At 44.0% G+C, this 124441-nt stretch overlaps 1 long non-coding RNA gene across 1 annotated transcript; it reads left to right on the top strand.

Moving 5' to 3' along the window:
* Window positions 1-16539: 16539 nt before the first annotated feature.
* Window positions 16540-110753, top strand: LOC135181110 (uncharacterized). The gene is made up of 3 exons (XR_010304729.1): window positions 16540-16823; window positions 110056-110161; window positions 110289-110753. It is a non-coding gene; the product is annotated as an uncharacterized LOC135181110 (long non-coding RNA).
* Window positions 110754-124441: the final 13688 nt, after the last annotated feature.

The raw sequence follows: 124441 nt of genomic DNA, 5'->3' as shown, positions 1-124441 counted from the left end.
CAGCTTGGCCCCATTGCCCCTTGCCCTATCATTGGACAGCCCTGAGCAGAACCTGGCTCTGTCCTCCTGATGCTTTATAAACAGGAATGAGGGCAGCCCTCAGGCTCTTCCAGGCTAAAGAGCCCCAACTCCCTCAGCCTTTCTTCAGAAGGGAGCTGTTAAAAAGGATAAAAGTCAGCCTCACTCCTCTATCATTTATTAATCATTCCTTACAGGTCTCCAGAGTAGTTTCCACAAAGTTCTTATTCCCCCTGTTCCACCACTGGCCTGGGGGGTCACCATTGTCTACTCAGAATGAAAACTGATCTTGTGTTTCCCAGAACTTACATGGGAAAATTAAAGCATCCTTGTTAAGCATTAAGTCCTTAAGTTGCTTTGAAAGGGCCTACCAGAGGGTACATACAATAATGCATGATGCAAAGTGATGTAGAATAACAGAAACAAAATTCTAACTGACTTTAAACCCATCAGCTAACCATGAAGCTGGCCTGGGGCCTTCAGCACTGCCTTGCTGCTTCATTGCAAAGCCTTAAGGAACGGTTCTGTCACATCCACTCATCAACATTTATCTCAGTCAGCATCTCAGTTTGTAAAGAATTAAAACTTCAGAGTTTTTGGTCTGGATAAGGCTGGTTTTGATCTTTGCACCTAGATCAGGCCTTACAGCTTGCTCAGATCAAGGCTTTTCAGCAGATTCCTTCCAGAGGGCTGTGAGCAATTTGCAAAGATACTTCATAGTCTTCCGTCAGGGTGCACAAGATGAAGATGCTGAAGAAGTGACTCAGCCTCCCTTGGAGAGGGAAGTATTTGCTGAGGTTGTCTGGCACAGAGGCTACCAGGTATGTCAAGCTCTGTACCAAGAGAGGAGAGAGCCCAGGCAGATGAATCTCAGGATGTCAGCAGGGACTGTATGCAGATGTACTGCCAGATGCTGCTTCTTATGCACTCCCTCCTCGGATGGCACAAACCCAAGAAAACTTAGGAGAGGCTCCCAGTGCAGTCCTGCTCTTCAGGAGTAAGAGTCAAGACTGTGAGAAGTATCTCTCACAGCAAGGATGATGAAAAGTTGGTCAGTTGGCAGGTGCTAAAATAAACCTTCCTTAAGCTAACAGCAGGGGTTCAGCTGTAAAGGAACCTTTGCAAAAGTCTGGGCAGGTTACAGAGAAGCAAACAGTTTAATACTTTTAATGGGGAAATCTATGCAGCTGAACATGAGAGGGAGAAACTTTTCAATGAGAAATATGTTAATTCTGTTCCAGAGGAACTACACAGGCCCTAGCTCTGATGAGGTCTGGGGAAGGAGTCATGTGCACTAATGATGTCTTCCTCCTTTCATCATGTGCTAGTAACAGGGTAACACATCTTTCCACCCAGCCAACAGGAAGACTTTAATTAAGTAAAACAGAACTACAACACATCAGGCTACCTAACTGCTCCCGTTTAGAGAGCTGCAGAAATAAGGCTCTCAGTTCATTAAATTAGAGCTTACATAGATGTCCCACTATTATGTGCCTCACAGCCAAATATCAAAACCAGAGCCATCAGCAGCATGTTCATGGGCTGCCAAGTTCTCCTGTGTCTTAGAAGTCTTGAGGAATATAGAGACTATCACGTGTCTGAGAGATTGCTGTCTTATGTTGCTCCTCTCACAAGGTGTTCCTTGACCTTAGCACAGGCTGAGAGCTGAAGTTGGCAGGCTAATGAGGAGGAAAAGAATATATTCTGTAAAATCTCTACCATATGCCAGTCTTAATCATTTGGAGGCAGACATCACAGTTGTCCTTGGTGGTGGAAATGGGATAAAGTCTGGGAAAGACACTGTTGTTCCTCTTTAGAGAGCATAGCAGAAAAAGCCTTGGGCTGGCTGTGTCCCGATGGTGCAGAAGGGTGAATAGATGGCTCCAGCATCTATCCAGCAGACACACAACAGAGACAGATACCTGTCCCTAAAGTGTAGGTGCCCCACGATAGGACAAGGGGTAATGGGTGTAAAATAGAGCACAGGAAGTTGCACCTCAACGTGAGGAAGAACTTCTTTAAGGGGTCACAGAGCACTGGAACAGCCTCCCTAGAGAGGTGATGGAATCTCCTTCTCTTGGGACTTTCAAGATTCATCTGGATGCATTCCTGTGTGACCTGCACTAGATCCTATGGTCCTGCTCTGGCAGTGGATTTGGGCTCATGATCCTGAGGGTCTTTTCCAACCAGAATGTTTCTGTGATTCTGTGATCTATGGAGGTCCATTCCAACCCCTAACATCCTGGGATCCTGAAATGAGGGCAGCAACCAGCAAGTAATGCATCCCCATTTCCCAGATCCTCAAATCCACAACAGTGTTGTGGCAAGAAGGAGCAGCATTGCCTCATCATCCCAAGCTCAAGCCTTTGGCCAGCTCACTCTGCCTGGGAGCTTGGGAAAAAGAAACTTTGTGTGACCCTTCAGCAGTGATTACACAGGATGTCTCTCCAAGAATGAAAAAGTGCTTACAGGAGAAAAGAGCTTAAAATCCTCTGCATCATCCTACCACCCACCAACACCCACTCTTTGTGAATTATATCCCTGGCTTTCATCCCTCTGAAAAACAAAGCTGATTTGGCTAATGCTGTAGTGTTCCTAATTACTTGGTGGTTTGTTTGTTGGTAGTTGTTTTGGGTTTTTTTTTCAGGATATATGGCAGCTGCATTTGAAAAGGAAAAGCCCACGCAGATAGCAGCTTGATTCATTGCAGCTAGCACAGATCGCCCTTGGGTGCAGTGCCTCCAGCCAGACAGCTTGTGTTGGAGGAGGCAGGAGTCTGTTCTTGGTTATGGCTCCATGACTTTTCCCACTGGTGTCGCCTGCTCTGGGAGTCCTGAGTCCCTGCAGTGCTGCCTGCTGTTGCTTCAGCCTTCGGAGTGATTAGATATTGACAGGGCTTATCTGTGCACTAGACCTTAGCAAGCAAAGCCCTAGAGGCAAAACCAAGGCAGGAATGCACTTGGGAGGATGAGCAGGAGCCCCAGGAGACACAGAACCTATATGCTAAGTTGTCAGGAGGACAGCATCTAGATGCAACTGCAGTCAGAAATTAAGAGAATGTAGAGGCTGGTTTGGTTTAGGGTTGATCTTCAGCCAGTCCTGCAAGCAACTGCCCACACCAGAAGCCCCTGGAGAGCGGAAAGCAGTTTGGAGATGTAGATGTGTGAACATGCCTCAGAATGGCTCTCCAGGCTGGCTGCTCCCTGTCCACAATAGGGCCACAGGTGACTTTTGTAACAGCCTTCCTGGTAGCACACCCCTGCATTTACTACTGGGTGTGCTGGGGGTTGTGGAGCTGTGCCCTCTGGGGGGCTGTGCCCAGCTGCTCCCGGGGCAGCCCCTGTTTGTCGCCTGCACGCAGGGAGAATGCACAGGAATATTGCACTGAGGATGACTCCGTGGGCACAATCAGTGGAATTCAGCCTTTGCTGTACAGCTTCTGAATTTGCTCTGGTATCATTAGAGCCCTTTTGTTTATGACTTGTGGCCTTCTGATTTCTTTTCACACAGTTCTGTCTCTACCCAGCGCTGAGCGGTTAGCAGAACTGTAGGAGACTCACTCACTTTCTGGCTCCCACACGGGTTTGCTTTCTTGGGCTGCATTAAAGAACATCTAGCACACAGCACACTGCAGGCTGACTTTGAAGCACTAACAATTCCCAGAGCTCCTGGGAAAGCCAGAGAAATGCTGTTATTAGCTGAAACCTCAGCTGCCACTTAGTCAGGATGTACCCAGACATTGCCACCTGATCCTGCAATGAGGCTGGCACTACCTGAGACACCTGCAAACCCCTTCATGGCCAGGCTGGCAGAGGAGCAGACATCCATATTCCAGACTGGGGCAAAATTCAGTCGCTAAACCTGCCTTAAGCTTGACCTGTGCCATGCATTCCTGTGTGACCTCCTCTAGATGACCCTGTTCTGGAAGGGGATTGGACTGGATGATCTTTCAAAGGCACTTCCAAGCCCTAACGTTCTGTGATGCTTTGATGCTGTGAGGTTTTGCACTCCCTATATTTTGCAGGAAGACAGTATGGAAAGAGCTCTAACTTCTGAGCAGTTCTGAGTTCAAAACACAGGGAAAAGAATAAACCTAGGTGTTCATTTCCACCCTCCCCTGTAGAAGTTTCCTCCAAAGGTAAGGAGTTTTAGCTGTGACATCCCTTGAAACCTCAACACAAATAAATTCTCTCTCATTATTACTTAGCACTACAGAATCTCTCCCTTTTCCCCATCCTCTGGCTACAACCTGAAGGGAGGCTGTAGCCAGGTGGGGTTGGTCTCTTCTGCCAGGCAACCAGCAACAGAACAAGGGGACACAGTCTCAAGTTGTGCCAGGGGAGGTCTAGGCTGGATGTTAGGAGGAAGTTGTTGCCAGAGAGAGTGATTGGCATTGGAATGGGCTGCCCAGGGACATGGTGGAGTCTCTGGAGGTGTTCAAGCAGAGCCTGGCTGAGGCACTTAGTGCCATGGTCTGGTTGATTGGACAGGGATGGATGATAGATTGGACTGAATGATCTTGGAGGTCTCTTCCAACCTGGTTGATTCTATGATTCTTACCTATCACACAGCATTGACATGATCCCTGTTCAAGCAGGTGTCATTCACTCCAGAAGTGGCTGCATTTTAGTAACTGATTAAAGTGGTCCCACCATATCTTTTTGCCAGTTTGCAGATGGCACCAAGCTGTGTGGTGAAGTTGACTTGCTCTGGATGCCATCCAGAGGGACCTGGACAGGCTGCAGAGCTGGGCCCAGGCCAATCTCATGACATTCAATAAGGCCAAGTGTAAGGTCCTGCACCTGGGTGGGCACAATCCCAAGCACAACTGCAGGCTGGGTGGGGAATGGCTGAGAGCAGTCCTGAGGAAAGGGGTCTGGGGGTCTGGGCTGATGCAAAGCTCAACATGAGCCTGCAGTGTGAGTGCAGCCCAGACAGCAGCCCTGTGCTGGGCTGCAGGAAGAGCAGTGTGGGCAGCAGAGCAAGGGAGGGGATTCTGCCCCTTAGCTCTGCTCTCCTCACACCCCACCTGGAGTTCTGTGTGCAGTTCTGGAGCTCCCAGCACAAGAATGACATGGAACTGTTGGAGCCAGTGCAGAGGAGGCCACCAAGATGCTCAGAGGGCTGCAGCAGCTCTGCTATGAGGACAGGCTACAAGAGTTGGGATTCTTTAGCCTGGAGAAGAGAAGGCTTTGAGGAGACCTTACAGTGGCCTTCCAGTATCTGAAGGGAGCCTACAGAAAGGTTGGGGAGGGACTATTGACAAGGTCTTGTAATGACAGGACAAGAGGTAATGTGTTTAAACTGGCAGAGGGGAGATTCAAACTAGATGTTAGCAAAGGGTTCTTTGCAGTGAGGGTGGTGAGACACTGGCACAGGCTGCCCAGAGATGCTGTGTCTGCTCCCTCCCTGGAGGTGTTCAAGGCCAGGTTGGATGCGGCCTTGAGCAGCCTGTTCTTGTGGGAGGTGTCCCTGCCTATGGCAGGGGATTGGAACTAGATGATCCTTAAGGGCCTTTCCAACCTAAACCATTCTATGATGCTAAGTATTTGAGAGGAGTAAATCAATTTGAATGTAGATTATTTTACTGTTATCATTGTTATTATTATTGTAGTCAACTCTTAGGAGTGAAAAACAATTTAATTGTCAACACCTGTAACAGAAGGAAGCACACAGAGGAATACAGCAAAGGTATTTGTCTTCCTGTTGCTTGATGTGAATGGACTCATGGCTTGTTATCAGCCTGGTGTGTTGTGCCTTGACTCAGCTAGAGCTAAAGGTAATGAAAACAGTTTGGGGGTGTCTGTCTGAAGTCAGTAATCAAATTGTTTTAAGAAGCTTTGGACACAATTTTCACATTATGGCTTCATTTTCCTGGCAGCCTTTATTATTCCATTGTAGGACATCATTATTACTGACTGCAAAACACTCACAGAAATGGTTTACAGATGCATCTCACCTGCTGCTCTTTGTGACAAGATTCATGCCTTTCAGAGAAGGGCTGTACAATGTTCTACATGGAAATCTTCAACCTGATTGTCTAAACATGGGGCATACAATGAATTTCTACTGAAATCCCAATCAGTCTTTGTTAGCACAGTCTGTGCTTCAGCAGTGGGGGAAAAACATCCATCCTTTGTACCTCTGAGGCGTTATGGCTAAGGGCAGAAAAGTATTTGGGAGTTCCTAAGTCTCAAGAGGATTCAAGACTAATGTAGAGTTCACCTTTCACAACTCTTTGCCGTTTCTGTTTGCAATTTACAGAGTCACAGGTTGCATTGGGTTGGAAGGACCCTCAAAGGTCATCTTATACAACCTCACTGCAGGACAATTCAGCAGGAACACCTCCAACTAGAACAGGCTGCCTAGGGCCACATCCAGTCTGATCTTGAATGTCTCCAGGAATGCTGTCCTCAACCACATCCCTGGACAGTCTGTTCCATCATTTCATAGAATCAAAAAGGCTGGAAGAGACCTCCAAGCTCAGCCAGTCCAACCTAGCACCCAGCCCTAGCCAGTCAACCAGACCATGGCACTAAGTGCCTCAGCCAGGCTTTTCTTGAACACCTCCAGGGATGGTGACTCCACCACCTCCCTGGGCAGCCCATTCCAATGCCAATCACTCTCTCTGACAACAACTTCCTCCTAACATCCAGCCTAGACCTCTCGTTGCTGGCTGTCTGGCAGCAGAGCCCAACCCCACCTGGCTACATCCTCCCTTCAGGTAGTTGTAGACAGCAATGAGCTCTGCCCTGAGCCTCTTCTTCTCCAGTCTAAACAACCCCAGCTCCCTCAGCCTCTGCTCACAAGACTTGTGTTCCAGGCCTCTCACTGTGCAGAACTTCCTCCTGATGCCAAATCTCATTCTGCCCTGCCCCAGTGTCAAACCATTGCTCCTTGTCCTGTTCCTGCAAGCCCTTCCAAACAGTCTTTCTCAGGTCCTGTTCCTTAGTGGGGTGCCCAGTGTCCATAGAGGTGCAGAGGAATGGAGCATGCTGCATTACTTTGAGCTCAGAAGACAGATATGGAAGTCTGGGGGCTGTCTGAAATCCCATGCCCATCTCCACTTTTCAATGGCTTTTTGTAGGCTCTGGAATTTCTGTGTCATTGTGAAGACTTGTCCTTTTCCCCACCACTTGAATGGTGTCTTGATTTAGGTGCCTAAACCATCCCTGTGAAGGGCAGAGCATCTGTCACATCTCTAGATCATAATCCTGCTGGAAATTACTACTCCTTTTGTGTGAGAATCACAGAACCACAGAATGTCAGGTGTTGGAAGGGACCTCCAGAGATCATCCAGTCCAACCCCCCCACCAAAAGCAGGATCCTCCAGGGCAGTCTGCACAAAAAAATCATCCAGGTGGGTTTTGAAAGTCTCCAGAGAGGGAGAATCCACAACCTTTCTGGGCAGCCTGCTCCAGGGCTCTGTCACCCTCAATGTAAAGAAGTTTTTCTTCATGTTGAGATGAAACCTTCTATGTTCAAGCTTACATCCATTGTTCCTTGTCTTATTATTGTGCACCACCAAAAAGAGATTGGACCCATCCACTTGGCACCCACCCTTCAGGTATTTATAGCCATTGAGCAGATCCCCTCTCAGTCTTCTCTCCAGACCAAACAGCCCCAGAGCTCTCAGTCTCTCTTCACAGGGGAGATGCTCAAGGAGAAGGCATGAGAAAATCTCACACTGGCTTCCAGGGAGGTGAATCCTCCTGACTAGAGTGTATCACAAGGGGGAATGAGCTGTGACCAGGCAAAGTGGAGCACTGGACTGTTGATATCTCCTATCCCATTCTATGCTGAAGCAGCTTAGAAAAAGGGATGACCCCAGCAGCCATACTCCAAAGAAATTGCTAGCTGCCATATTTTATGGAAGATCCAATTTCAGAGCTGTTTGGTAGCAATTTTCAGAGTATCCAAAACAGACCCAGGGGAAGATAAACAAAAGAATATATTTTTGAGGTCTCAACTCTGCTGGTACCTGAACTGAATGTTGGGCAACTTGGCTTTGGAGAGACTGAAGAGAATGACCAGAATTCCAGCTGTCTGGAGAGCTTTTGCACTGGCAGCTGAAGTCAGAGGGAGTTTGGAAACTTCTTGAAGGAGACAGCAAAATCTCTGCTTTGGATGTAAATACATAAATTCAACCTCTGCCAGGTTTTAAGTGGCCAAGTCCTTCTCTGAGTACAAAGATGAGAGAGATACATGACCACACTTTAATGTGTACTCCAAATGGCCTTTTCTTTCTTACTGCCTAACTCAAGAAACTTTTCTACCTTAATCTATGCTCAGTGCATACTGAACAGGGCTTTTCTCCTAAGTTTCCCTTCCACCATTTTTTGCTAAATGAAAACGTGTGAGGGGTTTCTATAAAACCACTGTGAAATAACAAATGCTACAAAGCAACTCTACAATCTCTAAATAACGTTGTTGGGGTTTTAATTCATTTAATTACTATCCACATTTCTGTCCAGCATCAGGATAATACAGCTGCAAAAAAGTAATTAATTAATATAGGAATGCAGCCTAATAACAGCACAAGGGCTCTGTGTGCACCCATTGGTAATGGGCACTAGCTAACACGCTTGATAGCAGGTTGTTGCCATTGTCACCTCATTAGAGAATTAGCATTTAATTAACTTAGGAAGATATGGAAGGGGTTTGATATGGGAAATATTTGTACACGTCGCCTGTTGGAATTAAAAGCTCCCATCCAGCAAAAAAAAAAGCAGCACAGCAGCCTCTACAGCTGGTGGCTGGTGGCCCACAAAAACTAAACAGGCTCACTGGTCTGTGCAGCTGCAGTCGGTGCCTTTGATTTGGAGGGGAAAGGGAAGCTGTGAGCCACTCTTTTATCTGAGGCATTAGATGGAAGGAGCGATCCAGCAGTGGCCTCGGCGCTCACCTTGCATGCTCCGTAGCAAGTCCCCAAAAGTACTAATGCGTGGCCAGTGCTGGCTATGAACTGCCAAGCAAAGGCTTTGGAGGAAAGATGGATCTGCTTCAAACCTGGGCCTGGTGCAGCCTGCCCTGAAGTCAGTGGGAGTCTTTCCACTGATGTCAGCAGGCTTTGGATGGCTCCGCTGGGGTTTCCTGGCTTGAGAGCCCCAGTGCTGCTGCAAGCCAGATGCAAAGAGAGGCAGGTCGAGCTGTGCAAAGGTTAACCACTGCTGGTCTGGGGGACAGAGCTTAAGGAGGAAAAGCAGACAGCAAGAAAAGGAAGGGGATTCTGAAAGGTGACTGGATTTTCTTCCTGTTGCTTCCTTGTGTTGACACCGGCTGAATAGTCTGAGGCCTCATTTAGATGTTCTCGTGGATGAAAAGATCCTCTTTAAACTGCAGCGTTGAAAATAAGCCTGAAATCTGCTGCTGGCAAACACAGAATGGAAACAAAATCTCTGGTTCCTAGGGCGATTTGTTATTCTGGCTGAATACTTTCATTTAGGTTCATGCAAAGTCAGAGGAGCTGTCAGATGACACTGAGCCTCACTGCTGTGGGGTGAGGAATTCACACCTACGTGTGCCAGCAGCCCCATGAGCATCTGCGGGAGAATTCCTCCAGGCAGGGGTAAATGGCCATATCACCTCTGTCATCCCTCGGGCTCAGGAGCAGATACTGCAAACCCTCTGCACGTGTTTAATGTTGCACATGCAGAGCCATGGAGCGGTGCCAGCATCCCACAAGGTTCTCCCACTGACATCCCTTGCAGCTGCAGCTGGGGCAGCAGGATCCATCCTAACCCTGGGCTGAACCATCCCTCTGCAGCAGCCAGCCTGCCTCTGCTATGCTCACAGCCCTGCTCTGGTGTCTCCAGGTGCTTCTGAGAGAGGTGTTGCTGTGCTTGCCAGCAAAAACAGAGCTCACAGCTCTTCATTTGCCCTTCCCCAGCCCTGCTGAGCAGATTACCAACAGTCAGGAGTTCTGCAGCAAGACATCAGAGTCTCACCGAACAAGATGGGTGGGCTGTATTGTGCACGGCTGTCTCCCCCTGAGGGCATCTCGCTCCTGTCCGTGCGATGGGCTGACAGGTAGGACCCGACAGCATTCATCAATCACACCTTTAGCAGCCTGAGATGCTCTCATTCCTCTCGTGGAGAGCAGCAGATGAGTCGACAGGCTGCGCAGGGCTGTCAATGAGGCAAATGTCCTCTGTGACAGAGCTGCTCCCACAGTGATTCGTGTTTATCCCGACCAACTGCCCCCTACTCTTCCTCCTGGTGTGAGGTGAACAAATACCAGAGCTGGGGGGGTTAAGAGTAATTGTGTTGTGATGGGCACAGATGCTTTTTAAAGGCAGACACCGTGAGAGACTACTGTATGCTGTGTGTCAGGGCGTGAGGCAGGCAGATAAAGTGCACTGCTGTTCCTGCAGCCAAGGACAGCCAGATCCAGTATCAAGGGATGAGATGAGTATGCCCCAGTTATGTGCCTTTAATTTTCAGCAGCAGTTAAGGCTGTTTTCTTGTGTGAAGCAAGTGATGCAGATGAACATAAAGCATCCAGGCTTTGCTGTGTTTTCAGAGCGAAAAGATCCTGGCCTTGAGAACTGCAGCAACAATTTATCACCCCAAACTCGTGGGTGTGTTCAGAGTAAGACCAGTGCTGAAGGTCAAAGATGGGAAAAATGTAGCTCCAAGCACTTACAATGCCCAGCAGCAATAGCTAAGTACCTGAAGGGAGAGACAAATCAACGGGAAGCAGAGCACAAAGCAGCAAACTAACAAAGTCTCATGGAAATCTCACTCTTTGCCAGATTTTGTTTTCCCACAACTGGGTCAGAAGAGCTGGCTGCTTCTAGTTCTCAAATAACCCACCAGCCCGTGGAAAGGGGCAGAGCCTGAGTCCTCATTGTCAAGTGAGTTTGGTGTGTGTGTGGCTCCTCAGGAAAGCAGAAGGACAGATGTCTGATGGGGCAGATGAACCACTGCATAACGCAGACCGACTTAGGCCAGGGCCATCCAGAGGAAAATGCCACATGAAGTTTTACATTGGTCTTTCCACTTACACTTTCCTATGTTTATACATTGCTCTCACTGCCAGCAATTTGTCTTTGGTGAGATTCAGACCACCTACCTTGGTGTTAAAATCCAAAATATTGTTTTTAAACCTTCAGACTGTCGCAGCTTAACCCTATAGGAGCCAACATCCATTTTAGACTCCAGAGCTCCTGAGAGAAAACACCTCCTGTTCTCAGGAACATTTTGGCAATTAAAGCAGCAAGAATTGGAGCACAAAGCTATTATCTTGTGCTTATGCATGGTTACCAAGAGGCAACTGAAGCATGCTGGGGGCCAAGTGTCAGCAGCAGGGTTGTTGCATCCCTGCTCCACATATATTTTTCCCCTTAGGTTATCCCATGCTGTGGAGAAGGCTTGTGCATCACACCAGTGCTAGTAAACCCTATCAGGCTAGAATGTGGTTATGTTTCCCACAGTCATCTGAACTGTTTGCTTGGCAAGTTTCTCTCTAGAAAGATTCAAGCTTGAGCCCATTTGCTATGTCCAGTCAAGTTTTGGGCAAGAGCTGAGATGTGGTGTCCATGTCTGGCCATCTTTTACCTTACAGCCACATTTGCCATCTCTGGGCATAAGCCTGCAGTAGTTGAATCCTTACAGCCCACTCAGTCCCTGCTCTCAGAAAAAGCAGAGGAAGTTACACCGTTGCAAGCTGATGAAATTTCAGGTAGCACTAAGTTCCTCTCTGCCTCCATGCTACCTACAGTCTGGCATTTTGCTAATTTGAATTGCTGATCTATTTAAAATGTAAATTGCTGATCCATTTAAAAGGCTACAGCAGGAGCACAGTTTACATGGAGATCCAGCTGGGATGGAGGGTCACCACTCAAGTTCAGTGTTTTCTTTCTAAATAACCTGGCTGCTAGAACAACACCTCAAGGATTTGAATTTAGTAGATCAAATTTTCTTCTCAGCACATCCCCACTGACACCACTTAGGTCAATGGACCAGCTTGTGATCTCAGTTAAATCAGCATGTACTGGGAGTAGCATTACAGAGGCTTGTGGAACTATTCCAGATTTATATTGGTGCTAATGAGACCAAAATCTGGTCCAACAGCCATACAAAGATAGGAACTGAAAGCCAAGCATTCATTTCAATCCCTGAGTAAAATGTACCACCCTATAGACTTCTGAAAATCCTTGAAAGCAAGTCTGTATGTAACAAAGAAAAAAGTAAACAGAGTGGATGCTGAAAGAACAGCAGATTAAAATTTATCCAGCAGCCTACACTGAAACTAGTCCAGCCTGGGAGTGTTACTGTGTAGATGCTAAAAAATACAGCACATCTCAGATAAGCAACATGAGATAGGAGTTAGCAATCACTTTTACACGTTCCAATTTAGCACAATGGTTTGAGATGGGAAGAATAATGAAAGGTTCCAACCTCATAAAGACTGAAGTAAACTACTGTCGTTAGTGGCACCAACACCTCATTGGCTTTACTCACATTTTATTAATCACTCATATGATTCTTTGTACTTCTGCTCCCCAATACCTGACAGTTCCTTTCCTTTTCATAGAATCATAGAATCAACCAGGTTGGAAGAGACCTCCAAGATCAGCCAGTCCAACCTAGCACCCAGCCCTAGCCAGTCAACCAGACCATGGCACTAAGTGCCTCAGCCAGGCTTTGCTTCAACACCTCCAGGGATGGTGACTCCACCACCTCCCTGGGCAGCCCATTCCAATGCCAATCACTCTCTCTGCCAACAATTTCCTCCTAACATCCAGCCTATACTTCACCTGGCACAACTTGAGACTGTGTCCTCTTGTTCTGTTGCTGCTTGCCTGGCAGAAGCAGCTGGCCCCCACCTGGCTACATCCTCCCTTCAGGTAGTTGTAGAGAGTAATGAGGTCACCCCTGAGCCTCCTCTTCTGCAGGCTGCACACCCCCAGCTCACTCAGCCTCTCTTTCTTTCTCTCTCTTTCTTTTATTTTCCTTTCTTTCTTTCTTTCTTTCTTTCTTTCTTTCTTTCTTTCTTTCTTTCTTTCTTTCTTTCTTTCTTTCTTTCTTTCTTTCTTTCTTTCTTTCATACTTTCATCCTTTCCTCCTTTCCTCCTTTCCTCCTTTCCTCCTTTCCTCCTTTCCTCCTTTCCTCCTTTCCTCCTTTCCTCCTTTCCTCCTTTCCTCCTTTCCTCCTTTCCTCCTTTCCTCCTTTCCTCCTTTCCTCCTTTCTTCCTTTCTTTTCCTTCCTTCCTTCCTTCCTTCCTTCCTTCCTTCCTTCCTTCCTTCCTTCCTTCCTTCCTTCCTTCCTTCCTTCCTTCCTTCCTTCCTTCCTTCCTTCCTTCCTTTCTCACTCCCTCCCTCCCTCCCTTCCTCCCTTCCTTCCTCCTGCAATGATTGGAATTCAGTATAGAAGAATGCATACACACATGCTAGGGGCTCAGCTGTGTAAACAACTACTGTTTTTGTGCGAAGCAGTGGAGCTGTGCTGATTTACATGACAAGAGGATCACACCTTTCTACCTGGTATTTAAACTGAAATAGCAAACTACTGGTGGCACAGTTTATACAAGGTTTGTATTTCTATTTCAGCCAGTGTCTGATACAGACTGGGAGGAAAAAAAAAACCACAAAGATCTTTATTATCATCTCTAATAAGACTGAGCTCCAAACTTGATAGAATGTGACTATGCATAAAATTAAGTAAATGCATCTGTGAGCAGATCTGGCTGAAGCTGGGTGTGATTATATTCTGCATGCATATTTGTTTTCAGTCATATTTACAGGGGTGCCTCTATCCTGATGCTTCAGTTAACTGTTACTTTGAGGAAATAAACAGAGGTGAGGGTCCAGTCACCTTCAGCTGTTGAAAGTTAATAAGGTGTTAATGAAACATTGGCAAATAGCAGCAGTTTAGCACTTGGTTGACACTTGATTTTTAAAAGAGACAGAGTGTAAATAAGCTGTGTTTGCAGTGAAAATTAAAAAGTGGGAGGTGGGGGAACAAATAACACTCTCACAGCTTATTGGCTTTAAGCAGAAAACACTTGATAGACCACATCAGGGAGAATAACACCAATATTGCAGTCACTGGCAGCAATCATGCAAAGGAGTCTGGTTTAATACATGACATTTTAAAGGCGCTCTTCTAGTACAGGGCCAGTGGATGCAGGTAACCGGGGTAAGAGGACCTTAGTGCCTCTGCCTCCAGCCTCTAGAGGTGGTCTGTGGGAACATCTGGCCTGTTACAGGACACAAATCCTACGAACCCTTGTGACTGTGCATGAGAGATGTGCAGTCTCTTTCTGTAGGGCACCTAAAGCTGTCAAGCAGCGTGAGCTCTGTTACTCCTGCTGCAGTAAGGACAACAAACTACAGGCTCAGGAATGATAGTGCTCTGAAGATTTATTAACCTCTGTCTCCTGTAGCAGGGCTGTGGAAATGATCTCTGATACGTGGAGCAAGTAATTTAGGCTTGATGTGTGTCAAGCAGTTCTACATAAGGTGGTACAAGGATTCTTGAGTGAATCTTTCCTTTTGCACCATTCTTTATCACAGTATCACAGTATCACCAAGGTTGGAAGAGACCTCACAGATCATCAAGTCCAACCCTTTACCACAGAGCTCAAGGCCAGACCATGGCACCAAGTGCCACGTCCAGTCCTGCCTTGAACAGCCCCAGGGACGGCGACTCCACCACCTCCCCGGGCAGCCCATTCCAGTGTCCAATGACTCTCTCAGGGAAGAACTTTCTCCTCACCTCCAGCCTAAATTTCCCCTGACACAGCCTGAGGCTGTGTCCTCTCGTTCTGGTGCTGGGCACCTGAGAGAAGAGAGCAACCTCCTCCTGGCCACAATCCCCCCTCAGGTAGTTGTAGACAGCAATAAGGTCTGCCCTGAGCCTCCTCTTCTGCAGGCTAACCAATCCCAGCTCCCTCAGCCTCTCCTCGTAGGGCTGTGCTCAAGGCCTCTCCCCAGCCTCGTCGCCCTTCTCTGGACATGCTCAAGCATCTCAATGTCCCTCCTAAACTGGGGGGCCCAGAACTGAACACAGTACTTTATATGGAAGTGTGTCCTGCATGCCCAAATGAGACATACTATCCTGCTTCTAGCTCTGAAGGAAGAAGAGAATGGTGATGGTACAGAAGCTTCCTTGGTGCGGGAGTGGTAAAGAAAGGTAACTTGACAGGCTGGCACTTAGCTCTGGGAAGAGCATTAAGATTTTTGTTGCAGTGTGGCTCCTTGGAATACGAATCATCATCACTAACACCTAGAATAGATCTAGACTCACTGGGAAGGGGCACATTTGTAACTGACACACTGAGGATTTTCTGGCTATGCAAAATATTCGGATATATTCCTTGATAGAATGTTCTACCACAGAACAGCTAATGCCAAGGCACTTAAAACAGGGAAATTGCCTGGGGACATCACTTCCACTGCATAGTTACAAAGGTAACGCTTGTTTTGCAGGGGAGAAGTATATGAGTGCTGCTTCCTTCTCAGGCTAGAGAGACTGGTGGATGCTACCTGAAGGGTGGTTGTGGCCAGGAGGAGGTTGCTCTCTTCTCTCAGGTGGCCAGCACCAGAACAAGAGGACACAGCCTCACGCTGCGCCAGGGGAGATTTAGGCTGGAGGTGAGGAGAAAGTTCTTCCCTGAGAGAGTCATTGGACACTGGAATGGGCTGCCCGGGGAGGTGGTGGAGTCGCCGTCCCTGGAGCTGTTCACGGCAGGATTGGACGTGGCACTTGGTGCCATGGTCTGGCCTTGAGCTCTGTGGTAAAGGGTTGGACGTGATGATCTGTGAGGTTTCTTCCAACCCTGATGATACTGTGATACTGTGATCTGAATTTACTTTAATAGTGTGGAGTTGTTGTAGTTAGTAACCCGAGTTGCTTGGTCTATTTTATTCTCTCTCACTCTAATGTGCCACATTCATTCAGAGCAGCCCTTATCACCATGTACTTGACCATCTTAAGGCAGCTCCTTTGGCACACATACCATATAACGATCTCTTACAGCTCGTTACAGCTGCAAATTAGAGTCACCTTTAACTTTAAATGCAAAAATGTCATTTTCCTGAGGTAAGAGCTGTCAGAGGAACAAACCTGTGGGTGTAATATACCCATGACTGGCTAGGGCTGGGTGCTAGGTTGGACTGGATGATCTTGGAGCTCTCTTCCAACCTGGTTGATTCTGTGATTCTATGGCAATGAGCCATTCTGAAGCGCTGAATAAAGGAAAGACACCAGGCCTATACTTTTTGCGCAGGGTAAATAACGCCACACACAAACACTGAAGTATTGAACACAAAGCACCGTGCAAAAGCAGAGACTTTGCTTGTCTGATTCCCTGTCATGTGTTAGTGTCTTAGTTTTGCTGGGAGAGAGTCACAGGCCAGCCACGGGCTGCAGGTCATTAGGGGTTGTGAGTCAGCCAGGACAGCTGGCTCCAATTTGCCACAGGTGCGTTCCAGGCAATCAGCATCACGCTGGGTATAAAAGGGGAAATTTGGTGGGGCAAGCATCTTAGAAGAGCTTCTCCTTGCTCTCCTGGGTTTTCTGACTCAGTTCTTGAGGGCTGCCTTCCTCAAGAAGGCTGAGATCATTGTCTGGAGTCCAACTGTCCCTGTGGCAGTGCGGCAGCGCTTGGTAGATGGAGTCTTTTTTCCCCCCTCGGCTGGAGTAGGTGTGGGGCCTGAAGCGACCTCCCTCACCAGGCTGGCTGCTCTCATGAGAGAAGTGAGGGAGGCCTGAGTGCAGCCACAGCCTCAGCGGCCTCTTCAAACCCCTCAGGAGCGCAGGGATCTGCACTGAAGAAGGCCAAACAGGAGGGAACATGGTGAGTCACCTGGGCATGCTGTGGCAGTTTGTGGGGGGCAGTCACACAGGCAGGAGCTGCTGTGGTTGTGACCTGTGTAAAAGCTGTTAGCGAAAGGAGTGTGGTAACCCGGACAGTGGTCTGGGCCTCTGGCTGCTCCTGCAGCTCTTCACTTGCAATGGCGGACTGCAGAGACAGCACCTGTGTTTGCTGTGAGCGGGGTGGCTGAGCTGGACGGGCAGGTGGAGAGGCTGGATGCTGTAAGGGAGAGGGAGACAGAGCGGTGGAGCCAGGTGGAGAGGCTGAATGCTGTAAGGGAGTGTGAGAAGGAGACAGAGCAGTGGAGCCAGGTGGAGAGGCTGAATGCTGTAAGGGAGTGTGAGAAGGAGACAGAGTGGTGGAGCCAGGTCGAGAGGCTGAATGCTGTAAGGGAGTGTGAGAAGGAGACAGAGCAGTGGAGCCAGGTGGAGAGGCTGAATGCTGTAAGGGAGTGTGAGAAGGAGACAGAGTGGTGGAGCCAGGTCGAGAGGGTGAATGCTGTAAGGGAGTGTGAGAAGGAGACAGAGTGGTGGAGCCAGGTGGAGAGGCTGAATGCTGTAAGGGAGTGTGAGAAGGAGACAGAGTGGTGGAGCCAGGTGGAGAGGCTGAATGCTGTAAGGGAGTGTGAGAAGGAGACAGAGCAGTGGAGCCAGGTGGAGAGGCTGAATGCTGTAAGGGAGAGGGAGACAGAGCAGTGGAGCCAGGTGGAGAGGCTGAATGCTGTAAGGGAGACAGAGCAGTGGAGCCAGGTCAAGAGACTGAATGCTGTAAGGGAATGTGAGAAGGAGACAGAGTGGTGGAGCCAGGTGGAGAGGCTGAATGCTGTAAGGGAGTGTGAGAAGGAGACAGAGTGGTGGAGCCAGGTGGAGAGGCTGAATGCTGTAAGGGAGTGTGAGAAGGAGACAGAGTGGTGGAGCCAGGTGGAGAGGCTGAATGCTGTAAGGGAGAGGGAGACAGAGCAGTGGAGCCAGGTGGAGAGGCTGAATGCTGTAAGGGAGACAGAGCAGTGGAGCCAGGTCAAGAGACTGAATGCTGTAAGGGAATGTGAGAAGGAGACAGAGTGGTGGAGCCAGGTGGAGAGGCTGAATGCTGTAAGGGAGTGTGAGAGGGAGCCAGAGCGGTGGGGCCAGGTCGAGAGACTGAATGCTGTAAGGGAGTGTGAGAAGGAGACAGAGCGGTGGAGCCAGGTGGAGAGGCTGAATGCTGTAAGGGAGTGTGAGAGGGAGCCAGGCTCTGCTCTCCCTGCAGCAGAAATGTGAACACCTGTGATACAGCACCCAGCGTCAAGTGGCCTCTGTGTCCTGCCCTGGTCAGGTGCAAGACAGAGACCCAAATGAGAGGGGAGAGGGAAGGCATGTTCATGGCCACAGCAGAAGGTGAGTGCCCTTCTTGCCTGTCTTGCCTCCCCAGGTGGTCAGGCAGTGAGGTGGATTGTGAACTGGTTAAAGGAGAGAAGTGAGAGTTGTGGTCAACAGGACAGAATCTAGCTGAAGCTCTGTTTCTAGTGGCATCCCCCTGGGGTCAATACTGGGGAGGAAAGGATGTTGAATCTTTCCTCCCTTACACACTAATACCTTGTGACTTCTCTCACTGTGTCTGGCCTGAAGTTTATACAAGTGATGTTCTGATGGGTAACTGAGGGTGCTCTGGTTCCAAGCAGCTGGGCCAGTGAAGTTGGAAGCTCTGTTCAACTGCCTTCTCCATGTCTAGATGAATGGTCGCTGTGTTACAAAGCAGCCAGTAGGACTGTGCACAAAGGGTCGAGTCCTTTTTAATTAGTTGCTCCCAGGATGGTTGCTTCCCTGGCATGCAAAAAAGGGAAATGAACCTGTGTGGAGCTTGCCTCCAAGCACTTCCTCAAGGGTTTCATTTAATTTGTCAGTGATACAGAAAGAGCAGTCATTTCTTCACAGATATTTATCTGGAGGGAAGAAGGTGGCAAACAGTTACCCAGGCCTGTGAAGTGCAGGTGTTCATTTGGTGTAGCCTGACATGAATCTCTTCTTTTGTCTCCTCTATTTATTTACTCTCTCTTGTTTGGATCGGAAGCAGCCAAGTGTTACCCAGCAGGTATATCCACCTGTGGTGACTGGGGTAGGTGTCACTACCTCTGCTGCCTTTGTATCCTCTGTCATCAGGACACTCACTTCATTCAGCAGTGGGCCTGTATTGCCTCTAGTGTTAGTCTGGGCAGCAATGTATTTGAAGAACCATTGCTTGTGGTCCTTGACCTCTCTTGCAAGGTTTCATTTCAAAGAGACCTTAGCTTTTCTAGGTGCCTTCCAACATCCTCTGACAACAGTCTTACATTCCTCCCAAGTGGCCAGGCCCTCCTTCTATGGTATGTGGACTTTCTTCTACTTGAGTTTGCATGGGGGCCTCCTGCTCCCTTTCTTGAGTTTCTACCTGTTTAGGCGATGATTTGGCTCCAAACTCTGATCTCTCTGAACCAATGTTCTGTGATGTGTAGATAGGACTTCTTTTTTCATGGACTTGCTTTTATATCACTTTAAAAAGCACTGTCTATACTCTAAAGTGATAATTAGGACCTTATCTAATTACTGCAAGACTGTACTTCCTTAATAGGTTGCAACTGCAGCTTTGCTCTGCAGTTGTTAACTTGCTGCTCAAAACACTCTCCATGTTTTATTCTTTTACCTTTTTTACTCTTTCACTTTTCCCTCTGTCTACTTATGTAGTTCTGGGTCAAATATTTTTATGCTTACACTTAAGTCACTGGGTGACATTAGAGCAAAAGTTACATTCAAGTCAAAGGCTTTGACTGCAGAAGTCATATTGCAAAATTGCTGCACTTGGCATTTTTGTAACCTCTTTCTAGAAGATGGTTTCACTGCTTTCTCCTCCAAATTTCAGAAGCCTTCATTATGGTCACAACCACTTACAGTAAGTTTTACATCCTGGAAGTGCAACTACCTTGGTGCTTTCTGAGCTGAAAGCAGTTTTTAATGTGGAGGTGACTTTACCTGCTGTTTGAAGATTAGAACCAAGGCACAGACTTCATGCAGTTAGATTAGGAGTTAGATAAGAGGCTGCAGAAACCCTTCAGGCTTATACCACTCTGCTCTTGGTGAAAACTATAATTCTTGTATTTCTATGCAGTCTGAAGTCTATATTAAGAGTCCTGAGAGATATGCATAAATATTTACCAAAAGGATTTTCTCATTTAAATATAGTTTGTATTTCAGACTGATTCTTCTATTTATCAAGATTGCTATGTGCAGTAATCAAGATGATGCATGCTTTGACCTTTCAGTTTTGGATTGGCCTGTTTAAGTTTTTATAGGAGGGTGTTGTTGAGGCATGGACTGCTCTTTTAAAGCTTTTCAGCGTTCTGTTGGCAAAGAATGATGGTTTTGTTTAAATAGAGATGGTTGCATCCATGTTTCACTAGAAAATATTACCACAGAATAGAAGCACCAGGGCAGTTCTGGTCAACTCTGAAATTGCTCAATGTGACTCTCAAAAGCAAGCAAAGACAGACATAAAGATCAATAGCAAGGCAACATCTGGGTCTGGACTTCATCAAAGACATTTTGGAGATAGGATTCTGTAATGCTTGGAGCTTCAGTGAGGTCTAGCAGCAAGTGTTGCCTTTCCAGATAGAGTCCTAGGCAATGATGTCAAATGGAAGTCTGTTGCAATTTGACAGGCTGAAGCACTTCTGTACTCAAGCCATGACACAGTATGCAACACTGGTGCTGGTCTGACCAGTCTCCATACTGTGAAATAGTCTGTCACAGAATCAGAATTATCAGGGCTGGAAGGGACCTCAAATGTCATTCAGTTCCAACCACCTTGTCATGGGCAGGTACACCTCATACTAGACCAGGTTGCTCAGAGCCCCATCCAGCCTGGCTTTAGAAAGCTCCAGGAATGTGGCCTCCCACCTCCCTGAGCAACCTGTTCCAGTGTCTCACCACTCTCACAGTGAACAATTTCTTCCTAACACCTGATCTGTATCTACCTACTCCTAGTTTTGCTCCATTCCCCTTAATTCTATCACTACCTGACATCCTAAACAGTCCCTCATTGCTTTTTTGCTTCCTGTGTTATGCAACTTCCCTAGCCATGCTTAATTCATAACAGAAAGTTTGGTCAGCAAACAGATATTTGCAAAGAGTGTTTGTGATTTTGATATTCAAATTAATTTTCAGCATATGCTGTATTCCAGTGGGGGATAACAAGCTGGTGTGTTTGGGGATGAATGCATAAACCATTCAGGAGCTGTTTGAAAATAATTAAGGAAATAAGATTCCTAGTGTATATAAAGTGGGCTTTTAATTAGAATAGAAAAGAAATTCTTCAGAAATAATTTGTAAGATTACTAACTCCTCAAGTATGTTTTGGCAGAGTTTCAACTAATGTATCAGATAGCAATCACATATTCTGTGACAGAATTACTACTAACCTAACGTGTTCTACATGTTCTGTGTTCTGCTGGCTTTGGAAAACTCAATCTTCATTTGAATGCATTTCTATGCAGAACCCAGCTGAGGGAACTGATGTTTGAAGCTGTTGAAGAGAGTCCAGTGGAGGGCTGCAAGGGTTATCAAAGGGCTGGAGCACCTCTACTAGGTGGGGATAGGTTGAGTGAGCTGAGGTTGTTCAGCCTGGAGAAGAGGAGGATCCAGTAGAGACCTTAGAGCTGCCTTGCAATACCTGTAGGGATCCTACAGGAAGGCTGCAGAGGGACGTTTCCTAAGGGTGTCTAGAGACAGGATGGGGGGGAATAGTTTGAAGATGAGGCAAAACAGGGTTAGACTGGAGCTTAGACTGCATGCCTAAAGTTTAGGGTCATAAGCTTGGAATACCTCCTCCTGGTTGCCCTGAGGATCTTAAATTCAACTGTCATGGTCACTGCAACTAAGGCTGCAGTGCTTCTTAGGAAGATGAGGGTGAAATGCAAGATACCTGTGATTTAACATGTGAGATCCCAGTCCTTACTGTGAGAATGTGCAAGGTTGTTTACCGTAGCTGGTTGTATATCACAATTGCCTGACCACTACCTGGAAGACTGGCCCTACTTATCAGAGATTGACAACAGCTGAGGTTTGAAGGTGTCTTTGGAGATCTAGTCCACCTTGTCCCCAGCTCTAATTTCAGGAGTATTTTTAGAGTGTGCAGAATGAGTCCCACCTAATAGAAAGACTTTTTGCTTTTGAAGTTTCTAGACCTGTGATACTCTAGGCAGTAAAATCTTTCCATGTGATGCATTTAATTGCACTAAAATTTCCTCTTTGGAGTATGTGTGATTCTCCAATTGTCTGGCTTAGAAACTAGTGCCATATTTGTGGTTTCTGTAAACTACCCTTTACAAACAGCTTTTTGACTGTGAATCCCAATCTGTATGCAGAGCCAGGGGTATAGCCCACAGTTTGCATTAAGCAGCATGTGATTAGGTGGTAATAACATTAATTGACACCCAGAATCAGTTGGCTGTAGGTGATCTGAAGTGATAATGCACTAGAGCTTCTAACATTCTTTTTCAAGTCAAAATGCTCTCTCAGCCTGGGGAAAGATGCAGGTGTTTGGGATAAAAGTGTTTTGTAACTAAAGGACTTGAACATTGTGATTCCACTTCAATAATCTTCTGTTGTTGCTTAGTGTAAAATGATTACTTCACTGCCAATTTTCTTCTGTATTTTAAAAGTACTACAAAATTACCTGGCAGACATTAAAGAAAACCTCATCTAAATTTTTTTTTTGGGGGGGGAAATAATTTCAAAACAAAGAAGAAAAAGGATATTGAGTAACCATGAAATAATTTAGATTCAAACCAGTCTGTCTATAACTAAAAGCTCTGATTATAAATGACTACTTCTTGCCTTTGGAACAATGAACCTCCTCAAAACATTGGCCTTCCCTAAAAGATGGTTTCATTTGTGGATTAAGGTCTTCATGAAGACAGAATATATGTATGCAGCTGGCCAAGCAAGTGTCTGAGTGAATGGTAATTGTTCCCCAATTCCCACAAATCCTTTCATAAACTATAGGCTTCCTTCTTCATTTAGGGATCTCTCTTTCATTAACAACTGAGCCATTGCAGAATTACACTTGATATACTCAGGGTTAGGCTTTAGCAGAGATTGTACTCAGCCATGCCTGCTGAGGGAGTTCTAGTGCTCTAGTAATTTTGCACCTTTAGGAAAAGGAATAAAAACATGGGCCAAAAAAACTTTCTACACCTGGTAGGTGCACAGTATGTTGAGTATAAGCATAAAATGCATTTTGGCTCTGAGGTTATAGGTGTGCTTTTCATGCCTTATTGCCTTCTGTGAAAACTTCCTTCTCTTGTATTTTTTTCAAGATCTGTAAATTTGTGGGGGTGTGTTTTGTTATTGGGATGTGTGCAGTCACAAAGCCAGAGCCATCTGGCAAGAACAGGAAGGTCTTCTGCAACTAGACATCCAAAAGCATTTAGTGTGTGGCCCAAGAACCTGCAGTCTGCCTTCAGGCACAGTATGCCATGGGATTTTCAGGGGAGGGGATACAACTGCAGTGCTTCTGGCTTGTGCAGGAGCCTAGCTTGCAGTTGTACCAACAGAATATGCTCCTAGAACATAGGGGTGCAGAGTTGCTTGGTCTGTGGGAATAAATGCATTCCTTCTCTTTTAAACATGCATTTTATTTCTCTACAGTCAAAATGTTTTTTAGTGGATAATTCTTAGCAAGCTTTCAGAGCTCTCACTTGTACCCAAGCACAAAATCTATTTTTCTCATTTTTAAATAGCAGGAGAAACCAAACATAATTAATGAAAACACGCAGTGGGTAAAGCTGTACATGGCACAAAGCAGGATTTAGACCTGTAGATCAGTGGGTTTTTTAAGTTCTGCTATTGGAACATCCGTGCAGCTTCTGTGGGCAAATCGCTTGTATAAAAGGTGGAAGAGAAATATGTAGTACAAACACAAAGATCTGATTCTTTTCCTGAAGGCTGTTGTGCAGTTTACATAGCTTGCCATTCCCAAACAAAGAGGGGTTTTGTCAAACGGGGAACAATGAGTTGCTGCAGGCATGAGAAAGGAGAGCTGCGTTTAGAAAGTATTACAATTATAATGGGAGTAGATTGCGAAGCAGATAATTAGTGGTAGGGATACAGGATCTTCCCTTCCCACTGGGATTCATTCTCACTCTGGTGGTGTAACTTATAGCCCTGAGGAACACTTTTTAGTTTCAAGGCTCTCTTTTCTAATCTCTAGGTCTTTTAGTGTTTTATTGCATTGGTCACAAAGGTTCAAGGAGGTCAGTCCAGAAGAGATTCTTTGCAAGGAATTAAATTGACTCAGAAGAACAAAGTAATTTGGAGGAGTTTTTGGAGAAACCTTCTACCTTTAAACTACAGAAAGTCTCTTCTGCAAGACTACTTCCAAATTACTTTGCTCATATGATTTGATCTTTCTTCCTCTAGGAAGATTAGAAAAGAATATGTAAGTTGACTTCCTACTTCCATCTAAATAGTAGAAACTGCTTTTATATATATATCCTTGGTAGGTTATTTTAGGTGTTGCAGTCAGTTATATTATTATTGATACAGCATTGCTCTTTGTATTAATTTAGATTAAATAACTCAAATATGAAGATTTGAATGAAGAAAACTAATTTGAAGAGATTTCTACTAATCATTTTATAAATCACTCCAGTAGAATAGTGTAGCTCAGAAGGTGGTGGTGAGATGTGTTCCTGAAGCACATTGAAAAGTTGTAGAGCATCATTATTTACAAAGATTTAAATGAGTATTGCAAGCAGAGAAATCATTCTTATTTCTAAGCTTTAAGCTGGCTAGCCAACTAGGCAAACAATGAACAAGAAGCATAGATTAGTGTATTTTGATTGTTCACTTGGTGGCTATCAGATAATCTCTAACCTGTAGATGGAAATCTTCCAATTGGTGTGCTAAGAACGAGAGAGGATTTGTAAGTGGAATGCAGAAATATCTTGATGTGCATCAAAGTCAGTCATCAAATGAGTAACTCAAGGCTCTATCAGAGCAGTAAGCATCATAGCCTTCATACAGCAATATGTAAATAACTAGAGCAAAGCTATCTGTAATGCATTGTGAACAAGCCTATTCTTAACACACAAAATACACCTGATATGTTGAGAGATGCCATGCTGCACCAATTCCTGAAGTAAAGCAAAACTATCTTTAAAGCATTTTTAATTCGTTGGGTGTTTTTTGTTGTGTACTTAAACTTTTCTGCACTTTTGTCTTTAAACACTAAAGGCTAAATATTTGAGGAGTTGTTCAGTAGGCAAATTGGTGTAGCTTAAAAAGGTGCTTATGTAGTCAATCAACACCTTCTGGTCTAATGTGTGTGGGTATTGTCCAATCAATTAATGTATTTCTGGAGTGGAACAAAAAAAACTGGGAATTTTTTTAACTGCTGAGGTTGTTGGAAGAAAAGGAGTAGATTCTCATGGAATGAGCCCTGTAATGGTAATGTTTTCCATGATATAAACCCTACAACATCACTGAAAGTCCTGCTTAGTTAAAAAATGCTGAGCATGATGTTTAATAGGATACCCTGGGTTAACACAGCCTGCTCTCACAAGCCAGTCTCCCCACACACAGATGGTAAGGAGAGCAACACACACAAAAAGAACAAACTCTGTGGGTTGAGATAATTTTACTGGAAATTAGATGATTCAATGCAGTTACTTCAGCCTAAGTGCAGTGAAATGCAGGAGCCAGCAACCTTCCCCCCACCCCATGACCCACAGCTCGCCCAGTGGAAAAGACCCACACCCTAAAACCAAAACCTCACAGCCTCTTATGCTACAATCTGAACTTCAAGCCCCATGTTTTCTTCCAATCAGCACTTTGTCCTTTTGAAGCTGGCATGATGGCAGAATAGTATTGAACATCAGCAGAAGATCCAACTCCAGTCTTGAGACGATACAATGTCAAGCGTGTTTTTATCATGTTTAATTCATACCTACTTTTCCAGTAGTAATGAACATCAAAATAGAAATAAGACTTCTACAGATCCAGCCTTAGGGCTTGTGATAGAGTAAAGGTTGAAATATAGGTAATATCTTAAAGTACACTTTATGCTTTGATTAGCAGATCATTGCACTGAGTCCTCGGTGTTCAGCGATCACAGAGTGTTAGGGGTTTGGAGGGACCTCAGAAGATTATCCAGTCCAAACTCTCTGCCAGAGTAGAATCACCAAAAGCAGATCACACAGGAATATATCTATGGAGGCTTCAAATGCTTCCAGAGAAGACCACCACACAATGTGTCTTGGGCAGCCTGTTCCAGGGCTCTGGCACCTTGATAGTGAAAAAGCTTTCCTTCTGGCCCTGTGGAGCCTCCTCTGCTCCAGCTTGCATCTGTTTCCTCTTGTCTTATTGGACATCACTGAGCAGAGCCTGGCTCAGTCCTTCTGGCACTGCCCTGCACATACTTATTGACATAAATGAGGGCAGCCCTTAGGCTCCTCAGCTCCCTCATCCTGTCCTCACAAGGGAGATGTTCCACTGCCTTCATTGTCTCTGTGGCTCTGCTGGGCTCTCCAGCACTTCCCTGAGGTCCTTCTTGAGCTGAGAAACCCAGAACTGGACAGAATATTCCAGATGCAGCCTCACCAGGGCAGAGTAGAAGGGGAGAAGAACATCTCTTGACCTACTACTATCGATGCTAATAGATTATTTTTGTAAGCTATAATAAGATAAAATTTTGCATGAAAGATTTATTTAACCTACACCTCTTGAGTTGTTTTTGTGTGTTTGGTGACTTTGTTTGATTGTTTCTTTTAATTACAAAGAAGCATGCAGAAAGAGAAAGCAGTGTAAACACCATCATGGAAAAGGGACATGGGAGAGAAGCTAAGCAGTATGAAGTCAATCAGGAAGACTTCACTATAGCCAAGAAGCAAATTATATCTTGTCCCAAGTCCTGTTACAGGTTCTTAGTCATATAATTAGTCTTCCTTCAATTTCACATGAATAATAGCATTCTGCAATTATAATTTCACTCAGCTTTGTTTCCTGTTGTGCTGACTGGTGATTTTCACTGTATCTGGTATCTTACCTCTTATTTTTCATTAATTGGTTGGCATTTGATTAGCCACCAGCCTCCTGAACAACAGGGAATTTTGTATTTGAACAAGCTGAGGTGAGAATTGAGTCTGGTACAAGTCATTTGAGTGCAGCTGAGCTGGAGATTCAAAGTGTTAAGTACTTGTTCAAGACTGTGCTTATAAATCAGCTCAGTTTGTGTACATACAACTATATAAGCTAAATTAAATACATTTCTGTATGCTCTGTTTTAATAGAGCTGGACAAAGGAGGTACAGTCAGGAACTAAGCAATTCAGTGAAAACCTAACTGTCAATGGGATAAAAATATCTTCATATTTACCTGCAGTGATGCCAAACTGTTAGGTTGTGATTTACTTTGCATATTTGTCCACCTCGAATGTGAAAATGGAGAATAGAGGTGATGTGAGTGGTTTGGTTGATTTCTGTGCTTCCAGTTCTCTTCAGCAGCTGTCATCTTGCTTCTCTTCTTCAGCCAAAATAGAGCTGAAGACACTTGAAGAAAAGTTCTGCAAATACCTTGCCCTGTTCCCTAGGGAAAGATTTGCTTTGTAAGACATTTTTAAACACAAAGCAGAGCAAAGTGGTCTTATGCACTTCTGGCTGGTGTTGAAAAGGGCTTGTTACAGTCTCTTTTTTCTGTTTTGCACTCTCTGCAGTGCCCTTTTACCACCTTTACTGTATGGCAGAGGAACACAGATCTCATAAATGTGAAGCAGTCAGAAATGTTTTGGAATCAAAACACTTTAGCACAAAAAGCTTCCTGTTTTTCTTCCTCTCTTATAGGAATAAGAAGCGTCCATAAATTTGTAAAGCCAAGTTGTGAGCTTATGTCACATGTGCTGTGTTTGTCATGCAAATTTAAAAGCTGATTTGGAGGCTTAGAACAGTATCAATTGAGCTAGAGTATTATGGAATACCTGAAGTAACTACTCGCTCTCCATTGTTCAGAAGCACCTATTAAAGAAAACCAAACTGAGCTCAAGGGTTTTTGTTACATTTAAAAATGAGAGCAAACTGACAGCTGATCAGCCACAGCTTGTAAAAATGATTTTTTTTGACTGTAAAAGGTAAGGGAAGGGGAGAAACCTAAGAGATGTGAGGGATAAACATTGTACTGTGAAGGATGGTTGTGCTTTATTCTGGAGTAAACTTATCCAAATTAATTATTCATAGATTCACAAAATGGTTTAGTTTAGAAGGGACCTTAAGGATCATTTAGTTCCAACCCCCCTGCCATAGGCAGGGACACCTTCCACTAGACCAGGTTGCTCAAAGCCTCATCCAACCTGGCCTTGAACACCTCCAGGGAGGGGGCATCCACAACCTGTTCCAGTGCCCCAGCACCCCCACTCTAAAGAATTTCTTCCTAATCTCCAGTCTAAATCTCCCCTCTTCCTGATCCAACCTTTTTCCTTTTGTCCTGTTCTTAGAAGCCCTTGTAAAAAGTCTTTCCCTGGATTTTTTGTGGGCCTCTTTAAGTACTGGAAAGCTGCTCTAAGGTCTCCCCAGAGCTGCCTTCTCCAGGCTGAACAGCCTCAAATATCTCATCCTGTTCCTGTAAGGGAGGTTCTCCAGCCCTCTGATTAGCTTTATGGCCTCCTCTGGACCCACTCCAGCAGCTCCATGTCCCTCTTATGCTGGGGGCACCAGAACCAGGCTCAGTACTCCAGGCAGAGCAGAGGGGCAGCATCATCTCCTTCATCCTGCTGGTCACACTTCTGATACAACCTGGAATACAGCTGCTTTTTGGGCTGCCAGTGACTATTGCCACTTTATGCATGTGGTAGCCCAATTAATTGGGGGGGGGGGGGGGGGGGAGAAAGAAGGAGTGTACAACCAAGACAATTAGGTGGATGCATAGTGCTGTGTGAATGAGTGGTGATATAAATCTCTTACCTACACGCACTGTTCAAATGAACCTTGCTTCACTGGTCTGCTGTAGTAAATGCTTCTCATTTCCAATAGGGCATGTTACTGTGGGGAAAAAAGGTATTAAACTGCCAAGTTGCCAGCATGACATTCATGATATATATGTGTGTGTATGTGTATGAAGCATAAAATGATTACAGTGTTCCTGAACCCATGCAAACCATTTCAGTTTTGCAATATTCCTTTCATCCATTGCAGAGAAATGCTGTTTAATTTCAATGAGCCTGAATTTTGCAGAATGAAGAGGTGATAGCATTTTACTTAAACTTACATCTGTGTTCATGATTCTATTGTTCAGGAACAGGTTATTTTTTTTCAGAATTAATGTCTGTGACCCTTTTGAATCAATAATGAACTTCGATTTGCTAAAAAACCTTCAGATGCTCTCCTTTTAAACGGAGTTGTGTAGGGCTCTCTTACCAGTTGTTCAGAGTCATCTTCTTTCCTTTTATTGTTACCCATGGAAAGCAATTTTTTTCTTTTACAATATTTGCTTTTTTTCCACACTGTAAACATTTTAGGAGTTGATTTGAGACTTTTACTGGTATTTCATGTGAGTATTGGTAAATATTCTTTACAACTTCACAGTCAGTACGATGTGACATACATCTCAAGTACACAGAGTATCATCAGTGGAAGTCCACATTTTTTTATAGTCATGTGGAGGCTTCCAGGAATCCAAGTTGAAGAATGTGAGTTTGTCAGCCTGTCCAACTTGACTCCACAGTATTTGGCTTATTAGTTCGCTGCTAAGCACAGGATGGTACCTCTGGCCTTGGTTCAGCAGTCCTTAAATAAATGGGTAAGTGCTCTGCTGAATCCGGGCCAGGGAAGTGCAGTGCCTGCATGGACCATGTCAGGTGAAAGAAAATGTTGACCACAGGGGTTTGATTACTTCCTTATTGGGGAACAAATGTGAAATAGAGGTGATTATCTGTGTTCAGAAACAACAGCAAGAAAGAAGATGGAGGGAGAAGCTTTACCTGAAAGTAATTGAGTTGTATTTAGAACAATGGTGCTGCTTCTGTCAGGTGGAAAATATTTGCTTGATCATCATTGCTTTCCTGGCTTTCTTTAAATTGCTCACTGGGGTCATGTATAATAAGGGTGGGATTTGCTGCATCTTAATGGCTATCTGAAAACTGTCTAGTCTGAGCTTCTTCATTGCAAAGAGGCAAGCTCTCCAGGAGATGATTTATCCCATTCCTAGGGTACCCCCAGAGATGCTGCTGTGTGTGGGAGAAAACTAACAGGCTTTCTGATGAGACAAAAGTTAGGTGAGATAAAAAGGATGCTACCTGATAAAATATATATGTTAAAAACTGCTTATTACACAGGTGTCTGTCTTGCCTCTTGCCCAGCAGAATTAAGATGTTTGAATGAAGGCTAGAAATTAAGTTTATGGTTTACCCCTGTGCCTGCAATGAAGCAGGTGTCTGAATGCAAGCCAAATAGCCAGCCCTTAGATCCAGCTTCATTTCTGGAGAATGAGTGCTGTAGAAAAAGCTCCCAGTGTTCCTCACATTGACCCAGTTTTCCATGTTATCTACTGACTCTGTGCTAATGTGACCTAGAATTTATTTGCTGTTAGCTACCTGGTGCAATTAGATCCCCCCCTTCCCCCCCCTTTTTTGTTTTACTGTTGGCATCTACATTCAACAGGCATCTAATCCTACTAAGTGCTGAGTCCCACCCAGGAGCTATGGGCTATTCTCTTGTCTAACAGGAGATGGGCTGCCTCATCCCTCCCAAGATTAGACAGGATAAGAGACAGGTAACCATAAACAGCACTGAGGTTGGTTTTAGGACTGCATCTTGGCAAAGGTCAAGCAATAATGGTGCAGTGAAAAGAAAGCATTTTGAGTCATTTATTCCTTTAAAGGTTTGTATCATCTATGCAGCTGCAGAGCCATAATGCTTTCATTTAAAGTCACATCTGTGCTGAATTAAAACAGGAGCTTTTTCCAGCCAGGGAGTATTTGTCAGGTTGAAAGCTTTTCTCTTAGCTCTTGAAGCTTTTTTTTTCCTCCAAAATCCAAGGGCTGAGACAGAGAGCAGACCTTGTCACGAGCTGGTACTGAGGTTTAAGTACATTCCTGCTATGTTATTCACCGTCTGGCTCCAATTTGGAGGTACATCTCCCTTGTGTTCACTTTATTAACCAACATATGACTGGCTCTTTTGTTTAACGTGGAAATGAAAAAGTAGTCACTGAGCCCAAGAAAAGTAGTCTGAAAACATCTTTTTCCAGATTTTCTGCTCCTTGTACATTAAGCACTTGCATGGAAAAATTAGTGGGAGGGAAAAATCTTTCAGAGGATGTTTTTGAGTAGACACTTAACTTTACATGAGGAAATTCAAGCCATCATGAAACTTTTGTTTCCCCCCTCATCTTTTGGGCACCATATACCAATTTCTGTCAAAACTGGCTTCAGTTATGGTGTTTTTTGTAGGTTTTTAAAACCATTACTAAGTATATTACAAGAATTAATGCTTCTACTAGAAGTGCCTAGAGTGTGATCCCAGCACCTGTGCACTGTGTAGCTGACCAACCAAAGAACAGGCATGTGTTCAACTCATTGCTGGATGCCCATCTCATAAATAGCCACCATATAGGCAGCTCTGGTTTGTCCATCTGAGTGTAGGAACTGGTAGTGAGAGTATAGGCTGGATGTTAGGAGGAAGTTCAAATCAGAGGGAATGATTTCCCATTGGAATGAGCTGGTGGAGTCACCATCCCTGGAGGTGTTCAAGAGAAGACTGGATGAGGCACTTGGTGCCATGGTCTAGTTGACAGGATAGGGCTGGGTGCTAGGTTGGACTGGCTGATCATGGAGGTCTCTTCCAACCTGGTTGATTGTATGATTCTACTTGAACAAGCAGCTGGAGGTATTGTGGGAAGGTCTATGGGGGTTATGAGTATAAATGTGGGATGTGTATGTTTAGGATAGAAGGCTTAGCTAGTTCTGCTGCTCATGGGCCAGCTCGCTTGGAAATGTTTACTTCAGGAGGAGTAGGAAACTTCAATATTGGTCTTTGTCTCTTGAGTTTGGCCACTGGTTAAAAAAGGGCAATATAAGCAACTGCCTCTGTGGTATCTGAAAGCAGAGCACCTAATGCAGTTAGGCTTCTAAAGTGCTGAAAAACTAAATTTGTAATGAATATTTTATTTAAATCAAAGAGCAGCACAACTTTGAGAAGTAACTAAGACCAAAAGGATGGACAGGCTTTTATGAAACAGTGATAGGAAAAGGTGGAGTAGAGAGGAAGGCAAAGCTATTTTTGTGTACCAGTGAACTGCCTTAAGAGTCTCTGGTGTTATCCAGTACTACTTGTGCTGAGCTCTGTATGACTAAAAACAGTGCCTGCCTTCAAGGATCTTATTCTAGTTTTTGTATGTACAAAAAGCCTTTAAAAACAGCTGTACAAAACCTACCTCTACCAAATATCTGAATCACAGAATCAACCAGGTTGGAAGAGACCTCCAAGGTCATCCAGTCCAACCTAACACCCAGCCCCATCCAATCAACCAGACCATGGCACTAAGTGCCTCATCCAGGCTTTTTTCTTGAACACCTCCAGCCACGGCCACTCCACCACCTCCCTGGGCAGCCCATTCCAATGCCAATCACTCTCTCTGTGAAGAACTTCCTCTGAACATCCAGCCTATACCTCTCCTGGCACAACTTGAGACTTTGCTCCCTTGTAAATGTGGATAAAACCCCAGAGTTTCTTGACTTGTGTTTAGAGGCCCAACAACCAATGAGAACTGTGGAGTTTTTTCATTGGAAACTCTTTCCCTGCCCTGTTCTGACATCCCTTGGAACTGATGTCAAGGTCTTTCCCAGTTCCAAAACTCTGCTCTCTTGTTTTTCTCAGTAAAGACTCTTATCTCAGAGGGGAGGTTGCACCAGAGTTTTTGGCTGAAAACCTTCATGAGGGAAATTATTTCTTTGAAGGTATTTGAATGTATTAGGAATGGTGTGGTGAGCTTCCCTGCACTGCACAGAAAACCACCTCAGATTCTTTTTTCATGACAAGTAGCAGATTTTCAGGATGTGTGTAATAACACCATGCTAGGTCTCAGATCCTGGGAAGAAGTTCTGGCTCTGCAGAAGCTCACAGTGATGCTACTGCAAAGCCAAGAGGAGGCAGGACTCCTGGGAGCAGGGAGGAGCTCATTTCTTATTCAAGGCTCTGGAGTGAGGTTTAGTGGAGGCATTCCCTCTGGAAGCTGCATCATAGCAAGTCTCTGAGCTCATGCAGCCACAGTTCTCCCTTCCTCTGTTGCAGAATAGATATTGTTATCTGTATGGAAACAAAATCCTCCTGAAGGTAGCCTTTGGTTTAGCTCTTTTTCTCTGGATTGATTGCTTAACCATATCCTTCCTGCAGTGTGCTAAAAGGAGAGGAGGGTGGAGTATGTTAAAATAACTCCTGATGTGCTTCAAGCTGTCTTTACAATCCCTTACCACCCTGTAAGGCTTCCCTGTCGTGTGTCACTCAGGAGCAGAGAAGGAGGCAGGCAGACTTTGCTTTGCTTTCTCCAGTGGATATTCTTGGGATGGTGATGATGGATTTTGAAGCACATGTAGAGATTACTAAGTTCTAGCTATCTGGAGTTTCTGAATTCCACTGTCTGGTGCAAACACTCAAGACAAAAGGATTTCACTATTGGCAGGTTGCAATATTGCTCAGAGCCTGCTGTCTCTGGAGGATGACAGGATGGGATCATGTTTCTGATTCCTCACAAATTAAAGAGGCTTGGAGTGGTCTCCTCTGTTAGCTGAATTTTGCAAGCTGAGAACAAGGGCATAGAAAATTAGAAGTAACAAGTTAAATGTTCTGATGCCTATGAACTTGTGTAGCAGTGGAGATATGCATGCTGAAAAGCTGTTTATTCACTGATTTCCCTGTCTTAATACTTATTTGCTTTCATTTTTCATTATATTTAACCTTTTGAGCCTTGTGGTGCAGAAAAAGGTCATTATCTAACAAAAAAAAAATCTATGGTCATCTCTCCTTCTGCCTCTTATCACAAAAGTGTGTGCAGTGTTGGGCAGGGGTATTACCATAACCATTTCTTCACCAAGAGGGAAATGCAGATGATCTTGTGGAGCTATTCATCACCAATTATTACCTGACCTAATTAGCTGTTGGAAAGAGAGGCAGGGTGGATGCTGATGTCTAATGCAACATTAGATGATGGAATGAAGTGGGTTACTGAAGCCTTCCATGAAATGTCTTCCTTTCTTGGCAAGCTTACCACGAGGAAAGCACTGGGTGAAAAGCTCCATGGGGCAGTCCTTATGAGTATTCAAGCCAAGTTTAGGGCCTTGAGGATGTGGAAGGTGAAGAATGGGGAATCCTGGCAGTCTAGCCTTGGGCACTGGATGTCACCTTGGAAAGCAATGTGCTGAGGCTGGGCCCAGTGCATGGGCTTAGTTCAGCAGTGCCCAGAGGCAGGCAGGGCTATGGGAAGCTGAAGACCAGCTTGGCTATGGTGGCACTGGGGCAGGGACTGGAATCCTGGGCTGTGTAGGATGAGGGGAGCCCTGGGCAGTGGGGGTACAGACATGAAAAACCTTTAGTCCCCTGGACACAACCAAAGTTTTGTTTAGCTAGACAAGAGCCCTAGTGAAAAGAGAAATGCATGAACTTCAATCCCAGCTTTCCTTTGGATAGGGATGTTGCTTCAGGTGGGGTTTTTGTCTATCAAGTGACCACCTTAGTGGTGGAACTTTGTGTTTGAGAACACTGTTTGTCAGTTAAAACTGTTTGAAAGCTGGTCAGGTTGGAACTTAGTAGCAAAGATATGTGCTTCCAGAGTGGAAGTTACTTGTTTTTACCTGGTGCTATTGCTTGGACAGGGTTTGAGACGATGGATATCTTGAACAACAGTGCCTAGATGTCTTTAGGGTTGAATCTGACTACAAAATCACTTGGTTTCCAAAACAGTGCTCATATTCCCTGCATCTCCAAGGACAGGCAGAAATTCTTCTCACAGAGTAATGCAATGATGCTTTATAGTTCTATTTTACTGTCACCTTCTGAAGATGACCTTTGTTTGTATGTGTATTAGGCAGTTGCATTGTGTGATCAGGGTTTGAATTTCTTGCCAGTACTCATGGATGCAGAAAGGTGATGTTCTCCCTCCATTTCTGTTCTTGTAAGCTGTACTTTACCACTGTTTTTCTCAAAAGAATGTTTTTTTTACCCCATTTAGCTTTCCTTGCAACAAATAGCTCAAATTACTGCATAACTAAGAGTTTCCAGTAGCCTGCTTTAAAAAGTAATAATAAAAATCCTCACCTAACAACAAAGTAACTGCAACAATAATAACAAAAAAAGCCTGTTCTTGCTAGATTGCAATCTCAAACCAATCCACTTTGACTGTAGCTGTGGCAAATTGCTGCCTGAAAAATGACTGCCCTATTCATCTGTTAATATTGTTAGAAAGCAAGCTACAACTGTACCTATCAGTGTAACTAAATTAGAGCAGGTTCACATAAGGCAGGCACACATAAAAATGTGCTTATGAAACAGATGTATCCCTCAACAGGAAAATGACAGCAATTCTGATAAAATGCTTTTATTATTTACTTTCAACAAGTATCTATAGCTGCAGCTTGACTATTGTTGAATCATTTCAATAATCTTGTTACAGGCCTGGCAATAAAAGGGAAAGCACTTCAGTGTGGTGCAAATGGCCTAGCTCCTGACATGTTCAGTGGCATGTCAGTGATATGGTGTGGTTTTTAAGCTGTGGAAGCAAAAAGCAGTGCTGTTTATCAAGGCAGTGAACTGCCTCAAGGAGACCACATCCCTTTTGTGCAAGGTGGCATCTGGCACAGGCTGAGTCCTGCCAGCAGGGATGGGTGCAAGGGAAGTCTTATTTCTGCTGGCTATAGAGGTTGCATTCTTGTCTCTTGGAGGTGAACATGGCCAGCTGAAGGATCCTGCTTTGATCTGGAACAGTTTAGATTTAGTTTTGACGTAAGGGAGAATGTCTTTACCATGGAAGTGGTGAAATCCTGGAGCAGGTTGCCTAGGGATGTGGTTGAGGCTCTGTACTTGGAGGCATTCAAGGTCAGACTGGATGTGATCCTGAACAACCTGATCTAGCTGGACATGTCCCTGCTGACTGCAGGGGAGTTGGACAAAATGATCTTTGAGGATCCCTCCCAACCCAATACAATCTGTGAAAGAGTTCTTGCCTTAAATTGAGCAAATGCAGGTTTCTCCAGAATTTTCTCTATTAGGTATTATATGATTTATAGTCCACTTCCAAACTCCTCTAAAGCTAGTGCCCAGAGCATCTCCTCATTTCAAACCTCAATGTTTATGGACATGGACTATGGTTGCTTGGAAAGATTACAAAAGGAAATGGCTAAATTTTTTTATGTATTAATTTTTTTCCAGGTTTTCATAGATTTCATCACCAAGTAATTACATGCACAAAGCATTGCAGTTGGCAAGTATAGAAATATCTTTGGCTAATATAGGAACACAGAAAAATAGTCAGTGACAAGAATACAACTCTGTAGGTTGTTTGTGGCAATCTAAGGGATATTTAAGTACTTAATTAAATTTAGGTACTTAAATTTAATCAGAATGGCTTAGGTTTGAAGGGATCTCGGAGAGCAGGTACTCCAGCTCCCTTGCCATGGGCAGGGATGATCTTCAACAAGAGATGGTTGCCCAAGGCCTCATCCCATCTGGCTTTAAACATCTCCAAGGAGGGAGTATCCACAACCACTCTGGGCAACATATTCCAGAGTCTCAACACCCTCATACTGAAGAATTTCTTCCTAAGATCTTTACTAAACCTATTCTCTCAGCTTGGAACCATTTCCCCTAGTCACAGTATCACAGTATCATCAAGGTTGGAAGAGACCTCACAGACCATCAAGTCCAACCCTTTACCACAGAGCTCAAGGCCAGACCATGGCACCAAGTGCCACGTCCAACCTTGCCTTGAAGTGCCCCAGGGATGGCAACTCCACCACCTCCCCGGGCAACCCATTCCAGTGTCCAATGACTCTCTCAGGGAAGAACTTTCTCCTCACCTCAATCTCCCCTGGCACAGCCTGAGGCTGTGTTCTCTCATTCTGGTGCTGGCCACCTGAGAGAAGAGAGCAACCTCTTCCTGGCCACAACTACCCCTCAAGTAGTCATGTCTCTAGACACCCTTATGAAAAGTTCCTCTGCAGTCTTCCTGTAGGACCCCTTCTGGTATTGGAAGGCAGCTCTAAGGTCCCCCCAAAGCCTTCTCTTCTCCAGGCTGGATAATGTCAGCTCCCTCAGTCTATCCACAGAGCACAAGTGCTCCAGCCCTTGAATCATCTTTGTGTCCCTCCTCTGGACTTTCCAACAGCTCTGTGTCCTGCTGGAGATACCAGAACTGAATGTGGTATTCGTGGTGAGATGTGAGCAGAGTCAAGGGGCAGAATCCTCTCTCTTTTCCTTGCTGCCCACACTTCTCTGGCTGCAGCCCAGCAAACAGCTGCCTTCTGGGCTGCATGAGGGCACTGCTGGCTCCTGGGGAGCTGCTTAGCAACCAGCATCCATAAGTCTTTTCCTCCAGAGCTACTCTCAACCTGCTCTGCACCCAGCCTGGATTTGTGCCTGGTGTGTTGGCTCAACCCAGGTGCAAGAAAATCTGCTCCAAAAGAGTAATGATTCTGCTTTAAAATTGTGGTACCTACTCATTCTCAAACTTCCAGAAATGCTGTAAATCTCATCAGAAAAGGTCAGACTGTTTCAGAGCAGGGTCTGAAATTGTCTAAATATGTGAAATAATGGACAGTATCTAGAAGTGATACAAAATGCACAAATCCAATGTCACAACTCCACTGTTTTATCTGGTAATTGTCCTAGATACACATTTTAAAGGTAGTGTGCAGTGGAATATGTTAAATTACAAGCTCTGGTAGTAAAAGAGTTAAAGAAATGCTTCTACAGCAACATTACTCTTACATTTTATGTATTATTCTGCATAGTAAAAACATAACACTTGTGAATATTCAGTGTGAGAATATTGTCTTAAGTCTTAAACTTTATAAACTTTGCCTGTTTGGGGGAGGATCTTGCAGTGAAATGAGCTACAAGTCCCTTGAGCTTATAACTGTTTAAACATATCTTTATTTTTAGTGATGATATGGTTTTAGTTTGGTTCATCTTTGACTGGATATTTGAGAACAATTTCTGCATAGGATTCATAAGTTTCTGAAACTTTTCCCCTTGCTCTCAAACACTGTGATTTGGATTCTGCTCTAAAGAGGAGTGTCCTGAAAATCAGAAGTAAATCTCAAAGTCCTTTTCTAGTTTTATTTTCATTGTAGGTAATAGGATACAAATAGTAAGAAAGTGCTCTCTATGTTAAAAATGTAAATTTTAATCACTGCTATTCCAAGAAACTGGATAAATGAAAGAATTTTCATAGAATCAACCAGGTTGGAAGAGACCTCCAAGATCATCCAGTCCAACCTAGCACCCAGCTCTATTCAGTCAACTAGACCACAGCACTAAGTGCCTCATCCAGTCTTTTCTTGAACACCTCTAGGGACAGCAACTCCATCACCTCCCTGGGCAGCCCATGTGCTTGGAGATTTTGAGCAGAAGTTCATCACAATCCTCTTAAGCAGTTGACTGATCTCTTCCCCTGCTCATTCAATGAGTTTCTGCTGAAGTATTTTCAGCAGCAAATGAAATGTCATCTTTTTTTGACAGCTCCCATTGCCTGGGTGCTCTGCTCATCATGATAGAGCCAAAAGGGTGTTTTAAATGGGGAGCTTATATCATCTCACCAGAAGAGACATAAAACAGTGACAAAATGCTGATAGAAGGAAGAAGAAAGATGAGAAATCAAGGATTTCATGGCAAAAGGTGCTCTTTGCCATAGGGAATTTCCTCTTGGCAAGTGCCTGTCTGCTTCTGGCTTGGCTTAAGCAAAGTTGTTTTCTAGACCCTTTTCTCTAATGCATATAAACTTAATCTTTGAACTACATCAAGTGAAAACAAAAGACTTCGTGTGCTGTAAAGATATTTTCTTTCAGTGACATAAACTGATTTCTGGTCCACCCAAATAACCCACAATGCCTGCCCAGTGTCTATAATTGGAGAAGCTGATGTTGTATTGGTGAAGGCTGGCAAATGTGGGAGGGGAAAAAAATTCATTCATCCTGCCTACAAGAGCCATGTAAACAAAAACAAAACATTAGTTCAGTGGAGAACATGAAGAACTGGCAAGGAAACAAAAGTGTAATGGAGATTTCTAGGCCACCCAGCTGCCTAATTACTGGCAACATCTCTGGGTTTGTACAACATGCCTTTTTAGCAGTCCTTTGGAAAAGAAAATGCCATATTGGTGCAAAATAGTTACAAATTTAAAGCATATTGCATCCTCTAAACTTCAGCTTTTGCCTACAGTGTGGTGTTTTGGGTGTTTTTAAGACTTGTTCTGTATATTGAAGGAAGTAGAGCAAGTTCCTCTTACCTAACATCAAAATTCAGTTCTCTAAGATGAGCAAAACAAGTCATAGCTTCACTTTCCAGCTTGATCTGGAGTGGTTTCAGTTTCTCAGAGGCAATGATGAAAACCCTGGGTTCTGTAAAGCATTGCACTTAATGTCCTTGCTCTGCTGTTGTGGAATGATTTCACAGGACATTAGAGGTTGGAAGGGACCTCAAAAGATCAATGCCCCTGCCAAAGCAGGATCACCTAGGGCAGGCTGCTTAGGAACATAGCCAGGTGGATTTTTAATGTCTCCAGAGATGCAGAATTCCCAACCACTCTCTTGAGCAGCCTGCTCCAGGGCTCCAGCAGCCTCACCATAGAGAAGTATCTCCTCATGCTGAGGTGGAACCTCAGCTTGTTCCTGCTGTTCCTTGTCCTATCACTGGGCACTATCAAGAAGAGACCAACACATTCAACTTGACACTCACCCTTCTGATTATTTATAGATATTAGTAAGGTCCCCTCTCAGCCTTCTTCTCTAGACTGGACAGGCCCAAATCTCAGTCTTTCTTTATAGGAGACATGTTCAAGTCCCCCAGTCATTTTTACAGCTTTCCATCTGCTTCCAGCAGATATTTTTCCTGATCTGGGGAGCCAAAACTGGACACGGTGTTCTGGGTGTGATCGCATCAGGGCAGACTGGAGGGGGATGGGGAGAACCTCCCCAGACCACATCTGCATTTTCAGTCATGTTTTAGATCAGATTCATTAACAGTGTTATTAAGACTTGACGGAATAGGATTAAGCTATTTTTGAGCCCTGCTACCTAATGGTATTAAGTTGAAATACCAAATTGTTAAAAACAAGCAATAGAGAGGGAAGATAAAAATTAAACCAAAATCCTTGACACCCTAAAGCAACCAACCCAAGAAAGGCCACAAACAACAAAAGCCCAAGGCAAGCCTGCAAGGACAAAAAAGAGGTTTTATTCAGTTTCCTGAGACTGTGATCCTGCTTGCTTGTGGAGGGCAAAGGCACTTTGGTCTAAATGAAGTATTCATAATCAAACATCTGTATCAAGTAATACATCTGTATGTAATAAAAGCATTTAAGGATTACTTAAGATTTCTGGGGTTGAATCTTTGCAGTCTCTCAGAGTGTAGAAAACAATGTTGGAAATGTGTTTCTTAATTAGGAAAGATCCTGCTTTTCCAGACAGGAACAGGGTTGGACTTGATGATCTGTGAGGTCTCTTCCAACCCTGATGATACTGTGATACTGTGAAAAATCCCAATACTTTCTTCCCCTCAAGTTCCTGCTCACCCATGATATGTAGTTGATGCTGTTAATACTTTTTCTATGTATTAAACTTTGTTATCACAGTATTACTGGGAGAGTAATTGCAATCCATTTAGCACAAGGGAAGGAAAAAAATAGGTGAGTTACTGCTGTCTCCTGTGACTGGTGTTAATTAACTCTGGCTTCATCTGTGCTATAAAATTGAGCAAGTTTGAAATGGTGATGAAATAATCTTGTGGCTCAACTCTATAAAATGTATTTCTGTTTTTAATTCAAGAATTGAGCCAGCACTTTGGAGAACCTGCAGATCACACAAGCTAAAAAAAAAAATGAGTTAGTCATGTATGTTACATGAAATTCTGTTTGTGAGTGTTAATATCCTGTGCCATGAGCACAGGAGGATCAAATAACTCCAGGTTGTTTTGGGAGGATAGCTTTTCCTCTCTTGTTGTCTGAGAGAGGCCAGCCTGATCTAGGGTAGTGTCCCTGCCCATGGCAGGGAAATTTGAACTAGATGATCCTCGTGGTCCCTTCCAGCCTTGACTGATTCTATTCTAAGCTGTGCTAGGGGAGGTCTAGGCTGGATGTTAGGAGGAAGTTCATATCAGAGAGAGTGATTTGCCATTGGAATGGGCTGTCCAGGGAGGTGATGGAGTTGTGCAGGTGTCCAAGAAAAGACTGGATGAGGCACTTAGTGCCGTGATCTAATTGATGGGATAGGGCTGGGTGTTATGTTGGACTGGATGATCTTGGAGGTCTTTTCCAACCTGGCTGATTCTGCTTCTTGTACCCTAGATGGGCTTTTTTGTAGTCTTACTACAATCCTAATTCTGGCTCCAAGCAAAGCTGCCTTCTTTGCTTGCAAGCACACTTATTCTCTTTCTTGTCCTCATCCGCTCCTATACGCAGGGCTCAGTGAAGCTTTGGCATCCATGTGAGTTAGATTCCTGAAGAGATTTGTATATTTCTAACTAAGAAACTTGTAATTTCTAACAGCTGAGTTAGCTCAGCATGAGAAAAGGTCTCTTTTATTAAAAACAGTAGTAGTTAATGTAGTGCAAAGTGTCCTACCAGAGTGTGTATCCTGCTAGTGTGAGCTGTCTTACCAGATATGATTTTTCAATACAAGGCATGTTGTGGTTAATGAGGCAGTCTAGCTGGAGGCCTGTGTCTAGTGGAGATCATCAGGGGTCAGTACTGAGACCAGTACTGTGCAATACATTCATCAATGACCTGACTGAGGGCACTATCAGCAAGTTTGCTCATGACTGGGGAGCAATGACTGATGCATGTGAAGGCTGTGTTGCTGTTCAGCCAGACCTGGACAGGCTGGGGAGTTGGGTGGGGAGAAACTTAATGAAATTCAGCAAGAGCAAGGGTAGAGTCTGGCATCTGGGAAAGAACAACCCCATGGACCAGCACAGTTTAGGCACTGATCAGTTGGAGAGCAGCACAGGGGAAAGACAACTTTGGGATCCTGATTGACCAAAGCATGACCATGAGCCAATGTGACCTTGTGACCAAGACCAGTGATGTCCTGGGATGGATTGAAAGGAATGTGGTGAGTAGGTTGAGAGGTGGTCCTGCTCTAATGTGCCCTGATGAGGTCATGTCTGGACTCTTGTGTCCAGTTCTGGGCCCCTCAGTTCAAGAAGGACCTCAGGGAACTGCTTGAGTCCAGTACAGAGCTGCAAAGATGCTGAAGGAGCATCTCCCTGTTGAGGGGAAGCTGAGGGAGTTGTGGCTCTTGAGCTTAGAGAAGGGGAGCCTGAGAGGTGTCCTCATTCATCTTTATAAAGATGTGAAGGGCTCTGAGAGGATGTCCAATATTAGGACAAGGGGCAAGAGATGCAAGCTGAATTGTAGGAGGTTCCATGTGAACATAAAAACTTTTTCCCTGTGAGCGTGCCAGATCCCTGGAGCAGGCTTCCAGAGAGGTTGTGGAGCCTCCTTCTCTGGAGACATTCAAGATACATTTGTATGACCTATCCTAGGTGACCCTGCTCTGGCTGGGGGGTTTGGACTGGCTGATCTCTGGAGATCTCTTCCAACCCCTAGCATTCTGTGATTGCATGTGTGAAACAAACCATAGTGAGCATTCTAATTGTGACAATCCAAATGCTGCTCTGGCAGAGTCCATCATCCCAGAGTACTGGAGCTTTCAGGGCACAAGCTAACTCCAGCAGGAGGAAAATCTGGTATTTGGCTTGATGGTACTAATTTTTTTCCTTTGTGGTGTCTATTACCTAAATCCATTATTCCACTAAGGTCACCATATGGTAATCACTGAATACTTCAGAAAAGGTGCTCTGAACTCATTGTCTCAGGTGACTAAAAATGTCATTTTACTCTGCATGCACATATTGATCAGTCATTCCCAACAACTCCAATTATAAATAGCACTGCTGTGGTGTAGATGCCAGATAATGACATCCTGAGGTGATCCTCAGCCTTTAGCCTATTAATCCAAGACCTGACCCAGCTCAGATGCGATAAATACATCAGTGCTGCCCAGACATCTCCTACATTTGTTCAGTTAGACCAAATGTGAATAAGTGCATGGTGACATGCATCAAACCTGTGAACTATACTGCTACGTACACTGCTCATACCTTTGCTATGTTGTAATTGTAGCCTTTAGTTGTTATAAACCTTTGGAATGTAGTGGACAAAAGCACTTGCCTGCAACAAGCAATCTTGGTTCGTTAATTGTTACTCATCCTGTTAACTCTTTGGTATATGTGCAAAGTGGGTAGCTGCCCCCCTAAAAAACACCACAAACTGTGACATCAGTGCCCTATGGTACTTTGCATTACCCTGGTGTCATGGTTTTTAAAGAGAGCTGACAGAAATTAAACTCATTGGAGAAAAGATACAGAATTATATTTGGAGAGAGACATTACAAAGCAATTACCACATCCCTGGCAAACCCCCTTGGATTTTTCCCCATCCCAAAAACTAAATCTAACACTCCTCAGTGCTCCAATCACCCCCCCCCCACACACACACACAATGCCTCTGCCATGCAAAGAGACCTAAACAAGCCTCTGGAGGCCTACTGCTTACATGTTCTTCCCAATAAAGTGGCTCCTGCCACACACACAGGGCAGGAGGAGGAAAGAAGAATGAACTGACCTTGTTGTGAGTTTATAAAGAGATAGCAGAATTATGGGGTTGGATAACAATCTTCCAGTCCCCAGAGGATTTTTTTTAACCCTATAGTCTCAACCTGGGACATTCCACCCCTTATTCAATCCCATAATTCCTACTCAGCACAGTACTCATCTAACTAGAAACACTCGCGATATAGTGAACAGTGCCATCCAAATCCTGCATTGTTCCAGTGCTTCTCTGCAAACCCATCTGTTGCTCAGATCCTGGGCACAACTCATCAAATGGGACTTCTCAGATGACATGAACTGTCTGAAAGAAACTCAATAACAACTTGTACATACTTTAAACTCAAACTGTCTCAGTCCAAACCAAAACTCTTTTGTAGAACACGCTTGATCTTTCTGCCTTCCTGCGTTGCCCAACACACACATCCTGGACTTCCCCCACCAGGAAATAACCACCCCTTGGACAGGCTGTATCCCTATCCAAAGGCAGAAAACACCCATACAATTTTTCCCAACAAAATTGTTTCACTAGACTATGACACTGCTATACAGCACAATGGCAACAGCAAACAACTGCTCTGGCTTATGAGGGTGGTGTAAATAGATAATGAAGTTTTCTGTTGTAGAAAGTTCTGTTTCTATTATGGTAGTATACAATAGCAGTTCTGATTTATGCATTGGCTGGGATTTATGGAAGATATTCATCATGATTCTGTCCTCCTGCACAAATAATTACATGTAAATTCCTTATGCCAAGGTGTTGGAGACTCTGTATACAGTAAAGCCTGCCACTTGTCCAACCCTTTTAGCTACTGAATAGAGTAAAGCTTTTCTAACTGCACACCTTCTCATGATCCCAAACCTTTTGGGCTGTTGACTTTTGAAACCTTTCTTAATCACACAAGGAAATAATTTCATTCAGGCTCTTCACATCACAACTACTTTGTCTTTTCATGTAAAAAACTACTGGTGAGAATTGTAGAAGCTGAGTGCTTTGTGGTGGATTTACTGCAGCAGTGTAACCCCAGAAGAGATTTTCCTTTGAGACTCAAATTTGGGTCAATTTGAGAATAATTTTAACCCACACTAGCTAACTACCAACAGTCACCCAGTGAGCATGAGCTCTGGTTGCAGCATCAACCATGTACTAAAGATTCTGTGGATGATCTGAACGTGCTGAGAGACAGATGCACTTTTTACTGCAGGATGTTGAAAACTGACCTGATCCTTCAGTTTCAGGTATACAAGAGCAATACCACAAGGTCTCCTTCCTGACTTCTGGCAGCTCTGCATCTGTTACCTCTCTCTGCTATCTAGAAGTCAGTGATATGTAGGCTGATTTCTGTAAGATCCCTGTAGCATGGAAGAACTTGAAGTATATTTCAAGGTTACCTTTAAGAGTTCAGAATCACAGTGTGGGCAACTTTGCTGAAGGCTACGGGGCATGGTATAGATGGAGTTCTGTGTTAAGGGAGCTGTAAGGCTAGACCTGTATATTGGAGTAGAAACCATCTAAGTCTGCCATTAACTGAAGTCAGGAGGGCTTGACAGCATGTTAAGTCTCCACAGGGAGTTAAAAGGTTGAAATAATTTGAATTGGGAGCCCTTCCCCTCCCTAACCAGTTGCAATTTTAAATAGTTTAAGGCTCAGTAGAGCAACAGGAATGCTTTGCATTGGCCTCCAAAATAAACTAAACTGGTGCAACCTGAGAAGCTCTGCTGTGAGTATATTCCCTGCTTGTTCCTGCAAATGAGTGTTAGGGTATTCTGCTCTCGGAATGGGAGTTTCAAATTCAGTAGTTATCCTCACCCTGCCAAAAATTTGTGGATAGTAGTCAATGAGTCAAGGAGAAAAACAGTACAAGCCCCTCCTACCAGATTCTAAAAGTACTTTTGCCCCTTTCTCCTTCACTTACTTTGACCAGTGGACTGAAAATTCTTTCTTTGATAAGTTGAGGTTAGCAGCAGAGAGAAAGGTATCGCATCAGCTGTCTTGTGTATGCAACTGCAGGGGTGCTGTGATACTGGGAAGTGGCTCATTTGTGCTGGTTGCAGCTGGACTATGTCTTTCAAGAAGCATTTTATATGAGGAAAGAAGCATGCTTCGAGATGGGCTTTTTTTTCTGATTTATCCTGGTCACTCCTAAAAATAAGCTGACTCAGTAGTATGGTAAGAAAAGAGAGGAGGAGAAGAAAGTTATAGCTGGAGATAAAGATACTTGGGAACTAAAGCTCTTGCTAACTTCTAACCAAACCTTGGCAGTGCTGTGGGGGACTCTTGAGCTCTACATCTCATAGGCACCTGATCTCCTCTGTCACAAAGAGCTATAGGTTCACTGTAAGGATAGTTCTACCCAATTTCTCTGTGACAGTCTTTATAGACTCATAGGAAAATGCAGACAGGAAAAGAAATCAGAGTGATATCCCTTAGAAGCATAAAAAATGTTAGTATATATTTCTCAGCCCTCCTAAGCAGTCTGTATATTATGCATGTTAATATATATCTTTTAGTGGTATTAAAAATAGCATTCTGATCATATGACAGCCCAGTTGCCATAGTAACTCCATTTTTGCTGTAGAATAGCAAAGTAATAATGTGTAAAATGTGTAAATTATCAGTGTGTAACAGAAATTGGTGTGTCTTCACTCTGCTAGCCTGCTTTAAAACGAGTCTTTCTATGAATATACAGATCTCACTGATGTAGGTGATAGGTTAGACTGGATGATCTTGGAGGTCTCTTCCAACCTGCTGATTGTATGATTCTATTCTTATGGCATTCCTGTTGCTGGGTCCATCTCTTCAGCTGGCCACTGTTGTAGCGCTTAAGTGAGACGTGACATTTCAGCCAAAAGAAAAAGGAGCAGGAAGAAGCAGAGATCATGGACTCCATCCAAAGTGAAAAGGCTTAGACTGATTTCAACGGACTTTTTGCCTCAGCCCTTACACAAACAAAGGTGATTTGTGAGGGATAGCACAAAAAGCCAGAGTTGACTCATTTTTGTGTGCTTATTACCACATTCTCCTGCTGAAATCTGAAGAGATCATAGAATCATAGAATCAACCAGGTTGGAAGAGACCTCCAAGATCATCCAGTCCAACCTATCACCCAGCCCTATCCAGTCAACTAGACGATGGCACCAAGTGCCTCATCCACTCTTTTCTTGAAGACCCCCAGGGACGGTGCCTCCACCACCTCCCTGGGCAGCCCATTCCAATGGCAAATCACTCTCTCTGTGAAGAACTTCTTCCTAACATCCAGCCTATACCTCCCCTGGCACAACTTGAGACTGTGTCCCCTTGTTCTATTGCTGGTTGCCTGGGAGAAGAGGCCACCCCCCACCTGGCTACAATGCCCCTTCAGGTAGTTGTAGACAGATGTTGCTCTTGACACTGGGGTGAGGTAGAATCAAGCATTAATGTGTTGAGGATTCCCGTAGCAGGCTGAGAATGTCTTGATGAATGTGAAACCAATCTTTGAGACCTCATCTCCCTTCACCTTGAGTTCTGAGCTTCTAGATTTACATGCCTGGCAAATGTTTAGGGGTTTTTTTTTTTTGTTGTTGTTGAAATTTCTTAGCATAGATAAGTGTGACAAAGATTGGGTGAAACATGGATTGAAGGCCTGGCTTAGCTGAAATCAGCAGCGAAGCTCATAGATGGCGTTTCACATGTTCTGCTTAGCATCACGCTGAAGAGGGCAGTGACCTGCAGGAGTTTGCACCTCCCCCCAAAAAAAAGCAACAAAAAGATAGTTATTTTTGAATCCAGAGAGAGAGAGAAATGTTTGTAGCAGTGCTGGCTACAGATCAGTTATATCTCCATCCTCAGGGAATGATACAGTTAACCAGTAAATCACTTGGTTCACTTTAATTATGCTAGGTGACTGTGGTATTTTATTTTCTTGAGGCTTTCTAGCTTTGCTGTAGCCCACATCTTAAAACAAGCTGGTTGAACCTGAAGTCATTCCTACTTTTGAGGTTTTCAGGCACTGTGTTTTTCTTGCTGCAACCACAGTGTAGATGTAATTATCTGCCTTGTAGCAGCACCTGCCTAAGTGGCACAGTTAGTTATTTACTGTCACTCCAGGAGGGACTGGAGATTGAAGATGAGCTGTGTCTCCCAGCTCATGGGTAGCCCACTAGTAAAACATGAGGCCAGATTTACAGACCAGTCCCTTCTCAATAACAAGGCAGAAGCCTTTTGTTAACAAGTTAAATCCCTTTTTTTTAAAGTAAATATATGCTCAAAATAGAAAGTGCTGGTTTAAAAATCAGTATTTATTTACTATGCTATGTCACCCTCAACAACTTCTACCTTTCCCTTGGAACATTTGACAAGCAGAACCTTTGTCTTAAATTCTGTTCTAAAACTGGAATACCTCTCCTATGAGGACAGGCTGAGGGTTCTTCAGCCTGGAAAAGAGAAGACTTTGGGGAGACCTAATAGAGCCTTCCAGTACCTGAAGAGGACCTACAAGAAGGCTGCAGTGGGACTGTTTCCAAAGGCCTAGAGTGTTAGGATGAGCAGCAATGGCTTGAAATCAGAAGAGATTTAGATAGGCTGTTAGTAAAAGTCCCTTACTGTGAGGGTACTGGAAAAGGTTGCCCAGGAAGGTAGTTGAGGCTCCATTCCTGTAGATATTCAAAGTGAGGTTCAACAAGGCTGTGGGCAACCTCATGCAGTGGAGGATGCCCCAGCTGAACTGTAGTGGAGCTAGGGTAGATGACATTGGAGGTCTCATCCAACTCAAACCATTCCATGGTGTTGGGAGTCTGATACTGACCAAACTAAGAGTACTTCTTTTGTAGCCCTTTGGAAGACATTTTTTGAAATAAAGTCCTGCTCTGAAATCTGCAAATAGAAGCCAACAAACTTTGTGTGAAACTTCATAAGTGGAAAATACTCTTGTTAGTGGTTACTGGATGCCAAACTGTTTTGCCTCTTTGCTGTGCCCCTGCTGCAGTAACAGCTCCATCATTCAGCGACAGATTTTGGTATCTGTACCATCAAATTGTGAAGTTTTCCTGGAGTTTCCTCTTCTTTTTGTGGCAAGCTTCAACTTGTGGCCTATATCAGAAATGGTGTAGCTGGAAAATGCTGAATCTGTTTTTCCTGTCATGATGGATGCACTGTAGAGGTAGTAAGAGCTATCTGAAGTGGCACCAGGGATAAGTGTGGAATTCCCTCTGGTTAATGTGTTGTAAACCTTCATTTACTTCTACTTTAAATTTTGCACAGATATTTCTGTGTTGTCCTACTTCGTCTGTGATTTGATGGAGCCAAATGTGGTGTGTCCAGCATAGACAAGAAGGTTGGCAGCAAGAGGTGCCTGGCTACTCTTACAATCATAGAATCAAGCAGGTTGGAAGAAACCTCTAAGCTCATCCAGTCCAACCTAGCACCCAACCCTATCCAATCAACTAGACCATGGCACCAAGTGACTCATCCAGTCTGTTCTTGGACCCTTCTGGGGACAGTGACTCCACCACCTCCCTGGGCAGCCCATTCCAATGCCAATCACCCTCTCTGGCAAGACCTTCTTCCTAACATCCAGCCTAGACCTCCTCCAGCACTACTTGAGACTGTGTCCCCTTGTTCTATTCTTATAGTACAGTGGCATTTCCTCAGAGAATAGCTCTGCTTCAGGTTTTGTTTTGGAAAAAAGCCTCAGGATGGAGGTTTTCAGTTTACCTGGAAAGCTATTTGAAACTTGAGATCTCTAGATGGATATCCACAGGTTTTGATGGCAAAGATCCTTCTCCTTTCATCAAGTTAGTTTGAAGGTGTTGTTTTTTATTCTGCTTTTCTCAGTGATGCCCAATGACAGGACAAGGAGCAATGGGTAGAAGTTGAGGCTTAGGAAATTTCATTTAAACATAAATGGGAATTTTTTCAGTGTGAGGGTGCCAGAACACTGGAACAGGCTGCCCAGGGATGTTGTGGAGTCTCCCCCTCTGGAGATATTCAAAACCTGCCTGGAGGCATTCCTGTGGGATCTGGTCTAGGTGATCCTGCTCTGGCAGGGGGATTGGACTGGATGAGCTTTGGAAGTCCCTTACAGTTCCTGACATTCAGTGATTCCTGTTTGGTCTGATTCAGTGTTGATTTGGTGTTTGTTGGTTTGGGGTTGGGTAGTTCTTTTGTAAGTGTGAGAGACTAAATCTTGTCTCTCTTGTACATGTAAATCAACAAAGAAAAAGGTCACCCTAGCTCCAGATTGGGACAGTAGATTTTGGTTTGAGATGTTTCGGTTTCGTGTGTTTTGGTTTGACATTTCTTAGTTTGATGGTGGTAGGTTTTTTGTTTGGCAGGTTTTGGTTAATGACTTCAGTATTTTTGGTGCAGTGTTTTTTGGTGGCACTTAAGCTGTTCTTCAGCGTGGTGGTTTTCTGGTTTGGGTGGTTTTGTTGTAGGATTTTATTGGTGTGTTGGTATTTTGGGTGTTTTGCCTGCTTGGTGGGTTTTAGGCTGGTGTCTTTTGGTAGTGTGGTGCACCTTGGTCTGTTTTTGAATGGCTTTTGGTTTGGTGGCTTTGGTTTTCTTTTTCATGGAGCTTTTGTGAGGTTTTTGGTGAGGATTTCTTGGATTGTGGGTTTTGGTTTTTGTTGTGTTGTGGTTTGCTGTTTTATGGTGTTTGGTGGTGTGGTGGGTTTATTTCAAATATGCCTCCACAAAAAGAACAGCCTAAGGAAATTCAGTCTATGAAAAGTAGTGCAAACAAAATATCAATAATCAACATGATAAACAATTTATCAATTATTTCTGGTAGGAAGTACTTAGGAAAGGTAAGTTCTGCAAAATGGTGGCCAGGTGAAATAAAGGGTTAAGTGATATATTACTTTGTTTTAAAGTAGAATGGTCAAGTGTGTTCTGCTCTGTTCTCCCACACTTCCTTGATATTGATGTTATAGCTCTTAACAAGTCACCTTTAACTTGATGAGTCATCTTATGAAGTCAGAATTGAGTCATTTAAACCCCCTTGTCCTTCTAGCAACATGATCATTACTGATGGCTATGAAATATAGCTCATAATTAGGAGCTGGTCAGGAATTTCCTGATAAAATAATGTTGCCAGGAAGCAATTAACTGATTTTTGAAGTTATGAAGGTATGAACTAGTTTCTTCAGAAAAGATTTCTTGGGTTCAGATTGGGGTTCCTGAGCAAAACTGACACACAGTTGGCTGCTCCAAAGTAGTCTTTCCCTCCTGCAGTTGTCTGTTTTGTATGAGGGATCAGAATTGTAGTGAGTGGTGAGAGCATTCCTTATTGATCTCTGAGCTGTTGTAAGTACACAAAGGTTTTTCTTTTCTTCCCCTTCACTATTTACTAGGAGGATAGGGATTGCTCAGCCTGGAGAATACTCCAGGGAGACCTTAGAGCTATCTTCCAATGCCTGAAGAGCCTTCAGGAAAGCTGCAGAGGGACTTTTCATAAGGGTGTCTAGAGAAAGAACTAGGGGAAATAGTTTTAAGCTGAGGAAGAGTAGGTTTAGACTGGCCCTTAAAAAGAAGCTACTCAGTATGGAGGTGATGATTCTGGAGCAGGTTGCCCAGAGTGGTTGTGGATGTCCCCTCCCTGGCAGTGTCTAAGGCCAGGTTGGATGAGGCCTTAGGTAGCCAAGTATAATTGAGAGGCATCCTTGCCTATGGTAGGGGAATTAGAGTAGATTATTTCTCTCTTCCAACTGAAATCATTCCATGATTTCTTCATCAAAGCCATAGAAACTGATTTTGATCATGTCAGCATAGAAAGGATTTTTTTTTTTGATGGAGGAAGCCATTCTGAGATTGAAAAACCAGTGCAGATCTTCTGTTTTGATCCTAAGATTTTACATCAGACACCTTATTTTTTTGAATGGAAGGTAGGCAGCTCCCAAATGCACCCAGTTTGTTAGAAAAAACCTTTCACCTTCACACATAGCTTGCAAATGGTGGCTTAAGTTATGCAAAGCTGTAGAAATGTCTGGGAACATTCAGGGAATAGTTCACAACTCAATGGAAGACAGCAAAACCTAGCATTCAATTTGCCCAATATTCTGGGCAGAAGCCAGAAATCCATTTACATATAAATATATAATTTATAATGTGGAAATGCTTCAAGGCCTTGCATGCAAATGCTTTGGATTTTTCTGGAAAAATGAATTCTTTTCATCCTCTTGTCCTTTGTTTCAATTAAATCATTTCATTGTTGCATGCATTACAATAAATTAAGAGGGCAACCTCTTCTCTCTTTGAATACAACTGGCATATAAATGACACTTCCTATATGACATAAAGCCTCAGATAATTGTTTTATAATTAATTTACTTTAATTGAGGGGGGAAAAAAAGGCAGGATTTTATTATAAATGTGTCCAATTCATTTAGAGAAAATAAAGGGAATATAGATTCCAACTCCAGTGTCACCCTTCAAAGTACCATTCCTCCTGAACAGATCAGATGTTGGGGGGTTTAGCTATTGAATTTTTTTCTCCTCATTACTGTTTCTGTGTGTCTGCATTCGGGATGTTGGCTGGATCAGAAAAGATAAAAATAGCCCATCTGAGGATTGTTTTCCATATCTTTAACTGCTTAACTTCACAGTATCACCAAGGTTGGAAGAGACCTCATAGATCATCAAGTCCAACCCTTTACCACAGAGCTCAAGGCCAGACCATGGCACCAAGTGCCACGTCCAGTCCTGCCTTGAACAGCCCCAGGGACGGCGACTCCACCACCTCCCTGGGCAGCCCATTCCAGTGTCCAATGACTCTCTCAGGGAAGAACTTTCTCCTCACCTCCAGCCTAAATCTCCCCTGGCACAGCCTGAGGCTGTGTCCTCTTGTTCTGGTGCTGGCCACCTGAGAGAAGAGAGCAACCTCCTCCTGGCCACAACCTCCCCTCAGGTAGCTGTAGACAGCAATAAGGTCTCCCCTGAGCCTCCTCTTCTCCAGGCTAACCAATCCCAGCTCCCTCAGCCTCTCCTCATAGGGCTGTGCTCAAGGCCTCTCCCCAGCCTCGTCGCCCTTCTCTGGACACGCTCAAGCATCTCAATGTCCCTCCTAGACTGGGGGGCCCAGAACTGAACACAGGACTCAAGGTGTGGTCTAACCAGTGCAGAGTACAGGGGCAGAATGACCTCCCTGCTCCTGCTGACCACACCAACTTCATTTCTTGTGTATGTTTAGCTGCTGATATTTAGTTTGCTGGCAATACTAATGGCAACAAAGTCATATGAGGAGATCAAATTCTGGCTTTGGAGAAAGCTTCTGATCACAGGAATTTGTTTTCAGATTATGAAATCGAATATCAGGTGTGGGCATGTTTGGTAGTAGTGTTGTAGTCATTACTTCAAAACCAGAAGTCGTTCAGCAAATAATTTGGATGCATGAGAGAACTCTTTTGCTGATGAATACACTCTGATGGGGGGGGAAATCCCAACAGCTTTCTGCCATTTCTACAAATTCAAAACTAAAAGCCCTTCTCATGACTCTTTTGGATGTATAGATAAGTGTTTGGGTTGAGAAGAAAGGACAGTAAGAAGAGGAGGAGCATTTATGCAGATGAAGTAGCTAGGGGACAATACAGTAACATCTCTGGCTAAGAAAATATGAGAAGTAAGTATGTGACCTTAAATTCAGGTACCCAGGCAAGAACCTTGAGAAATAAATTCTCCTGGCATGAAAGCAGACAGCTTTCATGCCAGGAAACCTCCTCAAGGAGAGCTTAGGCTTGGAATGTAGTAATCTGTGGGAGTCACTCAAGGAAAATTAAACAGCAAATAAAGGTAGTGAAAGGCTTTGAATGCTATCAGTGTGTTAAAGTGTTAGGAATAGAGAACACAAAATAACATGTTTGGAATAAATGTTGTTGAGCAGGCTAATAAATGCCTTATTTTCCAGGTGGCAATAGTAGTAAAGGAGGTGATCAGCACCATTAGGTTTCAAATGGACAAACAGCTTAGTGAAGAGAGCAAGTGTTGCTGAGAACCTTAGTGCTCATTAGAGACTGCAGCCAGAGCTGAAGGAGCTGACCTGGTGTGGAGAGCTTGCTTGATGCAGCTTTTTCTGGGTGGGGTAGCTGTATGACTGCCACATAACTGTAGAATCATAGAATGGCTTAGGTTGGAAGGGACCTCAGAGATTGTCTACTCCAACACCCCTGCCATGGGTGGGGATGCCTTTCAACTAGATCTGACTGCCCAAGGCCTCTTCTAACCTGGCCTTGAAGATTTCCAGGGAGAGGGCATCCGCAACCTGCTCCAGAGCCTCACCACTGTCATACTGAGGATCTTCCTAAGATCTGGTCTGTGCTAGTTTGAAGCTAGCTGGAATATTTTGGTGAGAGGAATTAGATGATAGGCTGTGAAGAGGAAACAAAGGTGATGTCTGCTGCACTCACAGGCTTGCTGAGATGGATAAGAACATAAATATAGATAACAGAGTTGCTCTGGCTGCCTGCATTTTTCTCTCTAATGTGCTGTCTGTGTAACTAATCCTTCTGCTTCCTAACCCCTCTGGGCAGTTCTCCAAACTCACCTTGAACGTAAGGCAAAGTCTGGGATAAGATAGAGGCACGGAAGGGATGTGAAAGGGTGGTTGGGAGCCCCTCCTGGGGATGCAGGTTTCTGGGAGGGCTATTGTGTTTCTGTATTTATTATAACTACCTGCTTGTATATTGTGCTAAGCTGTAAATATAAAGCTTCATTCTAATTTCCAGCTCAACTGACTCTAGTCTGGGTGATTTTTAAGTTGAGGTGGGCAGGTAACACCGCAACTATCACATGGTCTAACCCTGCTCTGCCTCACCTTTAAAACCATTCTCCTTGTCCTGTCTCTAGATGCCCTGAGGAAAAGTCCTGCAGCCTTCCTGTAGGATCCCTTCGGGTACTGGAAGGCAGCTCTAAGGTCCCTTAGGACCCTGGAATAAATTCAGAAGGGACTCATAGAATCATAGAATCAACCAGGTTGGAAGAGACCTCCAAGATCATCCAGTCCAACCTAGCACCCAGCCCTATCCAGTCAACCAGACCATGGCACTAAGTGCCTCATCCAGGCTTTTCTTGAAGACCCCCAGGGACGGTGCCTCCGCCACCTCCCTGGGCAGCCCATTCCAATGGCAAATCACTCTCTCTGTGAAGAACTTCTTCCTAACATCCAGCCTATACCTACCCTGTAGATGTAAACAAAGATGTGAAGCTAAGTGAGCTACAATGAAACTTTATCAGAAGTTGATATTATTTATCAAAATAACTAACTTAAATAGGAAGTGAGGCAGGTTAGAGCTGGTTGTATTTCAGAAGGGCATGCAGTACAGTGCTTGGCTGGAATTTGCTGGTTGTACCAGAGAGGATGGGGATTAGCAAGGAAACTATAGGTACAGAGATGGCTGAGAGCAAGATAATGCAATGGCTTCTGTTTCAGGGGCATCATCAGATGGGAGGGAGGTATCCTGGACTCGAGGGATCATTAGGGGCTGATTAAGGAGATATAATCAGTTGTTGTGGTAGTTGTGGGTGTCATGAGAGAGCTCCCACCTTAAGTGCAGTAGTTATTTTTCTGAAGATATTTTTCCTCAGTACCCTGTGCTAAATAGACTTCCCTCTCCTTCAGTAAAGGTATGAGGTCGAGGGTGGACAATTACTGCGCAGTAAATGATGTGTTCTGTCTTTGTCTGCTAATCAGTCCCTCTGCCCATACCTTTCCTTAATAGCTTCAGTAATGACAAAGGCATAAAAAGTGGCAGTGTGATCATGAGAAAAAAATGGGAGGTTTTGTCAATAGCTAGAAAAATGAAGCATCATGCAGGAAGATCTGTTACCTGGAGGACTGAAGCAGTAGAAAAGAGCTGTCACTCAACAGCAATATGTGCAAGGTCACTCACTCAGAGGGTGTTGGAGAGGAGGAAAGTTAATTAATGCAAGATGATATTTTCCAAAATTAATACTGTTTATTGATGTTGCTATTCAGAACTCTGCCACCCATGACCACTAATTTTGATAATATTTGGGTTCTTACACGGTTTGAAGGTGTGTGGCTGTTTGAGCTGATTTCTAGCTCAGGCATAAATTCAGAACAGAAAAACTGAGAAGTGGAGGCTCTGAGTTGGAGAGGTGAGCATTCTAGGGATAGCAACAATGGACAAGTTGATATAACTTTATTGGAAGATCAAGAGCTTTTTGTCTGGAAGCACAGCTTGTACCCTCCCCTTGCTGCTTTTGCTGTGCCCACTGCTACCTTCCCTTGCTGCTGTTTCGGCTGCTGCTGTTTTGCTGCTGCTCGACCCCTTCCCATCTTCCTTAAGGTTATTATATACCTGGGGGTCTTCAAGAAAAGACTGGATGAGGCACTTAGTGCCATGGTCTAGTTGATTGGTTAGGGCTTGGTGATAGGTTGGACTAGATGATCTTGGAGGTCTCTTCCAACCTGGTTGATTCTATGATTCTATATGGCTGTAGTAGTTTATTCTTCTTATACTGTCTTTAGTTTAAACTGTAAGAAACACAATTTCATTTGTCTTGACCTCCCAAAAGTCCATCTTGTATTGAATTTACTCTACTGGGGGAGTGATTCACCCTAACCTGGGGCAAGATGCAGAGCTGTCCCTGTGTCTGAAGTGTAGCATAGACCAAGAGGTTATGAGACAGTGGAAACTGCAGGAGAGGCACAGCTTACAGTAAAAAGTCATTTGACAGAATGGAATGTTTGAAAGTTGCAGGAGTAGATTAATTGATGATGGAAAGGAGGTATCTGGAAAGATTCTTTACCTGGAAAATGTTGCTTTGCAGCCAAAAATGGAAAAGTTAAAAATATGCAATTGTAAAAAAATCAGCAGCTTTATGTAACTGAATCTCCTCTTCAAATGCCTAAGTTGGTGTCCAGTGTGTTGACTTTAGTTATCAAAATGGTGCCTAAATTTTGGATGTCACATAAAGCATCTCATCTGAAACAAACACCTAAATGACTGCCTAATTATTATGACTACATTTGGGGCAGTAAGGATGCAGTGGACATTAGAAAAAGACCCTATGAGCAGAAAGGTGCAGATGCCTTTCAAATTCTTACTGGCTTGTTGCTTCAAAAGGCTTAGAAAGGCTGGGCCCTAGTGGGATAGCTGAAGAGTTCAGGGAACAGGAAAAGATGTGAGGTGACAAACAGCAGATCTTTACTTGGCGTGAGGCCCTTTAGAACAGGACAGAAATGGCATTGGGCTGCTGTGAAGAGCTCTGCAGTATGAGTGCATTGCAAAGATACCAGACCCTATGGAGAACTGTTTTCAATCACCCTTCTACCCAGAACTGCATCTCCCAGCCACCTTCAATTGCTGCTTCTACTGTACCCCTTCTGCTATCAGAAATGGGGTAGCTCTGCTCTCTTCCATTTGCCAGCGGTGCCATGCAGCCTGTGGGGCTGCTGGCCAGGCAGAAGTGAGCGAAATTCACTGACCAAGTTTTTCTGACAGAGTATTTACATTCATTGCTCTTACCACACAAAGCTATTTTAAGCTTCAGTGTGAATAAAGCTGCTTTTGCTAGATGCAAGGAATGTTTGCCATTATTCTATGTACCTTGTCACTTTTAGTGAGAGTAAAAGCACTCCCAGTGGAAATACCTGGATCAAAACCAATGAGGAAGCTATGCACATACTCCAGACACCTGCATATCGCACAAATTTAACAGTGCCAGCACCAAACAGTTCTGGTTTATCTCAGAAGAATGTTTGCAGCTAATCCTCTCTTGTGGACATAGATAAACATACTACAGCTAATACAGACTTATCAGAATTCAGTGGAGATGTTTCAGAGTGCAGCACTTAACTGCTTTTCAATTTCTTTTCCTGTTTTGTTGTCATCATTGTTGGCTTTTAAAAAATAATTTACAGGTGATTATTTGGTCCAGGCTTGGAAGTATGCCCACAGTGTACTTCAGCTTCATTTTCCTCTGACAGCTCTGCAGATTTCTATCCAAAGAGGAGAAGTTATGAGACATTCAAGTAGATCAACTAGTTGCATCATAGGTTTCTCAAACTCTGTGTTGGCAATGCTGGCATCACTTTCGGGTTTCAAATGTGAATTTCAGGTACATGAACAAATAGTCCTGCATCTGGGTCGAGGCAATCCCAAGCACAAATATGGACTGGGCAGTGAGTGGCTGGAGGGCAACCCTAAGGAGAGGGATTTGGGGGTGCTGGTGGATGAGAAGCTCAGCATGAGCCAGCAGTGTGCACTTGCAGCCTGGAGGGACAACCGGAGCCTGGGCTGCAGCAGCAGAAGTGTGGCCAGCAGAATGAGGGAAGTGATTCTCCCCCTCTACTCCACTCTGCTGAGACCCCACCTGGAGTACTGCAGCCAATTCTGGAGCCCCCATTACAAGAGGGATGTGGAGATGCTGGAGTGTGTCCAGAGCAGGGCCACGAGGATGCTCAGAGGGCTGCAGCAGCTCTGCTGTGAGCACAGACTGAAAGAGTTGGGGCTGCTCAGTCGGTAGGAGAGGAGGCTCTGAGGTGACCTTCTTGTGGCCTTTCAATATCTGAAGGGGCCTACAAAAAATCTGGGGAGGGACTATTTAGGCTCTCGGGGAGTGACAGGACTGGGGGGAATGGAGCAAAGCTGGAGGTGGGGAGAGTCAGGCTGGAGGTGAGGGAGAAGTTGTTGAACATGAGAGTGGTGAGAGGCTGGAATGGGTTGCTCAGGGAGGTGGTTGAGGCCACATCCCTGGAGGTGTTTAAGGCCAATCTGGATGGGGGTCTGGCCAGCCTGCTCTAGGGTAGGGTGTCCCTGCCCATGGCAGGGAGGTTGGAACTGACTGATCCTTGTGTTCCCTTCCAACCCTGACTGATTCTGTCATCGGAGAGAAGTAACACCAGGCGCCAGTACAGACTAAGGGTCATCCTGCTGGAAAACTCATTCTAGCATTCTCTTCATGTGAGGCCAGAAATTAAATGCAAGCTTTTGTGTATCCTTTCCGGACAAAAGTACATTTAGGAGAATGGTGCTCTACCTTGTGTATACATAGGTTCATTCTCTGCTTTTCAGTGATCATCTTGAGTAGTTTGGCAGTGAAACTGCTTTTTCAAAGCTCCACTTTGTGTGAGCTTTTGGTGTGTTCCTCATACCAATTATTTTTCCCTGTCAATACTTTGGTTTGTAGGGTGGTTTGCTAACCATTATTGTCTTGAGGTGGGGACAATAGCAAGTCAGTATGAGGTAGTCTTGAATGGAGTCAGCAGGGACTGGTTTTACCAAGTAGGAATGATATAGCAGTGTAATCACAGACTCTAAGATCAATAAATACTAGTAGTCTAAAAATTGACAGCAGATGAACATCTTATGTACAATTCTACAGCCTCTCCTGCCTTTCCAGTGCTCTTGTTTATTGGCCTTGTCTTCCTTTTGCCTTTTGATTTACAATCCCAGTATAAATTCTTTGAGGACAGACATTAAATGTTTCTGCAGTGCTTGGTGACTGATCCCATCCAGAGCTGGGATTCAGCTTAATAAAGACTATACTTTAGATGCTGGTGGGGATTCTTTCTCACAGATAGGCATAGCATGTAATTTGAGAGAGGGCATGTGTATATATATGATTTTTGCATATAAAGTGGGTTTGAATCATTCATAGGCTTCAGGGAAGTGCCTGTAAGCCTATTTCACCACCATGGCAGCCTTGGAGCAAATGTAATGCTAATACTCCTGCTTAGTGATTTTAAATAGTTTGTAAGCTGCAGTAAAAAAAAACATGTTGTCAAACTCTGCAACTAATTTACTTCTTCCAGTCTATAAAACCAGGAAAGGAAACATCTGTGTAAATGTGCATGTAATGGTAGTGGGGATTATACTTTTCTTGCCTCTGTCGTTGTTCATTGTGTTTAAACAGACAAAAATGAATGTCGCTGATTAATAATTAGTGGTCTTTATTAGAGCTGGAGACCCTGCAGAGATGAACATTTTTGTGATCCTGCTGGCATTTCTGAAATAAATTCAGCAGATGTGGGAACATTCCAGACATTGCTGAACACATGGGTCACTCCACACGGGTGAAGTTACGGCAGAGCTAGCGCAGATGACTGAGGCTATCAACGCAACTTCTTTGTCCATAAAGCCTCTGCGGCAAGGGTTAACGTTGCACAAGGCAGACCCTGCTTGGGAATTTTTGTATTCCTCAGTGTGCTTCATTTATTTATGTGCTGTATGTCTGTCTTTCAGATTATTCAGCCCCTAGTACACCGGGATAAATGTTTTAGAAAGGTCAGTCTTGCTTGCAGGGAGCCAACCTCGCTGTTCTCCAAACTCACAAAACCCAGAGACTTTCTGATGTGTGCCTTTTAATGCCCCTGAAGAAAATGCACTAGAACAGCATTCAGCAGAGTGTGAAAAACACTAAAGGGTTTTACCCTGGCCATTGTTTACTGTGAAATGCCAGGCTGGTGCTCTAGCACAGCCTGGGCTGAGGGGCCTTTCCTTCTCTGTTCTATTTTGGGTTTTTTTCTCACTTAAGCTAAGACAATCCAAGGTCAAGCTGTTGCTGACAGAAAAGAAATAAATAATTGGATATGAATGTTTTGACATAAATGAGACAAAAATACTAGGGGCATGTTCTATTGATCATTTCTTACTTCAGAGTGTGCAAGTGCTCTGTTACTGAGCCTCGAGAACCCTGGAAACATTGTCCAAGCCATAAGTGTTGCTCTATGGGCTTAGATATAGATTGGTACTTGGGTGGTGTAGAAACAGATGAATACAATGATCTACAGGAGCTTTCTATTGATTCAAGCCCTTTCTGTGGTATACATAAGAGCAGCTAGAAGAAAGTTGAGGAGAAAACTCAGGAAAGCAAAGTATTGAAAACAACTGTTTATTGGTGCCCAAAGAAAAATAAACTGGAGCACAAGGATAAGAGTATGAAAGATTTAAACCAAGGCAATAAAGAAAAACATCTTAGGAGGAAAAAAGGTATTTGAGATGTCCACTAAGTAGCAGTGAAGAGCTGAAAGCAGCTTTTGTTGGTGCTTCTTGAAGCATGAAGGGGCACTTTGGCAGGATGTAGGTCTTAGAGTGAAATGCAAGGCTGGGATCCTCCAGACACATGGTCTGCTGTAGCTCAGGGTAGAGTCCCTTTGACTGTGAAGTGGTGCACATACATTTCATGTGGTAAACATTAGAAGCAAATCCAGGTGTGTTTTCAGTCTCCACATAGAAATGCATAAGCAATCATGGTGCTTTTCATTTGTCTCAAGTAGCTGGAGAGGGCAACTAGCATCCTGTATAATTCATAGAATCAACCAGGTTGGAAGAGATCTCCAAGATCACCCAGTCCAACCTAGCACTCAGCCCTATCCAGTCAACTAGATCATGGCACTAAGTGCCTCATCCAGTCAGTGTGTCAAAGTTTGGATATTTAAGTTCTTATTTCCTTAACTGTTTGACTATTTTCTCCATCTGAACTCTGTTCCACCATTACTAACACTTGATTTGTGAAGTGTTATTCCTCTAGTGACAAAGACAACAAAGTTGGTGCTGGAGCACATCTAGTAGGCAGCGAGGTAAACAATGAGCAACAAGCTAATGGCAAGCTCCTGGTGAAACAGAAGGAGATAAGTCTAAGAATTAAATCTGTGCAAGGCACATCCAGGGACCTAATTAAATTGGTTTGGTTTGAGTTGAGTGAAAAAATAGAGCAGCTAAGAGACAGTGATGGTTTGGGTGTTACCTGCCCCCTCACTCTTATGAAATCACCCAGACTAGACTCAGCTGTCTGGAAATTAAGAAATGAAGCTTTATATTTACAGCTTAGCACATTATGCAAGCAAATGAACACAAATATATACAGCTATAGACAGAAATACACAAGGTAAAGGTAAAACAGAAACATGACAGCCCTGCCAGAAAGCAGAGTCCCCAGGAAGGGCTCTCAACCACCCTTCCACCCTGCTACCTTATCCTAGACTTTGCCTTATGTTCAAGGTGAGTTTGGAGAATCAGCCCAGGGGGGTTAGGAAGCAGAAGGATTAGACAGCAGGTAAGGGAGAAAAGTGCAAGCAGCCAGAGATACAGTAACTGTCTTATCTATGTGTTCTTGTTTTTATACTTCTCAGCAAGCCTATGAGTGAAGTAGACATTCGTTTTCACAACCCATAATCTAATTTCTCTCACTAAAATATCCTAGTTATCCTCAAACTAGCACAGAGATACAGCTGCACTTTTGCAAACTGGATTTTTCTGAACAAGCCCAAGTGACATTTCTTGGGATTCAGTTTTCTAAGGCCAGAAACTTTTTGGGACTGATCAGAAAAAGACATCTTAACAGCCCTTTAGAACATGGTCTTTGCACTACTTTGTATATATACACATCTATACAACACATTTTATACAGAGACACACACACTCTCTTTTTGTATGTGTCTATATGTGTTTGTATGCATTTTAACCAGTCTCTTGGAAAGTTTAGGCAGGTGTTGTGCTGTTAACTTCTTGATGTCCAGCAGTTAGCCTTGGTCAATAGATGAAATTCAAGATTGAAAGGATTGAAGCTATTAAGGTACAATATCAGGAGCTTTGTTTTAAATGCTACTTTATTTTCTCCAACATTGTAATTTCCAGAATATCAACTTAAAAAGGAGAAACAAATCCATGCTTTATATGCTCTTCATATGATGAAGTGATGAAATGAACTATGAAGTTCTGCAGGGGCAGTACTTCATCAGGAGATGAGTATGAGGTTTTTTTAGCATCTCTGGAATGCAGCCATCACTTTTACAAGACCAAATAATGAAAGCTCTTTAAAATCCTGTTTGCAGGCTATTTGTAGCACTTGGACAATGTCAGTCAGAAAGATTTGAACCAGGAGGAAATGATTCCATTGGTTTTCTAGCTTTGAGCACAAGAGGGAGTATTTGCAAGTAATCTTTCCTTGTAAAAACAAAACTGCTGCTTAACAGTGCAAGCAGTGGATTTGGGCAATTAACTGTGTTCTGCGATGCACTGGCAGGGTCCATATCAAACTTGCAACAAGTGTGAATGATTTCTTGTTTGTCTGTGGCATACATATGATGAGGGAGCCTTCAGAAATTTCATGCAGCTTGTGTACCAATCATGAACTGCCTTACAGGAATGAATTGTAGCCTAACAACTCGGAGCCAGGATACTGTGGTATGAATTCTTTGTTTATGTATCAAAGAAATAAACCTTTATTCTACTTAGAGTGTCTTTCTGCCCAAAAGAGGCTGGCCTTCCCATAAAGGAAGTTTTAATTTCTATTAGATAATCCATTAGTTATAATGAACATCATAAGTTGTAATGTCATTATAATTTGTTAAGATAGAATGTAAAGGCAAGGAACTTGTGGAGTGCAAAGTAAAAAGGCAGTTTTGGACTAGTGTGATTTAAAGGTCACAGTTTAAAGCTATCTGCAAGTTCATAAAAGCAATAAACCAATTTTCATTCATTATCCATGATGTGATTTGCAGTTGTGTTTGGTACTGATCAATTATTTGACACTATGTAAGCTATCTGACTGGTAGTATTGAAATCCCAAAGTCATATTGGCATAGTTTGTTACATGTTCCATCCAAACATCTTGAAACTAAAGCATGAAAGTCCATGACTTGCCTGGAAATTAAGAACAATTTTTACCCATAATATATTTGTCAAGTGAAAACTCAATTAGGTCAAATGCAAGGTCCTAGACCCAGGTCGTGGCAATCAAAGCATTAATGTAGTCTGGCAGATGACTGTCTTGAGAGCAGCCTTCAGAAGAAGGACAGAGGGGCATTGGTTGATGACATGCTCCCCATGAGTCAGTAATGGTCCTTGGCAGCCCAGAAGGCAGCTGTGTGCTAGGCTGCATCAAAAGAAGTGTGACCAACAGGACAGGGAGGGGATGCTGCCTCTCTGCTTTGAGATCCCACCTGGAACACTGCATCCAGTCTGGTTTCACAGCATAAGAAGGTCATAGAACTGCTGGAGTAGGTCCAGAGGAGGCCATGAGGATGATTAGAGGGATGGAGAACCTTCCCTATGGGAACAGGCTGAGAGAGTTGGGACTGTTCAGCCTGGAGAAGAGAAGGGTCCAGGGAGACCTTAGAGTAGCCTCCCAGCACCTGAAGTGTGTTACAAGAAAGTCAGGAAGGGACTTTTTTCAAGGGCTTTTAGTGGTAGAACAAGAAGAGATGGACTGAAGCTTGAGAAGTGGAGATTTAGACAGGAGATGAGGAAGAAATTCTTTCCAGTGAGGGTGGTGAGACACTGGCACAGGTTGCCCAGGGAGATTGTGGATGCTCCCTCCCTGAAGGTGTTCAGGGACAGGTTAGATGAGACCTTGATGTGACTTGTTCTGGTGGCAGGTGTCCCTGCTTTGGCAGTGGGGGTTGGAACTGGATGACCTTCAAGGCATCTTCCAACCTAAACCATGAATCTATGAATTTAACCCTAAGAGGGCCACTCTGTTCTCACAGTGAGTGCAAGGATAGCATGAGGAGAAGGGAGCCCATGTTATTATAGGACCTGAGAATTACTTCACTTTTAGTAGGAAAAGGACATCAAGCTTCATGGTTCCCAAACGGCTGGGATAACTTTTTTGTTGTTTAAAAAACTATTTGGGGATCAGAGAAACATGGAGCAAGGGAAGAAGGATTTGCTTTAAAGCCATGCTGACAGGTAGAGTTATGACCTACATCAATGTCATAACTCTTTAGACTTCTAAACCAGTAGAAAACTTCCATAAAACCAAATATGGAAAATTGTTCCCCTGGAAAAAAGTCCCTTTTATTTGCATTTAACTATTCCACTGCAGTCTCCACAATTCAAAGAAAGAAGCTTTGTTCAATCTCTACGCTGCAAACTTCTCTGGCCTTCTCTGAGAGCCATTAATCATTTTGCAGTAAGGAGAGCTGCTCTTTGTGGTCAGCATGGACTTTCTCTGACCGCACAGAAGTGTTTCGATGATGGTTGGCAGAGCAGCCTGTCAGGATCTTGCTTACTGACATCAGTGAGAGGTGGTAACGTATCAGAGCTAGTGGGAATGCCTGAGCAGTCAAATTGTGAAGGAGTAGAAAATGCCAAGCCAATGTTCAGAGGTGTGAGCAGGGATGGTGCCTCGCTACCCTTCTCCTCCAAACTGCCACACGCACCTGCCAGCTCTGCAAAGCACTTGCAAATCCTGTGCTCTTCAGGATGTGTCAGCAGGCAGGGGAGAGGAGGGGAGGGGAAGAGGCATCAGCTGGCTATGGACCCATGCGCCATCCCATCCTTGCGCTTGGAGGGAGGTATTGCTGCTCTTTAACATACATAAACTTAAATTGGAGAGCTTGAGGTGAATTTGAATAGATCTGGGTTTGCTCAGTGTTGCACAGAGACTTATTTCATCACATACTCTGCCTCAGGAATCATTCTCCTTGAGGTCTGGAATAAACACTAAAGTAGCTGTGCTGGAACTAGCTTCTACCTCTCCTGTCCTTGGACCCATATTCTTAATAGTATGACCTCATGGATAAGAGGCAATAGGACAGCATCCATTCCTCCCAAGTGGAAGCATCCGTGTCTTGAAGTGACCACTGGGAAATGAACCTATTTCATACATCCAAGAGCCAAGAACAGTGGGTTTTTTGGCTTCACTTACACCGGGGGAGACTTTGGGCAGTGAGTTAAGAGGTTTTCCACAAAATCACCACTTTTTTCCTCCCAAGTATTTCTTGACTTCTTTCAGTTTCTAAGCCTGACTTTTAAACTGCTTCCTCTCTAAAACCTGCATGTTCTCTTTGTCCTGGAGATGCCCTTAAGAGGAGTGCAGAGTAAGAAAGTACCCCTTCAGCTTGATGTGAATTGCAAAGCAGGGCTCTCTCCATCCATTCTTAAACACGAAGGGTGGTATGAGTAGCAATGCTGACAGTGTACATTTGCAGATGCCACCATATGGGTCTTGAAAAACTAGTTGCACCGATGATTCCCTGCACATGTAGGAGACAGTTTGCATTGTTGGCATCGTCCCTGCACAGAAACAAGCACAGCTTAGCAAAGCTAAGCAGATGGCACTAGATCTGGTGCCAGGGAAGCACTGAATTAAAGGTTATACCCACCAGGTTTGATGCGGTGCCAGTTTGAATTGGTACAGAAGCTTCAGCCCACCTGCTTATTGGCCCTGTGACATCTGGCATCTTTTTCCTCCTCCTTCCCCCCCCCTTGGACTAAACTAAATGCAGCAAGGAAAAAATGTCATTTTAAAAGCTAGTTACCAATAAATGGGATTAAAATTCTCTAAGAAATAAAAAAAAAAGAAGAAAGCTTTAGACATGCATCCTGTTTAACCCTGTTCTATTAGAGTGTTTTGGGGACAGCTTTGGGAAGATTATGTGGTGGAAAATAAAGGTCTGGGTAAAACCACACTTTATGGAACCACTTAATGTTCAGGGTGGCATACTAATGAACACAGAGAGCTGTTAGGAGTTTATGGCTACCAGCAGCCTGCACATAACAGCTCACTGTCTTGGGCTGTCACCATACATATGTTGTCACTCAGAGCAGGAGAGATTTTAAGCCATGCCACCTGAGTGCAGGCAGTGCAGGTGCCTAACAGTGCAATGCACCCTGCTAAAGTTATTGCCCTGCTCCACTTAGCTTTCTCCCTCGCTCCATTTTGTTGTCTTGCATGTTGCACTGGGCACCTCTTGAAGATTACAGTCAATTTCTGAAACCAGTCTCTCCTTCCTTGCCACATGTTCACATGCTGTATATACAAATATGCTGCCATGGGGACTGTGCTTGGTGCAGAGCCTAAAACTGTTTATACGACTTCTCCATTAGGGATTTAATCCTTGCTCCCTTGGTGTGAAATGAAAGCATGCGGCTGTATGGCACTCTGGAGATGATTACTATTAGACCTAAGCCTGAGTTTATACACACCATGAGCCAGATTAATCAACAATTTATTGACTCCAAATTGAATCCATACAGCATTGGGTTTGACTTTTTTAATTTAGTTTTTTTAAATTCTTTCTATAGAAAGGAGGGATTCAGGCTGCCTGAAGATTTTGGGTGGAAAATTGTCAGAAAACCATTGAACCAGATTTATTAAATATCTGAAAAGTAGTGACAGGCATTGTGTGATTTCTAAAGCTCCATCACAGAATGTTAGGGAAGTTGATTTGCTTATAAACCATAGACGTGCATCTCTAAGTCATCGGTGCTGCTTTGGAGTCTTCATTACACATGAAGAAAGGAAAAAATTATCAGCTTTGGAAACTGCCTTGCATTTTCTTGGCTTCTGTATAGTCAGCACCAATGTTTAGGGGAAAATGAAAGAAAAGAAAATCTGATAGGAATGAGTAAATAAGGCAATATATAGCTGAAGAGATAAATGTACTGGGGAACAGGGTATAATGCAAGTGCATTGCACACCAAAAAGCTGTTGGTCTCCTGCATTCAGCAACAAGAGCACTGCATGTCTGGAAACCTCTAGCTGAGAATATTTTGGTTTGGTTTTGGGGTTTGTTTGGTTGGGGTTTTTTTAAGGATTAATATTAACAATCCATAATTTCTATTGCTGACTCCTGGGATAACTCTTATCTGGGAGAGACCTGATTCAAAACCCACCGATGTCATCTGGCTTCATCGTCTTATGCCTGCTTTGACCCTGCTGCTGGTATTTCTACCTCTTGCTTTTTCCATGGCAGACAACTGCATGGTCCTCTGCACTGAAGGAAGCTGTCTCACAAGTCCTTTCCCAGCACAACTCTGACTGAAGTTGCAGGTTGGGCACTAGCTTTCCAAACTTTACTGCACAGCTTTGGGATGTGCCTTGGCTCTTATTTCCAGAGGCAAAAGCTCATGGCTTCCAGCTCAAATATCCCAGATTTGCTACTTGTAGAAAGTGTCCTCAAAGATAAGAGTTAGAACTCCTCTGCCAAGGTAACGAAAAGGATCAAAGCTGGAGAGGCAAATTATCTTTAAGGCTACCTCTGAAGCAGCCTGATCTGGGAGCATCAATATGATTCTTCAGCTTTTCAGAGAGGAAGGTGTGCAAGAGCAGCTCTGTTGGTGTCAGGGTTGAGTGGTTACAGTCAGACTGACTGATTTTTATCTCGCTTTAAGTGTTTCCAAAGCAACATCTGGGCATCTGAGTTATTCTTGGGTTCTGTTGAAAGTCAACAGTGGAATCTAGGTAATGGAGTAGACTTTGAACCCTTATTCACAACAGATCCTTCTTGTCTTGTGAGGCTGGGAAATCTATCATTCGTTCCAATACCAATAGAGAAGTGTTTTGTTTGTTGTTGGCTTTTAAAAACTATAATTTGACAAATGTTGTATTTTACGTAACAGATTGGTAAATAGTTTGGAGAGAAATGGCTTTCTCTAGCTTCTGAGTTTTCCTCCTCTAAGACTGCTGTCTCTGGATAGTGTCTACTAAAATTACGCTCCAGAATTTTCAGGATATAGACAATATCTCCTATTACCCAGAGACAATGATGCTGAGTTTAATATCACATCCCTGGTAATGCTAAACAAAGACATTTATTTCATGGATGTAACCAGCATACTGTGAGGATAAAAGTACTTTTGCTAATAATTTACCTGAATTTAGTATATATTCTTCTCTTGTGTTTTTTCAGTACTCTAGTTTAGATTTCTCATCTGGCACTGTCACTTCTATCACTCTTTCTCTCTTCACCTTATTAAACATGGAGAAGGAGTTGAAGATTTTCACCAGTCTCAGCTTCTTTGAACTCAAGTCACCCTTGGCTCCTCTCATGGAATTTCAAATGAAGTGCTTCCTAAACCATTCAGCGACAACTTCTGGATTTATTCGATCCCATGCTGTCTTAATCCAGTGACAAAGTAGTGTTGCAGTAGGACTTCTTCATCTTCCCTGTAGGAGTTACAGCAGGATCTCCTGCCAAGAGCCAGAAGGGCTACAAGCACTCTTTAAAAGGCTTGTGCTCTACTACATCAGGCACCTGCAGTTGTGACATTCCTCCTGGTACAACTGCAAGTGCTGCGTTCATTTCTCCAGTGCCGTTCTGCGTTGCTGCTGTAAGACACCTTTCGAATGCACCTAGGACAAGCATTCTCCTTTTGCATCCCAGCACACCTGATCCCCTGTTCCAAACACTGTTCAGCCAATCCTTCATTAAGTCTGTAGGCATCCATTCTTGGGTTTGACACCTAACAATTATTCCAGTAGGCAGCTGGTCCTTCAGCATTGTTTTCCGCTTCAAGATCACATACGGTGGCAATTTTCTACCATCTGCTAGCACTGCCAGCCTTACTGTAACGTGCTTTTTTACATTCCCTAAACTTCTGATGATGACGAATTTTGCACCTATTGCTTCACTGAGGGTGTTGGATGGCTCATGGAAGGAAACTGGTGTCTCATCTGCACGGTTCCTGTTTGCCTCAGACGGTAATTGGGACTTGTGCAACCCAATCGTGCACTGCTGGAATGCAGCAAACCTTTTAGTGGAGGAGGAAGGTAGATGTTGGCTAAGTCCTTCTCTGTAGGCAAAATCCATTGGCAGGTCATCTGCATGCACCAGCTGCTACTGGTTTGACTTTTCCATGTAACTCATCATGCCTATGCTATTCCTTCAGATTTCCATTTGATGACTTCCTGTGTATCTGGGGTTCTCTTGAACTTCATACCACTACTTGAAAGGAGGTTGTAGCCAGGTAGGGGTTGGTCTCTTCTCCCAGGTACCCAGTAACAGAACAAGAGGACACAGTCTCAAACTGTGCCAGGCAAGGTTTAGGCTGAACATTAGGAGGAAGTTATTCACTGAAAGGGTGATTTGCCATTGGAATGGGCTGCCTGGGGAGGTGGTGGAGTCCCCATTCCTGGAGGCATTTAAGAAGAGGTTGGATGAGGCACTTGGTGCCATGGTCTAGTTAATTAGAACAGTTAGGTGATAGGTTGGACACAATGATCCTAGAGGTCTTTTCCAGCCTGGTTAATTCTGTGATTCTGTGTGCATGTTCTGCAACTTACTATTATATTTGAGCAGGAGCGCTGGGCTAGGTGACCTCCAGAAGTCCCTTCCAACCTCAACTACTCTGTGATAGTTCCTGGAAGTGCCCTTTCTTCAGGAACTGAATAATTTCTGCATTGAATTGGTGCATGACAGCTTCTGGTTTGATTATTTCCATCTTGGTGCATTTGCCTCACTGACGTTGTCGTTCCCTTTGGACTCAGGTTTTAGCTTCCTGCAAACAGTACCATCATGAGTTGAAAGGCAGCACTCTAACTTATACTCTAGCTTATACCTTTTTGTATGATACCCTTTGGTATGATTCCTCTTGCATTTGTCCTCATCTCTAGATGTTTTTCCCTTGTATAAGTAAGTGATTTAAAAATGACAGTGGAATTCTGAGTCACCTCATAGTTCTTCTCTATTGAGTGAGAAAACAACAGCAAATCTTTTGTGTTGTCTTGTTCAGACTTCAGGCTGCTTTGTGTGCATTTGTGCACATAGCTAAGGAACCTTCCAGTGTGCAGTCATGGTAGTGCAAGAAAGCAAATGGAAGACGACCTCCAAAACGCTTAGAATCACAGAGCATGTAGCAGGTCACTGAGTGTGCTCTGGAGAAATGGAAGACCATTGTATGGCTTGTATCTAATCTGATGGCTTTCATTAAACACACCATCAAGTCTGGAGGTTTTACCATGGTTTTACACTTCAAAATGCATAGAAGGAGCACAATGAAATCACCTGCATTAACAAAAAATAATCAGCAAGCAACTCTTTGAGTTGTGGTTAGTTTGGAGGGGGAGGGGAGTTGCATATAATTGCTTGAAACTAATCACCGCTGCCGGTTAAAAATAACCACAAAACAAATTGGCAGCATCCTACTTTTCTACTACCTTAATCCATAACAGTAAGCACAGAACTTTTTTGTGCATCCAGTAACTAATTTAGGATAATAAATTGTGTTGCTGTGAAGTACTTCATAGCAGTGGAATGTATTTAACTTCTTTAATTAAGCTCCAACCGGATCTATTTTGTTGTTCCTTCATTATTTTTGCGAGTTGAATTTAACTTCACGAGTTACAGAGTAGAACTTATTTTATAGACTCTCTTTATTGTTTGAACAGTAGACAAATAAAAGTAGACATAAAAAAAAAAAAGGTTGGTTGTTTTTGGAAGTTTTATTGCTCCAGTTACAGATAGTGCATAGAAGTGTAAAAGACTGTGGCCCGCATTAGTTCCGCTATATATTTCTGGGCTTGGGCTTTGAATTAAAAAAGTGTGAAGGCATGAAAAACAGATGCTTTCAACCTATTTTCCTCCAAAGTGAGGGGGTGAGTGGGGGGGGAGGGGAAATCTGTTTAAGGCTTAAGAAAAACTGTGTGAAGGGATGGATCATTCTGGAAAGGTTTTCTGTTTCCTATATAATTTTCTGAGGTGACACAGACTGCGCTGCAGTTCAGCAGGCTCAGCTCTGAATCATGGAGATCTTTGATGCCAAAGAGAACAGAGGTTTTGTTTGGGGCAAAATCTGCCCTGCAGTGTAAAGCCTTAGAACAAGACTGTATTGGACATCTGTTGTGTCCTGCTTTCTACAAGTCTGGAAGCTGGAGGCCACTGAACGGCAGCAGATTTGCGCCATGCTGAGTACTCCTGAGGTATAAAAATGCAATGTGCTGTGGAGAGAGAAATGACTGGAAGCCTTCACTTGGCACATCAGCATAATCTGGCTGCTGATTTTTGTCATGTAGCAGAACAAGTAGATTTTAGATTTTGTGTTCTTTTTTTTTCCATCAGATATCTGTATATTCATAAGAACTAAATAATCCTAAAACAGTTCAGATTCCTCATTTTGATTGTCTTGTTTGTGTTAATATAATCTCTTTCTGCAGGCAATTTGCTATGTTTCCCTTGGTTATACTTTAAAATTCTAAAGCACTTATAGACTCTTTTCTAATTTGACTTTGCACTAAAGATTGTTGCATTCTCAGTTATATTTCAAGAGTCTTTAGCAATGCAGTACTGAAAATCAGCATTAAGGGCATCAACTGGAGTAAATGTTAGATTATCAGCAGAACATCGGGCTTCTTCTTTAATATGGCTTTGCACTGGCACATCATATGCATATGTCATTTTTGAGCACTGGCACAAGCAGGCACTCTATAAAGTATCCAGATCCAAAACCTGTTCAGCTTGTGTGGGATTTGCATGTAAAAATGGGATTTTTTACCTCTAAAAATAGCCTGCTTTTCATACAAGTGACATTGTCATGTGCAAGCCTGATCCCTGTCAAAATTAGAGGGATCACAACTTCAAAACTTGGATTTTAAGGTCATCCAGTGGTGGTGTTTCTGAGGGCATCCTTTGGATTTTTTTAAGGTGTTGCAGCATGTTCTTGATATTGGAAAGGCTCCATTAACATTAAGGTGTTGCAGCATGTTCTTGATATTGGAAAGGCTCCATTAACACTGAGGTGTTGTAGCATGTTCTTGATATTGGAAAGGATCCATTAACATTAAGGTGTTGTAACATGTTCTTGATATTGGAAAGGCTCCATTAACATTAAGGTGTTGCAGCATGTTCTTGATATTGGAAAGGCTCCATTAACACTGAGGTGTTGTAGCATGTTCTTGATATTGGAAAGGCTCCATTAACATTAAGGTGTTGCAGCATGTTCTTGATATTGGAAAGGCTCTGTTAACATTAAGGTGTTGCAGCATGTTCTTGATATTGAACATGTTCTGTTAGGAGGACATGTAGGAGAGATGTATATTCAATACATCGAGTAATTAGGAGATAATTCCACAACACAACCTTCAGGAAAGACAATCCATGCAGCAGTCTCTAATAAAATCAGTCTCCCTCCCAGAACCATCATAGTAATGGTTTGACATCCATTGTGGTAAGCTTCTGCTTTCAGTGTGCAGAAACATCTCCTTGTCTTGGAGATCATTTAAAGCAAACAAATACCTGTTTAAGAAATCAAGAGGGGGGAAAATGTTGACATTAACAAGCTTTTATAACTTTTTGTAAGAAGATTACTAGAAGATCTAAAATCAGGGGTTTTTTTTTTCCCTCCTCACATCTCTTGTGATTTGAAAAGAACCACAAAATTTTCTTCAGCAAAGATTGCCTACAGCTATGAAGAAATTATTCTGCTACATCCAGTTCAGTACATAAAGGGAAGTACCAACCTCTGTGATGTGTAGGATCAGTAATGAAGCCCAACTGTAAAGCTGAGAACCTGGGAAAAGGGCCAGTCTTCATATAATGAGTCCCAAGACTATTTGGGCAGGAATATGGAACACTTACTCACAGAATCAATAGTTCTTTACAGTATCAAAGGCAGGCAAAATCAGTTTGGGGGTGAGTGAATGTTATTCTTATTTCTTTTGCACTGAAGAAAGAAGCTTTATATGAATAGAGAAGGGATTTGCACTGCTTAATTGGTTCTGGGTTGACACAATTTCAGGGTGCTGAGTTTGGATGCAGTGTGAATGAGGACAGAAATACCTTTCAGTGTATATGTTTGTGGAGATTTATGGGGGCAAAACCTCCTGTATGGTGTTTTGGAATATTCAGATAAGTACCCAGGAAACTGTTGGTACAAATGGTTGAACTCGTTTCATATGTTCATAGAATGGTTTATGTTAGAAGGGACCATAAAGATCATTTGATTCTAACTCCCCTGCCATAGGCAGGGACACCTCCTACTAGCCTAGGTTGCTTGAGGCCTCATCCAACCTGGTTTTGAGCACCTCCAGGGAGAGGGCATCCACAGCCTCCCTGGGCAACCTGTTCCAGTCTCAGCACCCTCACTGGGAAGAATTTCTTCCTAGTATCTGCTCTAAATTTGGACATTAAGGCTTCAATCAAGCTTCAGTCTATTCACTCTTGTTCTATCACTACAAGCTCTTGTAAAAAATCCCTTCCTAGCTTTCTTGTAGCTACCTTCAGGTACTAGAAGTCTGCTCTAAGGTCTCCTAGGAGCCTTCTCTTCTCCAGGATGAACAGCCCTAACTCTCCACTTGTCCCTGTAGAAGTGCTCCAGCCATCTGATCATCTTATGGCACTTAAACCATTTCTTTCCTTGTGTAAATATTTTTGTGGTATGGGAAAGAATTGCTTTATAAAGAATGTTGCTTGAAGGCAGTGTAACTCCTAACCCCTGAAGGAACACTGACAGAGGTGAGGGCTGCTTCTTGGGCTCGTCAGTCAGCGAGCGAGCAGAACAATGCCATGTGAAGTGTATTGACACGCAGCTGACAGGTTGCTTATTAAATCCATGCAACACAGTGGCTACAAAGGGTTACAAAGTTCTGATGAGAAATTCTACAGCAAATGCTTTTGAAAACAAAAGCATTCTTTGTTTGTGAAAACATGCAAACAGAATTATGTGCTTAATTATTCACATGGCTTTAATAAGCACAGCAAGTCCAAATCCAGAGGAAATGCTTACAGTATTTGAACAGTAAGATTAAAAAGCATCTAAAAATATGGAATGGGCTGTAAGAATAATGAGCTCCTGCTCTAGTGTGACATTAAAGGGATTCTAAGAAGCCAGGTCTGTAGTGAGCAACAGCATCTTAGCCATGGTTCTTTAGATGGCAGTCAAAGCACCTGGTAAAAGTGACCACCACAAAATAGTTTTGTCATAACTGGAGGTAGGAAATAACCAAGCAGTGACTGCCAGCATCAGAGTTTTCCATGGAAAAGATTCAGCATGCTCTAAAGAAGTATCTGTCGTGTGCCTACAGTGTGGCTGAGTTATGACAAGGAAATATCTGTGATATGACAGAGGCATCGTACAACTGTCAATATAAAGCGGGTGCGATGGGATTGCTCTGTGCTCTAAAGCAACTGTCATGTCGTGGGGGCTGTGACTAGGCTGTAACAGTAATGTGTCTGCAGTGTGCCAGCAGAGTGACTGGTAAGTAGCTCCTGGAAGAGATGACTCCCAACTAAAATCTGCCCTAACAGTTTTCAAGTGCTGCAAAGCCTATTTGCAGTGACAGCTCTGCCCCTCAGCTTTGGTGGGCCATAAGTCAGCACCTCCTGAGTGATGGGGCCAGTCTGTTGCTGTGTGTCTGGCAGCTTTTAAAGCCATCCTGGATAAAATACTTTGATACTCAGTCACAGTGTGGTAAGGAAGCTCATAGAATCAAGCAGTTTGGAAGAGATCTCCAAGGTCATCCAGTCCATCCTACCACCCAGCCCTAGCCAATCAACCAGACCATGGCACTAAGTGCCTCATCCAGACTTTTCTTGAACACCTCCAGGGAAGGCAACTCTACCACCTCCCTGGGCAGCCCATTCCAATGCCAGTCACTCTCTCTAGCAAGAACTTCCTCCTAACATCTAGCCTAGACCTCCCCTGTGTCCCCTTGTTCTGTTGCTGGTTGCCTTGCAGAAGAGACTGACCCAAACCTGGCTACAGCCTCCCTTGAGGTAATTGTAGAGAGCGATGATGTCACCCTTGAGCCTCCTCTTCTCTAGGCTAAACAACCCCTGCTCCCTGCAGGCCAGATATGGCCTCATGAGCAAGTGCTCCCCAAGACAGAGGTACATAACACTTGTGTGGCCACAGCACAGGGTCATGCTGGGCTGCATGGATGTCATGGTCTCACTCCTAGGACTCCCTAGGATGGCATACCCTATGGTAAGCAGGACAGAGACATAATTGGCATGAAGGCCTCCACCATCTGTGAATGCTTTATACTACAGCCCAATCTGTAGGTTCATGGCCTCTCTGCTGGCCAGCCCCTTCATCTCCCTTGAATTAGTCCTCAACGATGAGTGCTGTGGGCACTTGGCAAGTAAAGAGAGAGAATGTTGCAAGTTAATTAAAAAAAAAAAAAAGGAAGAATTATTATATTCATATCACAGATGGAGATATTGATGTTCAGATTAATTGATTTGCCCTGAAGCTATGCAGCATGTCATTAGCAGCCTTGTGATTACAGCAGTGCTGGTTGAAAAATGGGTTTCATGGGTAGCCTTCAATTTGCCAATATATCAATGGAGAAGCTGAATTCCCTGAAGGAGAAATATATTTGGTTTTCCTTTTTGTTAAAAAAAGGAAGATTTTAAGGGGTTCTTCACTCTTAACTTTGGAGGTTTCATGTCTCCTCCCCTCTGTCAGATTTCTTTATCTTCCATTTTGCCTCAAATGGTATTTGGAATGTTACAACTAAAATTGAGAAAATAATAGAAGAAAGGTTAAGAATATCCCTGATTATCTTTTATCTTTTAGAAGTGCAATGGCTATCTTTGCTCTGGAAGAAGTTCCAGATGGAAAATCAAAAGCTGCTTTAGAACTCCAAGGTTGCCTTATTTAAGATGAAAGCATGGAGGTTTTTGCAACAGTGAGATGGAGTTTAAAAAAATCAGTGATGCTTCAAGAGGCTAAATGACTAATTTGAATCCTTCTCTTGCTAGTTGTTGTTTAACATACCAGGATCAAATTTATCCTTGGTTCATGTTATAGGAATGAGGAAAACAAAAATCATAGAATCAGCCACTTTGGAAGAGAGCTCTAAGATTATCCAGTCCAACATTTCACTCAGTCCTCTCCAATCAACCAGACCATGGCACTAACTGTCTCATCCAGTCCTGTCTTGAACACCTCCAGGGACGGTGACTCCACCACCTCCCTGGGCAGCCCATTCCAATGCCAATCACTCTCTCTGCCAGGAACTTCCTCCTAACATCCAGCCTAGACCTCCCCTGGCACAGCTTGAGACTGTGTCCCCTTGTTCTGTTGCTGGTTGCCTGGCAGAAGAGACCAACCCCACCTGGCTACAGCCTCCCTTCAGGTAGTTATAGACAGCAATGAGGTTACCCTGAGCCTCCTCTTCTGCAAGACAAACAACAGCTCCTATAGTAAAGGTTAGAGTAGCCTAAAATAATTCTCTGAAGTGAATTAACAATGTTCTGTGTCTCATTTACCTCAAATTTGGCCAATATAGAGAAAATATTCCTGTTACATTTGCGTGCTGCTGCATTTAGCGTTCTGATGATGCTTATCCAGTCTCACTATGCATTGCTTTCTGTTCTGTCTTCCATTTACATTCTGGTTTGCCTCACACTCACTGGGTGGACCCCAGCAGCTCTGATGGAGGGTGGTTTTGTAGCCATTAATTTTGAGACCGTTTCTTGCTTAGGAGGTTGTGCAAAGTGGACTTTGGACCCAGCAGACTGTAAAGGCTTGGGAGGAACTGTTGCAGTCTGTCACGCTAATCCTTTTTACAGCCTTTTGGGTCAATAATCTGAGCACTAATGTTTCCTTAGATCTGTTGTGCCAGTCCCAGCTGCCTTGTGTCCATGTTGAACTTATATACTTAATATCTTTATGAGATTTTACTGTAAGGGGGGCAGAAAGGTGCAATTTACATCAAAACGCAAAGAAATAATATAGTCAAATTGCTGTCCTACTGCACCCCCTCCCCCCCATCTTCCAAAATCTCAACTGTGTTGCTTCATCTAATGGATCATTAGTATGTACACCATTGCAGGTCACAAATCAAACCAACTGTGTTGCAAAGGAATACAAACATCACTCAAGTGGAGAATAATATTTCATACTAAACAAAGAAGGACAGCAGTAGGAGTTTGTGCTATCTGGAAACAGTTCTGATTCTGCATACCAATGCTTTCTATCAGCAGAAACACCTGCAACCACCATAAGGTCCACCTTTCAAAGGGAACATTTTCATCTTTTCCCTTTTTCCTTAACATAAAGGAGCAGAATAAGTATACTGATGCACAATTAATTGTAAAAGCTCACTGCTGAAAAGATTTACTTGTGGTTCAGTAGTGTAATCATCTGTTGGGCATTTGCTATAAATCATGGGTGTCTGCTGTTGTCTCCACTAATTAGTACACTAACTTAATAATAAGTCCCTTAAGTGTGATGTGAAATCTGGGCTGTGCACAGAATTACTGGGGGAAATGAGAACACTTGAAGTTTTATTGCACAGCTACAAAGTGTACAGCATAATGTCTGGGTGGTGGACAGTCATAGCAAGCAAGACAAAGATGAGGCATCTATCCTTTAGTAATAAAAGCCCTTTATTTTGCAGCCTTCAGTGTGCCAGTTCAGTCACTTAGGCACCAAATAAAGGTCTCAAGCACAATAATTTGAAGCAACTGGTATAGTAGTAGCCAAAGTTTTAAACCACAGCGGACAAGTTGATTAGAGCCTTTGGAGATGCATGCTCTGACTAAAGGTTAATGTCTGTGAACTATGAATACAAAGCTTTCAGATGAATTTTATATGAACTCTGGTGACAATGAAAAGCACTGTTCAGCAAGGGCTGATTAATTGAGTTACACTTCATTGTAACCCCCTGATGATGATGGGAGATAAATTTAGCAATGAGCTTTTTTAGCCCGTACAAGCTGACGGCACCTCAGCAAAAAGCAAGAGTCTGACCATAATAAGGCCCTGTTGAATGCTTCTGAAGATAGTCTGGTGAGTGAAATGTAAAGCCAGGATTTACAAATATTACATAAGTGAACACTTACTGCACTCAGGCTGAAAAATCCTGTTCAAATCCAATAAGTGGTTTAAGATGTGTAAATAGAGGTTTCTGCAGGGAGTCAGGCATTAGAAGCCACCTGGAGCATGTGGTAAAGATTGTATCCATCAATACAGCAGCTGGGCTGAAATTATAAAGAGAGCTGCTTTCCATCATGCTTGTTTTAATGCATACATTTCTCCTGTCACTAGCACCCCAGGAAAACTACTAACTACAAAACTGAATGGTACCCATTACCTGATATTCACACTTGTGACAACATAGACAACAATCACAACACAACAGTAAGCAAAAAAACTGATATCCAAATTATTTTTAAGTTGTTGTAGGGGAAAGATCTTGAGAACCAGTTGGTAATATTTTAATAACACCCTAGGTTAGAGGAATGAAACAAGCATCTGGCGTTCAATCCAAAGTTTCCTTCTGCTCCACACATTCCATCAAATCATGTACCAAAACACTTTAAACAAAGCAAGGTCACTAAAAAATGGTTCCAAGAGAGGGAACCCTACATAATGCTCAGCTGCACACCAGCCCTGAGGAAAACAAGACAGTGATTTTCATTGTGCTTTTTAAAGGATAGCATAGATCTGATAGAAGTGTGTTCCCTATGCATAGAGTGGGGTTTAACCCTATGTTAGTGCAGAGGCAGGAAAGGTTGCTTGTCTGAGCTAGAATCATAGAATCATCCAGGTTGGAAGAGACCTTCAGGATCATCCACTGCGATCTTTTATCTAGTCCTATCCAATCAACCAGACCATGGCACTAAGTGTCTCATCCAGGCTTTGCTTGAACATCTCCAGGGATGGTGACTCCATCACCTCCCTGGGCAGCCCATTCCAATGCCAATCACTCTCTCTGCCAACAACTTCCTCCTAGCACCCAGCCAAGATCTCCCTTGGCACAACTTGAGACTGTGTTCCCTTGTTCTGTTGCTGGTTGCCTGGCAGAAGAGACCAACCCCACCTGGCTACATCCTTCCTTCAGGTAGTTGTAGAGAGCAATGAGCTCTGCCCTGAGCCTCCTCTTCTGCAGGCTGCACACCCCCAGCTCCCTCAGCCTCTCCTCACAGGGCTGTGTTCCAGGCCCCTCACCAGCTTCATCACCCTTCTCTGGACATGTTCCAGTATCTCAACATGTCTCTTGAATTGAGAAGCCCAGAACTGGACACAGCACTCAAGGTATGGCCTGACAGGTGTTGAGTAAAAGAGAAGAATTATCTCCCTTGTCCTACTGGCTGCTCAGGGCAAGCAAAAACCCCAACCAAAAGCACGTGCAGTTTCCTTCCCAAACTAGTCAAAGGTGGTGGGTCAGAGAAAAGGGATCCTCAAAGCTGCAGAACTGCCACCAAAATAGTGTGAGTAGCACTCAAACAGGAGAGGAAACTGTTAAACTGCTCATTGTAAAGTTGTGGTAAAAACAATAATCAGACCCAAGTGAGCCATATTGCATGTGTGGGGACAGACTGTGCCACTAAGCCACAGGCCCGAGCAGTGGGTGGTGTGGAGCAGCATTGTTCCCCAGCAATTAAAATGAACATGCTCTCAACACAACACTGCCATGTGCTGCTTCCTCTGCAAGTTGTGCTCCCCTTCTGCCTGTGCTTCTGCTCCCTGACACCGCAGCTCATCTGGGGCGGCAGCAGCGCTCGCCGGTGTGTCAGGGCATGTGGGGACTTGAAGGTGCTACTGATGTCTCTTTGCAAAGAAGGGATGGGAGCTGGGCTCCCTGAGTGCCTTCTGACTCTCTTCTCATGCATCAGCTTAGACATAGGAAACTCCCAGATCTCCATTTATGCTGCTACCTTATTCCCTATGGATGTTGAAGGCATACATTAATATTGATTCTGGGAGTTTGGCAAGAAACAGGTTGTGCAGCTGGATGAATGAGATGTAGGTTGCAGAAATGTTCCTATGCAGGCATGGTCAAGCATCAGCCCTCCACCCCAGATCTCACCTAGGTGAGCAGCAGCCATCTATGGATGCTTCCTTACCTTTTCTTCTTGCTAACTTCTGAATATTTGTGGTTTTCTTTAACTGCCTCTGAAGAGAACAGCAAGTCTGCATTCCAACTTGACCAGAAGGTAGCTTTCCTATCTATTAATACTTTGTTGTGTGTGAGGAGAGCTGATAACAGCCCAAATTCTTTCACTGTTTGCTTTGCTGTGCGGCTTATTTCCTGCAGCCAGCCTGATTTAAATGTGTTAATGAGGGTGCCACAACCTTGCCCTAAGTGATTAGTGGCCCAAACCAGCGGAGGTGTTTAGCTATACCTGAGCTAACAGTAGCGATAGCGGTCCCAGGTGGTAGATGGCTCTGCGGGTAATCCCCTGCTGTGTCTTGTGTGTGCACAGGCACCGATTAACCTCCCCTGGGCTCCCTCCGAGCCCAAAGCCTTTGTGTGGTGGCTGTCACTTACCTTAGCCACAAGGAAACAGCTTTCAGTCCCCTGTTATTTCCTAGGACTGTTTTCTCAACCGCTGATGGAGGAGGGGAGGGAAGGGAGGCTTCTTTTTTCTCCTCTGTCCTTGCCACCAATCTGTGGATCCTTTCATCCAGTGGAAATTTGTATCTCTTTCTGCTGCCATGGTGATTCAATGAGTTTGAGATTATTTTGCTAAACCTGCCTCTCCCCAGAGACAGAGGTTTGATTCTCGGCATTCTTAGGTCAAGAATCACATTAGCTCGGGTCAGAAATGCTCACGGTACAAGGAGGTGAGTTTCAAGAGCTTGTCAGAGCAGCAAAAAGGACTCACTCTCCATTCTTGTGAGAGATGTTACAATGCTGCCAAATAAAACCGGGCTTTGCTGGAAAAAAAGCTCAGGCAGTGCTTCTGCAAGTCAGGGGCAAACTAGAAATGGTGTGAGCAGTCCACCCAGGGAGGAGGATTAGGAAGGGTATGAAGTGATAGCATCAGGCTTCAGAAAGGAAGAGATGGCAGGCACATGGCATGCTTATTTTGCATCTTTGAAGCCATTTAATTTGAGACAAATTGTTCTGTGATAGCTACCCAGTGGCCCAAAGGCAGCAGTATAGTCCACAACTCCTCTTGCACAAGCAGCAGCATAAGAGGTCACTGTTCTTGGCTTGTATGTGCACATGATTAGGTCTATTCACAAACCCACTTTATTCTGCCCAGTTATGTCTGCACCAGTCAGCTACACCGTGTGGCACATGGCTCTTTCTGAGCGTGCAGTTTGAAAGTCTTAACCCTTCCTGCTTTGAAACTGAACTAGATAAAAGGGCAGAATTTTTAACCAGAAGGTAGCTTTCCTATCTATTAATACTTTGTTGTGTGTGAGGAGAGCTGATAACAGCCCAATTTCTTTCACTGTTCTAAAATAAGTGCTCTGTTTTAATATCTAAGGTAATAGGAAGCTACCATAAATGGAATAACTTCCCTCAAAAATATTCTAGGGGGACTTTGCAATAGTTATATCATAATTCTGTTTAACACTAGAAATAGCTTGTGTGTGTGTATTTATTTCAAGAGGATGACACATTTCTTTTTAGTGAAGAGATTTCTTTTTAGTGAAGTGGAAGATTCCAAAACTGATGCTTGTGAGTCTTTCACAGTCAGAAGTTCAGCTAAAAATGTTTTACTCTGTCTATCTTGAAATGTTCTCAGCTCACAAACTTCATGTTGTGGTTTCTCTATGTCATATCTTTCACATCAAGTTCATTCTCTGAATCGTGTTCTGTCTAAAAGCTTCAAAGCTGTGCTAGTTTGAAGCTAGCTAGAATATTTTGGGGAGAAGAACTAGATGATAGGCTGTGAAAAGGAAACAATGGTGAGGTCTACTTCACTCATAGGCTTGCTGAGATGTATAAGAACATAGATAACAGTTGCTCTCTGTCTCTCTGGGGCTGAACTTCTCTCTCTAACCTAACCTGCTGTCTGTGTGATTAATCCATCTGTTTCCTAACCCCCCAGGCCAACCCTCCAAGCTACCTTGAGCATAAGGCAAAGTCTTGGGTAAGGTAGAGGGGTGGGAGGAAGGTGGAAGGGTGGTTGGGAGCCCCTCTGGGGACTCTCTTTTCTGGGAGGGCTGCTGTGTTTCTGTATTACCTTTTTCAACTTATGTATTTCTGTATCTGTTGTAAATATCTGCTTGTATCTTGTGCTAAGCTGTAAATGTAAAGCTTCATCCAATTTCCAGAGCTGCTGAGTGTAGTCTGGGTAATTTTTCCAAAGTAAGGGGGGCAGGTAATACCCAAACTGTCACAGAAGCACTTTGCAAGCAGTAGATTTTGCTGCAGCCTCATGGTAATTATTATCATGTCACTTTCATGGAGAGTTGAAAGAAGTATAATGAAATGATTTCTAAACTTCTCACTGAACATCTATGAAATGTTGGCTGGGTGGCTTTAGTCCTGGCACTAACTTTCCACAGATTCAGCAGCATCTTCAACTTGGGCCACCAGTTCAGTGTAAATGCAGGGTGTTCTTGATATGACTAGAGTTCTCATGTGGGATATTCACAAAAGTGCTCAGTTTTACTGATGTTATCATACTTGCATGCTACAGTTGAAAGAAGCACACCTGCATCTGAGTCTGGTCAACCCCAGACACAAATCCAGGCTGGGTGCAGAGTGGGCTGAGTGTAGCCCCGAAGAAAAATGTTGGGGGTGTTGATTGGTAAGAAGCTCACCACGAGCTGGTAGTGCTCTTGTGCAGCTCAGAAGGCAACCCATGTCCTGGGCTGCAGCCAGAGTAATGTGGGCAGCAGGACAAGAGAGGGGATTCTGTCCCTCTGCTCAGCTCTGCTGAGACCTCACCTCCAATAGTGCCTCCACTTCTGGTATCCCCAGCATAAGAACAACATGGAACTGCTGGAGTGAGTCCAGAGGAGGGCCACAAGGCTGGAGCACCTCTGCTATGAGATAGGCTGAAGGAGCTGGCGTTGTTCAGCCTGGAAAAGAGAATAATCCAGGGACACCTTGGAGCTGTCTTCCAATACTTGAAGCAAGTCTCCAGGAAGACTGGAGGGGAACTTTTCATAAGGCTGTCTAGCAACAGGAATAGGTGGAATAGTTTGAAGCTGGGGGAAAGTGTGTTTGGACTGGATCTTAGGAAGTACTTCTTCAGTACAAAAGAGGTGAGGCTCTGGAGTAGGCTGCCCAGAGTGGTTGAGGATACTCTCTCCCAGGAGGTGTTTAAAGCCACATCAGATGAGGCCTTGGGCAACCAGCTGTCATTGAGAAGTGCCTCTGCCCACGGCAGGGGTGTTGGAATAGATGATCTCTGAAATCACTTCAAACCTAGGCTGTTCTGTGATCCTATGAAAGAACATTTTGGGGTAAGCTGTGGCTCAGTTTACAGCATTGCATTGACCTCCTTTATAGGCTTTTTTTCTCTGTGACCATGAACTTCAACTTCTTCTGTATGAGTGCAGAATTTTCCAAGGAATTTTAGTCCTTGCCTGCCTTGACTTGTTCCACCTGACTACTTCTTTCCTCATGTGTTATTTTTAGCTGGCAGCTTTGTAAATACAGCCTTGCCAGTAAGAGGGGTTGAAGTTCAGGCTCAAAAAAAGCAAGGCTTTAAAAAAGAAATAAAAGTGTTGTCTGAATATTCACTTCAGGAAAGAAAACATTCTCAGGAGAAAGAGTTCCAGAATGGTTGAGTTGCATGATTTAGAAGAAGCAAGGTAAGGGAAGAAGCCAGTTGAATTCTTTTCATGGAAGTATGTGATTTTCTGAAACCAGCAACAGTTAAAGTCATTCATTTGAGTCATCCAGAGCTGCAAAAGAGATTTACCTAGATGTGACAATACATACCTCAAGTCTCAAAGGCACTGAGTTGTTTGCCTTGGAGAGGTCCTTTTTTTTATGGCATGTTTTTTAATAAGTACATATGTTTTTACAGGAAATTTTGTCTATTTCTGCTATCCTCAAGGAAAAACTGACACTGGCCCTGGGAAAGTTATTAAGGGATTTGATTCTCTTGTCTAGGATCACAGACCAGCAGCTGGGACCAGAGTGGTGTCTGCAGCTGTGGAGAGGGAGCATGGTGGCTCCCTTCTCACTTATTCACAGACTGCATTGTGTCAAAAGGGACCCTCAAAGGTAATCTTGTCCAACCCTCCTGCAGGGATCCCACCAACTACAGCAGGCTACCCAGGGGCACATCCAGCCTGATCTTGAATATCTTGAAGAACAGGGCCTCAACCACATGCCTGGGCAGCCTCTTCCAATATTTCACCATTCTCATTGTGCAGAACTCCCTCCTGATGTCCAACCTAACTCTGCTCTGCCCCAATTTCAAACCACGGCCCCTCGTCCTATCACAACAGACTTTTCTAAACAGTCCCTCCCCATCCCTCCTGTATGTCCCCTTCAGATACTGAAATGTAGCTCTAAGGTCTCCCTAGAGCCTTCCCTCCAGGCTGAACAGCCCTACCCCTCTCAGCCTGTCTCCATAGCAGAGATGTTCCAGCTCTCTGATCATCTAGGTGGCCCTCCTCAGGACCTGCTCCAGCAGATCCATGTCTGTGTGGGGAACCTGAGAGCTGAACACAGCACTGCAGGTGAGATCTCAGCAGAGTGGCAGAATCACCTCTCTTGACCTGCTGCTTACACTGCTCTTGATGCAGCCTAGGCTGAAAGGTTTGTCCCTGCTGACTGCAGGGACCTTTGGAGGTCCCTTGCAAGACAAACCATTCCATGATTCTATCATATGTGCTTTGCTAGCAAACATTTTCCCTGCTCCCTGGTCTCCCTAGTCACTCAAAACAATGCACACAATGACCTATTCCAATTTTCCCAGCAATGTCTCCTTTTTACATGACTCTCTTTTAATTCACAGTGAATTGGTGAAATTTCAACCTAAGTCAAGTATTTCTTTTAAGAAAGACCACAATTTTTAGGGGGGGGGGAAAGAATGGAACTAGGCTTGACTAATTTCAGTTAGGACTGCATATTTGATCTATGGTCTCTGGTTCTATATTACAGCAGCACTTAATTGGCAGTTGTAACTAGATCTAATTAATAAGGACAATGAGCTTTTTTAGGTTGGCACATAGAATTCAGCAAGTTGTATGTGTGAGTTGCTGTGTTATGCATCAGAGATCTTGAAGCAGAGGAAATAGAAGCATCTCTTTACTTTGCATCTGGCACTATATGTAAGAAAACATCCTAAAACGTGATAGAAGTGGAGAAAAAAGGTAAAGCCTTTCATTATATTTAAAAATCAGGAGACATTTAAGCTAATAAAATCTGATTTTCAAATGCAGATCAGCCAATCTTAGATATTTTGACTGAAAAATAGCCCTAACAGAAGGAAAATGCACTTAAAATTATTTAATTACAACTTTGGTTCTCTCCATCAGGGATGATTCTGTAGGGTTACTCCTGGAAGCTCTTGAAATGGGATACTGTCTGGAGCACTGAATCCATTCAGGTTATCTGTGTATTTACATTGGGGTTCTATTTGCTTATTTGTCCTGGAAGGATGCAGATCTTAGACACTGATGAGTACTGTAAAGTACTTATCAATATCTGTGGCTGAATTTACTTCTTTTCTTTCTCCATCTGATCCTGTTGTTCATAGATTCACAGAATGTTTTGGGTTGGAAGGACCTTAAAGATCATTCCAAATCCCCTGGCATAGGCAGAGACAGCTTCCACTAGACCAGGTCGTTCAAAGTTGTGGAACTGGTCAAAGAGAAACCAAATGAAGTTCAACAAGGACAAGTGCAGAGTCTTGCATCTGGGGAGGAATAAACTGCACCAGTACAGGTTGGGAGGTGATCTGCTGGAGAGCAGTGCTGTGGAGAGGGACCTGGGGGTCCTGGTGGATAACATCCATGGCACAGCAATGTGCCCTTGTGGCCAAGAAGGCCAATGAGATCCTGGGTTGTATTAGGAAAAGTGTGTCCAGCAGATCAAGGGAGGTTCTCCTTCCCCTCTACTCTGCCCTGGTGAGACCTCATCTTGAGTACTGCCTTCAGTTTGGGCTCCCCAGTTTGAGAGACGGGGATCTGTTGGAGAGGGTCAAGTGGAAGACTATGAGGATGATTAGGGAACTGGAGGGCATGGCTGATGAGGAGAGTCTGAGGGACCTGGGGCTGCTTAGTCTGGAGAAGAGAAGACTGAGAGGGGATTTAATAAATGTCTATAAATGTCTGAGGGTGGGGGGCACAGGCTCTGCTCACTGCTCCCTGGGATAGGACAAGGAGCAATGGGTGTAAGCTGTGGCACTGGAGGTTCCAGATCAATACAAGGAGGAGCTTCTTTACTGTAAGGGTCACAGAGCACTGGAACAGGCTCCTCAGGGATTCCAGCCTGTGGAGTCTTCTTCTCTGCAGACTTTCAAGGCCTGTCTGGATGCATTTCTCTGTGATCTGAGCTAGATTGTCTCGTCCTGCTCTGGCAGAGGGATTGGACTCAATGATCTTATTGGGTCTCTACCAACCCCTGACATCCCCGTCTAGAGATCTTCAAAACCTACCTGGACATTCCTGTGTGACCTGCCCTGAGTGCTCCTGCTTTGTAGTGGGGTTGGATCTCTGGAGGTCCTTTCCAACCCCTACCATTCTGAGTCATTTATTTCTGCATGTGTATATCAGTGCACTAGTATCTACACATCTATGTAAAGAAGTAGATCTCTTCTTGTCCCCACAACACATACTAAGGTAATCTTGAAGGGGATGCACTACGCAGAGCTTCTGCACTGTGATGGTTTGGGGGTTACCCCGCCCCTCCCACACTTTGTATTTGCCCCAGCTAACTCAGACGGACCCTGGGAATATAGATGAAGCAATTTATTTACAGCTAGCAGAATTTACAAGCAGCTATTTACAATATATACAGTTATATACAATTATATACAGAAATATACAAAGGACAAACAATACAAAAGCACAACTCCCCTCCCAGAAACCTGAGTCCCCAGGAGGGGCTCTCAAACCACCCCACAACCTCCCCCCGGCCCCTCTCAACCTTACCCCAGTTCTCAGGAAGAAAAGAGGTGCAGCCAAGAGGTTAGGGAGCAAGGTTAGTAGGAGCAGGGTTAATGAGATGTGACCAGGTCTAAGGCAAAAGCAAGAGTGAGAGACAAAATGGAGAATGTTTTCTTCTTCTTCCCAGAGTTCTCAGCGTGACTGTGAGAGAAGTAGACACAATTGTTTTTCATTTCACTGCCCGTTATCTAGTTCTGTTACCAAAACATTCTAGCTTGCTTCAAACTAGCACAATCCACCCCTTGTCTACTTCGCTCAGAGTATCGCTGAGAATTATTCAATCTAATCTAAACCAATATTTACACTAAAACAATATATACAAGTTCAGTTCACACTTCAATCAGATGTAGGTGATTCAAAAGCTCAGAACAGGGACTCCCAGATGATATTGGGTTCGTGCTCACGTGCTGTAGATTCTATTGTAGATTCTCTCAGTGTTGGGCGCCGATGTTACCTAGAACAGAAAACTCCTAACAGCTTGAATTTAAACTCTCTCAGCTAAGGTTAAATTTCTCTGTGGAATACACTGAATTTCACCATTCTCCTGCATTACCCAGTATGTATGACCAGGACCCTCAGCAGAAACCACCCCTCGGACAGGTTTCCCTTCGCCCGAAGGAGAAAATACCCAAACAGTTTTCCCTAACAGATTCTTCTCACGTACAACAGGAACTTTATCACCGTCTACTGTTTGGACCAAATCTGATTGTGCAGGTCCTGCTCTGTTTACTGAACCTCTACTATTTACCAACCAGGTAGCTTCTGCTAAATGTTTGTCCCAGTTTTTCAGAGTTCCACCCCCCATGGCTTTTAGGGTGGTTTTCAGCAAACCGTTGTAGCGCTCAATCTTCCCTGAAGCTGGTGCATAGTAGGGTATGTGATAGATCCATTCAATACCATGCTCTTTGGCCCAGTTTTTCACAAGATTGTTCTTGAAATGAGTACCATTGTCTGACTCAATTCTCTCTGGAGTTCCATGTCTCCACAAGATCTGTCTCTCCAAACCAACAATGGTGTTACGTGCAGTAGCATGTGGAACTGGATAGGTTTCCAACCATCCAGTACTGGCTTCTACCATCGTTAGCACATACTGCTTGCCAGAACGAGATCGAGGTAAAGTGATGTAGTCAATCTGCCAGGCTTCACCATACTTGTACTTTGACCATCTCTCACCATACCATAAGGGTTTGATTCGCTTAGCCTGCTTAATAGCAGCACAAATGTCACAGTCATAGATGACTTGGGTGATAGCGTCCATGGACAAGTCAATTGACCTATCACGAGCCCATCGGTATGTTCCATCTCTGCCTTGATGTCCAGATGAGTCATGGGCCCACCGAGCTAAGAACAATTCACCTCGGTGTTTCCAATCAAGGTCAATGTCAAGTTCAGAGTTAGTATCAACTTGAGCAATCTTAGCAGCTTGGTCTGCCTTCTGGTTGTGTTGATGTTCCTCAGTGGCTCTGCTCTTAGGCATGTGTGCATCTACGTGCCGCACCTTCACTGGAGTTCTCTCCAGCCGTGCATCAATGTCCTGCCATAGATCGGCACACCAAATAGGCTTTCCTTTCCTCTGCCAACCATTCTTCTTCCAGTCCTTCAGCCAACCCCATAGAGCATTGGCTACCATCCACGAGTCGGTGTAGAGGTAAAGGATAGGCCAATTCTCACGTTCAGCCACATCAAGAGCAAGTTGAACAGCTTTTACCTCAGTGAACTGACTGGATTCTCCTTCGCCATCTTTCGTTTCGGTAACTCTCCTGGTTGGACTCCAAACCGCTGACTTCCATATTCGCTTGTTCCCAACAAGACGACAGGAACCGTCTGTGAACAAAGCATAGTTCTTTTCCTGATCAGAGAGATCACCATAGGGAGGAGCTTCCTCAGCACGAGTTATTTTCTCCTCTGGAGGTTTGGGACAGTCTGTGCCTTCCGGCCAGTTGGTGATCACCTCCACTAGACCAGGTCGGTCAAGATTACCCATTCGTGCTCGTTGGGTTATCAAAGCCATCCATTTAGACCAGGTTGCATCTGTGGCATGATGTGGTGATGAACCCTTGCCCTTGAACATCCAGTTAAGAACTGGCAGTCTAGGAGCTAAAAGCAATTGTGACTCAGTTCCAATCACTTCAGAAGCTGCTTTCACTCCCTCATAGGCTGCTAGAATCTCTTTCTCAGTTGCAGTGTAATTTGTCTCTGAACCTCTGTAACAACGTCCCCAGAAACCAAGTGGGCGACCACGTGTCTCATGTGGAGCTCTCTGCCAGAGACTCCAAGTTGGACCATTGTCACTGGCAGCCGTGTACAGAATGTTTTTAATGTCCGGACCAGATCTCACAGGACCCAAGCCCACTGCATGGACTACTTCTCGTTTGATCTGATCAAAGGCTGCTTGTTGTTCAGGTCCCCACTCGAAATTGTTTCTCTTACGAGTCACATCATGCAGAGGTTTGACAATCTGACTGAAACCAGGAATGTGTAGCCTCCAAAATCCCACCACACCAAGGAAAGAAAGTGTGTCCTTCTTACTGGTGGGAACAGCCATGGTAGAGACTTTGTTGATCACATCCTGAGGAATGTAACGGCGACCATCCTGCCACCGCACTCCCAGAAACTGAATTTCTTTGGCAGGTCCTTTGACCTTGTCTCTCTTAATGGCAAAACCTGCTTGCAACAGAATGTCAATGATTTTGTTACCTTTCTCGAAGACTTCCTCAGCAGTTTGGCCCCACACAATGATGTCGTCGATGTACTGGATGTGCTCTGGAGCTTTACCTTTCTCCAGTGCATTGTGGATGACTGAGTGACAGATGGTTGAGCTGTGTTTCCACCCCTGAGGCAAACGATTGAACTGGTACTGGATTCCTCTCCAGGTGAATGCAAACTGAGGCCTGCACTCCTTTGCTATGGGAATAGAGAAGAAAGCATTAGCAATGTCTATGGTTGCATACCATTTAGCCTCCTTCGATTCCAGCTCGTACTGGAGTTCCAGCATGTCCGGCACAGCTGCACTCATGGGTGGCGTCACCTCGTTGAGGGCACGAAAGTCAACTGTCAGTCTCCAGTCGCCCGTAGGTTTGCGCACAGGCCAGATGGGACTGTTGAAAGGTGAATGAGCTTTCTCGATGACAGCCTGACTCTCCAATTGACGAATCAGCTGATGAATGGGCAACAAAGAGTCACGGTTAGTTCTGTACTGCCTATGATGAACAGTTTGAGTTGCAATTGGCACTTCCAGGTCCTCTATGTCATGATGTCCCACAACTGCAGATTCATCAGAAAGTTCAGGTCTAACAGACAATTTCAATTTATCATCCTCAATCTCTACAGATGCTATTCCAAAAGCCCATTTATGACCCTTAGGATCTTTGAAACAACCTTGTCTCAAAAAGTCAATTCCCAAAATGCAAGGCGCATCAGGACCAGTTACAATAGTATGTGTCTTCCACTCTTTACCAGTTAAACTGATCTCAGCCTGTACCTTAGTTAACTCTTGAGATCCACCAGTGATTCCAAAGATAGATATGGACTCTGTCCCTTTACAATTAGATGGCAATAAAGTACACTGAGCACCTGTGTCAACTAAAGCCCTGTATTTCTGAACTCTTGAACTGCCAGGCCACCTAATGAATACATTCCAATAGATTCGGTTCTCTCCACTATCCCTTTCCTCCTCCTGGCTGGAGGCAGGGCACCCCTAATGCTGAACATGGCATGTAGGGTGTACACAGTGATTGGTGTTATTGTGAGAGGAACTGCAACTGTTGGAACAATTGCAGTTGCTCTCGGGAGCTGAAGAAGTGACAGCTACTTTCCTGGCATTGCTGCCTCTGTTTCTGCCACTCTGCAGATCCCTGACCCTCTTTGAAAGAGCTGAAGTAGGTTTACCATCCCATTTGTTCATGTTCTCACCGTATGTGTCACGCAGAAGTATCCACAGTGACGCACGTGATTGCTGCTGTCTGGGTGGAATTTGTCTCCTCCTAGGCTGGAATTGCCTTGCAGGAGGTGGGCGTCTGTTCCTGACTGCAGAAACATGCACCCATTCAGATGATGCAGGAACGGTATCCTTTACCAGATTGGAAATTGAGGTTTTAAGGTCCTCCTTCAGTTCTTTCATGCTCTCCTGAAAACCATCTTTAAGCTCTGTAGTCATAGTCTTTATGGCACAGATTATACCAGAATGTGACAAGCTGTCCTCAATCTGCCTGAGCTGGTCAGTGAATTCACCAACAGTGAAAGATCTTCCATTATCACTCCTTGCTAGGAACTTGCTGGCCAAGATGTTAGCATAGGATGAAGGAGCAAGCTTAATAAGCTTCTTCATGAGACCTGTTCCCAAAGGAATATCATCAGGCTCATGAGTGCCATGATCTCCATAAAGCACTTCCTTCACAGCAAACTCCTTAAGAAGCTTAATTCCCTGCTCAACGGTGTTCCACTTCTTGGCAGCCCATGGCAAATCATCTCGGGAAGGATATCTCATAGCCACAGCCAACAGAAGGCGTGTCCACAAGCTAACCCTACCAAGAGGACTTGCTAGGTGTTTGTCCACTCCACTCTCCTTAGTGAGTGGTCCCAGCTGCTTGGCAGACTTGTCTCCTACCTGCAGAGCATTAGCACCAGTGCCACGGCATCTCACTAGCCAGCTTAAGATTGGCTCACCTGATTCCCTTGTGTATTCCTTCCTAACTTCCCTGACCTCTCTGAGTGGATCCTTGGAGCCTTGGATGTCATCTTCCTCCTCCTCTTCCTGTTGTTCTGGTGGTGCCGGGCCTAACACAATCTTCCTCATAGCATTTCTAAACTCATTGGAACCATCCTCTCTCCTGGCAGCTAACCTCACAGCACTCCTCTCACTTGAGTATTGTTGTCTCAGCACATCTACAAGGTCTCGCAGACTAACTATCTCCTCCTCCTCTTCTTGCTGCTGATCACCAGAGGTCCCCTGTCTTACATCCTCCTGCGAACCACTCTTTGTCTTAGCTTTTGCCTTAGCAGGTGCCAGAAGGGCCTGAGCAGCAACAGACTTGGATGTGTCTGCTGGAGGATTTGAATCTTTAGGAGTCTGACTTGGAGGGTTTGAATCCTTAGGGGTCTGACTTGGAGCTTGTGAGTTCAAATCTGCCTTGCTTTTAACAGGAGGATTTTGGTTCTGGTCTGCTGGCTGGGGGTTCGAATTGGCTGAGCTGGTATCATTAGGATTTGGACTGACTGGGCTAGCGTTACCAGCATTAGTGGGATTGTTTGCCTGTCCTCCTGGGATGCCTGCCAACCCTGAGGTGTTTTGATTGTTGCTAGGAACATTCTGATTTTGGGTACTTGCCTGTGCTCCTGAGGCTCCTGCTAAACTCTGCGGCTTGTTTTGGTTATCCTTATCATTGTTTACGTTAGTGGTGGGAACACTGGCTGTGTTCCCAGAACCTATAGAGGAGGGTGGAGAGGCTGGCAAGGGGGAAGCCGATAACTGCGTTCCCTTGTTTTGCTGTGAAAGAGACTGCTTCTGAGACACAGAATTTTTCCTAGCTCTTACAGAAGCTGGTTTTGAATTTTTCACCAATAATGCCAAAATTAATATGAATATTAAAATCATAAGAGCCAGATTACTGCAGACCAAACCCGTGACAATCTCTTTTCTGTAAAAATCCTTGCATGGACTTGGCATTTCAGTTTGGGGCTGGATGACCCTCATGAGAGCAGTAGATAAAGCAGCATTTTGACTGATCGTCACATTATTGACAAAAACTCTTGTAATATCACTAGTAATATTCTCAGTGACACTAAAACCAGCATAACCAAGAATGAAATCACCCCAGCTCCAGAACATGTTTGAAACCTTAGCTTTAGCCTTCTTAAAAACTACATGAAGCAAGAAATAACCAATTTGATCTTTGATCCAATTGTACACAAAAAACCAGAAAACAGGCCACACAGCAATCCCCACCAAGTACAATAGCTGCTTGATTAGCTTCATCTTAATTCCCAGAGCTAATTTCCACTCACTCCAAAATATCTAGCCCCACGTTGGGCGCCAATAAGAAAAATGTGATGGTTTGGGGGTTACCCCGCCCCTCCCACACTTTGTATTTGCCCCAGCTAACTCAGACGGACCCTGGGAATATAGATGAAGCAATTTATTTACAGCTAGCAGAATTTACAAGCAGCTATTTACAATATATACAGTTATATACAATTATATACAGAAATATACAAAGGACAAACAATACAAAAGCACAACTCCCCTCCCAGAAACCTGAGTCCCCAGGAGGGGCTCTCAAACCACCCCACAACCTCCCCCCGGCCCCTCTCAACCTTACCCCAGTTCTCAGGAAGAAAAGAGGTGCAGCCAAGAGGTTAGGGAGCAAGGTTAGTAGGAGCAGGGTTAATGAGATGTGACCAGGTCTAAGGCAAAAGCAAGAGTGAGAGACAAAATGGAGAATGTTTTCTTCTTCTTCCCAGAGTTCTCAGCGTGACTGTGAGAGAAGTAGACACAATTGTTTTTCATTTCACTGCCCGTTATCTAGTTCTGTTACCAAAACATTCTAGCTTGCTTCAAACTAGCACATGCACTAATTTGCCTTTTCTCATTTTTCCATGTGATAATCAAAGATAGTTTCATTTTGAATGCACAGAGAGCAAGATAATGGTAACTAATAAAAAAAAAAAAGAGAGAGGTTTTATAGGTCTCAGATTGGGTGCTGAGCATCAGCAGACACATTTGGGGTTACTGTCTGTGCCTTGTGTCCCCCATTGAGACAGAAAGAGTAGCCACTCCATCATTTCACAGGGTTGTTATGAAGATAAATGTGATTAAACAAGATTTGGGTAACATTGTGATGAGCACTAGAGAATCATTAATCATTCTGATTTCAGAAGGCTGTTTGACTAGTGTGCATCAGGGGGCTGCAAATGGGACAGGAGAAAGAAGAATGCATAACTGTTCATTAACTGAGCATGGTCTACTTTGTGCCCCAAGTGAAATCAGGATGCTAGGCAAAAATGGTTTGTGGTGGGGTTACTGGAGACTGGCTTGCTAAACTTCCTTCCAGAAAGCTGCATTCTGAAACTTTCAGGTGCTTGACTTTGTAAACAAAATTAGTCTTCAACTGGTTTGGAAAGTATTTTGTTTGTATTAGAGACAGATAATTAAACTGCAATTTCACTTTTGCGGTTTTGTGGCTTGTGTCTGAGTCATCAAACACTCTTATCAGCATCTTGTCCCCTAGACTAGATAGTTGTGATCAGCATAAACTGATCAGCAGTCTAACCCCCTGCTTACTGCAGGTGAGGGTGTCCTCCAACCCACTGCAACCTGTGAATCTGTATTTGCTCAGATACTCTGGTCAGGCATTTCTTACCTCCTATACTAACATGGGATATCACTGTAGCAATTTTTCTCAACCTGTTCTTGAAGTTTCTTTCTTTTGCCTTCAAAAATAGGGAAGGTTTGCTTTCCAAAGCTTGTCTCTCTTTGCAAAGTATCAGCAAGAGTATCAACAGAGACTCAGTCTCCCTGCAAATCTTTCCTTACTGCCTTAGATCGCCACTGCTATGGTGCTGCTTTTTCATAGACTCAGAATGGTTTGGGTTGGATGTGACCTTAAATGAGATAGTCTAGATCTAACCTTCCTGCCATAGGCAGGGACACCTTCCACTAGAACAAGTCACTCAAAGGCCTCATCCACCCTGGCCTTGAACAACTCCAGGGAGGGAGCAGCCACAGCCTCTCTGGGTGACCTGTTCCAGTGACTCACCACCCTCATCTCCAGTCTAAATTTGCCTTCCTCAAGCTTTAAGCCATTGCCACTCATCCTGTCTCTACAAATCCCTGTAAAATGTCCTTTCTCAGCTTTCTTGTCGGCCCTCTTCAGATACTGGCAGGCTGCTCTAAGGTCTCACTGGAGCCTTCTCCTCTCCAGGCTGAGCAGCTTCAGCTCTCTCAGCTTGTCTTCAGAGGAGTGGTGCGTCCGTTCTCTCATCATCTTTGTGACCCTTCTCTGGACACCTTCTTCAGCAGTTCCATGTCCCTCTTATGCTGGGGGCACCAGAACTGGATACAGCACCATCACCCATCTTGATGCAGCCCTGCTGCTCTGGTCAACAACTCTACATGCACACATACAACTTATGGAAGCTTTGAGAAACACATAGCATGCCCTGGTGTAGCTGGTTTTGCTTCTGTTTTTCTGACCCCATCTGGGGTGAAAAAAAGGCTACCTAGCTATACATTAGAGAGGACAGAGGGCTGGGGGCTTCTCTTAGCAGGACATTTCATGTAAATAAGCTAGGGAAAATAAGATTGTTTGTAGCTTTATCATTGGGTGGAAACTCACCCAAAGTGATCAAAGCACTGTTCCAGCTTGGGATATTTCCTCAACCGTTTTTCAGCAGCACTGTATTTGGAATTCTTAGGGGCAGCAACTGGTGCACTCTGCAGACAGGAGCTGTGTGAGTGCATTTAGTAACGTGCATACCACCACAGGAGAAAATTGGGCCAGAAACTGTAGTCTGGAGGCAAAGAGATTTCCCTTTCATTAAACTAACAGCAGAAGCTCCACTGAGCTTTTCTCCACAAGCTGTCACTCTTGGATGTTTCTATAGACTCTCCAAACTGCAAAGTTGCAGTAAATAGCAAATAAAATAATTTGGCCCAGTCACCATTTGGATCTATGAAGTTATACATCTCAGAAAGCTCCTAACAATCAGACAAGTTCAACAGATTTGTAAGGAAGTGTAATCAAAAGCCTGGAGGATGTGTTAGAAGTATGAGTTCTGCCTGACTCTGCAAGTGAAGATGAAGCCAACTGACAGCGCATTCTAAAGCGTATCTGTCTCTGTAGTGATGCCTTTCATGGCAGAGCACTTGATACCTTCTGATGATGGGCAAAGGGATCAAACAGCGTGGTTTTAGTATTGCAGTCATGCACTGCCAGCGATGTGAACTGAACTCAGAGAGGTAATGGACAGCTGAAAGGTTTGACTGCTGTTTCCTGGATGCTGCAAGCTGAAGATCAGTGCTTTTTTGGATCTTAGTAGCTAATTTGTTGTTTTCCTCTACAGGTGAGTCATTAGAACAGGTGAATCATTCATTAATATTTTTACTCCTCCCAAAAGAAATGTTTCTCTCTGCCTGCCTGAGGAATTTTTACTTCATTTTTTTCTTAAGCATGGTATAAAACAGTGATATGGACTTGCACTGTACAGGATGGGTTTCTTCCAGGGATAAGTCTGCATGAGTCAATGCTGATCCTGTAGAGCATGTTTCAAAACTGTTCAGTTGGACTCCCCATCAGAGAAGACAGAGTTGCTTCATGGCAAGGGTGTCTTTCCTATGTTGCATGTATAGTTCCAAAATCACAGCTTGCTCTTTGGATCATCCAGAAAGACAGAGGGAGAGAAACTGCTGGGTATATAGACTGTGATTGCTTATTTTAACTCAATATAAAACATAAGAATACAAGACTTCTGACAGCTTTAAAGCTCAGCAATCTCCAATATGTTGATTCTGCTATTCTATACATTTAATTTTCTTTTTAAAGTGTATCATATTTCTCCAAGCAGTGATTTGCTTTTCAAATTATCGTTGCCTAGCTAAGACTTGTGTACCAGGTGCCATGTAAAAGCATGTTAGAAGTAGATAAAAGCAATTTATCCTGCCCTCTAATTAGAGATGTCTTGTCTTTACCACTGACAATAGCAGTATGCAGCTGTGGCAGAGGAGAGATAATAGCACCAGAGCAGAGAGAAATTAAAGATAGGTTATCATATGTTGGCTGATGTAGAGTGTCATCTCTCCATTGTATAGCAAAGATGGTCCTTAGGAAGAATACTAACTTAGCTCTTGGCCTGACTCAAGGAGATTTATTTTAGTTATTAAATCCAAGGTAGGATTTTATTATAATGAGGCAAAGGGGGCAGAATAATAATGTCTCCATTAAATACACAGAAAGAGAATGTGGCTTGCCATGATTACTGTGTCAATAAATACATACACACCATGTCCCAGGATGTGCTGCATCTTTATGAGAGTGAGACTGAGATTCATTTTTGCCCTGCAAAAGTTGTTCTCATGAAGTGAACGAGTGTCAGGGGGGGTCATATAAAGGGGCAGATGATGCAGTGGCATGTCTCGTGGATGATATAAAGGATACCTTTATTTCAGCAAGAGGCTCAAAACAAATGGGAAGAGAGTGGCATAGACCTGTAAAGATATTCTCTCTTTAAATCCAGGTACCTCAATTCTTTATGTACAGGGAATCTGCACTAAAATGGTGTGCAAAAAAATCACCTTCAGGATCAAGACTGAGCAATGCTTCAAGAAATATGAAGAGATGCAATAATGAGGACTTAGCAGAGTCCCCCTCTAATCCACTGCTCCTTGCCTGCAAGGGCATGTTACTGGCTCGTGGTCATCCGGGGCTCCTCAGTTCTAGAGAGATGTTGAGATACTGGAACATGTCCAGAGAAGGGCAACGAAGCTGGTGAGGGGCTGGAGCACAGCCCTGTGAGTAGAGGCTGAGGGAGCTGGGGGTGTGCAGCCTGGAGAAGAGGAGGCTCAGGGCAGACCTCATTGCTCTCTACAACTACCTGAAGAGAAGCTGTAGCCAGGTGGGGTTGGTCTCTTCTGCCAGGCAAGCAGCAACAGAACAAGGGGACACAGTCTCAAGTTGTGCCAGGGGATGTCTAGGATGTCAGGAGAAAGTTGTTGGCAGAGAGAGTGATTGGCATTGGAATGGGCTGCCCAGGGAGGTGGTGGAGTCACCGTCCCTGGAGGTGTTGAAGCAAAGCCTGGCTGAGGCACTTAGTGCCATGGTCTGGTTGATTGGAGAGGGCTGGGTTCTAGGTTGGACTGGATGATCTTGGAGATCTCTTCCCATCTGGTTGATTCTATGATCCTTCTGTCCACCAGGTTCCCTATGTTTTTATTAGTGCTTACTTGGGCTGACCTGCAAGTCTCTGAGTTCTGGTACTAGGAAATAATGCTCCAGTTGAGTGATGGAGCATTTACCCTCACCATGACTCCCTGTATTACACAGATGCACGTTTGGGGTGATGAACCAACAAAAACTATAATGAAAATTCTATTTTGACTGAAATGTGATCCTCCAACACGGATCTGTCAGCTCCTCCTTGTTGCTGTCATTATCTGTGTTAAGGACAATCATTCCATGGATATTGTCACTGAAAAGGAGTGGAGATGAATCTAGTATACATTCTCTCAATTGTGATAGAGTGATTCTCTTGAATTAAATCTGAGCTTCGTTTTCTGCCTCCAGAGAAGTTGAATTTAAGCACTAAAAGAGGGAGTTCATTCCTATCTTGTCAGTGGAATACAGAGAGTAGTTTCAAAGGCCTTAAAAATGGTGTTTATGTAGTAGCTGCAGTTTTGCAAGATTTCACCCTGTACTTTTAGATCTATCTCCTGTGGTTCTAGGCTTTTCAAATCCTCTGCTGGCTTCATAAAGATGATTTTACATGATGCCTATCGGGATGACTATGTGTACTGCAGGACAATAGCAGGACTTGCATGCTGCTGCTGCTGACTGTTGCTGGGGAATTGTTTAGCTTCTCCAGGACCACGGCAGCATCATGGTTTCAATAGCACAGTTAGGTCACTGATGCTGCTATACCTGTTTGGTACATTGCTTAGGTGTAAACTTTTTAGGCTGTTATTTCCTTCCATTTGCTAACTAAATTTGTGTTTGGAAAGGTTTATGACGCTGGCAGCATTAGGAATAAAAACCTCACATGTGTCTAAGTCACTAGCGCTGAATTATAGGTTGGACTGGATGATCTTGGAGGTCTCTTCCAACCTGGTTGATTCTATGAATTGCTGTGATCCTCTGAGCTTATCATGGTTGCCATAGGATGCCTGCCTCCTAAAATTAGTTGAGATCATTGTACTTCACCCTCTCACCCGACCAGTTAAATGACTGCTGATGTCATTGTTTCTTCTTGCGGCCAACACATCTTTGTAATGCAGGTGAAATGCTGCAGTAGCAGGGGAAGGAGGAAAGAGGTGGGGAGTATATCATGTGAACTAAGTTAATGACAATGCATCAGTTGCTTCTAGCACAGAGGTGGGTTAAGGAGAAGGTCTTTTTGACACTGAGCTTTCATGGAGAAGATGAAAGGAGATGGAAAAGGGGACCTCAGGAAAGGGAAAAAGATTTCATCAAGAGGGAAGGCAGCCAGGGAGACACAAGTCTAAAAGTAGGCAGAAAAGCCAAGCAAGCAAAGCCTGCCGTATGCTCAGCACTCACCACCTGGGAGGGATGAAATCTCATGAAGCAGATGGAGAGTGGATGAACGAGCTCACAGGGCACTGAGGTACGGTGGCCAGAGGCAAGAAGGTGACACAGAGGCCCATCAGGAAAGCAAATTTGTGGAGAGGAAAATAGACCTGTAATGGAGTGATAGCACAATGGTAGAGCAAAAGTGAGGGACAGGAAGGGAAGGGACAGAAGTATGCAGTTGACTCAGTGGCTGAGAATGGCAAAGGAAATTTAGATTCTTGGGCTGGGACAAACAATCCTTGAGACACAAGAAGGACAGTGGTAGCTTTATGTCACGTCACAAATGCCTTAATCTGTGGATGCTTCTCCAGTATGAACTGGCTTCTAAAGGTGTCAGCAGATGGTCGTCTGAGGCTGTATCAGCCTTCTGCTCACACCAAGCTTGCCAAAGAAACAGTAGACAACTGCCTTAGAGTAAATGATTGCCGAGGCAGTAAAACAGTGGTGACCTTCCTAACTCCTTTTCTAAAGCCATCACGGGTGCTGCCACCAAGAGTGAGCCTGGCTGTCTGGGGCTGTGGTAATTCCTGAAGGGGCTGAAGTCCAGACATTCTTCTGCTAGTACTAGACCCTATCCCTATCTTCCCTTGGTTCACAGTAGTGACAGAAGAAACATTTTCCACCATGTTGTCCCCATCCTGAAGCTTTCAGTTCTAGAAGCCCTGCTTATCTCCAAGGAGCATCTAATAAGTGAATCTAACTTTTCCTACACTCCAGTGAGACATTATCTAATTACCACCCACATCTGTGCTTTGTACATTGGCTGTGAGAAGATGCCCCTCAGCCTGGGACAGGAACCTTCCCTGAGCAGTGAAACTGCCTTTTCAATTGCTTCAGGTCACTGAAGCAGCACAAAGAGAAGTACCTGAGCTAGTTCAAAGAGGCTGTCAGCAAGAGAGTCCAGAGATTTGAAACTGACAGCAGTTTCCTTTCTGATGTCTGTAATTCAAAAGCAGATAATTTTGGATGTGAGTGTAAATGATACTATTGATATAATGGACATAGCTACACTTTCATGTATTTGAGTCTGGCAACGAGGAGTCCAAGCTGGTGATTCCAGTTGCAGCCATTTTATTCACCTCTGAAGTCTGGTCTTTCAGAATGGGGTGTGTGTGAATTGCAGACACCTTTGCAGGGCTAACTGGACATACAAATGGGGTAACAGCTGACCAGAGGTACCTTGGAGCTGGTTGCCTTCAGGCATAAGCAGCTAACTTGTTCAGCAGCTTCACACTTATCAGGTCTAAAACTCCATTTTTCATAAGTGGGAGGCATGACTTCTCAAATGTGATGCTTGATACCATGGATTAAAAGCACCGAGAAAATAAGGTAGCAACTAATTTTCTGCAGTGCTGGGCTTTGAGGTTAAAATAATTTGTATTCAGAAAGTACTGTAGAACTTTGCATGGATGTGTAAATTTTCCAGAGTAAAGAGGTACAAGTAACTGGTGAAGTGCAGTATTTTTTGTGCAGGGAATACTTTATTAGGTTCCCTAATGGACTAGGCAAATGGATTGCCCCATAAAAAGTTTGCCAAGGCAATAAAAAGATCAAAGACATTTTTCACATTGCATATCAAAATATCTAAACCACTGAAGTTTAAGAGTTGTAATATGACCTTTCAGCCTTGGAAAACTTGTTACAGTGACTAATTGTCCTGCTTTGCACTTTCAAAAGGTGATGACTGTATAGAAGCTGAGATCTAAAGAGGAATAGGAGTGAACAGTGTGCATGAGAGAGAGGCAGAAAACCGATTCTGTAAACAGCCAAAGGCAGAAAGCTATAGACACAGGCTGTAATTAAGGCCTAATGAAAGAAGAATGGGCATGACAAAAACAAAGGGCAGAAGAGTTGATTATAACAAGAGGGTGGAGAGCATGAAATGAAAGGCAATGTCCTGATACAAATAGAATAAAGAGCACATACAGAACTGTGTGGGAAGTGGAATATCATGAAGAAAGCATAGTGTGTATGCAGCTCATTTACACTGCAGGAGCTGTAATCGGTGCCTTCAGTGGATCACTTACATGTTTTGCTCATGACTTTGTCTTTGAGGAGACAGAGATAGCAATTTCTGGCAGATAAAGTTTTTGATCATGTACACCAGAGCATGATTTTGTCTTCCCCAGTGTTGTTACATGTCCATATAATGTGAGTAAACAAGCTGATACAGCGTGCAGCAAAGGACAGGTCTGTGCAGTCGTGTAAAGGAGCAGAGCATTGGGTTGGGACTGCTCAGAGTCTTTCCTTTGCCACGTTTTAGGAGCAAGATCACCTATGTTAGAATGCCCAGTTTGCCTTCCTGGTGTGTAGCAGACCTGTTCATACACAGGTTGAGAGGTTGGTGAGGGGTAGCTGGTGACACACTAAGCTGATGGGCTGGAAGTAATTGGCAGAAGAGAGTAGATGACTGCACACCACCAATCTGAGGATGCTGCAGCTGGAGTCCTGAGTATAGAGGAGCTTATGGAGCTCATTTGATCAGGTTTTAACTCAGCAGCCAACAGTGGCATGGATACAGAAAGGTATTAAAGCATGGGCAAAGTGAAACTGTTTTTCTGAAAGTTCCCAGAAAGAGATGGGCATCACCCAAAGTTTGGACCACAGTTCCCAGAGCTGTAATGCTGAGTGTGGTGGTTTGGGTGTTCCCTGCCTCCCCAGGAGGTGCTCACAACCACCCTTCCACCTTCTCCCACCCCTCTCTATCTTACTCCAGATGTTGCCTTGTGCCTAAGGAAGATTGGAGGGTTGGCATGGGGGGTTAGGAAGCAGGTAGATTAGTCACAAAGATGGCAGGTTAGGTTAGAGAGAGAAATGCAGCCCAGAAAGTGACTCTGTGTTATCTATTTTGGATTGTTGTTCTTATACATCTCAGCAAGCCTATGAGTAAAGTAGACATCACCATTGTTTCCCTTTCACAGCCTGTCATCTAATTCTCACCAAAACATTCTAACTAGGCTCAAACTATCACACTGAGCATCTTGTGCAACACACTGGGTATCTTCTGCAGGCTCTGTGCCTCAGCTCCCCAGGGTTAGAGTAAAAGCGAGGGCTACTCGATGCTGCTTAACACAAAGCACCCTGAAAACTCTGACTCCTGGATATGTAGTAAGTGTCTCTTGGGCAGTCATTGCTGTTCCTTCTGTCTGCTCATGCATGCTGTTGTGTTCAACACACGACACATCATCTTTTCAAATTATTAATAACTTGTGGAATTTCTGGAGTGCTTTGGGAATTTTTTTTAATGTTTTATTCAAACTGCTTCTCTTGTTTCTTTGAGAGCCTTTATTTGCTTATTGAACCACTGATCATTTTCAGGACGAGATTAACCTGTTTAATATATAAAAATCCATTAGTCCATGTGGTAGCAGTTGTTGGTTTGGGGTTTTGTGGGGTTTAGGTTTGGGATTTTTTTGTGTTGAGTGTTTTTTTCCCTTTTTTTTTTTTTTTTCTTTCCCCAAAAGTTGAACATATTTCTTTGTCCTCAAGGAAAGACCACACAGGCTTTAAGCAAGTGAAAACAGCTGTGTACAGTCTCTGGTACTTGCTTTTCAAGATCACATCTGTGTGGTCAGCATGTGCTGCAATACTGTGAGCAGACTATTTATAGATCAGATGTTTAGATGTGGTGATCTGTCTGAAAATGGCAGTAGCTGCTCTGTCTGTTCACTTGATCATCACATTATGTATTGGTCAAGTTTAAAAAGAACTAGTAACTGGAAATGCAGGTATGTGTTTTGTTAATCCTTTATGCCTCTCTGTTCACTAACTGCTGGCTGCCCAGAATATATTCCAGTTCTACTCTGTGAAGGGCATGCACTCTGTTTTCCTTGTGAAATTCAGTACACCAGAAGGTCTCTATAATGCCTGCTTCCTACTTAATTTCCATGTAGACTTAAAGTGTCAGGAGGTTTGTGCTGCACAGGCTCTGTTCCTGCAGAGGATAATGCTTAGCATATGTAACCAAGGTGAGTTTCCATTGTAGTTAATCAGATTGCATCAGACTGTCGAACAAATTCAGTTCTGGGACTAAATATTTCCAGAGCTTTGGCTGCCTCCTTGTATCTAATGAGAATACCTCATGTATTCTATTAGATAACTGCCTCCAGAAATACATGATTTTGCAGGATCACATTTTTGAATAGGCATTATACTGCTGGGCCTGTGTGATAAAAAGTTTTTAATGGATAATGGCTAGCATAAACTTGTAAAATTGCCCCTGTCTATTCAGTGGAAAACTACAGGATGTAAAGACATCTGGTTTTACGTCTTCATTTTAACAAAGGAAAGAAAAGGACAAGTGGAAGAGTTGAATCGTTGCTGCAGTTTGCAAGTTGGTTCACTGATTTATGGAACACTTCAGGTTGGAAGGGACCTTAAAGATCAGCCAGTTCCAATCCCCACTGCCACAGGCAGGGATACTTTTTGCTAGAACAGGACACTCAAGGTCTCATTCATCCTGACCCTGAACACTTCCAGGGAAGGTGTAACCATAGCCTCTCTGGACAACCTGTTCCAGTGTCTAACCAACCTCATTGTAAAGAATTTCTTCCTAATCTCTGGTCTAAATCTGCATTCCTCAACCTTCAATCCATTCCCTTTCAACCTATCACGTCAAGCCCTTGTGTAGCAGTCCCTTACCAGCTTTCTTGTAGATCTCCTTCAGGTACTGGAAGACTGCTTTAAGGTCACCCCAGAGCCTTCTCTTCTCCAGGCTGGACCGTCCCAATTCATAGAATCAACCAAGTTGGAAGAGATCTCCAAGCTCATAAAATCCAACCTAGCACCCAGCCCTATCCAGTCAACCAGAACATGGCACTAAGTGCCTCATCCAGGCTTTGCTTCAACACCTCCAGGGATGATGACTCCACCTCCCTGGGCAGCCCATTCCAATGCCAATCACTCTCTCTTACAACAACTTCCTCCTAACATCCAGACTAGACCTCCCCTGGCACAACTTGAGACTGTGTCCCCTTTTTCTGTTGCTGGTTGCATGGGAGAAGAGACCAACCCCACCTGGCTACAGCCTCCCTTCAGGTAGCTGTAGACAGCAATGAGCTCTGCCCTGAGCCTCTCTTCTCCAGGCTGCACACCCCCAGCTCCCTCAGCCTCTCTTCACAGCTTCCAGGCCTCTCATCAGCTTTATCACCCTTCTCTGGACTTCTTCCAGTATCTCAACATCTCTCTTGAATTCTCATAGCCTGTCCCCATAGGGGAGGTTATTCATCCTTCCCTCAGATCATTTTCATTGCCTTCTCTGGACCTGCTCCAGCAGCTCCTCTTATGCTGGGGGCACCAGAACTGAATGCAGTGTTCCAGGTGGGATCTTAGCAGAGCAGAAGGGCAGAATCTTCTCCCTGTCCTGCTGCTCTCACTGCTTTGGATGCAGCCCAGCACACAGCTGCCTGCTGGGCTGCCAGCAACCGTTGCCAGCTCATGTTGAGTTTTTCCTCAGCTGACACCTTCAAGTGCTCCTTCTGGAGACTGCTCTCAAGCCACTTTTTGTCTAACCTGTATTTGTGCTTGGGATTGCCCTGACTCAGGTGTAGAACCTTGCACTTGGCCTTGTTGAAATTGATGAGGCTGATTGGTCTCTTTCCCACACGGTGGTTAAAGGTGGATGCAGAGAGGAGCATCACAGAAGATAAGGGAAGCCACACATTAAAAACATGCACAGAGTTACTGAGAAGTAGCTTGAGTGTTTCTTCATTAATGATAGACCAGTATAACATGGGGAGGAAATAATGAAGGTATCCTAGCAACTATATTTTCATACCCACCATGCCCTGTAATGCTGCAGTGAGTGCCAGCCAGAGTTTATTAATTCAAGAGGCTGAGAGCAGATCATTTTAATTAATAAAACTTAGCAGCAAACTCCTAATGCAAAAAATTTGATAAGCCCCCTATTGTGGGCACCATCACTACAGCTTCACAGAGATTTTAGAGTTTGCAAAATGTGAAATTATGAACTAGTTCTAAACATATTAAGGTGGATTTTGTGCTCTTCTCATTTCGTACCCCAAGCGTGGTTTGCCAGCCGCATCCTGGGCTGCGTCAAAAGCAAAGTGAGTGAGGTGATTCTGCCAACTTGCTCTGTTCTGGTGAGACCTCACCTGCACTGCTGCATCCAGCTCTGGAGCCCTCAACACAGAGGACACAGACTTGATGGAAGGGGTCCAGAGGACAGCCACAAAAGTGATCAGAAGGCTGGAACGCCTCAGCTACAAAGATAGACTAAAAGAGTTGGGGCTGTTCAGCCTGGAGAAGGGAAGGCTCTGGGGAGACCTTAGAGGACCCTTCCAGTACCTGAAAGGGACCTACAAGAAGGCTGCAGAGGGACTTTTCACTGAGGCCTGGAGTGACAGGAAGAGAGGCAATGGTTTGAAACCAGAGAACAGTGGATTTATAGATTGGCTATTACAAACAAGTTCTTTACTACAAGGGTAGTGGACCACATGGGACAGGTTTTCCACAGAGATAGTTGAGGCCCCATCCTCAGAGATACTCAGATTCAGACCTGACAGTGCTCTGAGCAACCTCCTCTAGTGGAAAACATCTCTGCTTAGTGCAGGGCAGTTGGACTAGGTGACTTTTGGATGCTATGATCCTATAATTTTAGACTAGGACCTTCTTTCCTGGCTGCCAATAACAGAGGGGAAGGGTAATAAACATGGGGAAATATTTCCTCTGCAGGGGAGTTCTTCGTTGATACCTGAATCTCTCACCTCCTGCATGTCTCACAGCCCTGCTTGCTAGGAGCAAGGTGGCAGGGCATGGGCTGGCCAGGAGCTGCAGGGCAACATGGAGCTGGGGATTTCTGCTGCTGTGCCAGCAGCACACATGTGTGTGTTGCACAGTGGCAGCCAGACTTGTTCCTGGGCCAAGCAGCTGTCATTTAAAGAGCAACAAATGGTTTACTGTAGAGCAGATGGAATGGAGAGTTGACCCTTTCATTTATTTGCCTATCTGTGTATATAAAGACAAGATTCATACAAAAATAAGAAGTGGGGGAAAAATAAAGCTAAAAAGGCATAGGATAGCCAGGTTATTCCACGTGCACAGTGGCAGAAAAGGAAATAAACTGAGTCTTTCAGCTAGCATAATTCAGATTAGCTTTACAAAACTTGTGTTGCTACAGTGGATTTCTGCCAATTTATAGCAGCTGATGAGCTGGCTGATTATGTCTGTTAATTTGTTGGTGATGTCTATAATGCCTTCTTAGACATTTTAACTCTGGAGATGATTTGTTGGGCTCGGCATACTCTGGGCTGATTATGTTCTGAGTGAGCCAGGTCAGAACACGGCTACAGGCTTTTCCCCTTGGTGTACTCCATCAATATGTTTCCATTTGCAGTTCAGCCAGGGTGTACTGGCATGCAAGTGCCAGGCAAACTTGGAGAAGGCATATCCCTCAGGTCTCTGGGAAAAAATCTCCCAGAATGGCTTTCTGCTATGGGTCCTTTAAATCTGTCCATCAGCACAGAGGGACTGCTTTCTATGGGAGAGCAGGAATGGAGCAATGCCAGACCCTTGCTAACACCACAGCTTTTCCACACACCCTCATGCAGCCTTCACATTTCTACTTAACTAAAGACATGAGAAGAGGCATCACTCTGTGGACCTGATCACCAGATTACTCTGTGCTGGGTCAAGAACAGGCTGGATGGCAGAGCCCACAGAGTGGTGGTGAATGGTGCCACATCCAGGTGGCAGCTGCCACTAGTGGTGTTCTCCAAGGATCAGTGCTGGGCCCAGTCCTGTTCAACATCTTTATTGATGATCTGCACAAGGGGATTGAGTCCAGCATCAATAAGTTTGCAGATAACACCAAGCTAGGAGCAGATGTTGATCTACTGGAAGGTAGGAGAGCCCTGCAGAGGGACTTAGGCTGGATGGGTAGGCAGAGGACAAAGGGATGAGATTGACCAAGGCCAAGTGCAGGGTTCTACACTTTGGCCACAACAATCTCAAGCAGCACTGCAGGCTGGGGACAGAGTGGCTGGAGAGCAGCCAGAAAGAAAGGGAACTGGGGGTGCTGGTAGAGAGTAGTTGAAGATGAGGCAGCAGTGTGCCCAGGTGGGCAGCAGTGCCAATGGCATCCTGGCCTGGATCAGGAACAGTGTGGCCAGTAGGACAAGGGAGGTTATTCTGCCCCTGGACTCAGCACTGGTCAGGCCACATCTTGAGTGCTGTGTCCAGTTCTGGGCTCCTCAATTCAAGAGAGATGCTGAGGTGCTGGAAGGTGTCCAGAGAAGGGCAACAAAGCTGGTGAGGGGCCTGGAACACAAACCCTGTGAGGAGAGGCTGAGGGAGCTGGGGGTGTGCAGCCTGCAGAAGAGAGGGCTCAGTGCTGACCTCATTGCTGTCTACAGCTCCCTGAAGGGAGGTTGTAGCCAGATGGGGCTCTCAACTGCCCCTTCATCTTCCCCCTACCCCTCTCAACTTTACCCCAGTCCCAACGAAGAATGGAGGTTTGGCCAGGGAGTTTAGGAAGCAAAGTGGATTAGTCAGAGAAATGGAGGGTAAAGTTAGAGAGATGCAGTTTGGAGCTCCCCTGCAGGAGAAGTTGTGTCTTATCTGTATTTTGATTCTTGTTCTTATTCATCTCAGTAAGCCTAGGAGGGAAGTAGACATCACCATTGTTTTCCTTTCACAGCCTGTAATCTAGTTCTTCTCATCAAAACATTCTAGCTAGCTTCAAACTAGCACAACTCCCCATTTGCTGGCCATGCTGCTTTTGATGCAGCCCAGGATGCTATTAGAATCATAGAATCAGCTGGGTTGGAAGAGACCTCCAAGATCATCCAGTCCAACCTAGCACCCAGCCCTGTCCAATCAATTAGACCATGGCACTAAGTGCCTTGTCTGGTCTTTTTTTGAACATCTCCTTAGTCTTCTGAACAGCAAATGCCTATTATTGGCTGGTGTCCAGCTTCTCAGTCACCAATAGCCCCAGGACAGACTTATTACAAAGAAAGGAGTTGTGGGTTTTAGTTTCATTTTTTTTTTTCCTACAAAACATCCCTGCTAACTTTTTTGGTGTGCTGCATGAATACTGGAGGCAGCTTTCCCACACTGCAGAGAGAACACTGGTGCAAATGTTCTCCCAAGTCTATATTTAAACAAGCATTCGCAGCTCTTTGGCTTTCCTCAATGTAAGCCATAGTTCACAGACAAAGGGAGGATTTGAACTCAGCTTAGAGCTGAGGTTCTGCCACATGCAGTAGGTGAGATGGGGTTTCATAAAGGCACGAAGCTCCTACATGTTGTGGTGAGTGGATGGGGCTCAGTGTGGTGTGGACACGCTCAAATCAGTGCTAGGGTTTTCTAGTCAATTAAAGAAGACAAAGCAACACTTACCTGAGTGAAAATAAGTATCCTTTGTAGGGAGATCATTCATTCTCAGGGTAAAATTGCTAACTATGACAATTTTCACAGAAAAAGCTTCTTAAAATTGCTTCTGTTTTTGTCACATCTTCCTACAAACCCCCAGAAAATCTTGGAAGCTAAATCATGGCAAACCTGCTACACTTAATTTGTCTTCCCATCACTGTGGGTTGCTGTACTTACTGTCCTGATTTTCTTTTTATACTCTTTGCTATAATTAAAGTTGAATTATCATATGCATTTTGGGCACTGAACTATGTATTTTGAGAACTCCTTGATTTTGTTTCCCACCCCCCATATTTCTGCACATTTTTGGACACGACTTTTATTTTAGCCAAACCATATTATGCCTTGGAATATTTACCTCATAAACAATTTTGTCCAACTCTTTCTTTTTTAAGCTTCTATCACTTCTGTAGGCTAATTGCAGAGTGTACCTATGGGTTTTTACACAGTTTTGAGCTTGATGGAATCCAGTCTGAGGTGATTAGACCACCAGCTGACATGGTGGCTGAGCTGTTAGAGATGATGACTGAGGACAGCAAGTTTACAAATGATACCAAACTGAGTGGTGTGGTTGATAAGACTGAAGGATGAGATGGGTGACCTGGACAGGCTGGAGAGGTGGGCAGAGGAGAATCTCATGAAGGTCAATAAGGCAAAGTGCAAGGTCCTCCACGAGGGTTAGGGCAGCCCTTGATATTAATCCAGGCTGGGGAATGATGAAATAGCAGCATTGCAGAAAAGGACCTGGAGGTGGTGGACCTTAGAGCTATATTATGCATATAATTCTCCATCCTGATTTCAACATTCTTAGAGCTGCATTTCTATATCTGAAGGGGACCCTACAGGAAGACTGAAGAGAGACTCTTCAGAAGGACCTTGTGGTGATAGGGTGAGGGGCAATGGTTTGGAGCAGGAAAGATTTAAGTTGGGCATTAGGAGGAAGTTCCATACAATGAGAATGGTGAAATACTGCAACAGGCTGCCCAGGGATGTTGCTGAGGCCTCATCACTGGAGACATTCAAGATCAGACTGGATATGGTTGTGGGCAGCCTGTTGTAGTTGGAAGTGTCCCTGCTGACTGCACAGGCGTTGGACAAGATGACCTTTGAGGATCCCTTCCAACCCAGTGTAATTTGTGCATCTCTAACTTGTAGCAAATCTTCCACGGACCTTTGAGGGTCCCTTCTAACCAAATGCAATCTGTGGGTCTGTGCCTTACAGAGAATGCATCACTTCCAGAGGATGCAATTGGACTAGGGCTGACCCTGGGAAATTAGATCCATCACTGTAACTTAGAAAAGGTGCTGAAGACTAACCCAAAGAACATGTAAGGACTGAGTTATTACATTATTACATTTTAAAGACTCTCTTCTTTTATGGGAATCAATTATCTTGGAGTATATAGAGGTTTAACTCCTTTTTTTATACCTCCTCTGTGTGATGTTTTCTTTCAGGCTTTTCTCAGAGAGGAGGGGAAGAAACACCAAGGAGAACTGATTGTCTTTCACACCCTAAAGCAGATTTTTGGAGCCCTTGATCCCAATTCAAATGTACTTGTATAAATTTGCTGTTTCCCAGTAACAGTCAAACATGTATTTTATAATACAAAACCTTATCAGTGCAAGAGATTCCTTCTCAAACTACTCTTCCACTTAAGCAACCTGCAGTTAGCTTTAATATCAGAAAGTTTTCAATCTTAATAGTGAGGATAAAAACTGGACCACATTTCTCCCCCTGCAATTTCTGATACCTTAGTTTGTTAAAGAATATAATTTGTTTTAATGTGCAAATAAGGCAGCTTTTTATTTAGAAGCTAATTATAGCAGAAATCTGTAACACAAGGTTGTGTTTTGTGGCTGTTAAATTGTTTCCTAAGCATAATTGTTAAACCTAGATCAACAGACCACATGTTTATGTAAGGCTGAGAGTTCTTAACTCAATCTGAAATACTTTACAAGCTGTTTTGGTTTTGTTTTTTTCATGTTGCAAATCAACAACAAAATATTAACACTTCCAAAAAAGAAGTGAAAGAAATAATAACATTGATCAGTTTAAAATCCATTTTGTGAAGTGCTTACCAAAGAGAGAAAATAAGAATTCAGAGAAAAAGATTGTGCATATTCTGTCAAGCATAGATTGTTCTTTCTTGTTTTATCCAATCATCCTAGGATCACAGGATGTTAGGGGTTGGAAGGGACCATTTATCTGCTTCCCAAGTTTCCTGTCTGGTGTAGGTTGTGTGCTTGTTATTTCTTCTGAAGAAGGCTTGTTTGGACACTGAGAATGCAGTAATTATGATGTGAAGTCTTGACATCCACATGTAGCTCAGCTGCTGGGGGATATCCCTTTGTGAACTGTCCAAATCATGAGGCCTTGAAGTTAATTTACATTTTGAGATGTAACTGCTGTGTAAAATGATACACTTCAGCTGGCAGATGTAGGAGATGCTGATGTTCCTCTAAGTAACATCTGAATATGCAGAGAAAGCCCAAGTCAGCTTCTTCTCATTTCAATTTTCATGAGTTTTCAAAGGACCCCTTGGCATTTTAGTGCTGCTTTTGATGATACAAGCTGTATGTCTCAGAGGTGTACTACTACTTCTCTCTTTCCATGAGCTTCCTAGGGTGTATTTCAGGGTGGCTAGAATTATGAGCTTCCCTTCATTCTTTATAGTTACTGTGGGTTGCAGTGATGAAAAGGGGGAGTGGTGGGAGGAGAAGGGGTGGAGAGAAAAAGAACACTGAGAATGGCTTAGGTTGGAAGTGAACTTAGGTTGGAAATGACTTCAGAAGTCACAGAACCACAGAAACATCCAGGTTGGAAAAGACCCTCAGGATCACCAAGTCCAACCTACAACACTGCTCTACAAGATCCACTTCTAAACCATAAGCATCACCTCGAAATGACCATTAAACATCCCCGAGCAGCTCGTTCCACTGTCTGACCACTGTCTCTGTGAAAAACAATTTCCTAATGTCTAATCTAAGCCTACTCAGTCTCAGCTTGAGGCCATTCCCCCTTGTTCTGTCTCCAGTTACCTGTGAGAAGAGACCAGCAGTAGCCTCTCCACAATGTCCCTTCAGGTAGTTGTAGACAGCAATGAAGCCTCCCCTCAGCCTCCTCTTCCTCAAACTAACCATCCCCAGCTCCCTCAGTTGCTCTGCATAAGATTTATTCTCCAGGCCATTCCCCAGCTTTAACCTCCTCTGGACTGGCTCAAGCACATCCACATCTCTCTTGTATTGTGGTACCCAAAACTGAACACAGTAGTTGAGGTGTGGCCTCACCAAAGCCAAGTACAAGGGGATAGTCACCTCTCTACTCCTGCTGGCCACAACATTTTTAATCCAAGCCAGGATACCATTGGCCACCTTAGCCATCTGGGCATGCTACTGGTTCCTATTCAGCTGCTTGTCTATTACAAGCCCCAGATTCCTTTCTGCCAGGCAGCTCTCCAGACACAGTGCCCTAAGCCTGTAGCATTGCTTGGAGTTGTTGTGACCCAAGAGCAGGACCTGGCATTTGGCCTTGTTGAAACTCATCCCATTAACATTGACCCATTTATTTAGCTTATCCAAGTCCCTCTGAAGAGCATCTATCCTGATGTCCCTCCCAAGGGCAGGCACAACTCTAAGCTTGCCCAAAATGGAAAGGTACTGCATAAAAAAACTCAGACCAAAGACAGAGCAGCATAACAGAACCTGCCAAGTGCTGTGGTACTGTGTACAGCAGTAGGAGAATTGGTAAATTCAGTTATGCTACAGCATCATTTGGGTTTGTTTTGCAGAAATTGTGATTGGTACAATTTTGGAAGGAGCACCTAATCAAGTGAGCTGCCTCCTCATTTGCTTGTGGGTACATGTATATCAGGCACCAAAATCAAGAACATAATCACAAGCTCCTGCTCTACACAAAATACAAACATTGCTAAAGGAAGTGTGTTAGAAATCACAGTTCAGACTCTGGAATAATCGTTTTTGGTTCAGTAGCTTCATGTAAATGAACATTGGAAATTGTGTCATCCTGCTAATTAAGTTAGCATCTTGGGGTTTGGGGGGAGACTCCTGTTTCCTAAATCCCTGGAAATCCTCCAAGTCCTAGCTGTGCCCAGTGTTCTGTTCAATAGGACAGGAACAACCATTACAGCGAGGGTGGTGAGCCACTGGAAGAGTTTGCCCCGGGAGGTAGTGGATGTCTCATCCTCTGTAGGTGTTCAAAGCTAGTTTGGATGAGACTTTGAGTGCACTGGTCTAGCATCTCTGCATGGAACTGGATGATCTTCAATGTCCCTTCCAACCATTGTATGAATCCATGAGCATATTGAAGGCAAGGGGAATATCTTCCATTTGCTCCAGGCTGGTTTATTTCCAAGGTTCTTGGGGCTTTTTTCTCTTGATTTTAATAGAAAACAGTAGAAAAGCTCAGTAACTGCCTCAAAGAAAGAGGTTTTCATGCAGTAACTGCCTCAAAGAAAGAGGTTTTCATGCAGTAACTGCCTCAAAGAAAGAGGTTTTCATGCAGTAACTAACTCAAAGAAAGAGGTTTTCATGCAGTAACTAACTCAAAGAAAGAGGTTTTCTTGCAGTAACTAACACAAAGAAAGGTTTTCTTGCAGTAGCTAACTCAAAGAGGTTTTCTTGCAGTAACTAACCCAAAGAAAGAGGTTTTCTTGCAGTAACTAATGCAAAGAAAGGTTTTCTTGCAGTAGCTAACTCAAAGAGGTTTTCATGCAGTAACTGCCTCAAAGAAAGAGGTTTTCTTGCAGTAACTAACACAAAGAAAGGTTTTCTTGCAGTAGCTAACTCAAAGAGGTTTTCATGCAGTAACTGCCTCAAAGAAAGAGGTTTTCTTGCAGTAACTAACACAAAAAAGGTTTTCTTGCAGTAACTAACCCAAAGAAAGAGGTTTTCTTGCAGTAACTAACTCAAAGAAAGAGGTTTTCTTGCCGTAACTAACCCAAAGAAAGAGGCTTTCTTGCAGTAACTAACCCAAAGAAAGAGGTTTTCATGCAGTAACTAACTCAAAGAAAGAGGTTTTCTTGCAGTAACTAATTCAAAGAAAGAAGTTTTCATACAGTAGCTAACTCAATGAAAGAAGTTTTCATGCATTAGAAAAACGTGTACCAACCAATTTTGTAGTTGGTTTTAGTGTTTAGTTTCTGTGTCTTAAGCATTTTAAACTATCATATAAAAAAAAAGTGGGTTCCCATTAGTACTATTTTAAAGTTATCCTGTCCATCTCTTCTGTTCACTATGTCTAACGTGTACATGGCAGGAGATATTTACTGCCATTCAATCAGCTGGACTCTGATTGTTTCCTGTGAAGTCATCAAATACTTACACTTCAGAGCTATGGCACTCTGGAGGGATTTGTGACCATCACAAGGCTGCAGAGAACCAAAGGGAGTCAAGGATGGCAGCCCTGCTTAGGTGATGAAGCATAAAGAAATTTCTCTATGCTGTAAACTCACTAATTATAAACAATGCTTCCTAAATCAGATTCTATGAATGATAATTCCCCAAATCACCTCAATATAAATCCATTCTTTTTGTCTTGATCTAGAATCATTCTCTGTCTAGTGCATTTAGTCTGTTTTATTTGCTTCTCATTTCCTGTCAAAAAAGGTGAATATAATGACCTGGGATATTAATAGAAGCCTTATTCATTTTCATACTGCATGAAACACACACTTTGAAGACCTAGGCATAGTAAAGGCTTAGGACAGGGACCCAGCCCTTATGGGCTGCCCAGAGAGGTGGTGGAGTCACCGTCCCTTGAGGTCTTCAAGAAAAGACTGGATGAGGCACTCGGTGCCATGGTCTAGTTGACTGGACAGGGCTGGGTGCTAGGTTGGACTGGATGATCTTGGAGGTCTCTTCCAACCTGGTTGATTCTGTGATTCTATGACAGTGGCAACAATGGGGAGGGAAAAATCCTTTTTGAGTGGCAAACTGGGTTGCTTGTTCATGAAGTCATGGAAATAAACCCAGGAAACATATGTGTGCATATGCTTGAGTCCCTAAGGTGTTTTCACAACAGGAGCATTCTATAAAAGCCTTTTCAATATGTTTCTTCATCATTCTGTCTTCAAATGTCATCTGAACCTAATAAAACTGCCCTGGCTGCTTTACAGGGCAAACTCTACTGTTCTTAGTGGCCTCTTCCAACTAGAAGTATTTTTATAGTGCTCTCTGATAATCTTTCAGAGCTGAGCCCAGCTCCTGATAAATTGGTGTTATTCTTCCAGGCTGATTGTAAGTGGTTATTAAATATGCAAGATGGTGTAAAACATGAGCAGGAGTTTGTGTGTGGAAAATTTTCCACCAAGTGTGAAGGTTTATCTTTGATTTCTCCTTCAGTTAGGGTTTTTTGTATTTGGGTTGTTTTTTTTTTTAGGAGGAGACACTAACACTAAAGAGGAGAAAGTGTTGAGTGTATTCTATTATTTTTTTCTTTTTAAATGATGACCTTATGTAAATATTTGCCATAGTCATGGGTTTGGTGTTAGCAATGAAGAGAAAGTTTTGCATTGTTTTTCCTCCCCTTTCCTGGAATTTTCTCTTGGTGTTTGTTTTGGTTTGTTTTTCCCTCTGTTTTCTGTTTTTTCTTTCAGAAGGTGTCATGGTTTACATAGTAAGATGCTGCATAAGATAAAGTGGCATTGCTTTACTCCATATTTTCCCAAGATGAGGAAGTTCTTCACAGAGAGAGTGATTTGCCACTGGAATGGGCTGCCCAGGGAGGTTGTGGAATCACCATCCCTGGAGGTGTTCAAGAAAAGACTGGATGAGGCACTTAGTGCCATGGTCTAGTTGACTGGCTAGGGCTGGGTGTTAGGTTGGACTGGATGACCTTGGAGGTCTCTTTCAACCTGGTTGATTCTATGATTCTATTTGAACAAGCAGCTGGAGGTATTGTGGGAAGGTCCATGGGGGTTATGACTATAAATGTGGGATGTGTATATTTAGGACTTCCAACCTGGTTGATTCTATGATTTAAAAACATCCTTTAAATTGCACTGCAGTTTAATGGTATTCACCTCCAAGGATATTGTTTGAGCTCAGATTAAAACTAGCAGTGTAACAGACCATGCGGTGCTTCCTTCACAGGATGAAGAGACTGCATTGCTGACTTCATTGTTTTCATGCAGTTCAGTATTGTCCTTTCCTGTGTTCACTGAGGGTTAAATTCTGCAGTGGAGAGGGCATCCTGTGAACATTCAATCCCGAATTCTCAGCTCCTTCTGCACAGCTTTTACCCTCATGATTTTGGAGGGATCTGAAATGAGGCTTGCACGGGTAACTGGAATCCTTTCTGCCAAGACAGTGCATACAGCCAGCAAAGGTCAGCAACCACCGACCTGGTTAGATACAACTACCTGAAAGGAGGTTGTAGCCAGATGGGGTTGATCTCTTCTCCCAGTCAACCAGCTATAGAACAAGAGGACACAGTCTGAAGTTGTGCTGGGGGAGGTCTAGGCTGGATGTTAGGAGGAAGTTGTTGGCAGAGAGAGTGATTGGCATTGGAATAGGCTGCCCAGGGAGGTGGTGGAGTAGCTATCTCTGGGGGTGTTCAAGCAAAGCCTGGCTGAGGCACTTAGTGCCATGGTTTAGTTGACTGGGTAGGGCTGGGTGCTAGGTTGGCCTGGCTGATCTTGGAGGTCTCTTCCAATCTGGTTGATTCTATACAAAACTCTGCTCACATGCTTCACAGATCAGCTCCTTTCTCTAAATGTCTTTTTGCTGCCAATTCGTATGGAAAAGGTTTACTAATTCCACAGTCATGCACTAAGACCTGGGAATGCAAACCATTTCATTTGGGTTTTGGTTTTGTTGTCCTTTCCTGTTTCCAGTGTCTATCTGCTCAACTTCAGCTCTTCTGCATTATTGCCTTTTTTTTTACCTCCCACTAAAAATCACTTGGGAGTATTTTCTCACAGGTATCAAATCTTGCATTTTCCCAGCTTTAATCTTATTTTCTTGTTCCTCTTCCTAACCACTTTGATGACATTTAAAATATTTTTTCCTCACTTAGCCTTAACAGTTCCTCCCACCTTAGTGCAATCTTTGATTTTCATTTCTACACCACGAATGATAACACCAAATGTGCCTAGACTGAGCGCTAACCCCTGTGGTACCCCAGATGAGACCTCTCCCTCCGCTGACCTGCTACGTGGCCATTTATCATCCTCCTTTGTAATTCTTCTGGAAAGGTTAGATCTAATGGGTTTCTAAGCAAACACATAAAACCTTAACTTCCCTATCAGAAGTGAAGTGCTGGAAGACAGAGTTAGGACTGTCTTTCATCAGCATAATATTTATTGCCAAGCAAATGAACACTTCAGCTCTGCAAATCCTAAATTTGTTGCCAGGCAGTATCTGGAGATTGTTTTGCATGTTTTGATTAAATGCAGATTCCTTAAACTTGTTTTTGTTTTTTTTTTTTTCCTTTTCTTTTTTCTTCCTCCCTACAAAACCAGAGTCCTGTTTTAGTTCTTGTTCATTGTTTTCTCTGGTAAGAGTTTATGATGAATGAGATGACCAATTAATAACCCACAGCACCGAATGTGAAAAGTCTCTTTGTTCATTAACGTAGCAGTGCACTTAGAATAACTTTTTGCAACAGTTCCCAGGCAAACTCTAAACTTCTTCTCAACCCAGGCAGCCAAGGAGATATGCAAACCTTAATAATTGTCAAGATTTAAACTAGTTTGACTATTTTATGTTTGTGATGTTTTAAAAGCATTTCCTTTATTCCAAACATTGGACCTGAAGAAACTGGTAATCTATTTCAGTAAATAAGACCTATCATTTAAGATGTCCAAATGGATTTGCTGCTGATGTCCTTACTCAGTAAGGACAAGTGCAGGGTCCTCCATCTAGGAAGGAATAACAACAGGCACCAGTGCAGGTTGGGGGCTGCCCTGCTGGAAAGCAGATCCCTGGAGAAAGACCTTGGAGTGCTGGTGGACAGCAAGTTCTGCAGGGACAACAATGTGCACTTGTGGTCAAAAGAGACAATGGCATCTTGGGCTGCATCTGGAAAAGTGTGGCCAGCAGGGCTAGGGAGGTTGTTTTCCCCCTCTACTCTGCCCTGCTAAGACCACACCTGGAATACTGTGTCCAGTTTTGGGCTCCCTGATCCAATAGAGACAGGAAGCTGATGGAGAGAGTCCAACAGAGAGCCATGAAGATGATTTGGGGACTTAAGCATCTGCCCTACTAAGAGAGATTGAGAGCCCTGGGGCTGTTTAGTCTGGAGAAGAGAAGGCTGAGAGGAGATCCCATCAATGTACACAAATATCTGAGAAGTGGGTGTCAAGTGGCTGGGGCCAAGCTCTTTTTGGTGGTCAGCAGTAATTAGTCAAGGAGCAAAGGCTACAAACTTAAACATAAAAAGTTCCACCTCAACATGAGGAGAAACTTCTTTACAGTAAGGGTGACAGAACCCTGGAGCAGGCTGTCCAGAGAGGTTGTGGGGTCTCCTTCTCTGGAGACTTTCAAAACCCACCTGGATACATTCTTGTGTGAACTACTTTGGGTGATCCTGCTTGGCAAGGAGGTGGGACTGGATGATCTCCAGAGGTCCTTTCCAACCTCTAAAGTTCTGTGATTCTGTGATGTTTGTTTCCATGCTACTTGAAAAGAATATCTTTGATTCATGACTGTGTTAATAAGGAGAAGCTGCCCTTCTGTAATGTTCTTGCAACTACATTATCAATGCTTCAGTGGAAAACTCACTCCCAGTAGCATTATCAGATCTGAAAATTTGCAATCCTGACTCTGATACTCTCAGAAATGTTTTCCTCATGGCCATAATGACAGACCTCACTAGCTCTCACCACTGCAGCTGTCAAATTGCCACTAGCCCTTTCAGATGACTCTTGTAGCCAAAAGACAGGTATGGGTGAAGGTTTTTGCTCTGTCGTATTGAAGCTTTTCAAGCTCCACTGGTATTTTATGCTGCTGTCCTGCTCAGTCAAGAGCAAATCACCAGCATCTTTTCTCACTTGCTACTAAAAATAGTTTTATGTTCAAGACTTGTACACTTTTTCTTGAGATGTCCTAAGGATCATCTACTACCTTGAGGGTAGTGGAATACTGGAATAGTTTGCCCAGGGAGTTGTTTGAGGCCTCATCTCTGGAGATACTCAAAGTGAGGCTTGACAGAGCTCTGGGCAGCCTGATCTAGTTGAGGGTGCTCCTGTTACTGTAGTGATTTTGGACTAGATGACTTTTGGAGGAACTGAGTCCATTTCTGGGCCTCTTAATTCAAGAGAGATGTTGAGGTGCTGGAAGGTGTCCAGAGAAGGGCAACAAAGCTGGTGAGGGGCCTGGAACACAAACCCTATGAGGAGAGGCTGAGGGAGCTGGGGGTGTGCAGCCTGCAGAAGAGGAGTCTTAGGGGTGATCTCATTGCTGTCTACAACTACCTGAAGGGACATTGTAGCCAGGTGGGGTTGGTCTCTTCTGCCAGGCAACCAGCAACAGAACAAGGGGACACAGTCTCAAGTTGTGCTGGGGGAAGTACAGGCTGGATGTTAGGAGGAAGTTGTTGGCAGAGAGAGTGATTGGCATTGGAATGGGCTGCCCAGGGAGGTGGTGGAGTTGCCCTCCCTGGAGGTGTTCAAGAAAAGACTGGCTGAGGCACTTGACTGGATAGGGCTGGGTGCTAGGTTGGACTGGCTGATCTTGGAGGTCTCTTCCAACCTGGTTGATTCTATGATTCTTTCTAACCCAAACTGTTGCAGGAGAACAAACTAGCTCAGCTGTTTCTTGAAGTGTTTTTGCCCAAGCTAGTCTTGTTCAGCTGTGAAGGGCTTTGTTTCTTTGCCTCTAGACTGGACCTCCTCATGTCTAAGCAGCACCCCCCCCTCCCACATTCTGCATGGCATGTCCTGCATTGAATTCTGTGCTCCACTCAAAGAGAGGCACCTGGCCCCTAGTCAGATGCCACCAGCCCCCTAGAAGAGTGAGCAGAGACTGTGTTGAAGCACTGCTGATGTCCTCAGGAGCTTTGCTTTTGTATGGCAAGAGAATATAGAACGAAATGTGTAACATATCCCCAGGGTAAGACTGAAGCCAGGTGTGACACCTGAATTTGAAAGGCTTTCATAATTAAGTTGGATATTTAAAGGACAAAATCTAAATCTTATCTCTAATTGATGATTTCAACTTCCCAAATGCATCCACATGCTTCATACTTATTACAAATAACAGGCATTAATTATGCTACTTTATGGTAATTCCTTAATAATTATTTAAGATCCATTAGATTTTTAACACTAATTAGAGCAGGGACTGTATCACAGTTGTGTCTCTTGCAGCAGAGTGCTGTAATCAGTGTGATAAAGAGGCATTTTCATTCTCTTTCCTAGGCAAAAAAAGAAGTGTTTTCTGAACTGGTAGCCCCTGAAATGATCCTAGAAGAGTACACCCTTTCTTGGCTGAGTACAGTCCTCTAAGGAGAGCATGGACTGAACCTGGCTTTCCCATATTCTCTTCCATGTTTTATTCTTTCCAGATCAGACCAAATCCTTTCTTACTGGCTAACAAGTCATGTGCCATCATGCTGAGTGACAGCACTCAAATCATATGGGCAGTCCTGCTTATTTCCTGCTATACATCTTGTGGATGTTCTGAGAACCTCTAAAACCATGTTTAGAGACTTGTATTTCTCCTGTCTTGTGTATTCTGCTTTCTGCAGTTGTAACAGCAGGAAATGAGTCTCCATGAAAGATTTGCTACAAGTTAGAGAGCTGTGCTCAGTTTCTGGGTGGTTGGTTATCTGTGTCTTCATTTAATCCATTGCCCTAAGTTGTGAGCAGCAGAAGAGCATTTAAATCTGAATCTTGCTAGCAAAGTGCTGCCTGTAATTTTCTAGTTGAGGTCAGTAGGCATGGACAGTGTTAGAAAGCCTTCTTGACAAATCATATTTCAGGAATAGGCTCTATATCAGCCAGAGGAAAGGTTTTTAGTAACTTGAGAATCCTGTTAGCTGGTACTGCTTGAAACATGATGAAAATCGCTCCAAATAAAAGTTGCTTTATTCAGCTTCCCCTAAGACACTTTCTGCACATACGAGTTACTGGTAGGGTGAAATATCAGAACGTTCATAAGACCTTTCTTCAAGCATCAAGAGCTCCAGATTTCCCTGGAGAGGCTATTTCCCCTATCAAAGAATATGAGAGATTGTCCAGAGTTGCTGCTGCCAGAGTAGGCTTTCCAGCTCCCTCCTCCTGTCCCCCTCTCCTCCTCTCAACTCCCTGTGAGCCTGCAGCTCTCAGCAGCTTTCTGCAGCCAAGTGCAAGAGTGAATACAACAGGTTATCTTAACCCAGCCAGGACCCTCTTTTCCCAGTAATGTGTTCCCAGAACTGCTTTTAAAACCTTGTTGCTGATTTGTTTACTTTGTCCTTTAAAAAATTCCTTTCTCTAAGAATGAAGCTGGGGCAGGCTGAGGGAAGGGAGCAGTCCCTTCCCAGAGCCAAGAGGGAAGGCAGCACTGCCTCCTTTCCGCCTGCTCCTCTCCTGGCCAGGCAGTTCACCCCTCCTTTCTTTGGGCCAGTTCTGGTGCTCATCATGTCTTCCACTGAGCTGGTCTTGCCAGTGAGATGAACTACTCAGCATGGGGCTGACCTTCAGAACTGGTGCAAGAAAAAGAGCAGGAAAGAAGGAGAGGGGAGGCAGGAGATTACAACTCAACACTGGTCTGCTGCTAAGCTTATTTTAGGTGGTGAGGTGTAACTTTACCTTAAAATTCACCCTGAAGTTGAGTGAAATTACAAAATAGTTAGTATAAATTGCAGCATAAGACTGAAAGAGCCACATGCTAATTTGTTGTCCATGTACTGAGCTAGTCTTCATAATAAAAAAAAAACCCAAACAAACAGATTTCTTAGAGTATGGAATAACATGGGCTCTGGCTTGTCATTTCTCCTGTCACTCTTGCAAAAAAAGTCCTCAGGTACCCAAGTGAGCCAATGGCATCCTGGCCTGGATCAGGAGCAGTGTGGCCAGTAGGATGAGGGAGGTTATTCTGCCCCTGTACTCAGCACTGCTCAGGCCACACCTTGAGTGCTGTGTCCAGTTCTGGGCTCCTCAATTCAAGAGAAATGCTGAGGTGCTGGAATGTGTCCAGAGAAGGGCAGCAAGGCTGGGGAGGGGCCTGGAACATAAACCCCATGAGGAGAGGCTGAGGTAGCTGGGGGTGTGCAGCCTGGAGAAGAGGAGTCTTAGGGGTGACCTCATTGCTGTCTACAACTACCTGAAGGGAGGTTGTAGCCAGGTGGGAGGTGGCCTCTTCTCCCAGGCAACCAGCAACAGAACAAGGGGACACAGTCTCAAGTTGTGTCGGGGGAAATATAGGCTGGATGTTAGGAGGAAGTTGTTGTCAGAGAGAGTGATTGGCATTGGAATGGGCTGCCCAGGGAGGTGGTGGAGTCACCATCCCTGGAGGTTTTCAAACAAAGCCTGGCTGAGGCACTTAGTGCCATGGTCTGGTTGACTGGCTAGGGCTGGGTGCTAGGTTGGACTGGATGATCTTGGAGGTCTCTTCCAACCTGCTTAATTCTATGACGCTAACTGAAAGTCCTTAGACAAAAGCTCTAAGATGCTGGACAGAGTTGTCACTTGGTGACATGTCACTAGCCACATTTTTTTCCATCTCATTACAAGAAAAAGTTACTCAAAAAAATCTATGTTCTGGGTGCTAAACAGTGTGAGTGATGTCTGAAATCTTAAATGTGGTAAAAAAGGGCAGTTTCTCACCAGGGGATGAGTTACTCATGTCCTCTGAGGGCCTTTCTGTAGCTGTTTGCAACCAGAGCTGTGTAGCACAAGCCTGGTTTGCTAAACTCCCTTGAAACACTCCAGTAGAGAAGGCATTTAACCTTCCTTCCAAGGAGGATGGCCTCTGATGTAGGAACTGGGGCCATAGCAGCTGCAGGGAGTGGCTGTGTTTCACACTGCAGGTGGGGCACAGCTTTGGGGAAGGAGGCACCATTCCCACAGCCGCCCCTAAAGAAGTTTTTAGGGAAAGCTAAGAAGATTTCAGGTGGTCAGTGAAATGAAGGGAAATCTCCTAATTTGGTTGCAGAGCTAGCCTGGATGGCAGCTGAGTAGTATTAATATTCCCTAGCCTCCTCAAACCAAGGGAAAAGCTTTGAATCCATGGTCAGGCACCACAGAGGAGGTCTTTAGCTGTGGTCTCTAGCTCTGTTTTAGTGCATTCTCAGATCAGGCTTAGCAGGACCTGGGAATTAAGCATTATTTTTGCAGCAGCAGCATTGTTGCTTTACTGTTGCTTTGTCTTCATAGAGATAGTCTCTTAAACTGCAAAAATAACCTGTAATTCACAGCAGTGTTAAAGCAGCAGATAAAGGCAGGTATCCACATCTAGGAGGGGATTGTGTGTTATTTTTCTGTGCCTCATTTCATCCCTAGAGACCAAATATGGCTATAAAACATTAGAAAACTGTGAAAGCAGTGTGAGCTCCTAGGGGTAATAATGCTGTATAAACTAAACAGGATGAAAGAGATCCTGGGAAATATACAGGCTTGCCTATATCAATTGCAGTGGTACAGATATAATTGCTCCTCAGACATGAACAAGGCCTGCAATTTGGTCATTCCACATTAAACAAACTAGAGATAGTGCTCTGATGTGCTGATCTTCTATTCCTTTGAGGGTACCTGTTTAAATCTGATAACACCTTGACTGTAATGATGAACAGTGAGGGGCTGAGTCTGCTTTCAGATTGGTGAGCAAGGCCAGACCATAATCCTAGCACTAAGGAAGCTTCATGGTGCCTTAGTGCTTCTTGCTTCAGAGAGGGAGAACAGGCAGCTCTGCCTAGCACCAGCTCATGGCTCTTGAAGTCTGCTTTGTCTTACCTGAAGTTATCTCAAGCAGCATCTCTTGCTCCTCCCCAAATGATCTGAACTTTTATTAATACAGTTGAGTGAGCTTACAATGTGTTTTTCACGTGGACAGATTCCCTAATGCACTCTAGTTGAAACATCAAGTTCTTCTGCCAGCAGTTTGTTTCATCCAGGGGGTGGATGAGGCATACTTATCAATAAACATTGCATTGGCAAAAGAAGAATCTCTAAGTGGGGGACTTCACTAGCAAATATTTTTTATTTCATAGAATTGCAGAATATTAAGGGTAGGAAACAACCTCAAAAGATCATCCAGAGCAGGATTACCTAGGGCAGGTCCTGTCTCCCTGTCTCCCTGTCTCCCTGTCTCCCTCTCTCCCTGTCCCCTCTGTCCCTCTGTCACCTCTCTCCCTCTCTCCCTCTCACCTCTCTCCCTCTCTCCCTCTGTCCCTCTGTCCCCTCTGGCCCTCTGGCCCTCTGTCCCTCTGTCCCCTCTCTCCCTCTCTCCCTCTCCCCCTCTCTCCCTCTCTCCCTCTCTCCCTCTCTCCCTCTCTCCCTCTCTCCCTCTCTCCCTCTGTCCCTCTCTCCCTCTCTCCCTCTCTCCCTCTCTCCCTCTCTCCCTCTCTCCCTCTCTCCCTCTCTCCCTCTCTCCCTCTCTCCCTCTCTCCCTCTCTCTTTTGCCTTCCCTTCTTTTCCCCTTTGTTCCCCCTTCCTTTGTCACATAAA

Source organism: Pogoniulus pusillus, chromosome 14 (genome assembly GCF_015220805.1).
Source record: "Pogoniulus pusillus isolate bPogPus1 chromosome 14, bPogPus1.pri, whole genome shotgun sequence".
Classification (NCBI taxonomy): domain Eukaryota; kingdom Metazoa; phylum Chordata; class Aves; order Piciformes; family Lybiidae; genus Pogoniulus; species Pogoniulus pusillus.
The sequence above is the reverse complement of the archived record's forward strand: the minus strand, read 5'-3'. Positions and strand labels throughout refer to the sequence as shown.